Source organism: Carya illinoinensis, chromosome 6, assembly GCF_018687715.1.
Source record: "Carya illinoinensis cultivar Pawnee chromosome 6, C.illinoinensisPawnee_v1, whole genome shotgun sequence".
Lineage (NCBI taxonomy): Eukaryota > Viridiplantae > Streptophyta > Magnoliopsida > Fagales > Juglandaceae > Carya > Carya illinoinensis.
Genome location: NC_056757.1, coordinates 12,168,937 through 12,289,166, shown reverse-complemented (window position 1 = coordinate 12,289,166; position 120,230 = coordinate 12,168,937). Strand labels below are relative to the sequence as shown.

The following is a 120,230-nucleotide window of genomic DNA, read 5'->3' as shown; positions in this document are numbered from 1 at the left end:
GAAGAAATTGATCAGTCTCAAGTAACAAACGAGTCTATGTTCATCAATGCTAAAAAAATCCTAATCGAATTAGGAAGGATAGATTATTCAATTTGTTTAGTTAGGCATGATAATCTTAAGTTAAATATTTAGTATTTATTAAAATTTCAAAAATAGATTTTTCTAAGTACGAGTCTTCATGTAAAACGTCACATATATATTATAATTTTTTTAAAAATAAAATACTAATATTTTTTTAAAGAATGATGTAAAAATATTTTTGGGTCAATAGTATGTTATAAGGATGTTGTAAGAATAAACTCTTCAAAAATATATATATAAATATATTAAAATATATGCCATAGTTTCAAAATTATGTACACCCTACACAAAGATGGACAACTTGCGTGCAATATACATAGTGGCAAAACCAAAGAGTTGCCTGCCTGTTAGGCACCTAGGAGGTCGAGCGGTCCCTGACTTTTTCCGTTTGTTGTCTCATCACAAGAGAGGTCGGGCAGTCTGATAACTTATCCTGCCTATTGACTCTCGACGAGAGAAAAGTGAGGTCGGGCAGTCCCTGACCTTTCCCACTTGTTGGCTCATCAAGTGGGAGGTCGAGTCTTTGGACACTTCATTGGTGTTTAAGGATCGCTTGATCTTCTAACTTCTGTGCTCTTTTTCATGGGCACCGCAAGTCTTTTGACTCATCATTGGTGTTTAAGGGTCACGTGCTCTTCTAACCTCCGCATTCTTTTTCATGGGCACCGCCAATCTTTTGACTCGTCATTGGTATTTAAGGATCGCGCGTTCTTTTGATCTCTGCATCCTTTTTCGTGGGCACCGCGAGTTTTTAGACTCATAATTGGTATTTAAGGGTCGTGTGGTCTTCTGACCTCTGCATCATTTTTCGTGAGCATCGTGAGTCTTTAGACTAGTCATTGGTGTTTAAGAGTCACGTGGTCTTCTGACCTTTGCACCATTTTTCATGGGCATGCGAGACTTTAGAATTGTCATTGATGTTTACGGATCGCGTGATCTTTTAATGTCCACGCTCTTTTTCTTGGGCACCGCAAGTCTTTTGACTCGTCATTGGTGTTTAAGAGTCGCGTGGTCTTTTGTTCTTCTCGCCAGTTTTTGTGGGCACTGCAAGTCTTTAGACTCATTATTGGTGTTTAAAGGTCACGTGGTCTTCTGACTTTCATGCCGTTTTTTATGGGTACCGCGAGTTTTTGGACTGTCATTGGTGTTTAGGGATGCTCGACTGCACCTATTATGGCGGGCGGCTAAAGGCAGGTTTAGAGAGTGAGATAAGATGACAATTTTCTGAATAGTAATAAGATAGTTTGTAAATTGCAATGAAATAGTTTGAGTTGAGCATTTTTTGAATTTTGAGAAAAGAGAAAGAAAAAGTCGAATAAAAAATATTATAAAGTTAAAATATTGTAAGAATATAGTTTTATAATATTATTTTGAAGATTTTGTATTTGAATTATATTTGGGAATAAAATTGGATGAGATAGAATGAGATTAAATAAGAATTTTGTGTCTCATCCCATACTTTTAACCTGCTCTAAGTTCAACCACCCTGAGAGATTTTTACCAAAAACCAAAGAGGTTAGTGTAATACAAATTATAAGTTTGAGGTTTCTAAACCTAAGCAATTCTCCTAGAGTGTGGTGAAGGCTGGTGACACACGAGCGATACCCGTGGGCAGCCATGCTTTGGCATTAATGAAAGCTCAGGATGCCCACGATACCAAACGGTCTATTCTGATGCAAACAGAATAAGATGCCTACGCGGCACTCACGAGGGGCTTTCTAGCTAGTGTTTCATGTCACGCGGGTTATTTTTCGTGAAATATATTTCCTAAACATGTAGCCACTCGGATTCACATTAAACCTTGAGGAGTTTCGGTGGGAAAAATCTCCAAAACCCAAATTTGTTAGTAGAAAAATGAAATTCAAATAGCAAGTTTGAGAGAGACAAATTAGAGCAATTTTTTTGCCTTTGCTTTCCATTTTTCTCAACTGGAATTGTTTGCTGCTGATCAATTTTTGCATAGTGGAAGCTGTTCATTTCTTTCTTTCTTTTTTGCGATTTTCCCATTTGCATATCCTATTAGCTTTGCTTGTGCTTTTCATCCAAGTATTCATGATTGCTTTGCCCCATGCTCGGTCGAGGTTACCCATTTGAGGTGAACTCATTGGTAGACTAATTGCTTCTCGCTGGTGAGCTAGCTTCGGTTTATGACCAGGTGAGGAACTCACCGTCTGCCTATGGCAAGGGATTCGATGCCTGCCATGAGGTGGCTAGGTAACTTCCTAGGCATGTTGTTAGATTTGTGGGGCGATGGACTTGTTGCCATTACAACAGGGTTGAGTGACTCATGTATCCTTATTCGTTATGTTCTGGCTATGGCGAGCAAATAAGTGCTACGAGAAAAATTTATTGTGGGCGAACAAATTACTCTGGGTGAGAAATATTTATCTAGGCAAGTAGAGGCAATGACCTTTTTGATCTATGGCGCGCAATGCTTTGTGCCTAGGAGCTTCCACGTTGTGGGACGTACTTGTCTCCTTTTGTCTGCTTAGCATAGAGGGCAAAAATGTTTCTACCTGTTCTGGGCAGCAGCTCAGCTGCTTCCCACTGCGAGCTGCTTCATGGTGGCATGCCATGGCATTCTAGGGGCAATTTCAAGGTGGCAAGCATTCTCCCATACATGTCAAATGATCTTATTAACAAGAGACCGAGCAAGGAGCACCATGGTGATGAGCAGCTCAACAGTGGTGGTAGGTGAAGTCGTCGATGGTTTTTCATCTCCCTGCCAATAGGCTCTGCTTATAGAAGGCTAGTGGTGCGAAACAATTCACGGCTACATCTGGCAGTGCATTATAGTGATGGTTGTGAGAAACTTTACAGTAGACTCAGCTAGTGGGTGAGAATTATCGTAACAACCACAGAGAGCACCAGAGGTTCATGACATGGTTGTGGGTGGCTCCACGAGCTCATGATTGGGCTGGGCTGCATGGGCAAGTTGTGACATAAGCAGCTTCTGTAGCAAGCTTTGGTGATGGTGAAGAGGGGTGACTGCGAGCATCTTTCTAGCAGCAAAAAATGTCGGTTGGTCAAGTGGTGGCTACCGATGCTCTGCCACCTCACGAATGTCTAATCGTGGCTCTTCCCATCTTCTATTGCGACATTTGGCGGTGAGGATTTTGGCAGAAGAGCTTTTATGGTTGGGGACCATTTCGCTAGCGACAGAAAGCACCGACAGGTCCACTTGTGGCCTTCATGGGCTGCATGTAGCCAAGTCGGTTACTCTCCTACGAGCTTCTAGGCTCTCAGTGACAATGATCTAACGGTAAGATGCTGGTCGGTTTTCCTAGTCGTTCACCCAGGTGGTCGTACTTGGGTCATGCCAAAATAACAAGCATAAAGTTAGTTCGAGAGGAATCTTATCTAGCTCGTTTGAGACGATCTCGTGAGTTGAGAAATCATCCTCCTTCTAATTCTAGTGCACAAGATTAGTCGATCCCATAGACAGCACCTACTGTTAATCTGTAAATTTGCACAACAGACCATAAGGGAGGAAAGAATCATCCTGGCTCATGATGGTGATTTGAGCGTCGATATGGTGCTCTTCACATCCTTCCAAAAAATAATAGCAAATAAAAATAAATAAATAGATATACAGGAATTTACGTGGTTAAGCATAATGATGCCAAATTATCTTCTCTAAATTTCTCAATTGTATTGTGAGATATGCGAGGTCATAAGAGATTTTAAAATCATCTATCATAGTAGATTTTGCCCCTAGACAACCCGTAGATGTAGGCATTATGCCGAACCACGTAAATTCAGTGTTTTTCTTTATTTATTCTTATTTGCTATTATTTTATATTTTTATGAATGAGAGTGAAGAGTACCGTATCAACGCCCAAACCATCATCGTGGGCACGAGGATATTATTTCCTCCATTCTAGTCTGTTGTGCAAATTTATGCATTAACACTTTCGTTACTGCTTACTCTAACTGGCCCCTCCCTCTCTCTCTCTCTCTCTCTCAAATCCTGAAGATCAGACATCAACTTTGTTGTCAGATTAACCAAAAGCTTCCAACTCCTCGACGTCGAATCCTGTAGTTCTGGTAGGTAAGCACATTTCTCCCATTGCATTGGAGCAAAAATAATTTGAAGTTTAATAAAAGGGTCTGTACACGCACACCCCCAATGGCAGAAATTTTTTTGTTAAGATTGCATTGTTTATAAAATGTTCGGTTTGATTTTCTTTCTTTTTTTATGAAGCATGTAATTTGCTACTCATATTTCATTGTTAAGGACGCATTGTCTATACAACATTCACAATTTTCTTGATCTAAACCCCCTCTTTATTCTCCTATCTTCTTCATTTTTAGTGTATTGTTTTGATTAAATTAGGAATATGGTTTTTTCGATTAATTCGATATTTTTAAGAATTTTGAATCGAGTGTAAAACACCAATTTCATCCCTTCTTGAGTCTGCCATTAGGCTATGCTTTGGTTAAAAAAGCTATCAATTTTCACAACTAATTGGGGGGTTTTCATGCTTAATTTGTACCCAAAAATCCATAACATTTGATTAGGGAAGTTATGTTTTCGGACAAGATGATGGAGTGGTTGTTAAAATGCTGAGTTAATAGGGAAACAGCATATCGCTTTAACAATGGATGTTATGAATGAGTAGCTAAGAAGATCCTACCTCTCCCATTCCTGATTTTAGTTTTTCTAATTTAAATTACTTTTATAATTTTTTTTATTGGATGTTATTATAATTTTAAATATTAAGTGGCATGTCGCATCAATACTTTTAAAAGTTAATTAATAAAAGGAAAATGATAAGTTTATAACTATTTCATCCCATTCCATTTCATCTTATCTTATCTCATCTCATCACATCTCATTTCCTTTTCAAATAATATTCAAACATAAACATTTTCAAATTAATAATTATAACTTTTTCAGACTAATCATTACAAAATTTTCAAATTTTTAAATAAAAAATAAAAAAGTAATTCAACTTTTTTAAATCTAAAAATAAAAATAATATTAAAATATTATATTCTAACAATAATTTAACTTTATAATATTTTTTATTCAATTCTTTCTCTCCTATTTCCCAAAACCTAATAAATACTTAACTCAAACTATTTCATTACTATTTACAAACTATCTTATTACTATTCATAAAATTTTCATCTCATCTTATTCTCAAAACATCACCTAATTAAGTTTGTTATTTCTAATTTTCAAACTGGAGTATTGTCATATGGCATACTAATGCCGCATGTAAGCCAATTGAAAGTTGACATGTGTCAAGAGTATGTCATGTATGCAATTCTATTAAGAAAATTTAAATAATAGATAATTTTTTTTTTAAGAAAAGTTTTTTAGTAAGTAACTAAAAAGTTTTTTTTTTCTTAAGAAAAAGAAAATTTAGTACCAAAAATAAAACTAGAAAAAAATAAAAAGGGGGGCTAAATACTAAATTTGTCCATGTGGTTTAACCTTTACACAAATTACACACTGACTTTTAAAAATAAACTTTTAGATCCTTATATCATTCCTTCACAGATAATGATATATTAGACCCACTAATGGAAGCCCAGCCACGTGGCTCACATACCACATCATATTCAATGTAAATGTGTCATATGTCACAATATTTTGAAAAAAATAAATAAATAAAACAAAACAAAACAAAAACAAAAACTTTTAAAAAATAAAAAAATAAAAATAACGGAGATGAGGAGGCTAAAAGCCTAGACCTCACCTCTTTATCAAGGGGTAGTCACGGCCACATCACTTCGAGTCGATCTAGTATGACCACGACCGCCCCAATTCATGTCTAGGAAGCGGCAGTCACCCCCCTTTAATTTTTTTTTGTTTTTTAAGTCTTGGACTATTTTTAAATTCCTTTAGTTTTAAATTTTGTTATTTTTTAAAATAGTGTGACATGGGATGGATTTCCTTTTAGTGATGATACAGTTAGGGTTGAGCAAAAATTTAAAAAATCTGACTCTACTCTAAGTCTAAGTCTAATAAAGTCAAGAGTTTTTTTAACCAAAAAAGTCGGAGTTGAAGGTGGCGATATACCGACTCCGACTCCAATTGTCCGACTCTGACTCTGATATTGTACATATTTTATAAAAATATATATTTTTATATATTAATCATATATATTTTAAATAACTATAACTTATATAGTTAATTAAATTCAATAATATACTAGTATGAGCAAATTATTATTAAATAATATGCTTATACTATAATATAAATAGATTTAATTGATTCATAATAATTTAGTATATGTAAACATCATACTATTAATTATTACTACTACGTAATACTAATGTATGATGACAACTAATGTATAAACACTAATGTATAATAACATGTAATAGGAATACAGTTTTCCTCCTTTCTCTCGGTTTGAGAGGTGAGGTGCTTCCCCTCTACTGTTCTTCCAGAACGTAGAGACTTATCTCTTGGACTTTGTTCGAAGAGGGTAGTACGGTTCAGGTTAGTGTTGGCTCAGAGAATGGATACGGCAGAAGAATTATCAAGCATGTACGAGGGATTAAGGCTCACGGAGGAGGAGAAGCAAGAAGTCCCAGTCCCAAAAGAGGAAGTTTTACTATCTATAGAAAAAAGCAAGAAGTGCATAGCAATCCTTGTAGTAGCAGAAAAAGAAGTAAACAGAGGAGCATTCCGTGCGACTATGAGCAAGGCATGGAAAGTGGAAGGCCAGGTGGACTTCAAGGATCTAGGATTCAATAGAAGCCTTGTTGAGTTTCAAAATCCTATAGAAAAAGATCGTGTACTAGCGGGAAGACCCTGGTCCTTTGACAGGTCCCTAGTCTGCTTATTCAACTGTGAAGGATGTCTGGCTCCAAAGGACATTAACTTCAAGTTTGAACCCTTTTGGATTCAACTTCACGAGTTACCATTTGCTGGAATGAATAAAACCATGGGAGAAAGGCTGGGCTTGGCAGTGGGTCCAGTCCTGGCAGTGGATGTCGATGCGAGTGGAATGGCATGGGGAAACTTTCTCAGGGTTAGAGTCTTAGTTGATATATCCAAACCTCTCTTACGAGGTAGGTTTATTAACATGGATGGGAACCGATACTGGATCCCTTTCAAGTATGAAAGACTACCCACTTTTTGCTTCCAATGCGGGACCATTAAGCATGCTAGCCTCTCCTATCCAAACCCTCTTCTAGGAGGAAAACGACGTGAAGAAACGGAGTTGCAGTATGGAACGTGGCTCAGGGCAAGCTCCCAGCAGAGAAATGCTTCCTTTTTTGGTAAGAAGGGTGGAGACTCTGAAAGTTCAGGAAGTTGGCGCCAAAACAAGCTAGGGGACAATAGGACTGACTGGGATGGGACGGGGCCCAGCAAACAGGGTGAAACTGGAGCAGGCCTCGAGCTAACTGAGATGGGGACTTCTGACAATGTGCAACTAAGTGGCATTTTACTAGGGAAAGGAAATAAGTACAAACCTGATTGTCAACCGTATATCCCTTTCCAAGCAAGCAGTGGGAACCTACAACCTCCCCTAGTGGCTGCAGAACAGTCGAAAGAGGATGGGATTTCAAACCAAGTTGCATCTAATCAAGGCCTCAGCATGGCACAAGGGAACTATCCTAGTTCAAGTCCAGTCAGGGATAACCCACAGGTCAGTTCCCCATCACATAACTCACCCATTAATGCAAGATCCAGTAGGCCATGTAAAGGCCCTACGTGGAAGAGAAGAGCAAGAAGTTTTAACTCTATGGGTGTTCATGACCCTACTGATTCACTGGGCCTCAGTGACACAGTTATGACTGACTCTAATGGCTTGAAACAAAAGAAAAGGTTGGGGGTGGAGTTGCAAGAACCTATTATGACTAGGAGAAGGGCAAAACAAGTTAAATTGGCAGAGGCTGGTTTCCAGCCCTGCCAATTGCCATGAAACACTTAGCTTGGAACTGCCGAGGGCTTGGGAACCCTCGGACAGTTCGTGAGCTTCACCTTCTGGTGAAGGAGAAGAGCCCTGACATAATCTTCCTTAGTGAAACAAAGTGCAGAAGGGAGAGGATCGAAAAGATTAGAGACAGATTGAAGTATGCATGTAGTTTTTCAGTAGACAGCCGTGGAAGAAGTGGGGGACTGGCCTTTCTATGGAAGGAGGGGGTGGAGGCAGAATTAGATTCTTATTCTCAATCACATATATCTCTTCTGATAAATGCAAGTAACTCAAGTCTCAAAAGAACTCTTACTGGTTTCTATGGTCAACCAATCACAGCTAAAAGAAATGAAAGTTGGGACCTCTTGAGATTAATTCACTCTAGAATCCAAACTCCTTGGCTATGTATGGGGGATTTTAACGAAATCATGTACCAAGATGAGCAATTCGGTCTTGGAACACGCCCATTCAAACAAATGGAAGAGTTCAGGTTGGCCTTGGTTGATTGTGGTTTGATGGACACAGGTTTTATAGGCTCTATCTTTACTTGGTGCAATAAAAGGGAAGGGTTAGACCTAACTAAATCCAGGTTAGATAGGGCCCTGATAAATGAGGATTGGGCAAACCTTTTTGATATTAACCAAACCCATGTACTACCTGGACAGTGCTCAGACCATAACCCACTCTTAATCCATAGTGTCAACTCTGATCAAGAAATAGTCCCAAAGAGAAGGTTATTCAGATATGAAGTGGCTTGGGGCAACAGGGAAGGTTGCAAGGAGCTTATCAAAGAAGTGTGGAGACAGAGAATTGTTGAAGGGGCTAAGCTTAAAGACACTCGAGCAAGGCTGGAGGGCTGTAGAGAAAAATTGCAGGCTTGGAGTAAGGAGGCATTTAGGACTCAGAGGAGAATGCTTGACCAAAAGAGAGAGAGACTTAGAAGACTTCAAGACTCTGACACAGGCCAAAATTGTGGACTGATTAAAACTATTCAAAAGGAATTAGATGAGCTGCTTGAAGAGGAAGAACTCAAGTGGAGGCAGAGAGCAAAACAAAGGTGGCTTAAGGATGGGGACAGGAATACCAAATACTTCCATAGATGTGCTACTCATAGGAAACAAATGAATTCAATCAAAGTGATTATCAGTGAGGAAGGAGTTAGAGAGCATAGTCAAGAAGGTATAGCCAAGGTCTTTCAAGATTTCTACCAAGTGCTCTTTGCTTCATCCCATCCAGAGAATATTGATGGAGCCTTGCAGTCTGTCCAACCGTGTGTAAGTGAAGAGATGAACCTCTGGATTACTAGGGCCTTTACTGAAGAGGAAGTGACAGCAGCTATTAAAGGCATGAATCCCCTTGGCTCCCCTGGCCCGGATGGTTTCCCAGCTATTTTTTATCAACATCACTGGAGCATAGTGGGGAAGAGTGCTACAGAAGCAATTCTTGAAGCTCTAAATGGCAGGCAAGGCCTTAGTGACCTTAACCAAACTTATATCTCTCTAATACCAAAGAAGAAACTCCCCCAATCAGTTGTTGATTTCAGGCCCATCAGCTTGTGTAATGTTCTCTATAAAATTGCCTCCAAAGTAATAGCAAACAGGCTCAAAACCATCCTTCCAAACCTGATTTCATCATCTCATCATCTCAAAGTGCCTTTGTCCCAGGAAGGTTGATCTCTGATAATGTAGTGGTGGCCTATGAGCTTCTGCACTCGATGAAAACTAGACTCAAAGGTAAACATAACAGATTTATGGCCTTAAAGCTAGACATGAGCAAGGCCTATGATAGAGTGGAATGGATTTTCATGCAGAAATTTATGCTTAAAATGGGCTTTGCTGTCAGTTGGGTGAATCTGGTTATGGAATGTGTTACAACTGTGAGTTACTCCTTGCTGGTTAATGGTGTTCCCCAGAAGGTTTTCTACCCTACAAGAGGTATAAGGTAGGGAGATCCTCTCTCCCCTTATCTATTCATAATATGTTCAGAGTTTCTGAGCCACAGTCTTAACAGAGCAGAGAATCAAGGCCTAATTTCTGGTTTACCAGCAGCTCGAGGTGGCCTGAAAGTAAACCATCTGCTGTTTGCTGATGACAGCCTAGTATTCTGTAGGTCCAAGCCAGAGGAATGGAGTAGGCTTCGACATGTACTAAGCAATTATGAAGATGTCACTGGTCAAAGGCTCAATTTAGAGAAGACTTCCATATTCTTCAGTAGAAACACTGGGAAAGAGATACAACAGGCTATCCTTCAGCAAGCAGGGCTTAGAGCCCATGGTCCTTTTGATAAATATTTGGGACTCCCTTCTTATGTTGGGAGGCAAAAAACCAAAGCATTCACTTCAATTGTGGACATGATCAAATCTAAAATGGCTAGTTGGAAGACAAAAGTGCTCTCACAAGGTGGAAAGGAAATTTTGCTGAAATCTGTACTGCAATCTATCCCCATGTACAACATGGGGATTTTTAAACTGCCTAAATCAATCATTAAGATTCTCAACAGGCTACTACAGTCCTTTTGGTGGGGTCAAACAGATAGCAAATCAAAAGTCCACTGGCTAAGTTGGCAGACAATGGGAAAACCCAAGGATCAGGGGGGCATGGGGTTTAGAGACTTTGAGTTTTTCAATTTGGCATTGCTGGCCAAACAAGGGTGGAGAATCATTCAAGACCCTACCTCCCTTGCGGCTCAGGTTCTGAAGGCCAAATATTTCTCAAGAGCAAACTTTTTCTCAGCAAAAGGTAAGGCAAGTGACTCATTTGTATGGAGAAGTTTCCTTTCAGCAAGGCATGTACTTATGGAGGGCATGTTATAGAGAGTTGGTGATGGATCCCAGATAAAAATCTGGAAAGACAGGTGGCTCCCAAGCCCTTCTACTTTTAAAGTGCAATCTCCTGTAAGAATACTAAATGCAAAGGCAACAGTAGCAGACCTAATAGATCCAGACACTGGACAGTGGAACTTAAACCTTATCCATGCCATCTTCTCCGAACCTGAGGCCAAGTTAATCAGCAGGATGACTATTAGTCAGTGTGGTAGTCAGGATATGAGGACATAGAGGTGTTCAGAAAATGGGAAATTCACTGTTAGAAGTGCATACCATCTGCAAGGAACAATGGATGGAGATAGGAAAGGGCAGTGCTCAAGTTTGAATCATAATTCAAAGACCTGGAGGAAAATGTGGAGCCTGCAGGCACCTCAAGCCACGAAGTCCTTTCTATGGAGAGCAGCCAAGGAGTCCCTTCCCACGTGTTTGAACTTGTATAAAAGGAAGATGGTTGATTCTCCCCTCTGTCCAGTCTGCCACAGAGTTCCTGAGTCAGTTACTCATGCCATCTGGTCATGTTCAGCTGCACAAGATGTTTGGTCTATGAGTACTAAGAGAATACAGAAACTAAATGTGGAAGATGGCCCTTTTGTTGAGGTTCTGAAGCCCTTGTTAGAGAATCTCTCCTCCCATGAGCTTACAGAAGTGGCAGTTACAGCAAGAGCTATATGGAACAAGAGGAATCAGTGGCTGTTTGAGCAATCTTTTCACTCACCTTTCCAGGTCTCAAAGCAGGTCCACACAGAATTGACAGCAATAAAGTAGTGGACACGCTCCAGGGACAAAGCTTCTGTGACTCAGGTGGTTAACATTCTTGAGTGGACTGCCCCTCCTTCAAGCTTCTATAAGGCTAACTGGGATGTAGCAGTGGATAAGGGGAAATCCAGGATCGGTGTGGGAGTGATTGTGAGGGACTCGAGTGGTATGGTGATGGCTTCAATGTGCTCTTCCATGCTCTTAGACCCAGATCCTTTGCTAGGGGAAGCCGTAGCAGCTCTCAAAGCATCTACTCTTTGCTCTAATATAGGACTGGATCAGGTCATGTTAGAGGGGGATTCATTAGCAGTGGTCCAAGCAGTACAAAGCAGGGAAGAGTGCTGGAGTCCCACGGGTCTAGTGATCAGGGATATTAAGCTTGTATTGTCTAGAATCTGTACTTGGTCTATCCATCATATTTCTAGAAGGTTGAATGTAGTGGCACATGTGCTAGCTAAGTTTGCTTTGACATGTTCGGGGGAACATACTTTTATGGAGGATTACCCTCCATGTATTCGGAATCTACTTTAGTAATGAAATCTTCCTTTCAAAAAAAAAATAATAATAACATGTAATACTAATTATATATAACTAATATATAATAACATTTAATACTAATGCATTATGTATAAACACAAATATATAAATTTATAATAACATGTAATAAATAACTAAAGTATAATAACATGTACTAGTAATATATAAACATTAATATATAATAACATATAATACTAATATATAATAACATTAATTTGTACAATGATTTATTTTTTCAATTTTGGTTATATTTTAATATAATTGAAATTGAAAAACTATTCTTTTTAAAAAAAACTTAAATCTAGAAGCCCAAATCCGATTAGTGAGAGCCCAATATTGTCAAATTGAAACTTCAAATGGGCTAAGAAAAAAAGCCCAATAAAAAAGCTCAAATCTAATTTCCCTCCTACTCCGATTTGTCAAATCAGAAATTATGCAAATCAGAATCGAAGTTAGAATGCCCCGACATTATAGGTGCTCCGTCCTAGACGTGGTATATGAGACACATGGTGAGACTTTCATTAGTGGGGTCTAAAATATTGTAACGCAAGGATCTCATGCTCAAAGTTGAGAGCATAAGGTTCATAAAGTTCATTTTTAAAAACTAGTGAGTACTATTTTTGAAGGCGAAAGTGCAAGGACTATATTAATATTTAAACCAAAAAATAAACCTAAAAATAGCCAAAAATAGGAAATTGTAGAAAGCCTAAAAAATTAAAAAAAAAAAAACTAAAGTAAGAAAAAATCTTAAAGAAAAATGAAAATCATAAAACCTTAATAAAATCAATTAAAATTTATTAAAACAAACTAAAAAAAATACTGATAAAAATATATAAGAAACCAAAAAATGAATAAAAAAATGGGGGAGGGTTCTACGCCAGTACTGGGGCGTAGCAACGCCTCCGCCATAGAAGTTTAAAGTTTAAGGTAAGATCAAGAAGATGGCTAGGGGTGGGGTTAATAGAATCCTTCTTATAATACATATCGAAGCAGTACATTTTGCTATATTGTTTGTAATGAAATTGGCATTTTTTTTTTTATGTGCTTCTATATTCTACATCCTTCAGAATTCAGATAATGTCTTCCACTATGGGATCCCCGATCCAACTTCTAATCTAATGTGAGGCTCTCGGTCTAGAGAAATAATATATATAAGTTCTAAATGTATAAATTTCATGCAAATCCTTTATAAAAAAAAAAAAGTCTCATTATGAAAAAGCATGATAAATTCATTTTTTTTCTTAATGAAGTCTATATTTTTACAAAAAATTTATACGATACTTATATATTTGAGGCATGTATCCTGCATTACTCATCATTCTAAATGACTGTGATAACTTATAGAGAAATATCTCCTGATTATTAGGCTGTTATTGCCAAAGTTCATTGTTTCCTTGGTAGCCATGAGATCTGGTTTAGCTTCTCCCATCTTAGGATCATTTGGATGACATCGGTATCTAGGTCTTAGCATGGAGGAGTTTTCTTCATCAAGACAAATTGTTACTGATATCTAAGAAACCGTTTGGATTGAGAAACACTTTCATCTCATCAGTACAACTTAATTCCTCCCTAGCTACTACTTCGAAGTTTAGCTTTATATGGTTCAAAGGGCAATGTCCATGGTTCTTCCCTCTTGCATATGGTTCTTTATTGTCAGTTTTCTTTACAATATTTATAGGTTTTCTTCATGAGAAATATTTTAATTAGCCACAAAGTGATTTTTATGAAAATAAACTTACAAATTAGTGTACCTAAATGTAATACGTTATATTGTAAAATTAATTTTATCATAAAATAAATCTAATATATTATACGAAGTTATATTAATTTGTAGTTTTATTTTTAAATGATCTTTTTATGGCTGTAGACTGTAGTAGCACTTCTTTATCTTCACTGTGTCTCCCACATTTGATTTTCTCTAGTTATGAACAGCCTCGTTCATTAGAAGCCACGCCATGTTCATTGTAATAATATTTATAGAAGCAATAAAGAGGATGATAAGGTCACGCATCCCATGGAGATGTTTTCTACTTGGAAGTCAGGAATTTAATCACAACATGTGATACATATAGAAAAACGAAAACTCTGGATGCAATCGTGTTGAGCAGTCGGCGTGCAAACGGCTTCGCTGACGTGGATAAAACGAAAATGCTCTGTTTTGGTTTTTAAAGTCAGAAGCCCCTCGATTCAATCGCCTTCCTTCAAGTCCTCGATGCAATCGTCTTCATTTAATTTCCAATTTCCCTCTCGTCTTCATTTAATTTCCCTCTCTTCTTCCCCGTGATAACAGCTCATCGTCTTCCCCAAATGCTCGAAACGTCCCTCGATTCCTTTCCCTCCTCAGAAGCCTAGAAGCCTCAACATTCCTTTCCCTCCTCTCTCGTCTTTCCCAAATGCACGAAACTCACGATTCTGAATCAGTCCCACCCATGCCTAGAAGCCCTCGATTGAAATGCCCTCCTATCTCGTCTTCCCCAAACTGTCGAAACCCTCGATAAAATTTCAGTCCCTCAGAAGCCCAGAAGCCCTCGAGTCATCTAACTCCTCTCATCGTCTTCCCCAAATTCCAAACCCTAGATTTGTTTCCCTCCTCTCATCGTCTTCCCCAAATGCGAAACCCTAAATGCCTCTCATCGGATTGACGAAACCCTCGATTGAGTCCCTCTAATCGTCTTCCTTCCATCTCCCCCGATTCAGTCCATCTCAATCATCTTCCCAAAGCCTCGAGTCAGTCAGTCCCTCTAATCATCTTCCCTCTCCCTCGATTCAGTCCCTCTCATCGTATTTCCCTCTCCGTCTCTCTGTCTCTCTTCTTCTCTCATTCCATTGCTCGAGTCCATCATGATCTCATTCTCTTCATAGTCTCAAAGGTGACCGAACCTAAAAATTTGAAAAACCCTAATAACCATTTTCAAAACCCTAAGTCATCATCCCAAACCGAAACCCTAGCCCTGTTTATACCTAGATCTAACCTTAACTTTTCATCTCGAAACTGACAATCAGTCGGCCGTGTCCAGGTTATTTCATATCATATTTTTAAATTACTGTATTTGTATGATTGGATTTCTGTATTTTAGGATATTTTTAGTTTTGTATTTCTGTAGTTTCTGCGAAGCATAATATTCTGTAATGAATATTGGGAGTTGATAAAAGAAATCTGTTATGAAATCTGTTATGTTTATAAAAGAAATAGTTGTCAAAAAATGTTTTTAAAATAAATATGTTTGGTTCCGGGTGGTATGTTTTTGTTGATCAGTAATGTAAATGGTGGATGGAGAGGTACACACACATGCTTACAACCTAGCCACCTAACATTATTTTTATTTGGCTCAGCATCTTGATTTATGCGTCTGAGTACTGAGAAAAAGCTGGCTGTTGATAGGTTAGCAATAAATATCTGATGGACAAAACCTTCTTGCTCATATTTGATTGTATCAGTTGGGATTGGGCACCATATATGCTACCCAAATCCTGTGCCTCATATCCTTGTTTCACTTAACTGTTTTTAATTGGGATTGACATACTGCTTTTAATGTCTTGTTTCACCTAACTGTTTGCAATTGGGATTGACTTATATCACTGTTAACCCTGTTTCACTTAACTGTTTTCAATTGTGATTGACATACTGCTTGTGTATTATTCTGTTTCACTTAATTGTTTTCAATTGGGATTGACGTACTGCTTGTGTATTATTCTGTTTCACTTAACTGTTTTCAATTGAGATTGACTTACATTTGAAATAACCCTGTTTCACTTAACTATTTTCAATTGTGATTGACACACTGCTTGTGTATTATTCTGTTTCACTTAACTGTTTTCAATTGGGATTGACTTACATCTAAAATAACCATGTTTCACTTAACTGTTTTCAATTGTGATTGACACACTGCTTGTGTATTATTCTGTTTCACTTAACTATTTTCAATTGGGATTGACTTACATCTGAGATAACCCTGTTTCACTTAACTGTTTTCAATTGTGATTGACACACTACTTGTGTATTATTCTGTTTCACTTAACTGTTTTCAATTGGGATTGACTTACATCTGAAATAACCCTGTTTCACTTAACTGTTTTCAATTGTGATTGACACACTGCTTGTGTATTATTCTGTTTCACTTAACTGTTTTCAATTGGGATTGACTTACATCTGAAATAACCCTATTTCACTTAACTGTTTTCAATTGTGATTGACACACTGCTTGTGTATTATTCTGTTTCACTTAACTGTTTTCAATTGAGATTGACTTACATCTGAAATAACCCTGTTTCCCTTAACTGTTTTCAATTGTGATCGACACACTGCTTGTGTATTATTCTGTTTCACTTAACTATTTTCAATTGGGATTGACTTACATCTGAAATAACCCTGTTTCGCTTAACTGTTTTCAATTGTGATCGACACACTGCTTGTGTATTATTCTGTTTCACTTAACTGTTTTCAATTGGGATTGACTTACATCTGAAATAACCCTGTTTCACTTAACTGTTTTCAATTGGGATTGACATACTGCTTGTGTATTATTCTGTTTCACTTAACTGTTTTCAATTGGGATTGACTTACATCTGAAATAACCTAGTTTCACTTAACTGTTTCAATTGGGATTGACATATATCTGTTTCTCATATGTGTTTTTCAATACTGTTTTCAATTGGGATTGACATATATCTGTTTTTATACCCATTGTTTTACTTAACTGTTTTCAATTGGGATTGACATATATCTATTTTTATACCCATTGTTTTACTTAACTGTTTTCAATTGGGATTGACATATATCTGTTTCTCATATGTGTTTTTCAATACTGTTTTCAATTGGGATTGACATATATCTTCATAACTTGTTTATGAAATGCCATAGCTGCTGTGTATATTTCTGAGACCAAATTTATCACAATACTGCCTTATATATAGTGATAACCTGTTTATTAAATGTCATATACTGATTTGAATGCTCGTTTTACTACAATATCCATGATAGCAAATGAGTTCTACTTCTCATTCCGGATCAAGTTTGGAGAGACCACTTTGCTATTGTGGCTCCCAAGCAAAGTTACGGATTTCTGGAAAAGCAAACTCTTTTGGTAGAAGATTTTTCAATTGTCCAAACTATAAGATGAAAAAACAATGTGACTTTTTCGAGTGGATTGATATTCAAAGTGAGCAAAACAGTTGCTGTAAGATGACGTTGGAGCTAGCTGAACGGAGGCACGACAGGGTACTTCATGAGCGGCTACGCAGCGAGGAAGCCAAATATAAAGTATTGGAGAAGAAGTACAAGGGAGTCTTCAATTTGCTAGGATTGACATGGTTTTTCATAGTAACTTTTTGTGGTGTACTTTTAGTGTATCCAGTGTCTTGTAACCTATCTCAACCAATGCTACGATTGATGTAGCCCTTTTTTGGCCTGTTTGAATGTGACTTTATCAGTTGGAATGTACTGGTCGACTTGTGTCATATGTAAAACCGAATTGGACTTTTGGGTTTGTTTTTGAAAAGGGTACTTCATGAGCCTTTCTCAAGTTGGTCATTTTGCCCTCATTTGTATGACTGTAATGAGGAATTCCTGTATATATGTGACCTGCTGTCTTAGTAATTTGTGATTTGTATTGCAAAGAACAATTTGGAGGAACTTGAAATAATGAAACTGTTTTTATTTGTATGTTCTAACTTCTGAATAGCAACTTGTATGAATTAATGCCCTTAATAAACTGTTTCCAGATTAACGTTAAGTAGTTTGGTCATTTCCAGATGCTTGTGTTTTACTTTCAGCTGGTATGCCATTAATCTGGCCACTAACGTTAAGTAGTGTGGTCATTTCTGAGACCAAATGACCACACTAGTGTCTTTTTGAGCCTTTTTGAGCCATACACGCCTGAACTTAAATACACACTCAGACTGCGTCAAATTCCAGCCCACGTGAACTACCATTACACCATCCCGATTGACACAAATATAGGTAACGAATACTTTTCCTGCTTATAATCTGGCCACGTCAAACACAAATGGAATGGTGAATACTTTTCACCATCAACACCTGAATAAACCATTAATGCTTTTCAACGTCAACACCTCAATAATACATAGCTTTCAAACGAATCATGTGTGTCTAGCCTCATTCATGAGCCACATTCTCAACCGTTGCCAAAATTTTCAATCAATGAATTACACAAGAAATTTTCAAAATTTACAAAAATACAAAAATATGCCCTGGCCTGTTTTTCCTGCTTTTCCTCCAACTTATCCTGTTTCTCCACATACATAATTATAGTGTTTTTCTTTACAAAAAAAACTTCCATCATTTTTAATGGCTACGCATCAAAGATATCTAATATACCCTATGTGCCTCAACCATTAAACACATTATTGCTATTCTTGTGACCCATCTCCACCCAAAGAGTTCTGGTTGTGTGCCATCCAATCATAAAATATCTGATAGGAAAAATGGGAGAAAATATTCAGTCATCTCCAATAAATATTAGAATCTAATATATGCAAGCTCCTTCCATCTTACACTTTCTTGACTATCAATAATGGGATGAGATTGGGTGGGTCCACTACTGTTAAAAGGTGAGCTGTCTCGAACTCCCTGTTTATATTCAAACAAATCCTATCAGATTACAAATATTGAAACCCGTATCAAACCATATCTTTTATAAGAACAATCGGTCTAATACCTGCACTTGTCCAGGATTGACACAAATATCTACTTCCGATGGCCCAAATAAATTCTTGCGCGTGTCCAGGGCTGCAATATCTCCGTCATGAAATAAATTCATACACGTTCCCATGGAAGATGTCTCTCTCTCATCTCGCTACCAATTAAGGAAATAAAAAACTGCTCTATTACATTACGGCAAAAATATCCTAATCTTTTTAAAAAAAAAAACACATGAGCGTATAAACCCGAACCTGTTTGCGTTTTCCTCCAACTTGTTGTTTGGCTTGTTTGGCTTTAACCTTCCACATGTCTATCTCCATCCTAGATGCTCTTCTAAGAGAGGGGGGTCTTCCCTTCCCTCTGACAATACGTGGACTTTTCACTTGTTGTGAACTACCAACTGCAGTATCCTGTGTCGTAAATACAGGTTCCGAACCTTTTTTGGGCAAAGAGATGTTAGATAGGACATAAATACACAAGAAATAGGTAATGGATTTTATAACTTCCATTATTGTAGTAAATACACAAGAAATAGGTTTGTCACTTTCGAACCTGTCTCGGCCATAGACAAGGGGCATTGGTATTGACGATATAATCCAGTCATCTCATTTATCCTCTTCTTTGCATCTTCAAATTGCTCATTAGAATCCACAGCATAATCTATCATCTCGTAGCACATATTCAGAAGAATTGTGTGTCTATTACCATTTGGCCTCTGATCTCCTGCATCGTAGCTACTTCGGATTGACGTGTATCTCCTCTTGATGTCCTTCCTCCATCGGTCCAAAATGTACTAATTTGGCAATGATTTTATACCCATTGTTTTGAATACAGCCAAAATATGTCTACACAGTATCCCCCTCATCTGAAATAACCCACATGAGCACTTTGCATTGCAGTCATCCACATTAAAATCCACTGAATATGTAACCTGTTTTGTGAACTCCTGAATACGAACTTCATCCTCTAATACATAAGTGCTAGTTACGCCATCAGACCTGTGTAGCTTAATTTCCAAATCAAGCATGCCAATGACTTGCTGTTGAACTTCCTTAAATTTAGCATTGGTGTACAAGGATTGAAATTTCTTCTCAATTGGGGATCTAGATATGCAAGGAATGGTGCCGTTAAATGACTGGAATTCCGCTTGATTTTCATTTTCAATTTTCTTCTTCAATGCATTGTCAAACTGGTCGACAAACTCCTTCAAGTTGGTCTTCGCATGGATGTAACCGTCAAAAAAAGCATTCATACTCTCGCTTCGCTGTGTTGTACTCATTCCAGCCCAAAAGTGCTCTTTTAGGAAAACCGGTACCCAATGCTCACGCTCATTGTATAAACTTGTCAACCATGCATTCTCATGTAAGTCGTATGTGTTAATAAAACCGGCCCAACAGTTTTCAAACTCCTGAATAGTTTGTGTGTTGTACACACATTTCATCAGCTCGATTTTCAGCCCACTTCTATAGGTGGCATACGATCCAAACTTCTCGAGGACTTTTTTAAGTATATGCCAAAGGCAAAATCTATGTCGACTTTCAGGAAAGACAATAGCAATTGCATTTTTCATTGCTCTGTCTTGATCGGTGATAATTGCCTTTGAAGCTATTCCATCCATACACTGCAACCAGGTTTGGAACAGCCATGGAAATGTCTCTTTGTCCTCATTGGAAATCAATCCAGCTCCAAACAGAATTGACTACCCGTGATGGTTTACACCGACAAAAGGTGCAAAGGGCATCCCATACCTATTAGTCTGGTATGTGGTGTCGAATGTCACGACATCACCAAAATACTGATAAGCAGCCCGACTTCGTGGATCTGCCCAAAAAATATTTTTTAACCGCCCGTCATCGTCTAAATCCATCAACGCAAAAAAGCCGTTATTCTTGTACTGCATTCTCATAAAATAGTCACGAAGTGCTGATGAGTGTGTGAAAGTGCACTCTATATACCCTATTATTGGACTAAAATGCTAAAATGTGAGTAGAAATTATAGGAATTAATGTGTATTCTTAAATTGAATTTCTATTTACGTTGGGATACTCCTAAGCAGTTTTTTTATGTCTAATTTCAGAGTTTATAAAAGAGCAAGTCAAGCCCAGTCAAATTCAAAGGAGGACATTCATGGGGTTTGAGAGCAATTTGGAAGAAAAGAAAAAGAAAAAAAAAATCACAAAATGAAACCACAAGAAGTCCAAGTCCAAAATTCGCTAGGAGATAGTCTGGACATATTTTAGTGTTTTGACTGTATCTTTTTACTCATATATCGGATTGATACGATTTTTGATGCATTGGAAATCTATCTTAAAGGGCTATAACTTTGTCTCTAATAAGGATTTCCAAATTCGAACTCCTGAAGGCTGTACGTGGCTGCCAAGATAAGTCCTAAAATTTAGGCGATTTTTTTATGCGGAAATCAAGAAGACATTAGGGTTTCTTTCTTACCCTATATAAGCATATCATTAGCACGAAATGGAGGGGAGGAAGAGGCACAAGAGGCAGATCTGAAGAGAGGAGAAAATCACTTCCATGGCCACCGTTCGCTTCAGTTTTCTCTGGAGATTTTTGTTGTCCATTATATTTATGGGTAACTAAATTCTCAAGTAGGGTTAGGGATGAACTTGCACATTAGATGGTATTTCTAATTTATTCTTAATTCATCTATTTGATTTTCAATTGGTAAAACTCTTTTATTTTATCATTCTCAATTCATCGTTGATGTTTTCTTTTCCGAATAATCATAGAATTTATTGTGTTTATGGATTCAGTCATGCTTTTTCTATTGAATGGATTAGTTCTTTGATTATGTTTGGATCAATTATTTATCTATATTGATTTAGTTTTTTGCTGCAATATCGCTTCCTGAGTATATTGTCGTCATTGGATTTTATCAATAGGGATAGTAATTCACGTTTTCTTAAAAGTGGTGAATGTTTTTTCAAATGGTTACATTTGATTTAAGTCTGGTTTATAAATCTATACCTTCCGATTGGGAATTGCGGGAATTGAGTTCCTAATTGAGTTATCCAATGAAGTAAGAATAATTAAAATACCAGATTTGTGCAAGGGATTCCCGACGCTCTACTGTTTGTTAAATTTGAGTACTTTTTCTATTAATCACTTTGCTTCACTTGAATTTACATTTAAAATTAATCTTTGTTCTCTATTACTTATTTAATATTTTTTCTTTAGTTTCGTTGTTCCTCTTGCTATTCTTTTAATTTGTCTCCCTATGGAATCGACACTCCAAAGCTGTGCTACAACTACCGCGTTATTCTTTGGGCGTAATCAAATTTTGGCGCCGTTGCCGGGGAGACGGTAGAAGAATTGTGAGATAGTTTTTCTTTTCAACAGTTTGTAAAGGCGGTAACTTCGTTCCCTATTTTAGCTTACTGCATCTTTTTTTTATTTTCTTTTTCTTTTTGTAGTTTTTTTTTTTAGTGTTGGGTTTTTCTCTACCTTGCATGCACATGTATAAAGACGCCTTGGGTCGGTTTGCTTGTAGACCTGTGTTAGAGTCAGAATTTAATTTTTCTGATCATTTTTTTGATAATTCTTCTAATTTTGAGAAAATGAGTGAACATGAAGATCAACCCACTAGGACCCTTCAGGATTACCTCCACTCTACACGCACAGCCACACCATCATGCATCATGTTTCCAGCTAATATTCGCCAAATGGATTTTAAAACAGGGATGATACAGTTACTCCCTACTTTTCATGGCTTGGAAAATGAAAATCCATATGTGCACATTAGGGAGTTTGAGGAAGTAGTTGCGACTTTTCATAGTCAAAATGCAACTGATGACATTGTGAGACTTAAGTTCTTTCCTTTCTCTTTGAAAGATAGAGCTAAGAGTTGGCTATATTCATTGAGACCACGATCTATTGAGTCATGGAATGAGATGACTCAGGTCTTCTTTAATAAATATTTTCCCCAACATAAGACCAATGCTTTAAAAAAGCAAATCTCCACCTTTGTACAAAAGGATAGTGAGACTTTATATCAGTCTTGGGAGAGATTTAAGGAGCTATTGAGTATGTGTCCTCACCATGGATATGAGAATTGGCGCTTAGTGAGCTATTTTTATGAGGGACTTACACCTAAAGAGCGTCAATTTGTGGAGATGATGTGTAATGGTGAGTTCTTACAGAAAGATCCTGATGAGGCCATAGAATACCTCAATGAGCTTGCTGAAAAAGCTCACACTTGGACTGGACCTAGTGCTACTGAGAGCACAAATAGGTCACGACCTGCAAGAAACCTAAATGGTGGTGGAATTTACCATCTCAGGAAAGAAGATAACCTAAAGGCTAAGATTGAGATGCTCACTAGGGAGCTAGAAGTGTTGAAGAATAAAGACTTAAAGTCAACACACGTGGCTAATCATGCAGAGTCTTTTGGACCATGTTTTGTGTGTGGCGGGGTAGATCACCTTGCCCAAGAGTGTCCCACATTTGCTGAGATGAGAGAGATGTATGAGGAACAATGTAATGCCTTAGGTATGTACAAGAAGCCTTTTACACATTTCTCTAATACCTACAATCCTGAGTGGCGTAATCACCCCAATTTTAGTTGGAAATCTGAAAACCAGCCGCCTGCACAACCCCCTAGATCATATCCTGCACCATATCATGCACCTTTATCTTCTAGGAGTCCTTTAGAAGACACTTTGCATGCTTTTATTGAGGCACAGAGTAAAACTAATCAAAAGTTTGAATCTTTGATTATGCAAGTTGTTGAAGAAAACAAAGAGATAAAGAGTCATATATCCAAGATAATGAGCTCCTTGAGTGTGAATGAGCGTGGCAAGTTTCCTTCTCAAGCTCAATCCGCACCCCAAGGTCAGCATATGGCACAAAAAAATTTAAAAGAAGTTCATGCCATTATGACAAGAAGTGGTAAGTCCTTACACATCCCAACAACTGATAAGCAAGAGGATGTTGAAGAGGAAGAAAGCAATGATAGCACCGAGTTCCCCAAGAATGCCGAGGTAATCAAGAGTCCAGTTAAGGTACCATTTCCTTAAGCTTTAAAATCTGGTATCCGAACTTTGGATCCTATTAATGAAATCTTGGAGAACCTCAGGCAGGTAAAGATTAACCTTCCTCTTTTGCATGTTATTAAACAAGTTCCCACTTATGCAAAAGTTCTTAAAGATTTGTGTACAGTTAAGAGGAAGCACCATGTTAAGAAGACAGCATTTCTGACAGAGCAAGTTAGTGCTCTAATTGAGCAGCGAATTCCTCTTAAGTACAAGGATCCTGGTTGTCCAACCATTGCATGTAATATTGGGAATCATGAGTTTGGGCAAGCCTTGCTAGATCTAGGAGCTAGTGTTAATTTGATGCCTTATTCCATTTATTTGCAGCTTGGTTTGGGTGAAATTAAGCCTACTTCTGTCGTGCTTCAGTTGGCTGATCGTTCAGTTAAGAAACCGAGAGGGATAGTTGAGGATGTTTTGATCCAAATTGACAAGTTTTATTATCCTGTTGATTTCTTAATTTTGGACACTCAATCAGTTGTTGAGTCTAACTCTAAAGTTCCTCTCATATTAGGTAGACTTTTCCTTGCTACGGCTAATGCACTTATAAATTGCAGGAATTGGTTGATGAAGTTATCTTTTGGAAACATGACCATGGAGGTCAACATTTTCCATATTGAGAAGCAGCCAACAGATGACGAGTGCCACCAAACGTATATGATTGATGCACTCATAAACAAGGGAGTTCACACAACTCATGATTTTGATCTCCTTGAATATTCCCTTGTGAATTCTGAGTTTAATACATCTGTTAGTGATTCATCTGATGTTATTGATATTTGTGCTGTTTTTGATGAAACTCAGGATTATGGCACACAGGTTTGGCAACAGAAATTTGAGGAGTTGCCTAAGAAATGTGGAAAACAGATTCCTGTAAGTATGAAAGCACCAAGAGTTAAATTGAAATCTTTGCCTAAGTCTAAAGTCTATAAGGTTAAAATGAAAGCGTTTCATGATAAAAATATTCTTAGGAAGAGGTTTAAACCTAATGACCGAATATGCTTATATGATTTTGGATCTCACAAGCACAAAGGAAAACTTCGGTTTAGGTGGACTGACCCATTTCTAGTGAAAAATATTTTTGTAAATGGGGTGATAGAAATAGAAGATCCTAAGGATGGTCGGATCTTTAAAGTAAATGGTCAACGCCTTAAAATATTAATTGATAGGCAAGTTGCAGAAGTGGAAAACATTCCACTTGTGGATCCAGTCTATCAACCTTGACCACACCACCAAGGTATGTGTTTCTTTATTTATTTTGTTTTGCTTTGTTTTGTTTTTTTTTCTTATTTTCTTTCTTTTCCTTTTTGTTTGCTGTTGTTTTCTTTGTTTTTGATTGCAGGATAGTTTCATTTCGTCATTTCAGATTACCTTCTTTGGTGTTTAGGGAGCTACCCACATCACTCATCAGGTGTATTTTACCATTTTCAGTTACTCCCCATTCAATTTTGATTCTTAAACATTGAGGACAATGTTTCATTTAAGTTGGGGGGTAGTGGTGTAAATTCAGTTTTTAAAATGCTTGTTGGAACTCTGTGGCATATTTTCATGTGTCAATTTTTTTTAATTTGCATCACATGTGCATTATTTTCACATGTGTACTCATTCTCATTCATAGCCATCTTCGTGAATTCACCAAACCCACCAGATCATTTTTTTGCTGAAACATTCACAGAATCCTTAATGCACTTATCCAAGTTTTGTGGTAAGATGGTGGTTTGACACATGTAGCTAGAGAACTCTTTTGCTTAAGTTTTCATGTGAGTTTGGAGAGGATTGAGAGCATACAAATACAGTAAATTGTGATAAGCATTCATTGATCTGTTGAATTGGGCACTTCTTTTGAGAATATCATTACATGGTTTGCAGTACAATGGTGGATATACTTGGGATATGACAAAGGTCAACTTAGGATTAACGTTTGAGCCTTTCAAGCTATCCTTTCCGTCATAGACCCCTAGTAGCCAACTTTGAGCCAATAAACACTTGTAGCTTTTTCTTTTCATATGCCCATATCATCCATGCCTCTCCACATTGGAGTATAATCTATACACAGATTTTCTTACCCTTTTTACTTCCAAGTGTATACTAGGTGTGGAATTTGTATTTTCTTTCCTTAATTTTATCATTTTCAATTAAGAAAAAGAAGAAGACAACAAAAAAAAGAGAAGAGTACAAGTTGCAAAGTGTTCAATTGAGTGAGCTCCAAAAAAAAAAAAAAAGTTGGTAGAGATGGAAATAATACAAAAGTGGCATGTGTTTGTCCATCAAATTGTTGAAAAAAAAAGAGGAAGAAGAAGGAAAAGCATTATTATTTGATAATCTGAAAAGTTGGAGAGTATATCAAGTGAGAAGTGTGGTCTATTGAGATATTTAATAAAATTCCATTTGTATATACTTGGAAGTTTTTGAATCCCTTTCATCTTTTTTTTTTTTTTTATATAACCCCAAAACCAAGCCACATTACAACCTTTTTTGTTGACCATTCTGATCCTAAGTAAGCTGTTGGAAAGATTGATGGATGTCTCATTTGTTAGTGTTCCTATCATAAGATCAATGTTTGCTTGTTGCTTGTACATAATTGCCTAATTTTCCATGAGAGTGTATATACACCCATTGTCAACTCCATAGAGAGAGCCCTTACACGAAACACTATTATACCCGTGAGTTATGGAGTTGAACCTTTTGCTTAAAATGTTCTTGATGTTGCATGTGTCAAGGTTAGTGGTACGATGGTTATGGTTTGGAGAACACACACACACTCTGTGGATTGCTATAGGTGGATTGATCTTGATGGGTTATTGGATTCCTTAGATTGTTTTGATATGTGAATCTAGAAAGTGTGACTTGATGGCCTTTATGTGTGATTTTCTTTGGTCTCTTTCGTTGTTTTGACATGAAAATTGCTAGAGACTAGTAAGGAGTAAGTTGGGGGGTGTGATGAGTGTGCGAAAGTGCACTCTATATACCCTATTATTGGACTAAAATGCTAAAATGTGAATAGAAATTATAGGAATTAATGTGTATTCTTAAATTGAATTTCTATTTACGTTGGGATACTCCTAAGCAGTTTTTTTATGTCTAATTTCAGAGTTTATAAAAGAGCAAGTCAAGCCCAGTCAAATTCAAAGGAAGACATTCATGGGGTTTGAGAGCAATTTGAAAGAAAAGAAAAAGAAAAAAAATCACAAAATGAAACCACAAGAAGTCCAAGTCCGAAATTCGCTATGAGACAGTCTGGACATACTTTAGTGTTTTGACTGTATCTTTTTATTCATATATCGGATTGATGCAATTTTTGATGCATTGGAAATTTATCTTAAAGGGCTATAACTTTGTCTCTAATAAGGATTTCCAAATTCGAACTCCTGAAGGCTGTACGTGGTTGCCAAGATAAGTCCTAAAATTTAGGCGATTTTTTTATACGGAAATCAAGAGGACATTAGGGTTTCTTTCTTACCCTATATAAGCATATCATTAGCACGAAATGGAGGGGAGGAAGAGGCACAAGAGGCAGATCTGAAGAGAGGAAAAAATCACTTCCATGGCCACCGTTCGCTTCAGTTTTCTCTGGAGATTTTTGTTGTCCATTATATTTATGGGTAACTAAATTCTCAAGTAGGGTTAGGGATGAACTTGCACATTAGATGGTATTTCTAATTTATTCTTAATTCATCTATTTGATTTTCAATTGGTAAAACTCTTTTGTTTTATCATTCTCAATTCATCGTTGATGTTTTCTTCTCCGAATAATCATAGAATTTATTGTGTTTATGGATTCAGTCATGCTTTTTCTATTGAATGGATTAGTTCTTTGATTATGTTTGGATCAATTATTTATCTATATTGATTTAGTTTTTTGCTGCAATATCGCTTCCTGAGTATATTGTCGTCATTGGATTTTATCAATAGGGGTAGTAATTCACGTTTTCTTAAAAGTGGTGAATGTTTTTTCAAAGGGTTACATTTGATTTAAGTCTGATTTATAAATCTATACCTTCCGATTGGGAATTGCGGGAATTGAGTTCCTAATTGAGTTATCCAATGAATTAAGAATAATTAAAATATCATATTTGTGCAAGGGATTCCCGACGCTCTACTGTTTGTTAAATTTGAGTACTTTTTCTGTTAATCACTTTGCTTCACTTGAATTTACATTTAAAATTAATCTTTATTCTCTATTACTTATTTAATATTTTTTCTTTAGTTTCGTTGTTCCTCTTGCTATTCTTTTAATTTGTCTCCATGTAGAATCGACACCCCAAAGCTGTGCTACAACTACCGCGTTATTCTTTGGGCGTAATCAAGTGTTCCAGCACCACCTGCACCAAGTCGCAGATGACGGGCTTTGTCGATGTAATTGCGACAATCCTTTTCCAAAAAAGGGAGGTTCTCAAAGCCACCTGCGCCAACCACAAGAGATCCATAACTCTTGTTCATTCGGATGCCAGCTAAATTATTTGTGTCTAGGACACTTTTAACGGTTTCACTAACTGCTCTATTGCATCGAAAGAAGCGGGATTTCTGAGGGCTGATTACATGATTATGTGTATTATTCACTGTTGTCAACCGCATCTTCCCCTCAATTCTTAGTGCATTAATCCGGGCCTTACAATCCGTCTTTCCCGTCGGACGTGGGTTTGCAGGATTAGAACTCTTAATCTGGGCCTTCCCTCCCCGTGCACAACCAAGAGTAACATATCTCACACCGTGATCATTAGACCTCTCACTCCTTTGTGTCATCACCCCAAACCCACATCTTTTTGCATACTGCTTATAATAGCTCAACAGATCTTCAAACGAATTGAACTCCATCCCTGATTTTGGCTCCTCAAAAATATCATCACCATCTGACGATGTCACTACATGTGGTGTACCGGGGGAAACAGGTTCAGTTATAGTCTCAACTGGTCTATCCAACAGTATTTCTTCATCAACTCTAGCGGCGGAAGTACATGGTGCTTCAGTTTCAAATGTGTTCGGTCTATCCTCTTCAGCAAATCTTGCGCTCGTCGCGGCGCTTGTACTCATAAATGGCCTTGGAGTTCCCATTCCATATTGAAATGCATATCCAACGTTTTGCTTCATAGGAAAGAAATAAAATATAAATAATATAAATTATAAATTCATGCAACTTGTAGGAAAAGCACCACAATGTTGCTTACATTTTTGTTGCCATCTAAATACGGCATGAAAGGTGGTGACCATGCAGGAACTGGTCCAAAATAGTCATGCATGGGCGTTGGAAAGTTTTGTAGACCAGTTTGACTGATACCCTAACATAAAAGAAATAATAATAATTAGGATGCTAAATAATTGAGTAGCATTGCATTAGGTTTTAAAATTATAAAATAACATACTGTGGTTGGGTGATTTGAGCTAGATGGTGTTAAGGTAGATGCTTGTTCTTCCGCTTTTCCCATGGCCTGTACAAGTTGTTCACTAATATGATCACATTTCATGAAGCAGTTGTGAAGCACGCATAATAAAACTTTTCTTTTAATTTAAAAACAAATGACAATTACTAATCAATTATCACATCTTACATTTGGAGTTAAAACCTTCATATTTCTCAGCCATGATTTTATTTTCTTATTACTAAACTTGTACATCACACCCTCAACATTTTCAATTTAAAGTAGAAAAATATGGCCAATTATAACAATAATAATAAATTCTCAATTATCATGAGTCTTGTAATTTATTTTTCCTTATGTCAAACACAAATGCCAACAATTTTCACTTAAAACCCAAAAGGAAAAAACAAATTTGAGCCACATTGAAAGGGGACTTGATAATGGCATGTCCATAGCTGCATGGTGATTATACACAATTTGTTTCCAAATGTTTAAGTAGACTTATCACCATCAATTTTAAAATCCTCAACCATTAGCATTATGCAATTACTTCGATTTATTGGTACAGTTTTAACCAATAAAAAACACTCGAAGGTATTTTTTTAACAACAATTCTACACTTGTATTCAATCTTTTGCACCAGAAAATTATTAAATTTTTCAATCATCTAACTAAACAACATTTTTTGAAAACAGCTTTTTGTTCCTCATATTAATGCTCCAACATCTCACTTTACATTGTTAATGCAAATGCCACGACACAGACCCACATAGCCACATATATATCTACCCCGTCCATGAGTTCTGCACCGAAATTGAGCACGTTTCATGCAATTTATATACTAGGAAAATCAAACATTTTTTCAAGCATATGATGTTGGTTTTCCGATCGATGGTGGATAGAGAACCTGGCTGTGGTGGTGCCGATGGCAGCCTTAGATCATGACCCACGAAACGCAGCCCGACCCACGAATTGCCAACCCACGTCGCTGACCCACTGTCGCTGACCCGAGGTGATGGCCCACGGGTCTGACCCAAAACTCAGCCCACCAAGCTCACCCAAACAAGCCTCAGGCTTGACCCACCCAACGCACCGGCCTGAACTAAACCCACCCAAGCAAAACAGAGGCCCAACGGTGCTTTCAACCGATCTGCACCCACGACGAACTGAAGAAGTCGGGATTGACAAAATGGGGGAAAGTTTCTCTTCGGTCTCAGTCGCACACCAGAAGTGGGAAAATATTTGCCGAAATGATTCAATCGATCGATTTCTTCCATTTTACTTCAGTCGGGTTTTTTTTTTTTTTCTTCTTCTTCTTCTTCTGCTGACGCCACGTCAGCCAACTGCATGCCGATTACATTTGCCGACTGAGTGTAGAATTGTTGATAGAAAAACTCTACTTGTAACCAACTGAGGGAATCCTTGTGTACCCGGTTGCATAAAAATTTTTATTTTTCCCACCCTCTCATTTCATTCACTCTCTCTCTCTCAATTTTTTTGTTACTCTTTCACTCATTCTTCCCTTCGGATTTTTTTTTCTTCTCCCCACTCTCTGATTTTTTCTTTCTTCCAACCATCGACACAGGGGCTCTCCTCCTTCTCAATTTTCTCTAGTTTCAGACTCTCTCTCTCTCTCTCTCTCTCTCTCTCTCTCTCTCTCTCTCTCGATTTCTTCCCTTCCACTACCACCACCATCAGCCTCAAGCTATGCAGGCCGAGAACCACTCCAGTATGAGTTGTGCTCCGCCCATCTAGAGTCAAGCATCCTATGGCAGTAAGGCCACTGTAAGCTCTCTTTCCCGATTTCTCCCTCCCTCTCCATCTCCTTTGTGCCAAGCTGTAAGCCTCTCTCTCTCTCTCTCTCTCTCTCTCTCTCTCTCTCTCTCTCTCTCTCTCTCTCTCTCTCTCTCTCTCTCTCTTCAGATTCAAAGTAAAAATTCTGATTAAAAGAATCCAAAAATGCGAACCATGCAAAATGAAATAAATATGTTACATTAGCAAAACCACAGGAACCTCCTACGGATAAACATACTATCATCATTGAGCAACCAAATGCTATGAAATAAAATTACTTCTCGCTAAAATTGTCAATTTGGAAACAAATACCTAGTTCTACAAGTTCTTCAGTTCAAAACAAATACCCAGAATGGAAGGAAAAAAAAAAAAACCAATTCTATTTCACTCACTTGAGATATGGCATTTAGCTTCTTATGGTCAAGAGTCACATTGGGATGAGAAACTAGCACAACTGTTTTTTCTTTAACAAGTTGGTGCAAAAATTTTTCCATGATATTTCCATGCTCTTCGAGAAGGGTTTCAAGAAATGGAATCAGGGCTCTGAGTTGCTTCGGATCGAGCCTGGAGGGTGAAGAAGATGAAGAGGGAGTGGTGGTGGGTTCCTCTTTTTTTGGTGGGTCTCTCTTTTTATTTTAATTCAAGAAATAAAATAAACAATAAAAAAATAGCCGGTTGCACCTCGATTTTCATAGCCGGTTGTATCTAGTAGAATAGATGCATATATGCTGCAAAAATGATACAAAGTATTGGAGATAAGATGAGTACACGTTTCTAACACAAGTGTTAAGCTACAAAAGGATTATATAAAAATAATCTTATAAATTAACGTGTTTCATGTGATTCGTCGAATCTTTTTTATAATAAAAATAACTTTAAGAAATCACGTATATTAAGATATATCAATTTGTAAAATTACTTTTATATAATCACTTTGTAAATAGAATATTTCTCTTTAAATATATTGTCAATTTATCATGAGACTGTAAGTTCCTTTTGGCAAGTTAAAATAAATTTAGTCTAACGCCCTTGTGTTATGGCCGAATTAGGATTTAGTTTATGTGAAATTATTATTATTTAAGAAGAGGATGGTGCTCCAATTTTATCGATAAACCCTCACTTGTAGCAGAGAAATAATACCCAAGTTTATGTGCAATTGTTTTAGGAATAACATCCACATGGTACAAGTTATCTCTTACACACCACAAGCTATACTTATTTTTATTATTTTTATTTTTTAAATTTTATTCTTTTGAAACTAATTGAGTTCTTCTACTCATCATTCATATATCACATATTTAGTAAAAGAAAAAAAATTAAAAAAATCATGTATAGTGTGTGGTATGAAGATGATGAGTAGAATTTTTTCTTTTCAATTCGTACAAATATAAAAATGAAAAATTCTATTCATAAGTCTTATATATCACACACTATTCTTTTTATTATTTTTAAATTTTTTTTTCTTACCAAATGTGTGGTATATAGATGATGAGTAAAAGAATTCAATTATTTTAAGAAGAATAAAACTAAAAAAACTTTAAAAAATAAAAAATTGTGTGGTGTGTAGTATATGAGACTTATGAATAGTAAAACTCTATAAAAATTGAAGATTTGGACCTTAAACCACAAAAGTTCAAATTTATACATTTGATTAAGATTTTGGGTCACACTACGGAGATCGAAGGTCTACAGATAGCTAATTGATATTTTTATTTATTTATTGTTTTATTGTATTTTTTTCAAAACATTAAAAAATATTTTTTAATATTAAAAAAAATATAAAACAAAAAAAATTAATTCAATACATTTTTTATTATTTGAAATAAATAAATAAAGAAAAATGAACCTATCGGTGCGAATGCTAGGTATACCATCGCATTTTCCTAAGATTTAATTGTTAGTATTAACAGAAGAAAATAAGGCATAATTGTCGAAATTAATAAGGGAATACCGGAATACAATATATAATTTTTCAATAATGCTGGATCAAAGATTACGAAGACAGCACTTGTACGCGGCCACGTGGACCACAGAACTCATGCTGACGTGGGTCCATACCATATAAAAGAAGTCCGCACCCCAATTCAAGACTCGTCAGCCCTCAACTTCCCATAACCGTTCACACCCTCTCCCTCTCCCTCCTCTCTCTCACCAAAACCGAATCAGTCTCTCCAAATTGAATCGAATACTCTTTTCCCAAACTTCAATCAGAACCCAAACTCAAACGACCACTCACAATGAGAATCACATTGAACCGAGCGAAGCGACGTCTCGAAGCGGAACCCGTGCCGTATATCATCAAGAAGAAGCTCCGTTCGGAGCTACCTCGCCGGAGAAGATCTCAGTTCTCTCCTATCCTATATTCATCTCTTAATTTCTTAGCTATTCCTTTGAAGAATTCTGGTTTTTCCTTTTCTCTGGACTCTACCTCGTGCTCCTACTTCGGCAGCGAAGTTTCGTGCGATTCCAGCAGGGTTTCGGTTGGATTGGAGAGGAATGCGAGGTTGGACTCGAGGAAAGAACAGTTCGGTGATATTAGAGGTTCTAAAGTTCTAGTTCGTGCAAATGAGGTTGTTGGTGATGCGCGGATTCGTAGAGTTACTAGATCGTGTTACAGAAGGAAGGAAAATGAAGGAAAAGGTGGTGAAGTGGAGGTGCCTGAGTTGTCATGTGTGGAGTCAAGTTCAGGAGCTGATGCTGCAATTTTTCGAGAGACTAGCTCCAAGTTGAAGAGCGAAAGTGGAAAAGGAAGTGAAAATGTGAAAGAGATCAAAGGAAATGACGGCTCTGAAGTGGTTTCCAAATCGGAGATTTATTCTGTTAGGCAACTTTCCGATGTAAATACGATATCAAGTGCCAGAAACATGAGCATTCCGTCGAAATTTAAACAGATCGTTCCGGTTAGCTCTGGTGTCGAATCATGCTCTGTGGCGAATTTAGCTGAGGAAGCAACAGAACAAACTGAAAACAGAGCATTGGAATTTGACCTTTCTGAAATTTCAGGAAATCTCCTCGATGCGAATTTCATGATTCCTAACTCGGAGTCGACGGTGGATCAGAAGCAAATGAACTTACGTTTCGACTCTGATCTCGCATGTACAGAACAATTCTCGTACGAAGACATGTCCGAGTATTCTTCCAGTCACGAGACAGCGTTTTCTGATCTACAATCGGAATTTTTCCTGGAAAATTCGGAACAGGAGTTTTCCGATTACACTTTGTCTTCATTAGATTCTGGAAGCCAATTTTCCGAGCGGTCCGAGGAAGATTCAACTTCTTCACATACTTTCTCCCTGCTCCTTCAGTACAGAGAGGAATTCTCGCGGTCAACAACTCCTCTAGACAGGGGAAGTGTTGCACCCCTAGAAAATGAGCATCATGATCAAGCAACTGTGAGCTTTCACTTGCATTTCTTTTGGTTTCTGCTTTTTTATTTTCATCTTCTCGGCAACCAGACACAGGAATATATTACGTCTTTTCATTTTTAAGTTAGTATAACGTATTTTCATTTACGAATTATCTTATTTGATGTACTTTGTATTCGAAAATCTTCAATTAGTATATGAGGTTCGAGGATGAGGCGGACGAAGAGAGTTACAAGGCGTTGAGAGAAAGAGAGAGGAGGACAGTGTCTCTACATAACTACGCCGAGGAGTACTGCTCCAGGACGGAGTACGGCGATCTCGTCCTCCAACAACGGTTGCAAATGGTCCACTGGATCGTTGAGGTCAGTGCCTCCATAGACATCTTTCTTCATATATCAAAATCCCCGTAGTTGGAAACAAAATCTCCTCCGTTTTAGCGAGCTTTCTCACTTCTCAGTGTGCTCCGAGATAGTTGCACACTTGCAAAGTGGAAGCACGTTCAACAAATGCACGGAGAGGCAAAATATTCTCTGAATTGACCGTTCTATTCTTTTCTTTCTTTTAGTAATCATTGGTCCTTCAAGTCATTTTGTGAGAAGTCATACCGCTGGGAAACTGATGCATCATTGTATGCACTTTTCTCGTGTATTGATCCATCGGGACACCGCTCAAGTGTTCGCTAGGTAGTTAGAACTAACGAGTTTTTGTTTTTCTTCTACTGGTCAGCAACTGATACGGAACCCTGTGGGACTGTGCCACAGTCGTAGAGCGGATTCGACAAATGTTCTGAGGGCGGTTTGGTCAATAAATATTAGCAAGGGTTCGCCAGTAGCACGTAAATTTGTGGCACTATAGTTTTAGTTAGCATTTCCCTATTAACTGAACCTATAGGATGTGAATGTGGAGAGCACCAAATGACGCGTGTAGGCTGTCAGTGTTAAGTACATGTTTGTTGGACGATTTTTTCCCACGAGTTTTCGTATACACGAGTAGTGTGGATGATACAGTGTGTTCGGTTTGAAAAACCTGATCTGTTACCTCAAATATATATGTGAAAGATAGACAATTTTCTTTCCTCTTGAATTTTCTATGCCCCCTGTTGGTTCCTCTAAAGAGTAATTAATGACTAGCTTTGGCGCCAAGTACCAAGCCGCAAGCATAGATTTATCATGATCTAAAATCCAAAGAAACTCATAACTGGACAAAATAGCAATATTGGATGAGTGAATATATACCAGCCATCTCTATTTTACTTTTTCTTTAATTATTTAAGAGGTTTTTCAACTGTTGATACTGTTAGTTGTGTACAATCTGCATTGGTTGGTATGGACACGTGGTGTAGTTTTTGTAAAGGACTACTACTAGGATTCGGGAAAGGTGGGAGGTGGCCGGGTGAGCCGATTACATTTTATCACTAGTCACTAATTTGTTTATGCTACATGCTAGTTGCTAATGTATGCACTTTGGTATGAACCGGCAGCAATCTACTGAAAAGAGGCTTCAGCAGGAGACGATGTTCCTAGGAGTTAGCCTCCTAGACCGATTCCTATGCAAAGGATTCTTCAGAGACGAGAGGAACCTTCAAATTGTTGGAATAGCCTGTCTTACCTTAGCCACCAGGATTGAAGAGAATCAGCCTCACAACAGGTTCCGAAGCTAAAACGATTAGCAGAATTCTACCGTCTGCCTAGATGAATGACTTGAAATTCTATGGTTGTCCAGATAAATGAGAATTTTACTAACTGCATTTTTTCTGATTGGGGGGTATTGTAGCGTGCGGGAAGATAATTTCTGCATAGGGAGCAATGTGTACAGCAGATGCGAAGTGGTGGCCATGGAATGGTTAGTACAGGAGCTCCTCAATTTCCAATGTTTCTTGCCCACCATCTACAACTTCTTGTGGTACATCCTTATACCCCTCATTATATCTTAGGACATGTACGGTCTGAGATTTTCATCCAACATTTAACGCAGCTTGTAATGTTTCCTCTACCTACTAATGCTGATACGACATATACCATAGGTTCTACCTTAAAGTTTCTAAAGCTGACGCAGAGGTGGAGAGCAGGGCCAAGTTCCTGGCTGTGCTGGTCGTTTTCGCCGGTGAGCAGCTTTGCTACTGGCCCTCAACAGTTGCAGCTGTTCTTGTGATATTAGCTTCTCTAGAGAGCAGTCAAGAAGCATTCCACCAAAGAGTGATCAAGGTACATATATCTATGCTTGGAATATATAAAACATTATTAGCTACATCGAATCTTGAGGTTAGTTGCTTCGAAGTGTCTAATGAGTAGACCCGGTTTGTGTTACAAATTGAAGTGTTCACAGATTCTATGGTTCAGAAATAGTGGGTTACACAACCCCACTGGCAGCAGTCCCCCACCCTAAAATCCTACCATTTTCTATTAGATCAGTGTTTATTGTCGTTTCAGGCTTTATTCTTTTTATCATCTTCTAATATAGTTTTAACTGATCGAAAAATTATTTTTTATTTTTTATTTATCTATCAATCATTTTATGCAACGTTCAAAGATGGTTAAAAACGATGACGAATACCATTAACCCTTTAAAAATGACAAGGGCTGTTGCGTTACATTACAATAATCCGCTAGTTCTATTATATATTACTCAATTCTGGGTTGTGCCAACTAGCCTCATCGTGATGAGATTGTGCCCTAATGGAACAATAAAAATAAAAATCCAAATTCTTACTCTTTTCACCGTATGATTTTTGCAGACTCACATCAGAACAGAAGATCAGGATTTAAATGAATGCATAGAGGTATGGAGAAAGTAAAATGAATTATTTTAGAGCATTGTTAAATACCAGCCATATCTAAAGCTCCAAGTCTTGATACCCGTATTTGCTGAAACAGAGCCTCGAGTGGCTATTAAGGTACATATGATAGCACGCTAGCTAGCAGGGAAGGAATTGGAACATCCAGCATTATTTGTAGACATTTTTCTTCAGCCATCCCAAAGGCTTGGCTGAAGGTAGCACAAGGTGATCTTTCTCAAACCTGAAAAATACGGAGTTAAAAAACAAAAAAAAAAAAGATTCTTTCTTCATTGTAAGCAAATTACGACAGCTTGTTATAAACTGTCCATAGAAATTAAGAATTCCATCGGTATCTCAATCTCTCTAGCTCTTAACCTTTCAAGTCATTTGTTGTTAATGTGTTCCTGCCTCAAGCAATTAGTTCTACACTTGAACAATACTTTAAAGATTAATGCCAATACAATCATTGTGCAAGCATAGACGTTTCTTTCAAAAAAGAATGAAGGTCATCGTTAAAAAATTATTATTTTTATATAGATTTTATATTTATTTATTTTTTTCAAAATAGATATATGATACTTGCACATTCTGTAACTGAAAATATTAATTTTTAGAATGAATATAAGATACAAAAAATTAATAAATGCACAATATTTACGCAACTCATAACTGAATATAGATTACTTGATCCCCATCCCATGGTTCTAATAGCCTTCACCAAAACCCATGTATTATTAGACGGCCAATGCTACTCTGCCCCTCACTATACTGGGGTCCGGCATATCAGGACACGGATAATCAACGTGGGACTTAACGCGTCTTGACGAAAGCTACCCTCCTATTTCTTCTTTTAGTTCTTATGCACCATCTCACGAAAATCTGTCTAGTGTTACACGAGAATCGGCGGAGCAGATATGTAGACTTGTATTATTTATATATTGTAATAATATTCTAAAAAGGAAACATGCACCGAATTCATCTGCCGACTCTGGCCGAATCCTTGCCCATTCCGATTCACTAGCAACCCTCTCGAGTCTCGGCTTTTTTACTTTTAGCGTCCCCTTCTTTGTCTGCCACTTTCACATGGAAAACAGAAAACCCAAAGATTTCTGCCATAATTAAGGGAGGGGGAAGGGCCCACTTATGATAAATATTGATCTAATATGAATCAAGCACCCAAATCGTACGCAGTGCGAATAGAAAACATTGACGCACTTGTTTTTATTGTGAAGGGAGGGGAATATCCAAAGCAACCTTAGCACTTAGGAAATACAAAGTTGCCAAACTGAGAGTTACATGATCAACCAAATGCCTCGTGTTAATAAGAAAGCAACTATTTTTCTCATCTTTACAATCTTTCTTATGCTGTAGATTCTTCAAAAAAATTCTTCGGGCCGGGAAAGATTTTTACATCGGGGAATTTTTAATAGCACTTCTGTTTTAGCACCTTGATAATATTAAAAAAATGTAAAAAAAAAAAGTGGCAAATGAAAATGAACAGAAACTGTATACGAAATATAAGGAATGGAAAGAACAAAAGAAAGAAAGTGGGAGGGGAGGGGAAGGGGGTATGGTTTGTTTAAGCATGTCAGAAATGAGGCGCCCTCAAAGGGATGCATTTCCTCTTGTGCCGGGGCTTCCTTGGCTTCAAAGCTGAACTTACCCCGGTCCTTATCTCCTCCGATGAATCAGCCACTGAGATCGACGATTCCATTTCATTCGTGTCTGTTTCTTGATGGCAGTTTTCCTCTAAAGTTGTAACAGCTTCTGGAGTCGGGAAGGGGATCATCAAATCATGGCTTTGATCCATGGGCTTCACTGAAACTGCAGAGACCTGAAAATATATGTAGAGCATAAAAATGGCTAATCCTTTTTCAAGTGTTCAAGCAAAGAGCATATCATTCCAAAAAAATGAGGATTATGATCATACCTTGCATGCAATGGAACAGAAGCGGTTATTAAGGTCTTGTAAGTATCTCTCACAAGCTTCACAAGTACCACCAAACTTTGATTTAGTTGAGGGTTTTGTATCTTTGGATTGAGGCCGAGGATTGATATGCACGGCCTTTTCGCCATTGATTTTATATGTCTGCCGAAACCGAAATCAAGTCATCATTAGTTGAATGTAGATTTTAATGTACTCATTCATAAACAAAGAAGATAAAAATAACAAAATAAACAGTTGCAAGTAATCACTGATTGAAGATATCACCCATAACTAAAACGGGCAGACCAATCAAAGAGAACTATCATCAGCAATATAATTCAGAAAAATAATTTTCCATCAACATGAGAAATCAAGCAGACTGATTAAATTTGTGATTGAATTTAAAGTATTAATTATTGCACAGGCCCTTGGCAAGGAGTTTCCCGCAAGTGCACTTCTGGTAATTCAAGGAAAAAATCCCCCAGTCCGATGGTCCCTAGAGATTGTTTGCCTCCAAAGAGATTTGAACCTTAGCCAAGACCTTTACCACTTGAGCCAACCCCCAGGGATTAAATAAACATTAATTCAGTTGTAAAGATTATGTGGAAGATGAAATAATTTAGGTCAAGGGTTGGAGCTTAAGTAATGATATATGAAATATAATCAATATCAGTTGAAGTAAAGATCAATTTATTAATTAGAATAAGAACACCAATGAAGTAGTAAAAATGACCAAAATATGAATTGAACTCCACTTAGGAGTAAAAACAATCAGAAACCCATTAATGCATGTTCATAATTATTAACAAAACAACTAACACAAAAATTATGTGATTACATCAGTGCCAATTAATACCTGATGAACTATATGATATATCCAATTTATATTTCAAAGCGACAATGTCGGAAAAAATAAAATTCTCATCAGATTGAATAAGAATACAGAAAAACCTGAATTTTAGAGCAGTCAAGATGCTTCTGCATTTCATGAAGGCGGACAACATCATGGTAGACATATTTGCAGATTTGAAGCCGCCGGTGGAAGCAATGAGCTGCCATACAGTGCCTGCAAAACCCAAGACTACAATCGATGCAAAATACATTCTCTTCATTTTTGCGAATCTCCTGATGATGAATGCAAGAACCAAAGAATTTGCTCTGCAAAAGGGTACTAAGCCAATCTGTTTTCATTTCTTTATACAAAACTTATACCCTACCTGCAAAATACCCATTTCATTAGCTGCATAAACTTCAGAATACGCCCTAGAAAAATTTAGAGAATTATATAATCAACAGAGCTTTCAAAATTCAATGATCAAACTCTATCAAGATAAGGCAAATCTTTGATTCATCTGGTACCTTAATTATCTGTATAATCCATTTGCTAGGCAAAAAAATTTATGTTTTAGTCATCAAATTCACAAAACCTTAGTCAAATTCACCCTAAGTCATTTCAAGGTCCATCACTTAAAATTTAGAATTGAATAATAAAGTAATTTCATAGTCATCAAATTCACAAAACCCCAGTCAAATTCACAAGACCCTTTAAGAAATTCAAAGCTATAACATAAGGAATCTAACTTCAACATCTAAGATTCAACGCCCATTGGGAAAATTTATGAAAGCCCAACGTAATCGAAATATACCAATAAAAGAAAAATTAGATTAGTTGAATCGAGATGCAGTTTTTGTAGTCACCACAGTACAAAGAATATGAGAATGTAAATTTAAGCACTTGGAAACTAGAGATTGATATCAATTGCCAAAGAATTAGTTTTCAGGAAAAAAAATCAATAGCCAAAGGAATTCAATAACAGTGAACGAGTAATTAACTAAGCAATTTGTAAAATAACATAAAGCGAATGCCATGTTGTCTGTAATCAAGAACAGTCTCATCAAATAAAAGAGAAAAAAATGAAAACTTTAAGACCCCATTAACAAATAACCAAAGAATGAGGAGAGTGATCTTACCATTTCAGATTTCAGACAGAAATTGCTGTAATTGGTGGGTTTCAACGGGCAATCACAATCACAAAGAAAGATGAGAAATCTCAAAGAATTTTATGGGTTGTAAGTAAAAGAGCAGGATGGTGAGGTGAGAAGAGAAGAGAAACTACAATGCAAATGGAAATCTGTGAAAAAAAATTAAAAAAAGAAAGAAATATAAAGGAAAAGAAAAAGTATAAATGGAAACAAAAATGATACAGAGGGTGCTGCCTACTTCACACTTATAGAAGAAAGAGGAAGGAGGGCCAACAATCGGCGGGAAGGTGAAGTTAGTGCAACCCTTGGATTGAAATTCATCGAATGGTCATGTTTGTGGAGTCATATTTTCTATGATAGTGTCAGTGTGGGCCATTTAAGTTTTCTCGTGGGACCATTATTATTAAGGCCTTCCCCCAAAAAAATAACCTAAAAGTGTTGAAAAGTTGCATTTGTCATGATTTATTAGCAACTTTTTCCTTCCTCCGAGATTTTCGCTTTTCGGTGTTTTTTTTTTTTTTTTTTTTTTAATTTAGTGGGGATTCATATATATTTTTAATTAAGATGTTTAGATTTAGGAACAGTTTTAGTAGTTAGTTGAGATAAGATAGAATTAAAAGTTGATTAAAATATTGTTAGAATCTTATTTTTATTTTAAAATTTAAAAAATTTGAATTATTTATTAAGTTTTATTTAGATATTTGAGAAAGTTGTAATGATTAAGACTAATTCAATTATTAGAATATTTTGATAATACTTCATTATCATTGATTATTTTATCATTATTTTTTATCTATTTTTTATTATTTTTTACTACTATTTAATATTTTATTATTATTTTTTCGTTATTTTTTATAACTATTAACAGAATATCTGAGAACTCAGTACTTAAACAAAATCTAAATGTGATAAGATAAAATGAGTAGATATAATTTTAGTATCCAAACCACCCCCTTAGGGACCGAAATAAATAGTGAGTTTTCTAACTATTATTTTCTCAAGTTCTCAATTTTATTAGACATTTTAATAAATCTTAATTTTTCAAAATTTAAGTTTTAAAAATTGAATTAAAAGTATAAGGGGTTTTAAATTTTAAATCTCATATTACAATAAATTATAAATTTACTGGGAAAATAATAAAAATAAAAGGGGCCCCGTGAATTCTGAGTGTCTAAAGCATAAGGCATGCCATAATTATGACACTAGTAACGAGAACTAAAGCCATGTTTGTTTCAATGGAAATTTGTTTTTTTTTTTTAATATTTTTGTATTTTATGATATATGGTAGAAATGGTCAACAAAATACAGATCACGTGATCAATGAAAAATGTGACTTTTGAGAAAAGTCGAATAAATAACTGTTTGTTTTTTTATTTTTAAAGAAAAAAACCACAGTTATTTCCTATGACATAATAGGCATAAAAACAAAAACAAAAATAGTTGTGATGGTTTTCGAGCCTACCAAATGCTCCTAAGAGTCAAGCTGGGCGGCAGCAGCTAGCCCAATTTTGAGTTTTTTTTTTTTTTTTTTTTTAATATATTTAAAAATTTTTAAAAAATAAAAAATATATTAATACACTAAAATCACTTCTTTAATTATTAAATAAAAAAATTAGATTAATGAACAGTCATTTAGAGAGCCATAAAATTAGAGCGACAGACCGTCATTTTTGATGCTCCAAAATATTTTACACATTATTTTTCATATTTTTAAAAAAAGATATGTTATACATCAGTCTCTATTTATCCTATTCACCCCGCAGTCTATATCTAATGTAGGTTTTTTTTTTTTTTTTAATGTCAGACTCATCACCAAACTCATCTCTCTCATCGATCTCTCTCTCTCTCTCCTCAAGCTCTCTCTCTCTTCAACCTCTATCTCATCGAACCTCCTCTCTCTATTCAAGCACTCTCTCATTGAACCCCCACTCCCCCTCTCTCTCTCTCTCTTCAATCTCAACTTTGGGTTGGTTTGATTTTTATTTTTTTTTAATCAATTTTTCTACATGCAAGGCACTAAGTGAGAGATGAAGGGAAGGGATTCGTGGGGGAGATGAAAGGGTTAGGGCATAACCAGTTCACTTGTAGTGAACCTGATTTGCCACGTAGAGTGTAGAGTAGTAAATTGGCTGATGAGTAGATTATTTTCTTTAAAAATTAACAAAAAATAAGAAACTTAATTAAAAATATTTTATACAAACATTCTATAAAAATATTCTACATAACATTCTATACTTGTAGCATTCACATTGATCTCCCAATAACTGCTAATTAGCCAAATTTTAGTAAAGAACATAAAGAGTTATAAAATTTGGCTACTTTTGACCCCCAAATCAACTTTTAATTTTAGGCTTGGTTTGGATATATTTAATAGTATGAGATTAGATATATCTAATAGTATTGATGGTTAAAATAGGGAAAAAAAAAAGATTTTTGTAAATTTTAGCTAGATTTTTTAGGGGGAATGATCTTATTTGTTTTTTTTTTATTTATTTTAATAACTGAAACAAGCATCATTCATTAGCAAGTATCACAATATTTAAGGATACATAGATAGTCATTTCAAGAATAACATACTGCCTAATAATATCAGGGATAGAGTGCCACTACATTATGATATCCTCCACATGTTTGTAACTTTTAGCCAATGCATGTGCTACAGAATTTACTTCATGAGGGGCCTAATAGAATTCAACAGCTTGAAAAATGTTAGTCAAACTCCTCCTCAGCATTCAACATTTCAACAATAGTTTGTGAATCCGTCTTAACTTCTTTGTTTTTAATTTACATTCAAACCCCCTTTTCAAAATTTACATTCAAACTAACAAAACCTTTCTAATTATTCTCACTCTTTGTCCAATATTGGCTTATTTTTTGTTATTCTTTTACACATTTTTTGTATACATAAATTATAGGACTTTGTGTGAATCATAAAAAAGAGTTGGGCTACTATGTCACCCAGGTAGTTTTTTTTTTTTTTTTCTTTTTACATTTTATTAGTATATTTAATCATATTTTTTTAAAAAAATATATCAATATATTCAAAATTATTTTCTTAATTATTAAGTAAAAAAATTAACCAACGACCACTTTAAACGGGCCTGGCAAGTGTGTTTGGGTACCAAGAGTACCTCAACTTTCTTCAACACTTCTCACTATTATTCATTACTTTATTATTACTTTTCACATACTTTTATTACTATTCATTACATTTCACCTATTTTTTATTACTATTCATTATTTTATTATTAATTTTTACTTATTTTTTATTACTATTCACAACTCTTTTCAACACTTTTCAACATCCAAACCTATCCACAAGAGCTTTTCCTAAAAATAGCAAGCTAGTGTTATATTAATAGTTGTCAAGTCCTATAATTTATAATTAGTCCTATAATTTATAATTTATATATGTCATAAATTATAGGACTTGACAATGAGAAAAGTTCCTTTATTTTTTTTCTTTTTCTTTTTCTTTTTGTTTTTTTATGGTTTTTGGTCCTCAATTTATGTTTGGTCGGCTGGAAAGATAAAATTTACCTCAAAATCTTAATAGGATACCCTGACATGAAATGACAGTATACAGCAAAAGATGACTTTGACTTTTGTTTGCGCTTTTAAAAAGAAAAAGAGTGGCTCTAAGCCTCCGAGTCGGAGTGTATTTCATCTGTTTTTTTTTTATATGTATGTTTTTAATATTTAAAAAAAAACAAAAAACAAAATTCACAACATCTAAATGTAGAAACTGACTTCTTGTTGTAATCATGAATGACTTGTACAACATATATTCAATGGGAATGAGTCGGTGTAAAATAACCGACTTAGAGTAAGTAACCAACTTGAACTTTAACTCTATTTACAAATGAACTATTTACAGAGAGATTTTTAGAATCTTAACGCTAAGCTGGAAGTTGTAATAGGTCCCTCAAGATGGAGTGTGTAGATTGTGAATACCCATCTTGGATAGAAGATTAATAAAAAGAACATACCCAAGAGGCAAAAGGCTTAATGAGAATGTTTGCAAGTTGGTGATCAAACTTGACATATAGAGTCCGTATAATGCCAACTTGAATTTTCTCTCTAATAAGATGGCAATTTACTTCTTTCTATATGCTTAGTATGTTCGTGATAAAAAGGATTAGTAGCAACTATGTGGATAGTTGCTTGACTCTCACAGAAAAGTAGGGCAGATTATAGATGGGAAATATGAAGGTTTGTGAGCAAGTGAAGAAGCCAAGAAATTTCACAAGTAGCTGCCGCCATGGATCTACATTCAACCTCTACTGAGGAGAGAGACACAACACTTTACTTCTTTGATTTCCAAGAAATTAAAACATCTTCAAGAAAAATACAAAAACCAGTGACAGACTTCCTTGTATCAAGGCATCCAACCCAATCAGAATCACAAAACACTTTAAGATGCGAGCTGGAAGTTGCAAATAAGAAAAGAGCTTGGCGTAGTGCTGACTTGAGATATCTCAAAACTCTATTGGCAGCATCGAGGTGGGGTTGTCTAGGTTGATCAAGAAACTGACTTAATACCTGGACTGAATAATTGAGATCAGTTCTTGTAATGGTGAGATACAACAAACGCCCAATCAATCTTCTATAAGCACTTGAATTAGATAATAACTCTCCTTCAACACTACTTAATTTCAAGTTCTGTTCCATGGGAAATTTGACTGGTTTGGATGCAAGCAAACCATAATCTGAAAGTATCTCAAGAGCCTACTTCCTTTGATAAACAAAAACCCTTTTGGAGCTTCTAGCAACTTCAAGGCCAACAAAATATTTCAGAGGACCAAGATCATTTAACTTGAATTGAGTATTTAGAAATGAAGTCAATTCATGTATGGAAACAGTAATATTACTTGCCAAAACTATGTCATCTACACAGATCAAGAGAGTAATAAAATTTGAATTAGTGTGCTTAACAAATAGAGAATAATCTGCCTTTGACTGGACAAACCCATGTGAAATCAAAGTGGTTGAAAATTTAGAAACAACTGTTTGGAGGCTTGCTTGAGGCCATACAATGACTTATGTAACTTGCAAACTTGAGAGTCTAATTTTGGAGAAAAACCAAGAGGTAATGTCATATAGACCTCCTCATGAAGGTCACAATGTAGGAAGGCATTGTTTACATCTAGTTGATGTAAGTGCCAATTATGAGCTACCCAAACTATCATTATTTTAATTGCACGAGAAAATGTTTCAGAATAGTGAATGCCCTCATTTGGAGTATACCCTTTTGCAACTAACCGAGCTTGTAGTGTTCCAAGTTACCATCTAATTTGTACTTGACCTTATAGATCCACTTACACCCTATAAGAACTTTATTGGGTGGTAAATCAATGATAGACCAAGTAAGACTTTCCTCTAGAGCCTTAATCTCAGCTACCATAGCCTCACGCCAGTGAGGGTATTTAACAACTTCATGGAAGAATTTGGGCTCAAAATGTGAGAGCAATGCCAATGAAAAAGCTTTATGAGTTGAAGAAAAACAGTCATAAGAGAGACAAGAAGAAAGAGGATACTTAATACCTGGTTAAGATTGAGTATGACCTGTATTCTAAACAGAAGATGAAGGAGCTAAAGAAGAGGATGCCAATTGGCAATGAAATTCTTGCAAGTAACCAGGCTGTTTCCTAACACATGTTGACCTTCTAGTAGAGGGAAAAGAAAGATGATTTGTTTGGATATGAGTGTTATTTGTTTAAGGATTATTAATAGGAGGATGTGAGTGAGAAGGAATAGATGAGGGATCAAAAGAACTAACAGGTAAAGAATCAAAAGATTTGGTAGGAGAGTTAGAGGATAAAGTGGAATAAGGAAAGACAGACTCATGGAAAACTACATCTCTGGAGACAAATATAGACTTATTTGTGAGATTCAAAAGCTTGTACCCTTTAGATCCATGAGGATACCCTAGGAAGATGCAAGGAAGAGCTCGGGGTGCAAATTTGGATTGATTATGTGTAAGAGTAGATGCAAGAGAGATATTGTACTGTGTTTGAGTCAAAAAAAAAAGAAATTTTGAAGCAATGATATTGTCTGAGATTTATGAGATATAAGATAGACCCAAGTACACCTAGTATAATCATATACAACTGTTAAGAAATATTAAGAAATATCAAGAGAAGGGATTGAAAATGGTTCCCAAATATCGCAATGAATCAGATCAAAAGCACATTTAGTGTGAATGTGACTTGATGGAAATGGCAATCTACGTTGCTTTGCAAGAGGACAAACAATACATACAAGGTCAGATTTAGAAGTAATATTGGGTACATTATTTTGTAACAACTGAAGTATAGAATTTGAAACATGTCCCAGGTGATAATGCCAAGTATCGAAAGAATTACACGGCACAGAAATAGAAGAACTGATATTGAGAGAAACAATGTCTGAGACATGAGTATTTACAGAATTATTAGCAACACTAGGAAAAGGAATTGATGATGGATTTGGAGTACATGGAATTGGTTGCAGCAAGTAGTAAAGACCCTCTTGTCCTTACCCACTCCAATTGTCTTCCAGCTTAACAGATCCTAAATAAAATAGAAACCAGATATAAAGATCAAACAACAACGTAGTGAAGAGATTAATTTGCTGACTGGAATCAAATTGACAGCAAAATCAGGAACATATAGAACGTTGTCCAAAGTTAATGTATTGGATAGTCGAATACTCCCAATATGTGTAACAGAAATATTAGATCCATTTGGAAGCTTAACAGAGGAATTACCTTTGGTAGGAGGAGAAGAAAACAAGGACAAAGAATTGACCATATGGTTAGTTGCACCAATGTCAATTATCTAAGAACAATCATATTTGATAGAGAATTAGGGTTACAGAGAATAAGATAGAAATCGGAAGAGAAGAAGGGAAGGTTTTTCCCTCCAACTAACTATATTTATACTGAATGTATTACAATGCTACGTTTTATGACTTAACAAAACTACTTCATTATTAAAGAACAAAACGACAATGTTAAACTTACTAAAAAGGAGATATGAAACAATATTGTCCCACTAAAACACAAACAACTAAAAGCATACTAAAAATGACCACGTATCAACATTGTGCTGTACAACTGGAGATTCGTTATGATTACTAGAAACATTACAAGAAACTTGTGAAATATGCTGTAACTATTTATGAAACTTCTTGTCTTGTGCCTCTCGATCAATCTTCGCAACTTCTTGTTGCTTCAACAACAATCCAAGTGCATCCTCAATCTATTTTTTATGTCGATCCTATTGTTAAGGTAAGTGATTTATTGAATCAACTATTTGTGCATACGAACGTGTTCCTTCTGCCATGGCTGACAAATACCAACTGTAATGGACCCAAATTGACTGATTCGAGAGAGTCACTTTCCAGAAATTAGGGTTATAAAGAAGAAGATAGAAATCAGAAGAGAAAAAGGTAGAAGGAGTTGACTAAATTATCGTTTAAGGTTTTTCTCTCCAACTAATTGTATTTATACTAAATGCATTACAAACGATGCGTTTTATGACTTAACAAAACTACTTCATTATTAAGGAACAAAACGACTGCGTTAGCTTACTAAACAGGAGATATGAAACGACATCGTCCTACTAAAATACAAACAACTAAATGCATACTAAAAACGACCATGTATCAACTTCCATTTAACAACTAACCACCACCAATGACCTTGCCTTATCAAGACACATCTGCCACGACACTGCACCTTGCCCACTTGCACACTTCCACTCTAGCACCTTCACAGTCCATAATAGAATTCAACAACCATGGTATTGCATCGTTAAGAAGCAAAAAATATAGGAGCATTCAAATTAGAAGATTTTACGTAAGTACCATCGATGAAGCCGACTTTATTCTTGGCTGTTAGTGTCATTAGCATTGACCTACTCCAAGTCTGGTAATTCTCTCCAAGAAGTGGCTGAGATACAAGTATGACTTAAAGTAAGTAACCAACATGAACTTGAACTCTATTTACTAATGAACTATTTACAGAGAAACTTCTAGAATCTTAATGAGAATCTTAATGCTCAGTTGAAAGTTGTAATACTGGAGGTTGTAATAACATCATTAAAAAAAAAATTCTTAATCACTTAAAAACAATTGCATTGGGACACACTATCAGGATCCAACTTCAGTGGATTTAGCATTTCTGGAAAAAAAAAAAAAAAAAAAAAAGTTTGACGTGAAGATATGTTTAGATAAGGAAAATGTTTTATCTTATCTTATTTCATTTTATTATTAGTACTTTTTCAAATTTCTACGTAAAAGATAATAAACAATTCAAAATTTTCAAATCTCAAAATAATAATAATAATATTAAAAAATAATAAACTAATAATATTTTATTTAATTTTCATCTAAAATTATCTCATCTCATCTCACTGTTCAAACCGCATCTAAAATAATAAAAGAGTTGTCGTTTTACAATTTGCTCCGAAAGTTTTTATATTTCTCAATTGATTTGTTTTTGAATTAAAATTTCAGAATGCATTTATCTTTGCCAATATGGCAATATGAGCAAAACCAAAATCTAGAAATTAGTATATACCACTCCTCTTTGAACAACTGTATTATTTTTCAATATTTTTTTAGAGAAAAGATATTTACAAATACATAAAGTTATGCCCTATTTATATAAATTATTCAAACAGATAATTTTTAAAGCTAAAATGACTGCTGCACCACTCATTTCATATTTCTATCACTTGCTCTAGATTTTAGACTTAAAACAAAATCTCGATCCACGGGAATGTTTGGAGAATGATAGTAGAATTTTGTAAATAATAGTAAAATAATTTTTTATTAATAATGAGATAAGTATTTATCAGGTTTTGAAAAATGAGAACGAAAAAATTGAATAAAAAATATTATAAAATTAAAATATTGTTAGAATATAATTTTTAGAGAAATTCTAGTTGCAGTCTTGAGTGTGGGACTACGTGTGCAATCTCATTGATGAATGATGGTAAAAGAGGAAAAAAAATATCATTTTAAAAAGGATATTATTGTTAGTTTTAAATTTTTTTTAAACATAACTATATAGATTTGCATGAGCAGTCCCCAAATAGAGACTGTATGTAGACTAACTCTAATTTTAATATTATTTTTATTTTGAGATTTGAGAAAATTGAATTCTTTTTTATTTGAAAAGTTGTAAATATTAATTTAAAGGTATATATATTTCAATGATGTTTAAAAAGGAAATGAGATAAAATGATAAATTTATGTAGCTAAAGTGAGGTAGCGGGGGAATGCTACTTGAAAGTTGTCCCATTAGTCCTGTCTGCTCGATGCATAGGCTAAGGCCTCATATGGTTGCACAGTTCAAATGAGATGATATGTTTTATTGAAAGTTAAATAAAATATTATTATAATATAAATTTTTAATATTAGTTTTGTTTTAAAATTTGAAAAAATTGAATTGTTTATTATAATTTTTATGAAAATTTGAAAATATTGTAATAATTATATAAAATGAGATGAGATAGTTTAATTTTATATAATCAAACCAGTCCTAAACAATGCATCATAAGCTCAATTTCAATCCGACCAGCTTGGCTTACATCATATAGGAAAGAAAAAAAAATCCTACTTTGATATTTCTTCTCATTCCTTTTTTCTTTCTTTCTTTCTTCTCCTCCTCATTTTGACTTACTAATTTATTCTTCTATTAATTCTACCGTATCTTTCTACGGTGGAGAGTATTTTTTTTTTTTTAAACTTCAAATATCATTAAAACTTAGCAAGGAGTTACATATGACAAGTTGACTGAACAAACAACCAGATCAACTACATCATCTGAAATTGATTTTGCAATTTTGGTAAGATTATGGGCATAAACATTGCCTAATCTTTTGACATGTGAGGCCCTCCAGCTAGCTAAAGATGAAATCCTTGTTTTGGTATCACTGACAATGATCCCCACTCTGTCCCATCTAGCTAATTGATGTTCTAATCCCATTACAATTGTTAGAGAATCTAGGTGGAGAGTATTCGTCAATTTTGGTTTATTATATGGCCATAATTTATATCATTCACTTTACTACTCATTTTGTTCTCACTTGACTTATTAAAACAATTAAAAGGTTTTAAGAAAACTTATTTTCAAAACAAAATGACATTCGAAAATACAAAAAGATGAATACCAATATTCTAAATTTCCTTCATCCTTTTATATTTATGCTTTTAATTTTTTTCAACAAACTTTGAAGATAATAAAATGAATAGTATAAATTAATAATCATAATAACATTATCCTAATATTTTTGGTTTGGATAAGTTGATTGTCGAATAAGAAAAATTCTACTCATTATCTTAATACTATATAATATATATAATTTTTTATTAAAATATATACTGTATAAAGAGTTTTGCTACATACAAGCGTAGTTGCGCACTAATCTGTGTAAAAACACTGATTTATTCATACTTAAAATTTAAATTAACACTGTTATCAATAAAATCTACTTTTTGATTAATCACATCACATTAGTGCACATATTAGTATATAATTGTGTTTGTAATTATATTTTTTCCTGTATAAATGATAAATAATAGAATTTAATTAAGTTAAAAAAATAAATATAATATATAATATAGAGAAATAATGAATAATGGAATGACCGAAGTAGGATGAGGAGAAGACAAGAGGAGGGGGGCGGGGGGGGGGGGGGGGAGAGGCCCGAGGGTACCTATCAAACCGTATAAAGCAGGTACCAACCGGCCTAGTACCTGTCATGTCTTTTTCATGAAATATTTCGAGGGAGTACTGTCTTCACATGTGACTATTACTGCCTTACAATACCTTTTCTATTAAATATTTCAATGGCCTTTTCATGACATTGGCCCCATGACATCTGAAGCTGTAGTAGTTTGAGAAACATTTTCCATGATTCAAAGCATTTAGGGATAATTTGACATCAAAATCTATTAATCTCACCTTATTATTATAAATTTTTTAAATTTTTATATAAAATATAATAAATAATTTAATTTTTTTTAAAATTTAAAATAATAATAATATTAAAAAATAATATTTTAATAATATTTTATTCAACTTTTAATTTTTATCTAAACTCATTTGATCTCATCTCATTATCCAAACAAGTTCTTATTAAATCGTTAATAGTTTTCAACTTTGTTATTCATGTTCATAAATTCTACATCAAAGTCTTATATTATAAATCTCTACTTAATTAATATGTAATTTTTATATTTTTTATTTTAATACTTAAATATATGTATTTAAATAAAAAGATAAATAAAAAAAATTATATATTAGTTAGATGGAAGTGTACGAGACATTAATTTCGTGGCAATAATATTTTCTTCCCTTATTACAAAAAAAATCCCATAAACTTTCCTACAAGTCTTGACGTGTGATAAAGTCACTCCATATATAATGTTCCGAGACATTAAAGATAAGATAAAATTAAGACAACATTATATCTTATTTATAGTTAAAATTACCTAACTACCTTCAATTCTTTTTTTTTTATTTTTAAATACGGAATAAAAATAAAATAAAATTAGTGGACATGGAGCCACAATGGAAGACATTGATGGCGGTCATGGGAGTGGCTACTTTGTAGATCATACCCCACCTACGCATCGGATCTAATAATTTCAGCACCACCCAGACATTGCAGGATATTTCTATTTATCTTTCTCTATACGATACATCTATTATTTAAAAAAAATAAAAAATTTTCGCAACTTTTCAACACTCCACACTTCACATTTTTTTTAATTTTTATTATTTTATCTTTTATCAAATATTTAATATATAAATAATAAATAAAAGAATTAAATTAATTTAAAAAGAATAAATTTAAAAAAAATATTAAAAAATTAAAAAAAAGTGGAGTGTAGAGTGTTGGGAAGTTGTGTAGCATTCCTCTTGCACAACGATCTATAAAACAATTGCTATCCATTCTAGGTTGTAGTCTAGGGACATGGTATTCTATAGTGATGGTCCGCATTCCTCTTTTTTAGGTTCACTTTTGGAAGACCTTGAGTTATATCTTCAGATCTAAGATCTCAACTTTTCATATATAAATGTATTTCGAAGTGTATTGTTTGTTTTGAATCCCAAAAAGATATATTTTTCGAGTTATATATTCATGTGAAAGAAGAGGAAAAAAAAAAAAAAATTGAAGTATAACGTAATAAAATATAATAATATAATATTAAATATATATTATATAATAATAAATGCAATAAACTCATACTAGATTAATTCATGAATGGAATCAACAAATGGGACTTTTGCTGTGCTTATTGAGGCAAATTGTTGGTGTAGACTTTTGGTTTTGGGACTGGAATCTATTTTACTATCAAACTGTGTGGCAGGGATTTTCTAGTAGGTGTTGAGTTGGATTTGACTCGATGGTGATATATTTTAAGAGGTCTTAGCTTTAGGAGTTTCGGTAAAGTTATTAGAGGATGCAATAGAAGCATGGTTCTTGTTAAGATGATGGTTTGAGAGTAAACTTAATGAAAATTGAGAAATTAGTTGACTTGAGATTGTTAAGTACTTGAGTTTTCATGCTATAGAATTCAATGTGGGTTGGTCATGTTGCAATATAAATTTATGATTAGTAATTGTTAACATTAGAATAGACTAACAGGTGACCAAATTGTTGAATATAATAGAGACTTGGAAGTCAAAGCTTGAGCGTCAATCGTGGGTAGCACCATCTAAATTGTGAATAAGTAATATTACATATAACAACTTTTGCATATTTTTTGCGCATTCTACTAATGTGATTAGTTACATCAATTTTTTTAATATACAATTAATCAAATTAATAGAGTACATAAAAGAATATGTAAAAATGATTACATATAAAATTTTTGTATTAAAATACTTTTACAAATAGCTAAGCAAATTTCGAGAACGGAATTTTTATATGGGAAAAAAAATGTAACGATATAGCGAAGGTCATTGAAGACGTTGGATTATTCCCTTAGTTCTATTAATTTTGTTCAAAGCTCATTCATGGTTATGGGACTAATTTATTTAAAAACCTATTGAATATTTTGGTTTATTTTAGGGCCGGTGTAGTAGTGACGAATCTTTTTGGACATTCCGATGGCTTGGAAAATAACTATTTAAGGAGCCTTTCGACGTGTTGCTGATGAGTGCCGAGTGGGAGAGTATTAAATAGGCCCAACCCATCAGTGAGTGGCCTGGCAAAAGGAACCGCAATGGAGCTCCCTCAATGCAGAAATAATTTATACAAATTCTAAATAGATAAATTCTATACAAAGTTTTGTAAATAAGTTGACCACAGTTTAAAAAAAAATATAAAAAAAAATTATTCTTTATTATTAGAATTCACTCTTTTTACAAAAGGTTTGTACTAGAGGTGTAATCGGTTAAGTTTGGGAGGTTACAATTGGAAATTTCGGTCCATCAGTTTTGCCAGACTAGACTATTAACTATTAGTCTGGTTGGTTCATGAACACTTTTTTTGACTGAAAATTTAATAAAAAAAATTAATCAAATTATTAAAATTAAAATTAAGTGATTTCTTTAATATTTTATATATGGTTAATGAATATTAAATAATTTAATTGTATATATAGTCAATAGTGATCCATTGGATGAAAATTCCATAATTAAATTATACAACTATTATATAAAATAACATATTATATGTATAAAAAAATATTTATATACATTCAGTCGGTCTCGGTTCGATCTAATAAAAAAAAAAACCGCACCTCGAGATCGACCAATAAGACTATTGGTTCGATCAATTTTTTCGGCATAGTCTTACAACCCTAACTTGCATAGGACTTATCTATTTGGGCTTGTACATAGTATTACCCATCTCAATATGTTTCTAGTAGGCCTATGCATATGACCCGACTAACCGATTGACCCGAGCGATCCGAACCGAACCAAACAGTCACACGACGGGTTACTAAAGTATCGGGCCACCGATCCGATAAAAACACGGGTTTAGATTCAAGTGTTAAACCAACCGATTCATACCCTTCAGTTCTTCAAACCCTAGCCTCCACTCCAGGTACGATGGTGAGAAGTTAGAACCGTAGCCTAACAAAGAAACAAATCTCTCTCCAGTACCACCTGCTGGTAAATCTTCTTGAATATGAGGATCGGCAAGAACGTGAAGCTCAACCAGTCACCATGGATGCGATTTCCTTTGCCTAAGACTCGCACCAGGTCAGTCCCCCAATCTTTTTCTCTTGCTTTCTTTCATTTTCTCTCGCACCCTTCTGTCTATTCCACCATTTATCCTCTAGAATAAATTCTTATAGGGCCATAGAAACATCATTTTTGCTTTAAAAACTCTGTTGTGCCAATAACAAATTGAATGCATTCAATTTTGGATAAATGGATATTTCATATATGAGCCCAGACAACTTGAAGGCGACGCATCAATTCCATGATAAATGGATATATCATATATGAATCGTGGCGACTACCGTTGAATAGGACAAACTGCAAATACCCATTTGCATCCCCACCTCGTCTGCAAGTCCTAGAAAATCAAAGAGTAGCCTTAGCATCCCCAGGATTAGAGGCAACGCCGTTGCCGATTGCATCGAGTTTATGAAGAAGATGGCTTTTTTAGAAGAGGAGAACTACATCGAGTTCATCGATGTGCAAAAATGGCTGTTTTTTTTTTTATTTCTTTATTATTATTTTTTTAATTTTTTTTGGTAAAGGTCGGGTATACGGTTCGACCCGCTTTTATTTTGTTCGGGTCAAGCGGGGGCGGTTTGGCGCCTTAAATGAGGGAATACATGTCGGGTCGGGTACAAAACCGGTTGTTCCAACTCGGGTTGGAGGCCTAGTTAAGAGTATTCATAAGGGATATTTATCCTGTTCTTTAAAATACATTACCAAAATCTACTTTTTTTATTTTACATATCGTCTTTTACAATATACTATCCATCAGTTTATCTATTTTTTCTCTATATCATTGAAATAATATACTTTTTAATATGTTTATTTATTCCAAATATTTCATTTAACTATCAATGAATTTACAATATCTCTTCATATATATTTTTATACAATTATGTCCTATACACATAAAATAAAGATTTATAACCTAAATAAAAAATAAAAATAAATTCAAAATATAAAACAAATGAGATTATATTATGAGAATATTAAAAAGTATATATACTTATTTATTTTATCTAGCACATTTGCCGTCTTTATATCTTTCAATATATTTAATATTCCTTATTAATGTGATTTTAACGTGTCTATCCACACTCTAAATGTTAAAAATAACCTAAATAAAAAAAATAAAAATTAGAAAAAAAAAATGAGCGTATTAAGAATTTTTTTTCACACACTTGGTTTTTTAAATATTGATATAGGATGCCACTATAGAAGGAAATCGTAAAAAAATAGCAAAAAAATAAGTTGGAAATAAATGAAGAGAGAATGAGAGAGAAATAATGAATACAATTTTTTAGGTAGATGAGCAGTTCACTCTATATGTAGCGAGTTACTGTAGTGAATTGTATTTTAAATTTCTTTTTACATAGTCAGATGGAACTCCTTTTTTAAATAATTTTTCAAATAATTTACATTTCTTGTATAAGAACTTCTGCTTCTCCTTGGTAAAAAATCAAGCTAGACTTGGGCATGATTTGGTTTTATAAACCTTTCAAGCCATCTCAACATCCAAATACCATTCAAATATAAATATTCTTCAATTTCAAAATTTTAACCTTTTAACCATTTTCATCTAATCATTACAACATTTCTAAACTTCCAAACAAAATACAAAAAATAATTCAACTTTCAAATCTCAAAACAAAAATAATATTAAAAAAATAATATTTTAACTTTCTTTTAATTTTATAATTTTTTATTCAACTTTTCTCTCCCATTTCCAAAAATTCCATAAAAAATATTAACTCAAGCCATTTCACCACTCCTCACAAATTTCTCATCTTATCTCATTTGTGTAACCAAATGAGGTCTTAGGCCTAGTTTGGATAGTAAGTTAAGATGAGAAATTTGTGAATAGTAGTGAGATAATTTGTGAATAGTAGTGAAATGGTTTGAGTTAAAATGTTTTATGGAATTTTGGGAAAGGAGAGATAAAAAAATTAAGTAAAAATACTATAAAGTTAAAATATTATTAGAATATATTTTTTTTTATATAAACAAATATGTTTCATTCATAAAGAAGAACATAATATAGTAGCACAACAAACTTCATTACAATGAAGCATCTAATAGAACTTGAGATTGGATGAAATCTGGACATGCCACCAATGTATAGAGTCCTCTACAAAACAAGCATGTGTTGCAAGTAAATGAGCAGCTTCATTCCCGTACCGACCAACATGGAGCACCTCGTAACTCTCAAATCGAGCAAGAAGGTGTTGAATTTCTGCAATCATTGACCCATGTTTGGATAAATTTGGTACCTTCGAATGAATAGCTTCAACTATAGTCAAGGAATCCCCTTCCAAAATCATATTAGATATATCCAACTACAAGTTGAATTGTAATCTTCATAAAGCTACCAAAACTTCAATTTCATCAATCTCATTGTTCCCTTGTTCTTTTTGACTCAAAGCCATGACAAAATCACCTTTATGATCTCTCAAGATAACAACAACAACAGCTAACTTTGAAAATCGGAATAAAGCACTATTAAAACTCAGTTTAAACATACCTTGGGGGGAGCTTTTCATGAGAGCAATATCTCCTCACACACCACTAAGTGCTGGTTCTTTACATAATTATAGCTCTCAACATACACTAAGTGTAAAATGTAAAACCTAAAGGAATGCAAAAAGGTAAAACGAAGCACAGCAAGAAAAAACCCTAGCAGAGCAAAGGGCGAATATGAAAGAATCTGTTGGAAGAAGAAAAATGATTTAATTGAATATTCGTGTATCTATATAGTAGCCAAAGACTAGTATTTATAGTATTACATGAGTAAGTAAAATACATGTGACTTAGCAAGTGATACAAAATTAACAAAAGAATTTAAAGAATAAAATTAATTCCTAATACCCACCTTTAAGATGGAGAGTAGATAGAGTGGACATCCATCTTGGAAACTAAGTGATGAAACTGATGGTAACCAATAGGTTTGGTTAACACATTAGCCAGTTGATGACCAGAAGCCAAGTGAAAAGTCTTGATAACTCCAACTTGTATTTTTTTCTCAAATAAAGTGACAATCCAGCTCAATATGCTTTGTTCTTTCATTGAAGACTAGATTGGTAGTAATGTGTAGTGTGGCTGACCATCACAAAAAAGTTGAGTACTATGAGTATATGAAACACGAAAATCAGATAAGAGAGTGAGAAACTAAATGATATCACAAGTGGTAGAATCCATTGATCTATACTCAATCTCTGCAGAAGATCTAGAAACAATGGTCTATTTCTTTGTTTTCCAAGAAACCAAAGAATCTCCAAGAAAAATACAATAACCACGTGTAGATCTCTTACTGTCAGGACAAGATGCCCAATTAGAATTAACAAAGGATTTGAGAGATAATGTATTGGCAGCTGGGAAGAAAAGACCATGACCATGAGTGCTTTTGATATATTGTAAAATTCTATAGGTTGCTTGTAAATGGGGCTGTCTAGGTTTAGCCATGTATTGGCTTAGTCTATTGATAGAATAACACAAGTCTAATCGAGTTAATGTGAGGTAAATAAGTCGACCTATAAGTCTTCTATAAACTGTAGGATCAGGCAACAAGTCCGCATCATTCTTACTCAATTTAATATTATATTCCATAGGAAAGGCAACAAGTAAACCAGCATCTTGAAGAATCTTCAAAGAATATTTTCTTTGACATAAAGAAATACCAGCAGGAGACTGTGCCACTTCCAAACCAAGAAAATATTTGAGCTTACCAAGGTCCTTGACGTTAAACTTCTCATCAAGTAAGGACTTTAAAAGCTCAACAGATTTCATATCATTACTAGCTATGAGAATATCAGCAATATAGACAAGAAGGGATATGAAAGATGGACACTCAATCTTAGTAAAAAGAGAATAATCAGTTTTGGATTGTTGAAAACCCATATTGAGTATAGAGGTTGAAAACTTTGAGATCCATTGCAGTGAGGTCTGTTTCAAACCATAAAGTGATTTGTTCAACTTGCAAACTTGGGACCCCACTTTAACATGAAAACCAAGCGGTAGAACCATGTATACTTCTTTAGATAAATCCCCATGTAAAAAAGCATTATTAACATCAAGCTGTGAAATATGCCAGCCTTTCATAGTAGCAATGGCCAAAAGAGTTCTAACAGTAGCCATTTTAACAACATGTGAAACAGTTTTAGAATAATCCAATCCTTCAGTTTGGGTATAACTCTTTGCAACTAATTTTGCCTTATATCTTTCAATGGAACCATCATCACGATGTTTAATCTTATAAAATCATTTACAATTGATGAGTTTCTTACTAGAAGGTAATGAAGTAACAATCCTAGTATTATTAATTTCCAAGGCTGCAATTTCAGTTGACATGGCATCTCTCTAACGAGAGTGCTTGACAGCTTGATGATAGAACTCAGGTTCAATATCAACAGAAATGGACATGACAAAAGATTTGTGTGAAAAAGAAAGATTAGCATAAAAAATAAAATTGAAAATATCATATTTAGGAGGAGAAGATAAAAGGGAAGAAGAACCTGATGAAGAAGAAATTTTTGAAGGATCGGATGTGGAGTGTGTAGAAGAGGAGTTGCAATGAAGGTTCTGCAAATAACCAGGTACCTTTCTGATTCTAGAAGATCTTCTAGGAGGGTTAGAAGGTAATGATACAGTGACAAAAACAGGGGAGGAATAAGACTGAACAAATGAATCACTTGCAGGGGAAGGTGAAGAGGAGTTTAGATGTAAATCAGTAGAAGGTGCTATTGAAGGAACAGTTATAGAATCTAAAGTTGAAGATTCAATAGGAAAAATGGAGGAAAATTTAGTTTTATTTTAAGATGTAAAAGGAAAAATATGTTAATGAAAAACAACATTTCTTAATATAAAAGATTGATTAGTTTTTAAATCAAGAAGTTTGTAACCTTTTATTCCAAAAGGGTAACCAAGAAAAACACAAGTTTGAGCCTTAAGATCAAATTTGATTCAAGATCTTTGTAAAGTTGAAGCAAAACAAAGGCAGCCAAAAGTTCTTAGATGATCATAAAAGGGAACAGTTTTGAACAAAAACTCAAAAGGAGATTTTTGATTTAAAAGAGTAGGAAGCCTATTAATGAGGTAAATTGCTGTTAAAACAACATCATCCCAAAATTTAATAGGCAAATGAGACTGAATCATCATTGTTCTAGCCACATTAGGGATAGGCTAATATTTTCTCTCTACAACATAATTCTGTTGATGAGTCTCAACACAACTATGTTGATATATTATGCTTTTAGAATGCAAAAAAGGAGTAAAAGAAAATTCTGTGCCATGATCAGTGTGAAGTGATTTTATTTTTAAATGAAATTGTGTTTTAACCATTTTATAAAAAACACTAAAAATATGTGAAACTTCAGATTTATGCTTAAGAAGATAAAGTCACATAGCATGAGTTGAATCATAAAAAATAGTCAAAAAATATTTGTAACCTTCAACAATAGGTATAGAATATGGACCCCAAACATCACAATGAATAAGATCAAAAGGAGCAGCAGATAAATGAGCATTATTAGGAAAATGTAATTTTCTTTGTTTAGCTAAAGGAAAAATCATGCAAGGATTGCATGGAACAGTCAATTTAGAAACAAAATTATTCACAAACAGCATCCTAGAATTAGAAGGATGACCAAGTCTATCATGCTAAAGCTCGTAATTAGAGCATTTGGAAGTAATGGAATAAACATGTGTAGATATTGTTTCAGGTAAACAAATAGTATGTGGAGTAAAAGTAGAATTAGAAAGGCTTGACTACTGTAGTATATAAAAACCTCCATGCAATCTACCCACTCCGATCAGCCTCTAACGAATCAGGTCCTGTATGAGACAAATATTAGAGGAAAACTAAAAAAAAGCAAGTTAGTGACTATGTTAACTTGCTAATAGAAATCAATTTGAAATTAAAGGTTGGAACACATAGAACATCATGTAGACAAGATGTTTAGAAATGGAAATAGAGCCAATATGTGTAATAGACACAGATTGATCATTAGGAAGCTTCACAGAAGCATTAAAAGAACTGGCAATAGAAGTAAAACAATCAATAGAAGGAACTATATGGTCAGTGGCCCCAGTATCAAGAATCCAGAAATTGGAATCAAAAGTAGCAGACTGAGCAACAAAAAAAATAGAGTGAGTATTATTATGAAGAAAAATAATACCAAAAAAATTATTCGAAACAACTATATTGACAGCAGAAGGAACTGTATCAACAGATTTAGAAGGAGAAAGCATGGACAAAAGCTATTGATACTGAGCCTCAGTCAAGGAAAAAGGAGAAACAACCGAGGATTTTCTATCACCAAGGACATCAGAATTAGCCATGGACTGTTGCCTCTATTTCGGTTTGTAGCCTGGGAGAAAACCATGCAACTTGTAACATTTGTCAATCACATGACTAGTAATTCTACAGTGTTTACATTATGGTCTATCCTTATTAGAGAATTATTTAACGGATTTGGTGCCATCAACATGAGAATCAACAGGGGCAAAGAGACATAAGATATTTCTCATTGTTGTTCATCTTGTAAAACAAGAGAAAAAACTTTATTAAGAGGAGGCAGAGGCTCCATAAGTAAAATCTGTAAAATATGTTCCTGTTGAACATAGGAGTTCAACGTTTGTACAGCACCATAAGAACAAGCATGAATAGGCTTGTAATTAGAAAGTTTATCCCAAAGGCCCTTAAGACGAGTACAATAATTACTCACCGAAAGAGAACCTTGAGAAAGAGAGGAAATCGATTTCTGCAAGTGAAAAATGTGAGGTCCATTTTTCTGAGAAAATCATTCCTTAAGATCGGACTAGATCTCATATGTAGTTGCAATATACAAGATACTAGAAGAAATTTCAGTAGAAACAGAATTTAAGATCCAAGATATCACCATATTATTACATCGGAGCCATGGAGAAAGTAGAGAATCTGTCAAATCTGAAGGTTTAGGAAGGAATCCATCAAGAAATCCAAGCTTGTTATTCGCTGAGAGGGCCATGGTTGAACCGGTCCACACATATGGCGCCCTCGACTCTCATGTGTGATTTGGTGAGTATCGTGACACCGGGATGATGACAACACGTGTAACGCACCCCAATCATCAACTGCTTAGTGTGTGAACATACAATTAAGTGTATAGTAATAATTGCAGCAAAGAAATAAAATAGTTAACTAAGTATCAAAATCTTAAAAACAGAACCACAACAGTAAAGATCTCAAAGAGGTTATACAATTATCCAGTGAAATAAAATAAAAAGTCAAAATACATAGACAAAAGGGAAAACAAATCTCATGGTCAACAAGTGACCACAAGTCACTCCTCTGACAAAGCTGATCTCTCAGGATCAACGTTATCTTCTGCATCAAAATCGACAATTCCATAAAATGGAATCGTAGGGTAGGAATACCACGATGAGATTATAAATCTCAGCAAGTAATCAACCAGACAATCCAAGAGATAAAAACATATTAATACAACCAATGTATATGCATCCACATGATGAAACATGCAAAAACAACACCATCATTTTTTCCAAAAATGATACGTTTTTCCAACACATGCCAAAAACCCATTTGACCCAAAACATGTCCATTAAATACCATCCGCCATTTCCAGAAAATGACCCAAACATAAATACGCCATTTTTCTAGAAAATGACCCACATATATCCATTTAATTACACATGCACCATGGTGTCCCCTAGGGACCATCTGCACACCCTAGCTCCCTTCGTCACAACACGTGTAACAACCGTGCATATGACTTTGTAACGAGCGATGCCTAGCTCTGCGCCAAGCGCACTCGTGACCAAGCATCCTCTAGCCCCTATTAGTAGAGGGGCCATGGAGTAGCACAAGAGCGTTACCATCCTGTCCAATCCCGTTATCACCCAGCAATAACCAAGGAGACATCACTCAATTTTATATGTTTCCGAGTGACCAGAGGAGCTCCATCGAGATAATGCCCCATCTCGGCTTGGGTCGTGACACGCACGCACCCAAAAATCATTTCTTAACATGAAAACCCAGTTTTCAATTATGACACATGAAAATGCATGCAAACAGTATATTGGATGACATGGCATAGCACATATTAGATAAAATAAATCATTACAACAGTCACAAAACGCTAAACTTCACAAACCAACTCTACAAGTAAATCCATCATTCAATCTGGCCCAAGGCCCAACATTCGACAACAACTACATTTATTTTCCTAACACTTCACGGACCCAAGGCCCATCACAACTAATCAAATTGTAGAAACAAGTTAGTGTAAAAAGATATTTAAATTTTAAGAAAATCCTTTGAAAATTTACTTACAACAATGGAAAGACAACTTTGGAAGATCAATGGTGCGCAAGACTATGGGTGACGCCAAAAGTGGAGGAGCAACGGCGAACAGTGCTTTTCCATGGGCTGGCCATGGGTCATAAAATAGGAAATTAGAGGGGGAGCTATGGGATGGTCATGGCTGGGCATGGAGGAGCTAAGGAAGTTGTGGAGTTGGTGGCGGCGGCTTGGGTGGTGGATCTGGTCGTGTGAGGTAGAGAGAGCCCGTGTAAGGCTAGGGGCCATTTGGGACTACCTTGGGCTATGTGAGGGAGGGAGAAGGTGTTAGGGGGTTCGTGGAGCTCGGTGGTGGCTTGAAAAGGTGGTGGGTGGTGCCATGGTGGCACTGGGTTGCAGTGAGAGGGAGGGACCTATGAGGGGAAACCCATTTTGGGTTTGAGCCAAATGAGGGAGAGAGGTTGCTGTGGGGGGTTGGGTTCGGTGGATGGAAGGGTCATCGGTGAGATAGTGGTGGTGCGGTGGCGTAGGGCTGAGCCAGATGGCACAAAGGTGGAGAGACCCGCGTGAGACCCATGAGAGAGAGAGAGAGAGAGAGAGAGAGAGAGAGAGAGAGAGAGAGAGGAGTTGCGCATGGGGCTTCTCGTGGCTAGGGAAGGCGCTAGAGGTTGCCGGGAGGTAGCCAGCGTGAGATGGTGGCTAGTGATGGTTGGCGGTGGAGTTGGGCTAAAGGAGAAGGGATTCAGTGAGGGGAGGAGGGTTTCGCACGGGCTGAAGGGGAGGGAAGAGAGAGAGGGAAAAGGAAAATGGGGAAAAAGAAAGGGCTTGGGGATTAAATCCAGGCCCTTCATCTTGGGGTCTTCAAACTGATCAAACGATGAAGATTTAAAATACTAGTTTAACTGACTTAAAAATAATAGATAAATAAGAAGATAATTAAAAACACAACTTGGTAACAATAAAGTAAACTAGTAAAACCCAACAGTAAAATAATTTGAAATAAAGAGTCAATAAATAATAGAAAATAATTAATAACAAAAAAGAAAGCACATTAAAATAAATTACATAACTTAGGCAGTAATAGTGAAAAAATACTATAACAATAATAATAATAACCAATTTAAAATAAAAGAATCAATATAATAATTAGTAAAATAAGTACTTAAATACACAAGGAAATAAGGGATATCACAACGCATGGTAGTTCTCATCGAGAAGAGGCTGAGTGACCAAAAGGACCCCAGCACTATCGCTAAGATGAAGAAAGTAAGAAGAAGTAGCATCCTCTGAGACAAATTTGTGAAATGGTGCCATGGAAGTGATTAAAAAAAGAACGCTTGATACCATGTAAAATGTAAAACCTAAAGGAATGCAAAAAGGCAAAACGAAGCACGGCAAGAAGAAACCCTATCAGAGGAAAGGGCGAATATGAAGGAATCTTCTAGAAGAATAAAAATGATTTAATTGAATATCCGTGTATCTGTACAGTAGCCAAAGACTAGTATTTATAGTATTACATGAATAAGTAAAATACATGTGACTTAGAATGTGATACAAACTGAACAAAAGAATTTAAAGAATAAAATTAATTCCTGATACTAGGTAATCATAAAAAATCTCGTGTATAACACAAACAACATTTTGAAAAATCTTAAGATTCCTATATTTCCAAATACCTCATGCAATAGTAAGTAAATAAAGAACTAGCTGCAAATCAATCTTCATCAATACAGAAACCAAATCATAAAACCGATCTACCATTCCCACCATTGAACAGATCTGTGGACATCTAGCAGCCCAAAATGGTTGAACAAATGAGCATCCACAAAAAGCATGAATACAATCTTCCATACCAGCATGGCAATGTGCACATAATCCAGAAGAAATAACTTTTAACAACAACTTCTACTTTGTAGGAAGACTTTTTGTACATGCTCTCCATCCAAAATTTTTAACCTTATTTGACAGCTTCAAATTTAAAATTGGCGCCAAGATATTTTGTGTTAAAATTTAAAAAAATTGAATTGTTTTTTATGTTTTATTTGAAAGTTTAAAAAAGTTGTAATAATTAGGTAATAAATAGATAATAAAAATTAAAAAAATTAAAAACTAAAAAGTATTTGTATTTATGATATTGAGAAATGATGAGATGATATGAGATGAGATAATATTTCTGTCTGAACCAACCTTATGTAGTCGGCAAAGGTCAAGTTGCACATCACCTTTCCATTCTCATAGGGTTGTAATTGAGCCGACCCAAATCGGTCTTTAGCTTGCCGAGTTCGGCTCGACTTAAAAAACTTGAGCTCGAGTTTGAGCCCGAGTTTGAGATTTTTCTTTAATCTTTGTTCAAGTTCCACTTGGTAAGCTAAACTCGAGCTCGTCTTTGGGAAGAGCTCGAGTCGGTTGCTCAAATTTTTTGTTTTTTTTTTTTTAAATTTTTTGAATAAGATTTAATAATGAATAAATTAGATAAATAAAAAATAAAAATCTAATATTGAAGTTGTACAACTAACAAGTAGAACCTCAATTGAATTATAAGATTTTAAAAACTTATTAATATGTAACTAGTTGATATTTATCTATAATAACAATATATGATATGCCTACATAAATTATTAATATATGCACATAATATGATAACATATATATGTTTCATATATGTTTCCACGTACTAATATATAAAATTATTAAATCTGATCGACTAATTATTGTATAAATTATAAAATAAAGATATGAAATATATTCAACATATAGGCATATGTAATTAGATTATAAATTATATATTTAATTATAAAAGTGATATGCTTATATTATTAGTTAATACATATATATATATATATTGTTGTAGATATATATATTTATTAATATATGAATGAGTTAAATATATGAATGAGTTTTAATTGAGTCGAGCTAACGAGTCGACTCGGATATAAATGAATCTTAAATAGCATTTTTCAAATTGAGTCAAATTTTATTGAATATGTATTATTTATTAAACGAGTGGATAAATACTTTTACAAGCTAGCTTTTTTTTTCTTGATAAATTCGAATTTAAGAGGGCCAGTGCCGAAAATGGATATAGAACATATTTCTTTACACCCATACTTTCTCACGTTGCCCGGAAGTTCTCACTCTTGCTTTGATTTTCTTTTTCTTTCCCTCTCTTTCACAGCATAAATTGTTAGGATTTCAGGCCAAGACGTGAGAGAAGCAGCAGAGAGAATGAAGCGGCAGAGAGAATGAAAGAATGAAGGAAGCTTTTGGATTTCAAAGGCCATAAAAAGAGATGCTTTTATATTTAGGGTTATGAGGGTACAATTGTTTATTTTGTAGGAAATTTCAGTAATTTAGTCTTTATAAATGGTTGTTGGATCGAGTCCTTAGCATAGTGGTCATGGGCCAAGTGGGCCAGTTAATTAGCTAATGGGTCAGTCAGTTATCTATTACAGTTTATTGTAGTCTCTATTTAAATAAGCAGTTAATCTATGTAATGATCATCATATCAGTTATTTAGAAACTCTATGGAGGCAGTGGCTCCTCGAAAGCCATAGTTTCATCTTCTCAAATTCTTCTTTAATTTTCTGGTGTCAAGGTGCATTATAGTGGTCTCAGAGTTGCATTCCTGCGCCATGGCCGAAGGTACCTGTCATGCTCAACTGGCTGAAGTCGTTTATGCTTTGAAGGGAGAGACCGTTCACCTGCGAGAAGAACAAGAAACACAAAAGTAAATGCTGGATGCAGTTCTGCAACAAATAAATAACCTTGCTGCTAGTTATGATCAACTAGCTGTAATGGTTATCAGAATTCAGGTGAAGGCTCCTTAAACTGAAAGGTTAGTAACAATCCATTATTTGAAGGGGGAGGGGACATTCATGCTAGATCCATTAGAATTGAATTTCCAAAGTTTGATGGTAATGAACCAATAGAATGGGTCCTTAAGGCAGAGTAGTTTTTTGCATATTTAAGTACTCTAGAGGATAAAAAAATACAGATTGCATTTTTTCACATGGAGGGAAAGGCTTTATCATGGTATTGCTAGTTAAGGGAGTAGCGCCTAGTCCAGGGGTGGGATGATTTTGTAGCGCCCAGCCAACTCTGTGTTGGACGCCATCCTTGCACCACCAGAAGCCCGGCCTTGCAAAACTGGGAGCAACTCACGCAAACTCTGTTTCTTTCTTTCCGTCATCGTCTCTCTCCGTCCGTCCCTCTATCTTCTCTGTAATTTTTATTTTCCATCGCCCCTCCCCACTCAGTCAGTCTCTGCCTCGCCGGCCGGTTGGTCTCTCCTGCCCATCTCCCTCTTCGTCTACCTGTCCCTCTCGTGTTCTCTCTTCACCTTCTCCATCTCTCTCAGTTCGCTCTCTCTTCTCCCTGTTGTGCTGCCGCCGCCGCCGCCGTCCAAGCCCTACACTACGAGCACGCTGTCCCTCCCTTCGCCACCAATAACCTCTGTTTCCCACCGTCGTCCTCCTCTCCACACCACTGTTTTCCGCCCCTCGGTCTCTACCCTGTTGTCGCCACCTTTCACGCCTCGCACTCCATCCAGCCCGAACACGTTGCCGTTGTTAACACGTCGTACCCCATCGCTGGCTGGCACACCACGTCCAGCCGTGCCGCCTCACTCTATCGAACATCCTTCGCGCAACACCATTCGCCCCACAAATCCGACCGACTACTCTCCGAGTTGGGTAAGATATTCATTTGCTGTACCCATGAAATATACATTTATTTAAGTGACTCAATTGGTCAATTTTTACTTGAAATTGTGACGGTACATGATTGTGTTTGATTTGGGTTTTGGTGATAAATGCTAGGTTTGGAAATGCTGACTGATTTGGGATGTTTTGCTAACTGTGGATATGGAGTTCTGTTGAAGTGGAGCGTATTGGGCATGGCTTTATATTTAGTTTGAGGTTTTGAAGGGGTAAGGTTTTCCTCGTTATGTGTAAGATAGGGTTGGTTTTTGCATAGTTGTATCAACCTATTTTCGGAAATGAGAGGTTTTGGTTTGTACAATGGTTAGTACGTTACATTTGGGTAAAGTGAAAATACTTGGAAGAAATAGAATTGGATAGATGGTTTTTGCTACATTGGGGTAATAGGTGAATTGGCCTTTAAGTGCATTTTAGCGTATTCAGGGTCACCATAGAATTTGATGGGAGTTAGGTATGATCTGTTTTATTTCTTAAAAATAGTGTACAACTCTGTTAACTCAGAATAATGGTAATTATGTTTAGGTGATGATTGATATTCGCCTGGCACTATTGTGAGGAAATTTAGAGATGTTAAAAAGTCTAAATAAGCGGTGCTCCTATGCTAGATTTTGCTAAAAGCTGACTGAGGTTGATTTTGTGAAAAGCTTGCATATTTTGTTATGAAAACAACCTTGGTTATTTTCTGTACTAGTTTCTGTATCTGAACATTGAAACTTGACATTGTATCATGACTGGTGTAGATATAATTCTTGTACTCTGTTTCTCTAGTGCATAAAATGAGAACATGAACTTTGAAATATATTATCCGATTATATGATATTATCTGGTTAGTATACTATTATGCTATTGAATTGTATCTGAAAACCCTGAGGCATAAGATTCTGATCTGTTTTGGTTATGGGCCTTGCCATGGGTTATTATAATAGTGGCCTCTAATTTTTGACCTTGCCACGGGTGTAAACTTGTTGCCTTTGATTTTTGACCTTGCCATGGGTGTAAAATTGTGGCTTATGATTTCAGACCTTGCAAAGGGTATAAAATGGTAGCTTTTGCTTTGATTGCACTCACTTTGGTGAAAAAGTGATTGATGTTCTGTTTGGTTATCTGCAGATATGCATAACCCTGCCACGGGGGTAAACATGGCTTCTGTATCTGTTTCTGATCTTGTTTCAGTATGCTTGTGTCTAAGGTCTTTTGTATATATTATTATTGAAAAAGAAATGTTTGTGAAAATATCATTGCTATTTTTGATAATTGTTTGTTTTTGTATCCTGTAACTGGCGCTGGCTCATGTTTATACATTAGTATATAGGTTCATTGCTTACTGAGTCGGTGGACTCACTTGTTTATCCACCATTTTTCTTCAAATACTTGATGATTGTGACAGTTGGAATAGATGGCTCGTTACAGGATTATAAGAGAAATGTGAGATAATTTCCATGTTGCAAAAGTGGATAAGAGTTAAGAGAAATTTTGATTGTGTTTAGTTTATTCTGTTTGGAAGAATTTTGGAGACATTTAATTTTGGAGGATTATTGTATCTAAATTTTATATTTTGTGGATTTCAGGTTAAAGTGTTCACCCCCTAGTACGGGGTGTGACACACATGGCCTCAAATCTCATTCGAGTTGCTTCCTATGAAGCTGAGAACCAGATAGAACTCTCTCTAAGGCAAGCCTTTGAGCTTCTGGAACCTAAACTAAGACCCCCGTTTGCGTTAACAATCCCAGACCAGCAAGAATATGACCAGCTCAACCGGGCCATTGTTTACGGGTTTTTATGTGAACCCCATAATGCCAAAACCCATATTAAGCACTTACATGCACTTGTCACTGATGGATATGCCTTATTTGTCCATTTGCTTGTCAAGGTTGTTCAAGAATTGTACACAAAACTTGTTGATTCGGTGAAAAAACAGTTGATTTGGGTTGCTAAGGAGATGATTGATGTCTCTGGGGTAGGGGTTGATGGACTTTTGGTGTGCTTACTGAGGCAAATCGTTGGTGGAGATTTTTCTGAGGGGAATCTGTGGCTGTGCTCTGAGTTAGTGAGAATCTTTTTGGCCAAATGGGATTGCTTATTAGAAGAGGAACCACTAGTTCTTACTAGTGCTTTATACACGTATCTTCGGTTATTGGCTGATCATTGTATGTTAGTGAATAATGCAAATTTAGAGGCATTGAAGCAGTTGGAGATTGATTTTTGCGTCAAAGTATTGAGGGAGCAGTTTCATTTGTGTTTGAGAATTGGGAGGGATTTTATTAGAGTTCTTCAAGATTTGGCACACGTGCCCGAGTTTAGAGCTATATGGAAAGATTTAGTATTGAACCCAAGCAAGTTTAAGACTCCAGGCTTTTCAGATATTTCACAGTTCTATCGCACAAGGACTTCAAGTCGGTATTCTTTACTTAGGATTACCCCAGAAATGGAGACGCAATTGCGGTTTTTACTCACACATGTAAAGTTAGGGACTCAGAGGCGACACCTGGAATGGTTTACTAAGAAGTTTCTATGTGGGGTGGAGAGAGAGACTCTTTTGAGCGACATTGTTCGGTTTATATGTTGTGCACACCACCCAACTAATGAAATTATTCAGTCAGATGTTGTTCCGAGATGGGTAGCTATTGGTTGGCTTATGGGACTTTGTAGGAAAAACCATGTTGGAGCCAATATGAAGCTGGCTTTATTTTATGATTGGCTCTTTTTTGATGAAAGAGTAGATAATATTATGAACATTGAACCTGCAATGCTACTGATGGTATATTCTATTCCCAGATGCATTGACATGACTCACAGCCTTCTCGAATTTTTGTTTCTCGTCTTAGACAACTATGATTTACAACATAATGACATTATAGTTAGAGGTGTGTCATCAGCTTTCAGTGTGCTTCTTAGGAAAGGAGTGATTCAGTCTTTGGATGTTTTGACTTCTAGTGATGCAATTTCTCCTTTTCTGAGGGAGAGGCTTGGAAGGTTTTTGTCTGGTAGGAAAATGGGATTTATTAAAGACCTGCAGCCAGAAAATTTTCCTCACAACTTTTTGACACCTCCGAGCTTGCCAAACTCATCCTGTGTGGAAACTGTGGCACCATCACTGAAAGGGCAACTTACCTGCACCCAGGAAGATGGGTTTGCCACCAAACCTGTTGATTCTTCTGTTCCATCCATTGTGACCAGTGAACGCCAAGTTGTTTCTGCAGAGAATTTAGTTCAAAATTTTGGGGAAAAGATTAAGAAGTCGTGTGTAGTAGGCCATCAGACCTTGGAGGAGGAATTATATTCATTTCTGAATCTTAACAATCAAAAAACAATGAGCGGTACAATATGCAATGAAGTTTTATCTTCTACAATATCAAAGGAGTTTGAGTTGAATGGTTATAAAATATTTTCTTTACTTCAATATCTTCCAGATAATCTTGACTGTGATGATGAAGTAGGGTCTGCCACTGCCTTACTTATTCGTGCCTGTATCTTTTCTCAACCTAAGATGCAGGACATGCTTCTATCCTGGTCAAGGAATGGCTTTTCAGTGGGAGCACGATTACTATCTTATGCATCAAGACTAGCTTATGAGGCGTCCATGGCAGATTGTTTGGGAGATACAATGGTCGATAAAGATTCTGCTAAAAGCAGTGATTTACCTTTATTGATCTTTCATATTGATGGGTATATTTCTTTTGTGCAAGGTGAAAAGGAGAGTTCTTTCTCAGCTCTTGCTTCTACTGCAAAGATAGACAACAAGGTAGTCTCACAGTTGGTAAGTAGTGCTTTTGGTGCTTACAGAAGTTTTCTTGGGTGTTCAAGGACTATGTTACATAAAAATGATGATGCATCTCTGACAAAGCTCCTCATTTCTGACTTAATGTCTTGTGCTGAATGGGGGAGGAAAAGATTGAAAAGTTTGTTCTGCTGTGTCTTTCATCATCTTCCTGATTTGTCCATTGGTAAGGAAGACATGATCAAGTTACTTGTTAGTCTGTTGGATCACACCAGTCTGGTTGATGTACAATTTGAACTAGGCTTGAAAAAACTCTCTGTATTTGGTGAGAACACTGAAACCATTTTGCACTTAATAGAGAGCTCTCTTGATTGGAGCTGTTTGGAGCAACGTAATTTCTGGGGGTTGATTAGATCGGAGCTCGCTGTTTCCAAGGTTCAACTAGAGAAGGTGATTTTGGAGTTTTTCTGCTCAGATGAACTGGATCCTAAAAGAGTTGCCATTGCAGTTGAAGGCCTTCTGACACTATGCTGCTGTCGTGCACCCACTCCTGAGCTTGTTGGGGCAATCATGTTATTACCTAGTAATGTGTTCCAGGATTTTGCTGCTGCTGTTTTAGCAACATGGGCCGTGTCTAATGCCACGATGTTGTTTGATAGCTTAGCTGATTTTTCTGAGAAATTTGATAGCAAGACTAGGGATTCTAATCTTCCCAATTCGGCTGGGATTCTGGTGAATCATTCTGCCATTTTATGGTTATTCAATAATTTTGATGCAAAAGGGATGAATGGCTCTGATATTTTGAGAAAACTCTCCCCAGATATTCCGGGCAAAAAGTAGTGCAGCAGTTCTGAAGAATAGTTGAGAATGCCCTTTTTTAATCAGAAGATGAGCCAGAGTGCCCTACTTTCTACTGATCTTCCCAACCTCAACAAGATCAAATGTTCTGTTAACATTTGCTCAGTAGCTATATTTGCCAAGCTTCTGTAAATGCTCCCCATAGTATGCCATTTCATGAGCTCCAAACTATGGAGAGACGCCTTTGCCTGGAACTGGAAAGAGTAATAATGCCACAACGAGCAGAATTTCCTGTGGATTACATAAATGCTCTTTCCGTGGGACATAAAAGGTACACTTCAGTAAATCCAGCAGCTAGTGGGAGCTTTAAGGTGCATTCCCTGGTAGCGTTATGGAGTTGTTTGTTAGGTACTTCGATGAAGATTTTTTATATCTACGTGAGTCAAAAGAATGCTGATTTATATGATTGTGAGCTTCTGTGGTAAAAGGTCACCATTTGCCAAAAATTTTTGGGCAAAATCAATATACCCTTTTTTTTTTTGTTTAGAAACCTATAGCCAGTTTTGATGGATCTCCTTGGATTGCTAATCAGTAAACCTGAGATTTTTTTTTTCCCAAAGCACCACTTTTTATTTTTAAAATTAGTGAATTTTATATGTTTTAGAACCCAAGTTTGACTTGATGTACAAAGTATTGTTGTTCAATGTTTTATTCAATATTTTGGAATTCAGTTTCACTTAGTTCTAATGTTCCTTGAAGAGATCGGCGACCATGGAGAATATAGGGGCAGTTGCAATGGTCACTCGAAGGCATCTTTTGGAAGAACCTGAGATAGTATGTATAACCTTTATTCTTAAGCAAACACTTTTCACCTGAAGTTCAATCAACCAGATTTCTTGGATTTGGGAGTTATGGGTTGTTTATGACTTCTTCACAATTGGCAAGACACATTATCTTCTGTCAAAGCTACCATTTAATCTGCATTATACGTTTGCATAGATCTATAGGATGTTGAATCTTTTTTTCCTCCTTTTCTTGTAGGAAATGCTATCTATATCCATCATAGATCTAGATCAGATAGAATCATCTATCATCATCCCTTAAAAGTTCTTTTTCCAGGGTATGAGTTCTACTTGATTTTTGTAAATTATAGAGCTGATGTAGTAGATTCATTTTGATGGGTCCCAAGGCAGACCAAGTCTTAAGGATCAATTACAAGATCAGGAGCCAAGAAGATCAAGGAAGCAATACAAGGATTGATGCAATCCAATTGGGATGAAGCTAACAAGAGTCTAACACTCAAGATGGGTTTGAAAAAAGGAGAACCAGTTTGATTCACTTAATCCAAGTTTTGGAAGACATGACTTAGAGATAGAGCCTGTTGTTATTAAGACTTTCAATTTGTTTAAATGATTTTTATTATTAATTTAGAATAAGTGGGCTTGAGGATGCTTAGCCCACATGTCTTATTTCTAATAAATTAGGGTTTTTGGGAAGGCCTTGTATTTTGGCCAATGGTTTATTTGGAAAGTTATTATTTTAACTCTCACTAGGGTTTTAGAAATTACTTTTAGTGCGGCACTATTGACGCTACAGTACCTGAGGCACTGTTCACTTAGAGTTTTTGGGAATTGTTTATTTAAACCACTTGTTGCCTCATTTGAGAAGGTTAGACATTATTGAATTTTATTGGTGAGTTGAGTTTACTCCTCTTATTCTTAATTGAACTATTGAACTTATCAAAGGTAAATCACAACTTTTGTGATGTTCCTCCTTGTAATCCGGGTTCTTGAGATGGGTTCTTCAACGGGTCTAGATTTTAGTATAATTTAGGTTCTTGAAACGAGTTCTCAACAGGTCTAGATTTTCCATCCATTGACTTGAGTTTGGCTTTTTTGGATTTGTTTTCCAATATTGTTGTTGAGTGTCAAAGCGAGGCGATTGGAGTTTACATCACATTTGTTGCTATTTCAACAATTTTATTATTACTGGACCTCTTCAAGGAGATATGAATTATTCCATATCTAACTCATTATAAAAGTCTTCCATTTTAGGTGGCACATACTTTATTCTTGTGTGCACTTTGGGATGTAAATGTGTTCAAATGCTTAGTTAGTTGTCTTCCCTCAATAGATCTGTCAGAACTGTTTTGCTTGCTTGTTGAAGCTTGGGCTCAACTCCAATTGATGCCAATCATACATGCTTAGCGTGACTATTATCAGTTTGAGCTGAGATTAGCTTGGACTGTTTAGGAATGTTTGAAAAGAGTTTGTCTTGCTAAACAAACAAAGTTGAAACCCAGTTTGAACTCTGCCAGTTGAAGCTGATGAAAAGATTGAGCAAGATTTTATTTACCTTTGTTTTCACCTGCTGTCAGTTCTCTCTAAAAAATGGCCTTTGGTTTTGCATGATCAACACATTCACATGTTGTTTCTGTTTATTTTCCTTGTACACCTCATATTACAAAATTAGGAAATCTGTATTTTATGTAGGGGTGGCAATATGTCACACGACCCGTTAACCCAACACGAACACGACACGATAATAGCGGGTTAGGGTTTAGCCTTAATGAGTTTGGGTCAAAACGGGTTGACCCGTTAAGACACGATTGCTTAACGGGTTGATAACGGGTTAGCCCGTTTTGACCCGTTATAACTCGTTATGACACGTTAAGAAAGTTAAAGTTACAATTATATCCTTATATCTAAAAATAAAATTATTAGAATTTCAATTCCGATATTTTTATTATTTGGATTGTAGTTTTGGACTTATAATTAGTTTTATAATTTTTATAGATATTGTAATTTTAACATTTATATAAAATTATGCTAAATTTAATCAGGTTAAAAAGGTTAATTTCGGGTCTATTCAACCCATTTACATAAATAGTTTAAAATGAGTTGTATTGTGTCGTATTAACATATTTCGTAATATTTTCTTAATTTATTTGTTTACTTATAAAAAAAACATATTTCGTAATATTTATTAATGGGTCAAAACGGGTTGACACGACACGACCCGTTATGTTAATGGGTCGTGTTAGGATTTGAGATTTTGACACGATAAGCTTAACGGGTCGGGTTATGGTTGACCTATATGACCCGTTAACACGATTTGACACGACACGAACACGACCCGTTAACACGATTTGACACCCCTAATTTTATGTAGCCTTGTGTTGCTTTTAGCCTGAGGTCACCGATTTTATTTTCTCCATATTGCTTTTTGTTTGGCAATGAGGGGCTTTTTCTTTTTCTTGCTTTAATCATGCATTCTTGGTTTGAATCCCATGTCACTTGCTAATGGAATCTCACTTTTTATATATAACTTTTATGATTTTTTTTTTTTTTTTTCATGACTAATAGAGAAGAGTGGTTTGAGAGGTTGCCATCACTGTCCATGATATAAGTTTCTTTCTTTAGAATTTTGGAATTCTTTCTTTGTTTCTAAATTTGCCTTCTTTTTATGGAATTGGACTATAATGTCAGATTTTTTTAGTCTCTTATACTCCATGGGGACTCCTCTGGCTCAGTGTGATAGATTGAAGTGGAGGTCTAGCAATCACAAGAAATGTACTATTAAGTTGTACTATAAAATTTTATCAACACATGATCATCCTCTATTCTCTTGGAAGAACATTTGGAGGCCCCGTGTGCCTTCTAAAGTAGCTTTCTTTGTATGGAATGTCGCCTTTGGGAAGATCCTGACCACGGACAATTTGAGGAAGATGGGCTGTGTAGTGACGGATTGGTGTTATTTGTGTAAAAAGAATGGAGAATCTGTGGATCACCTTTTACTGCATTATGAGGTAATGGGAGTTGTGGGATGAGATTTTTCACAAGGTTGATGTTGCTTGGGTTATGCCTTCGTGGGTGATGGATTTATTAGGTTGTTGGAGGAAGATACAAGGTTGTCATAAAGTGGTAGCAGTGTGGAAGATGATCCTGTTATATATTATGTGGTGTATTTGGTCGGAAAGGAATGCGTTTTGCTTTGAAGATAAGGAACGCACTATGGCGAAGCTAAAGAACTTTTTTCTTCGCACTTTACTGCTTTGGTTTTCCGCTATTATACTAAATGGGGACAACGTTCATAATTTCCTTTTTTAATTCATCATTCTTAGAATGTATTTAGGTGTTTTTATGTATACTTCCTGTATACACGGGCTATGCCTATTTCATTCAAATCAATAAGAAAAATACTTTAGATATAAATAGATTACACAAAAATAAATATACAAATTAATGTGGCTTGATGTGGTATATCATATTGTAAAGTTATTTTTATTGTAAGGTAGATTTAACGGATATCATAAAACCACGTTAATTTGTGAGTTTATTTTGTATAATCTCTTTATGTTTGTGACAGTTTCTAATCAATAATATTTATCTCTTACTTCTAAAAAAAAATGTTTTTATTAGTTAAAAGCGCTTGGTGCAGTTATGCACACAAGTCACCTCCGCCTCGTGAAGTAAAGCACACATTTTTTTCAAGAGATAAAATACAATAAAATAGGCAATATAATAATATATTTATTATATTAACTTATTATTAGAGTATTATGCAACATGAAAGGGGATCGTTTGGATTGAGAAATCATTTCAACTCATCTTATCTTATCATTACAACTTTTTAAATTTTTATATAAAATATAATAAACAATTAAACTTTTAACTTTTTTAAATCTTATTTCAACTTTTTTAAATTTCAAAACAGTAATAATAAAAAAAAATATTTTAACAATATTTTATTCAACTTTCAAATTTAATCTAAAATCATTTAATTTCATCTTATTATCCAAACAATCCTAATCTTTTGCATGACTTCATTTACGCAAGTACGTGACATCCCTAGATTTAGGGAAGGTGGTGTTACATAAACAACCGGTGACACTCAAGATTCAAATTATCTTCTTATATGCAACCTACAACACAAGTTTAAACATACCATCATCAGCTGATGCTCATCCTCAAAATAAACATCTTCTTGTAATAGACTAAATATTCAACGCATGCACTACCTTATACCAAAATATATTCCCTTGATAAAATCATGCAACCCAATCATAAATTTATTTTGATCGGTAGTCTTAAAAGATTTAAAGTTGAGGGACTTGTAGTCGTAAACAACAAATGTGGCATGCATGCGCTTGGCTCAATGTGGTTAGAACCCAATCATAAATCAAACCCCATAACATTCACTCAAACCTTGATATATAGAAAAAATAAAGCACAATTGTGCACTAAAATGTGCACAAATCTATTATGATTGGACAAAAAGTAGATTTTATTGAAAATAGTGCTAATTTAAAATTTAAGTATGAAGGAATCAGTATTGATACGCAGATTAGTACGCGAATTTGCTTGTATGTAACAAAACTCTGATATATGCTGTACTGACCACATCCCATAACACCTAATAAGCCTACACGTTCCCTCATACCATAACCAGTGCAATCAACGCCTTTTCGTGACCAGCATCAGCAAGTAGAAGTAATAAAAATTTTTATTAGAAATTGCAAAAGGCATAACCCTAAAAAATGTACTGGAAGAAAGAAAATGTAACGACTCATGAGGGCAAAAGTACTGCAGATTCAAAGATATAAACCATATACAGCTAATATTATGTATATACAAGATTACTTTAGCACAAGAGCCAAATAATAGAGTGGCTGACTACTTAGATAGATATTGCACTGATTTGGCCCTCAAGAACCTCCTAACGATTCTACAAGACTATTGCTAGTGAGCTCACAATGGGGGTATCCACATTTCAGACATTCCTTTTCACAAATGTTACTATATTGACAAGAGACTGACAGAGACACAATAAAAGCCAGTCTTAAAGTGATAAGGGTTAAACGCTTTGCTTGCTAAAAGTGAAGCACATTTCGATTTCAGCACACTTTCTTGCGCTTTTAGAGCTGTAAACGCAAAAGGTGTGGTTTGTTATATTTTAATTGAAAAAAAAAATAAAAACCTTTCAGTTCTTAAGCACGTGACTCTATAGCAAGGCACCGAAAGCAATAAAGACATAACACATGGGTTAATAAAATAAACCGGACAATTAAATATTCTAGGATTGCATTGTATTGGAGTGTTTTTTTAGTATTCTCCAACATTTTTTTGTGTTGTTTTGGGCATTGCCTTTGAGATGTACTTTGAAGTTTTGATTCAATTATAGTCTATTTTGGTTATGGCTAACAAATATCATGGTCGTGTATATTCTGTAAGCCACAAGAGAAGTAGATAAGATTTTATGTTTGAATTTTATTTAATTAGTTGATTAGAGATGAGATGGTTTTAACTTTTTGAAAGATTTGATAGTTGTGGGTCTGACCAATTATTACATATTATTTGTAATGATTGAGTATTATTTATAGCTATATTTATATTAACTAATAATAATTAATAAATTATATACCAAAAAAAAAAAAATTAAAATCACATATTTAATAGCAAGGAATTTTCAGAATTAAGATTAATCAATAATTCTTGGCATTTTTGGAATTTAGGAAAAGCTATAATTCTAAAAAATTGAAATTTTTATTATAATATATATCATTCTAATTATGTATTAGAAATTATTAAATGTGGTTCGTTATTGCATTTCCAATCCCATTAATATAAGTAAGTCAATATTAACAATAATGGGTGGGTCCGGGAAAAAATTGACAAACTGATCTTCGCATTACAGCAATGAAAATGTATCACTTGTTTTTAGTAGAAAAATTATAGTTTTAAAACCGAACTAATATACACTGATTTTGAGAAATGAATAACCGATATTAAACTGATTCATTCTCAAAATTGGTAATTTTGGTTTCACCAATTTCAGTCTGGTTCGGTTCAGTTTTATCAATTTTCCTGATGTATTAGCAACGTTGGCAAGAAAAAAAAAATGATATTACCAAAAAACTGCCTAGATATAAAATAATTATGTAACAGAAAATAAGAAGCATGGAATCACGTGTGTGTTTTCTGCTCAATGATCAAGACCCAAGACCCCAGAAAATAACTTCAAAAATCCATCCAAAGCCAAAACATGACAAAACAAGTAACAAATTAAGTTATTAACAACCTCCACAAGATCAGAGAGAACTCAGCCAAGGAAATCTATCACATAGCTCATATCATAAAATAACTAATACATAAAAACTAAAAAAATCTGGAATCCAGTGTTTAGATTACAAAATAAAACTAAAAATACAGTAGTAATAGTCTCCTCAAGTGTCTAGATTACAGAATAAAACTAAAAGTACAGTAGTAACAACTAACAATCTCCTCAAATGTTCAGATTAAAAAATAAAAATACAATACCAAGAGTCTAAATTACACAATTCAACAATACAACCAGCCCATATTCGCCAACTCCAAGAGTTCATTCAAATAAACCTTGCAACTTCATTCAAATAAATTAAAGAACAGTTAATTCCAATTAAAAGTTATGAATTACAAATTTACATGAAATGTAAAAAAAAACTTGGAAGGAAAGAAGTGTAAAAAGACTACTCGCCTTAATCATCTCCAACTACTGAAATAGGTTTCAAAGAATTTCCAATTTCTTCCATGAGCTCTACACAAAAGAAAAGGAATGAAAGTTTAAGCATAAGAACTAAAACAATTTAAAAATATTATATACTAGGTAGAGACACTTAAAAAAGGTATAGGAGACTATATACCTATATCAAAGTTCTTAATTAAGATTTTGGGCATTATCCATTAAAATGCAAATACTAATCGGGGTGAAAGAAGAATAGAGCCACTTTTGTGCATAAATAAGGACTTTTACCATAATTGGAGATTAGCTATTGTGGAAATTAAGGATAAGTGCTCGATCTGCTATGCTAAAAGTCAACTCAAATGCCATTGTAGATACTAGAACTGCAAAAACATCTCGCTCAACTTTTGAAAGCATGCAATATCTAATGGAGTTAGCCTTCCACCAAGTCAATAAGTTGAAATTAGCATCATCTTCTTTATATTTGTCAGATTAATACCTTTCCGGATTTACTTTTCAAAGAGTTTTTGGACTCCAAATGCTTATTGAATTGAGCCAACTGAAATGACCTCATATCTTCTACTTGAGTAGTTGCACTTTGTAGTATTAGTCCCTCCCTCACTTGATTGGCTTATGGTTTGATCTTGTGCCCCAATATCACCACCTTCATTTTCACAATAATTATTGTATAAATGAGTCAAGGCATCTTTAACTCGGTTCACTGATATAACAACACTCAAATTACCATTACATACATACATTTGAAACAAAATTCAAGATATCGCAATTTATATCAAGGATTAAGAACCAACTTAACATACAACAAGAGATTTATTTTTTCAAAATTTACCCTTATACTTTTCAAATTTAGACCTCATATTACATGCCAATGACATCAACTTTTACACACTTCATATTAATTGCATCTTGAATTGTTGTTAGCTCCATGAAAAAAGAATTGCAAGTGACATAATTGGAGCCTGGGAAACACAATGTTGCATCATAAAAAAGTCTAAGAAATTTTACAAATAACCTACTCTTTTCCCAATGTCCTTGTTTGGAGGCACTATCTTTGATGCCACTCCTTTACTCAACCCATTCATATTGTCATCATCATTATCATCACTATCCTTCTCTCCAACACTATGACATCATCATCATCACTATCCTTCCCTCCAAAACTCTTAACATAACTTGAATCTTCCTCCTCTAGCTGTTGAAATGCATATTGGAATTTTTCAGTTATATCTAACATCATATAAGTGGAGTTCCACCGAGTTGCTACATCTAAGCATAAATGATTTTACACTTAATATCCTCATTTTTACAACATTGCTTAAACATCCTCCACCTCTGTAAAAAGATTTCACATAATTCACAGCCCATCTAGTTCTTGCAATTGATTGATCTAAATCTTTCAATCCATCCTGAACAATTAAATTCAAGATATGAGCACAACATTTCATAGGCAAGAACTCATGTTCTAGAATTTTATCTTTTCTATTGTATCTTTATTTTTATATATGAAATTGCCTCATTAGTTGAACTTACATTATCAAGTGTAATTGTAAAGATTCTTGGTCAATCCTATTTAAGTAAATGCATTTCAATTTTCTTATGAAGTGTCTCACCTTTAAAGTTTTCCACCTTACAAAAATTGATAATTCTTTTGTGCATTTTTCAATCTTCATCAATAAAGTGTGAGGTGAGACATATGTAATTAAAATTCTATACGGATGTCTATGTATCCGAGATAAGACAAATTTGATGCCTCTTAAGAGCACTTCTCAACTTATTTTTATCCTTTAAGTAAACTTTATAATAAGCTTTTGTAACCATTATAAGTGATGGAATCCCAGCCCATCTAGGTTGCACAACAAGTATAAACCTCTTAAATCCCCCCTTCCATTAATCTAAAGGGCAGTTCATCAATAATCAATATTTCTGCTAAGTTTTCTCTAAAAGTCTTAACATTAAGACCTCATTTAGATAGTAACATGAGATGAGATTATCTATAAATAATATTGAAATGGTTTGTGAATAATAGTAAAATGGATTGAGTTAATATATTTTATAGAGTTACGAGAAAAGATAGAGAAAAAGTTGAATAAAAATATTAAAAAGTTAAAATATTTTTAGAATATAATTTTTATTTTAGAATTTGAAAAAATTGAATTATTTTTTGTTTTGGGATGGTGCCTCGAGCAACCCTGCCGATTCTGATCACACTTGTGAATTACTTTCTTTCTTAGATAGATGCATATGTTCTTTTTCCTTCTTCTAAGGTTCCTTGCAGGGACATTGTAATCTTTTACTTTGTAAAGATTTCGATAGTTGATGAATAAAATGTTTTTTGCTTACGTTCTTATATTCTGTTTCCCTCATTTTCTTATTATCTATTTGTGTTTTGAGCAAGCCTTTCAGGGGCGCCTACGTACTGCTCCCCCAACGGCATTGTTAATGTTGGGAATTTGGCTCTCTTTCTTCCTAGTGGGTGAGTGACCTCTCACATTGCCCGGGCAGGTTGGGGTGTTCTGAATTACCCCGCCTTGCTTAAAGGGGGCAGAGGGCCAAAAGGAGGTTGAGCAGCATTTAGGCTAAACTCGCCTTAATGACCATTGCGCTTGGTGAGAGGAAGTGGCATGTGAGGCCGGGCTCGTTCAGAAACTGCGAGGCCCCCAAATCCCCACGCACAGACATGGAGAAATCGAGACATCCGGATGATGACAATCCGGGTCACCACCCTATCGACGAGTGCCAAGTGTGTGCAAAAGCAACATATGTGCACAAAGAAACACGCAGCGGATAACGAAAGTCATAAAACTAAGTACCAGAATTTTTCTTAACGTAATACAAGCTGTTTAAAACATACATAAATAAAATATTACAAAACACGAATATAGTTTTAAACCAAACTATAAAGCATAACATCAGCAACCCGGCGGAGCCGCATCCTCGGGCTCAGCCTCCTCCTCCTCATCCTCAAATCCTGCACCAAAATCTACGGAACCAAAAATGGTACCGCAGGTAAGTAAAACCCAAACACCACCAGATAAAAGCATATAGAACTCAAACAATATGCATGAAGTGATGCTAATGCGCAAACCCATAAAAACATATTTTTCCATACACGCCAAAAATCTCATTTGGCCCAAAAACAAACCCGTCCCAAATATCACGCCAAAAGTCACATTTGGCCTCTATTCATCTCAAACCATAATCCATTTCAACCCGTATGCACCATGACCTCCCCTAGGGGTCATCCGCACACCCTGACTCTAGTGCCACACCGCAGAGTACCACCACGCATGTGACACCTAACGAGCGATGCCCAGTTCCACGCCCCGCGTGTTCATAGCCAAGCATCCTCTAGCCCTCGCCAGTGAAGGGCCATAGAGTCGGTGCGTAGAGCGATGCCCAGTTCCGCGCCCGGCGCGTTCGTAGCCAAGCACCCCCTAGCCCCCACTCTCGTCGTCGCCCAGCGACAACTCAGGGGACGTCACTCAGTTTATTCCGCTTCCGAGTGACCAGAGGAGCTCCACCGAGATAATACCCCATCCCGGCTTGGGGTCGTGATACACACGCACCCGTAAGTCCACTTACGCCAATAAACAGGCTTTTCATAATTAAACAAAAACACACGTGCATGCACCATGTAAATGCTATATCAATGCACAAAAATAATCAACCAACATAATTCACTAAAACAAGCAACTTCGTCCTCCATTCATCCGACCCCCGAACTCCTCGGACTCAGTCCGGAATCAACCAATCAGCAGATAAAATTATTGAACGAGCAATATATATTTAAATATGAAAATAGGGTTTGAAAAATACTTACAGCGCTATAAGGTATTTTTAGAAAGTTTGCGGCGTTGCAAACGTCGGAAGGAAAGCAACATAACAGTGAAAATTCACTGTGGTCGTGGGTTGTAAAATACCCACTTTTGAACGGGGACAAACCAGGGCTTGGGATTGATAGGGAATGGTCTAGGGATGATTATGAAGTTATTGGAAGTGGTGGTTGGTCGTGGGTGGCGGCGGAAATGGAGGTTGATGGTCGGATTTTCCAAAATGGAAAGTTAGCTCGTGGGAGCTGTTCCGGTGACTATTGGAGGCCGAAAATGGGTGGGTTAGGACGGCAAGGGACCGGTGATGAAGTGGTGAAGAAATGGTGGCCGGAGGTGGAGCGACGGCGGCAGATCGAGGCAAAAATCGTGGGGGCTTTGATGGCGTTTTCCGGCCAAACGGCTGGCCGGATGGGGTTGAGGTTTGGTGGGGAGGTGCGCCGGAGGGAGGGGGTTCGACCGGTGGGGGCGGTGTGCCGCACGGCGGCGGGTCGAGGGGTTGGGCTGCAACGGCGTGGGAGAGGAGAGAGAGAGAGACGGGGTCGACGCGGGGAGGGAGGAAGAAGAAGGAAAAGAAAAGAAAGAAAAGAAAAAAAAAAAAAGAAAAAGAAAGAAGAAAAAGAAAAGAGAAAAAAGGAAAAAGGAAAAAAGGGAAAAAGAGATATAGGAAAGAGATGAGGTCCAATCCTCACTCCGGGAAAACAAAACAAATCCACCGAAACAAGATTAAAAACCGTAAAAAGACTAAAATAAATAAAACACAACATCAAATAAATTAAAAACCAATTTTAAAATGTAATAAATTAAAATAATTAAACTAATATATTAATTAAAATAAAAACAACCTTTCAGCGAAAATACACGCGAAAGCGGGTCATCACAGAAACTCCTATGGAGGTCGAGCAGCGTTTAGGCTGGACTCGCCTGGTTGACCCTCTCGCTTGGTGAGAGAGGCATAGCGGCATGTCAGGCCGAGCTCGCCCATAAACTCCTATGGAGGTCAAGCAGCGTTTAGGCTGAACTTGCCTCGTTGACCCTCTTGCTCGACTAGAGGGGTATAGCAGCATGTGAAGCTGGGCTCGCCGAGAAACTCTCACGAAGGTCAAGCAACATTTAGGCTAAACTCGCCTCATTGACCCTTGCGCTGCGCTAGAGGGGCCGTGCGGCATGTGAAGTTGGGCTTGCTGAAAAACTCCTACGGAGGTCGAGTAGCACTTAGGTTGAACTTGTCTCATTGACCCTTGTGTTAGGCGAGAAGAGCCGAGAGGCATGTGAAGTCAGGCTCCCCATAGAAGCTAAACTATAACACAAGCAATCATTAACATTTGTTAACCTGTGCTATCTGGTAAATGGATGGTGAGGCTCTAAGTCGCTATCTGTTGGAAGAGTCACTCTCTTCGCCGAGGGAGGAGTGGAGGCACCTCAAATTGCGCCCTCCTTTTTAGGTACCCAGGGCAAGTAATCAACAATTCATCATGACAGGACATGGTAAGTTGTTGGGTAGCCTTAGGGTTGGACCTGCCCTTCTCCATGGGGGATGTCTGGTTAGCAAGGGGTTAATCCCACCTGTTGACTGGACCCACTCCCACCTATTGCCGTCATAGGGAAGGTAAGTCAACGGGTAGCCAGGGTTGACTCGCACTCCACCGTAGGAGGGAAAAAGTAGCCATAGACATTACACCCATCCCTTTGGTATTCGTGGGGGAGGTAAGTATCAGAGGGCTGAGGGGCCGTCCAATCTTCGCCATGATGGAGATGAGGTAATGTTTGGGCAACCTCTGGGCTAGACTTATTCTCCTTTGTGGGGGAGGTTGGGCTAGCCCAAGGCTTGTCCTACCTGTTAACCCTTACTTGAAGGTAGTTTGTTAAGGCAGTTTGCGATTGTACCTGCTCTCGCTAGTTGATGTCACGGGGAAGGTAAGTTTTCGCTATAGGTTCTATTGGTGAAGACGTGTCTTGGCAGAGATTTGTGTTGAGGTGAGCTACACATTGATGGAGACATTATTTTCATGCACCCAATTCCTGAAACCTTTGCATTCCTTTATCAACAGAGCGGACATAGCAATCATTAAAAGAAACTACAAATTTACACATCACAAGGCCTTTATTGGTAGAATATTCATAGATGTTCGGTGTTCCATGAGTTTTGTAGCTTGTTCCCCTAGGAGTCTCGAAGCCAATAGACCCCTGGGTGGTTACTAGCGACAATCATGTAAGGGCCTTCCCACTGCGGCCCTAATTTTTCTTCATATCTAGTGGTGGTCCCTATCTATTTAAACACAAAATCCTCGACTTAATGACCTCTGGCATACCCTTTGATTGAAGTAGTGCTCCACCCTCTTCTTGTAAGCTGCCATTGTTAATTTTGCCTCTTCCCGGATTTCTTCTACTAGGTTAAGCTGTTCCTCAAGTTGCTAGTTGTTGGAGTGTTATTCGTAGTGCTGCACCCTGTAGGTGGAGATTTTTACCTCGACTAGTGGTATAGCTTCGTGGCCATATGTGTGGGTAAACAGGGTCTCTCCTATCGGTGTCCTTACTGTCACTCGGTATGCCCATAGGACTACAGGGAGTTCCTCCGTCATGCCCCTTTCTGGTCACTAAGCTTCTTCTTCAGTATTCTCAGCAAGGTTTTATTAGTCACCTCTACTTAGCTGTTGGACTTGGGGGTGCCTTGGGTAAGAGTATGGAAACATGATTCCTAGGTCTCGGCACCAGTCTCGATAGTGGTCAAAGTCAAACTACCTCCCATTGTTCAAAATGATGTTGCGGGGGACGCCAAACCTGTAGATGACATTCTTCCAGAAGAATCGGGTGATGTTGCTCATCGTAATTGTTGCTAGTGCTTCAGCCTTCTCTCACTTGGTGAAGTAGTCCATTGCAACTACCACGAATTCCCCCCTCTTTTGCCCCCAGGGGGGCCTACCAGGTTGACTCCCCATTGGGCAAAGGGTCAAGGTGAGGAGATTAATGTTATCTCTTCCGGCGGGCAATGGAGTGCCCCATAGTATTCTTGGCACTTTCTGCATCTCTGCACATACTCCTCGGTGTTTTTCAGGGTGTGCGACCAGTAGTATCCCCCGCCTACATCGCTTTGCCTGCCAACCCTCTGCCTTCGGAATGGTTGCTGTAGATTCCCTCATATATTTTTGCTAGCACACGTTGGGATTACTCATTCAAAATGCACTTCAAAAGGGGCCTGCTATATCCTCTTCGATATAGGATGATGTCAACTATGGTGTACCTTGCTGCTTAGTGCCTGACATTCCTTGCCCTTTGTCTGTTGTCAGGTACTTTGTTGGTGTTTAGGTACTTGAGGATGTCTGTAGCGCAATCTGGTGCCCCCAGCCTAATTCCCAACATCTTGATCCCTATGGCTGATTCTAGAATTGGGATAGCTTCTTGTTCATATGCCATTTTCGTTAGCCAGTCTGCATTGTGTTTCTTGACCATCGAGATTTGTTATATCTGGAAGTCTTTGAAGTGAGTGCGCTCAGCCTCTACCAGCGTCAGATACTTCTTCAATTTCTTGCTTTTCACCTTGAATTCTCCACGTACTTGGCTGACCACAACTTGGGAGTTGACCTGAACTTCCACCTTTTCAGTGCCCAAAGACTTGGTGATTGTCAGGCTGAAGAACAGCGCCTCATACTCTGCCTCGTTGTTTGTAGTCTTGAATGTCAGCTTAAAGGTGTAGTCGTGCTCCTCGCCTCTATCTGTAATGATGTGCACCCCCGCTCCCCCTCCAGCTTGGTAAGATGAGCCATCAATAAAGACTTGTTAGGGTTTCATGGGTTGTGCATGTTCAGCTTCTTTAAGGAAACTTGAAAATTTCGCGATGAAATCTGCTAGTACTTGTCCCTTTACAGAGATGTGTGGGGCGTATTTGATGTCAAATTCACTTAGTTCCATGGCCTAGTTGGTGAGGCTACCTAAGATATTCGGTCTTTGTAGGATCTTTTTCAGGGGGTCTCAGTGAGGACCTTGACTGAGTGGGCTTGGAAATAGAGGCGGAGCTTTCGAGTGGTTACTACAAAAACGAAGGTGAGCTGCTCCATGTGGGGGTATCTGGCCTCTGCCGCCTATAGGCTCGGTTGACATAGTATATTGGATGCTGAACCCCACCACCGTCTCATACTAGATCCAAGGAAGCCACTTGTGGGGAGACGGAGATGTATAAGATTAAGGTCTCCCCGCATTTGGGTTGGCTAAGCAACGGGGGGCTGGTTAGGTATTTTTTGAGGGTGGTGAATGCCTCGTCACACTCCCCATTTTAATCCTAAGCCTTCTGCAACACCTTGAAGAAAGGAAGGCACTTGTCGGTTGACCTCGACACGAAACAGTTGAGGGTCGCCACTCGTCCTGTGAGCTTCTGTATGCCGTTAATGCTCTGTGGAGGGGATATATCCAGGATGGCTTCCAATTTCTCCGGGTTAGCTTCTACTCCCTGTTTTGACACCATAAAGCCTATGACTTCTCAGAGCCCATGCCAAATGCACACTTTGCTAGGTTTAGCTTTATCTTGTACTGCCTCAACACCATGGCTTTTCGAAGACCGTCTAGGTGCTATGCGGGGTTTTTGCTCTTGACTAGCAGGTCATCCACGTTTCTCCTGATTTGGTCCTTAAACATACGATTGACTAACCGCTGGTAGGTGGCCCTCGCATTCTTCAAGTCGAACGGGATGGCTGAGTAACAGTACAACCCTCAGTCTGTGATGAAAGAAGTCTTCTCTTTGTCATTTAAGTTCATACGGATTTGATTGTACCTGGAGTAGGCATCCATAAAGCTCAGCATACAATGGCCCACGGTCAAGTCCACAATGAGGTTGATATGAGGAAGCAGAAAGCTTTCCTTAGGGTAGGCCTTGTTTAGGTTGGAGAAATCTATGCGCATTCTTCACTTGCCGTTTAGTTTCTTTACAAGCACCACATTGGACAGCCAATCTGGGTAGTGCACTTCCCATATGAAACTTGTTGCGAGCAGCTGGTTGACCTCTGCGGCAATTGTAGTGTTTTTATCTGTGAGCAACCGAAGTCCACATTGGATGACTTACTCCTTTGGCTTTGGGGTCTACACTCAGGTGATGTTGCATGATCATTGAGTCGATTCCCGACATGTCTTCATGACTCCAGGCGAAGACTTCTCGATTTTCCACGAGGAGTTATTGCAGGGAGACCCTCATTTTGACGGCGATCCCGGTGCCGATTGTGGTGGTGGGTTCTAGTCAGTTTGGGTCTAGTAATACTAGCTCCAGCGGCTTGTTTGGCTTCACCTTCTTGAGTGCGCACTCATCCCGTACTTCGCCTTCTACTGGGGTGCATTCTAAAGCAAGCGGGAGAGCGGTTGGCACCTTCTCCCTCGTTTGAATGGTGCTGGTTCCCCCTTTAGTGTCTTTTAGTTCGTCAGTCATTGCATTATGTGTCTCCCTCTCTGTTCCTTTTGGTTGTGTTGTTTCCATATTCATCTATGCTGCTGCTTCGTTGTGCTCCTGAGCTGTCTGAGAACCGGTTCTTGCAAGCACACAAAGGACACATGAAATTTTTTTAGGATCTCACAGACAGCATTACTATTGACGTCGTATTTCGTACGCTTTTGGGTTAGACCCTCAGCAGCTTGGGTCTTCAATCTTGGGCCTTAGTGATACTAAAGATTGTCTGGAGTCCGTGGTGGCAACTGGGTGAGCCTTCGATGCCTAAGTTAGTAATACTTCGAGTGAAGTGGTTGAAGAGACGTAGTAGTGAGAAGAGTTTAGAAAGTCTAACCGTTATTTCAGTTTTTGGGAGTCGTTTTTATACCTGCGTTTGGGGTTAGAGACCCATGCCTTGCCATCGGGGTGGCGTGTTTCCTGTTGTTTCTCTGGCCATGCCCATTTAATGCGGTGTGCTCCTCTGGAGAAGTATTTAATGCGGCACTGCCTCTATCATATCTAAATGTCGTGAGTGTGATGCGTTGGGTTGCCCCTCTCCTCGTCGCTCATTGTCAGTAGATCATGGTTCTTTTGCTCTGTGTGGACCACTTGCCAAGCTTACTCCTTTAGAGTCAGGTGGCCCGGCGGAGACCCGAGCATCCGTTATTTCCCTCCCTTTCCAGATTCGAAGGCCTCCCTAGGTTGGGGTTTACTTGAGTTGCTTGGGCACCCCTTTTCTGGGCCTATATTCTTGGGCTTCAGGTCTTGGAAAAAATCTCTCCAACACAATTATTAATAATTAGTTGGAAACTCATCCCAACAATCAAACACAACCTAATTTAACACTCTCATGAGTCAATTTGATTATGTTGTTTATCATTATATATCTTCTTATATATAAAAGCCCCAATGCAAAAAGCAATAGTGTTTTTTGGTCTCACAATATGCTTTTTGATTTTACCCCTATGCATTTCTAATTCACGATTTGGTCCCTCTATATTCCACCACCTTGATGACTTTCTGGAAGATGAATCCATTGCCTTAGTGACTTCTCTAAATCACATTTATGCTTTCTAAATTTCTCCCTCTGCTCTCTCAATCCACGACGTCTTCCTCTGCCACTAAGCTTCCATTAAGTGTTTCTCCTTGACATTAAAATTCATAGATTGAGGATAAATTCATAGACATTAAAATTGAACAATGAAATCTTCACAAATTTTCATAGGATACATCCATAAAATAAAGACATCAAAGCCAAACATAGAGAAACATAAGAGAGGGGTGCGGTGTGAGGGAGAGAAGAGAGGGGAGGGAAGAAAAGAAGATAAGGGGGTATGAGGGTTCCTATATTATCATTGCAAAAATATAAGCAACTCATAGCCACAGTATATATGTTTCCTTCATATTTTAATCTATAACTTCTAATATCATAAGTTTTCCATATTAATAATTCATTCAAACTCACAACTACATTTTTATTATTTTCACTTAGTGAGCCTATATTGACATAGAAGATGATATTGGACAATTGGTAGCCATTTGTTTGGACCAGCAGCAAAAGAAGCAATGAGTTGTACAACAATTGAGTTCATGAATCACATTAGCGAGGTAATCAAATTATTTAATAGAGAAGATTTTATCTATTATCATTTCTATGTATATAAAATTCTTACATAAAATTTAAAACATTATTATTTATAAAAACCTCTTTAAAGCCATGTCATAAAATCTAACATCCTCATAACTAAAAGAGAAATAAATACATCTAAATAGATGCATTTGTTTTATATAGTATTAGTTTTTGTCAACATTTTCTAAATTTCTAAATTTAATTTATGTAGGAACATTTACTGTATCTACAAAGTCTTGTGACACAAGCTTTAGAAAAAGAATGGATCATACACCTTGGTGCGAAAATAGATCAATTCCAAAAACGACATAAAAAATTTAACTTTTTGTCTATCCATTCAGTGACTGAAACAACAACACGAGTTCCAGATGAATATATTTCCCTCAAACTGCAGAAACAACGTTTTGTTACCTTAAAAAAACTTTTGTGTTGTATATATTGTTCTTCACAACCTGCCATTGGAGAGCTTCTGTATGACTGTTTGGATCTGTGTTAGATACATGCTGTATATATTACTCTTCAAAGTCTACATTTGAAGAACTTTTGTAATACTTTTTCTATAAATATCTTTATGAGATGATAACGTTGTTAGGTCATAAATTTTCCTTTCTTTTTTTCCTCGAATGACCTATCATAATGTTACTAGGTCAGAAATTTTCTACTAGAAGCTCGTAACATTACTGATTCTGCAAATTTAGATTCCTATATATTACTCATGTCACAGCATTGAGGAGTCCTTCGCAATGGGCGAAAGCTTAATGAACTTTTCTATCCACTTCTCCACTATCAGCCTATCAGGTGCTATACGCAAGTGGCATTCGTGCCTTACGCGTATCTTCACTAGGATATATATATATATATATATATATATATAGATGGACCTATAAGCCATGAATGTGACAAAACAAGAAAGCCTGCTTTTCTTTAATTTTCTTAAGGAAACAATACAAAAATTATATAAAATAAGAAAAAAATATATAATGAACACGCGACCTGATATACACACCTTTGTAGGCAGATGACAAAAAGCTTGATATATTCACCTCACCTTCGATCCTATCTAAACACATTGATGACCCAACTCAAGCGCATGCGGCATGGCACATCGTTGTTTACCATTAAAAGTCCCTCAACTTCAAGACTTGTCCTTTTCCTGAAGGCCGGTGAGTTAATGGGAAATTGATGGTGGGCGGGTAATGATGTGAGACCCCTTTTCATAGCATTAAAGTGTGATATACATGTAAATTCTAAGGAGAATATCTGATTTATATAAATTTTATATTAAAATAAAAAAAACTATTTTTATAAAATTAAATATATTTTTAATTATATTATATGATTATTTTGGTTGAATTTATTATTTTTTTAAAATTATACAAAAAGATCATATTCTGAAATGTAAATCCATATTATTGAAAGTAAATTTTAGCGGCCATAGGTTCATCAGTCATCTAGGATGATATATAGGATCTAACATCGAATATCCTTTATATCAATATGGGTTAATTAATTACAATCGAATATATATATATATATATATATATATATATAATATTTATAGATGACTTGTTCAATTTTTGAATTTAATTCATATATTAGGGCATACCTAATAATTAGGCATTATTTCATTTTGACAATGTAGAATTCTTCCCTTTCCTTTTTGTAATGGATATTTTTCCTTAGTTGAAAAATAATATCATGACATATATAATATTTTAAATTGGTAAATAAAAGTTATATATAATTAATGCCTGCGCCGACCATTACAACATCGAGGGAATATTTCAAGCATTTTTTTTTATTAATACTTCTTTAATTATATATTATAATAGATTACTCGCTTTTCATTTATATATCTCGTCGATCGTTTCTTTTTTTTTTTTTTTTTGTTACTTTAGTTTTTTATTTTGTATTTTTCTTAAATTATAAAGAAGTTATGAATAAAGCTTAATTACTTGGAGAGAGTTTTTGGGAGTGCTTGTCAGTACTCTAGTGAGTCACTAACAATGGAATCAACCGTTCATAAGACGTATATACGACCCACAATGGATTATGGGATGAATGGAATGTCTTCACTGTTGTCTGTTGGGCCAATACCAAAGTTAAGTTCATGAGAAAATATATTTATAACAGTACATTGAACATTCGCTGCATTTTTACCATTGGGTTGGTCGATGGCCCATATATATAAGTTAGCATTGAAAACGACTAACGGAATTGATGATCAACAAGCAACCAATTAGAAGAGAAAGTGATAAAACCTACTTATATATTATATGTATTATATATATATATATATATATATATATATAAGTTGTACTTGTATTCACATGAGGACACGTCGACACTATTCAAGCCCACTCAAGTAGACTAGAGAACCCTAGGGAAGAGAACAAAGAAGGGAAAGATTCAGAAAAATTTATGCCGTAGGATCAGCTTTGGCATGGTGCGCATTGTGAAAAAAGTGAAAAAGCAAAAGCCCCGTGCCGTGCTGATCTTATCCTTTCCAATATGTCAGGGCGTGTGGCTACCATGTGCCATTTACACAATATTGGTATGGGCCAGTTCATTGTTTGTCAGTGATTCTTCTTCTTCTTCTTCTTCCTTAACTTTATAAGTTTTGGTGGAATTTTGAAAAGTACAGCGAGAAGAAAAGCCAGATCGGGCACCGGTCTTCTTATCCTTCCTAAAATGTCTGCAAGGCGTGTGGCTGGCCTGTGCCCATCACGTATGGTCCACTGCTTCATGGATTTCCAGTGATTCTTTTCTTTTTTTCTTTCTTCTTTTAACTTTTTCCAAGTGCATGTGAGGTTGGTTTATGGCAACAAAAACAAAATAGCGAAGGCCAATGAGTGCACAAATTAAAAAAGCAAAGAGGGTCGAGACCCGCCATAATAGAAACGAGATATAATGATCACTACTTCCCTCCCCCCCCACACACACATATACCTTTTATTTTTAATTTTTTTTTTCAAATTATGGCCATTTGGGACCAAAATAATGACTACTTTATAAATCTCGTATCCCATGAGATATTCTGTGTTTGGGAGGTAGACGATCGAGAAATGATCTTTCAATTAGCTAGCTAGCTAGCAGTAACTAATGATCATTATAACATGTGTGATGCATGAAGACGTTGTTCATTCTGTGCCATAAAAAGATAAACAAGACATGCATTACACGACCCACTTAATTTCTGATCAGAAACCATGATCAACACCATCAGTACTTCATTAATTCACTCTTTATCTTTTCTCATTTTCATTTGTTCATGTCACTCGGTGCATGGCTAGGTTTTCAATCATACATTTAGACATGAATAAAACATGACTGTCCAATATATTCAAAATGTCAGACCATATATATATATATATATATTCCTAGCTGTCACGCAACTGGCCAGCCACAAATATTGAAACTGCATTAATTTCATTGAATAAATGACCATTCATGAATTGTTTACTGAGACACTCATTGAACCTACGTACGTAGAAAACATTGAAAACAATGAGCAAGATATATATATAGTAGCCACAGAGAGAGAGAGAGAGAGAGAGAGAGAGAGAGAGAGAGAGAGAGAGAGAGAGAGAGAGAGAGAGAGAGAGAGAGAGAGAGAGAGAGAGAGAGAGAGAGAGCACATGCCATTTTGTATAAAGGAGCAATGGTTATGATGATCGATGTCGAAGAAAGTGATCACATTTCCGTCAATATCCAAAGAGAATCCACACGGAGAATTTGGTGGAGAAAAGCTAAAGCAATAATGGCCAACAACGGTAGTAGAAAATGTTTTGCCCAACCTTTTAATAAGATCACATGGCTTTAAATAATTGAGTTACAGTTCCTATATATGATATATGGAAACCCTCAAATTAAAGAGTTTATTTCTCAAAAGCTTAGGGGCAACGTCGTTCAGATCATATAAGCTTAGCAGGCAATCCAAAACAATGTGATCACTTCCAATTGCTAGCTTAGTGAGAAAATAATGAAGTCTTGATTTGAGATGCGTGCAAGCTAGGTGATTTGATCATGACCTCTTTCTTTTGTACGGCTCAAAATAAAAACCAAAATGGCCTTTATTAATTTTCCCTGATCTTAGTGAGAAAATGATTTGATCAGGACATCATGATTACTGGAAACTCGTTAAAATTTTCAACAGACAAACGTTTCCAAGTTGGCAATCAAGATGGTGATTGTGAATATGAAAATCAACATGAAGTGAGCGTAGAAGACTTTTATAGCCAGTTCAGATAAGTAAGTTGTGGCACATTTTTTTTATAATTTTTCGTTAGGGTTTAATAGTCTATTTATCAAACTATTTAAAAATTGTTTCAAATGGCTTTCTCTTCTAAAAAATAGGTGGGAGTCATTTTTAACTCTAAATATATTTTTTTTTATTGTCTTTGATATTGTATTTTGTTTATTTTGAAATATTTGTTGGGAGACTTCCACTATTATATAATCTTTAATTTTATCTATGAAACTATTTGTTTAAAACAAAAAAAAAAAAAAAAAAAAAAAAAAAGAAAAAGGAAAAGAAAAAAGTTGGCAATTGGAGAGGAAGCCTTCCCCCCGACAAAGTAAGCCACTTTATGCCAACACAAACGAGTATTTAAATGCTTTCACATTGGATGAAAAATTCAACTTTAGGACTCCAAACAGAGAACCAATTAATTTATAATGTAATAAGTCAATCAAAGTAGCTATTGTGTGAGTGCGGGTGCGTAAAGTCCATGAACCCTCACTTGTATCCAAAACATATGACCAAACACTTGAGTTGAGAGAGTGTGGCAGCCACATGCCAAATACAGAATCTGACTTCCGGATAATGATGTTTGATTACCCAGCTTTGTCGATATATATCATGATCAGAAATATCAGCAGCCCCACTAGCCTTTACCTTGGCACAACGGCTTCTGTCACACACACGCCTAATCATTCATTCTGAGTGAATTAATATGTTGACTCTTTTGCTGATCTGTAAGTGATTATTTTATTCTATTTCATCCTGGTTTGGATAATAAGTATTGAAATGAGATAGGTTACTATAAAAATTAAATAAAAATATTATAAAATTAAAATATTATTAGAATATAATTTTTTAAGGTAATTTTTATTTTAAAATTTTAAAATTTTTAATTATTTATTATATTTTATTTAAAAATTTGAAAAAATTATAATAATTATATGAGATAATATGAATTAAGATAATTTCAACATTTGTCTATTGGTTATCTCCGCATGTTAGGACTATAAAGTAATTAATGAGAATGAGAAATGTTTTAGTTAAAACAAATTTTATAAAAATAAATTTACAAACTGATATAATTTAATACAACGTGTTAGATTATAAAATTATTTTTATTATAAAATAGATTGAACGGAATAAATAGAGTGAACACAACTTTTGATTTTCCCACCTAATGATACGCTGCAGCACAACAAAAAGTGGACCCAAAGAAACTATTGTGGACTACTTCAAATTAATATGCATACAGACATTGATATTAATTAATTAACTCACCTTCTCTTCCTATATATACCCTGGCATCAGTCACCAATTTCGTCTCAGGAAAGAGTGAGTACTGGAAATTTTAGTTTTTAGTTGGCCTCTTGTTCCATTCGTGCTAGCTAGTGTGTGTCCAGTGCAGTTCAGAGCTTAGTATTGGAGATGGCAGAAAATGGTCACAAAGACCGTGATGAGAAGCATCTTCTGCTTCTCCAAGACCACGAGGAGAAACACTTCATGTCAAGTGAGATTGTCCGTGACATCATTCTTGGTGTTTCGGATGGCCTCACCGTCCCCTTTGCTCTTGCGGCGGGTTTGTCCGGCGCCGATGTTCCGTCTTCCATTATACTCATTGCTGGAATTGCTGAAGTTGCTGCTGGTGCCATATCTATGGGGCTTGGAGGGTATATATTTTTATTTATTTATATATTTATTAAAATCTCCTTTTTATGTTGGGGATTTTTCATCCAATATTATTATATAGTATATATGTTCTTCAAAACTAGAAGTTTAAGATTCTAAGGATGCATATATATGCAGGTATCTTGCAGCAAAGAGTGAAGCTGACCACTATTCCAGGGAACTAAAGAGAGAGCAAGAAGAGATCATTGCCGTTCCTGACATAGGTTGATCTCCGCCTTCGCGCTTGTCTTCTTTTCTACACCATCACATTGCCCAAGCATGCATGCAGTGTTTTCAATGATTCATTATATATATATATATATATATATATATATATTATAATATGGAAACTTCCTCAAGGACAATATAAACATATATACAAACTAAATTCTATCCCTTTTAATCATGTAGGAACATCTAGGTAATATTAAGTTCTTAATTAATATATAAAAATTATCGAGTAGGCTCGGATACAGATAGATACAAGTGCTTGCATAGATTTTTTTTTTAATTACATGACATATTGGGATAGGATAAGAGCACTACGTCGTTTGTAATACGAGAGCACTTAATAATTTTTCAATAATATAATACAATCACGTACCTCATATGTAGATCTATCATTTTAAATTTAAGATTGGGACAAAAATTATAGAAAGATCTTTATCGACCATTAACTATACCATGTCTCAAGGTCAAATGTCTCAAATTTGTTTTAAAGTTAACAACAATACTTAATTTTTGGCCTTTAATTTACTAACTTTTCCATTTTGAAAGAAGACGCACACCCTTGCATGCACATGTCACCACCATAACTTTTTTTCATATTATATTTTGTCGCGATATTGCTTTAAAAGTTTAAGGTATAATAGTAATACTTTTCCTATAAATTAAAGTCTTATTTAGTACAAAGCTCAGTTTCAGAACTTGCGCGCTTTTTATACAGTACTGTGTTCATTATTTTTCTTTTGGAAAAATATTAGTTCTTTTGAGAATCTCGTACGTACGTGTGCTATTCTCGTCCTATTATAAATAATTCATATCAATAATATTAGAGTTGTGCTACACCTATCGATAAGATTAAATGATTTGGTTTATTTATTTATTTATTTATTTTTTGTTATTTTTTTTTTCATATCTTTAAATATTTTAAAAAAAGCTCACAATATCAATAAAAACAATACTTACTTAATCACTAAATAAAAAGAAACAAAAATAAAATTGTTGGGAGAAATGCTCATGACCCATTATCGGGATCCCAAGCACATTTCTCATATATAATATTACTTAGAGTTTGGTTTAAAAGTGAGATGATTTACTCTCATAGCAAAATTCTCATAATATTTTTTCTTTTCTAAATATCACTCAAATGCAAATATTTTTAAATTTTAAATTTTTAACTTTTTAATCTAATCATTATATATCTATCCATTGCATGAACTTTCTCAAACTTCCAAACAATACAAATTTTTCAAAATTTAAAATAAAAAGAATATTTTAAAAATATTTTAATTTTATAATATTTTTCTTAATTTTTTTCTCATTTCTCAAAACCCTATAAAACATTTTAACTCAAAACATTTCACTATTATTTACAAAATATTTTATTACTATTTACAAAATTCTCATTTATTCTCGTCACTCCCCAAACAAATCCTATTATAATTAATAATTCTAATTCAATATGACATCTTATAATGAGATCAGGAGAGTACGTACTGCACGCGTCTTAATTTATTTATTCTAGAACTACTTGATAATTAATTACCATTTTATATTATCAGAACCATCATCATATATAACCCTCATAGCCGATCGAAGACTAGAATCCTTGCTTTTTTTCACTAGCCCACCAATATCACATGATGATCATGATGTTCTTAACTTTGTTTTTAATAATCTACTTTTTCTTTAGTTTTTTTTGGTAGAGTTAGACGTTAAAGTGTAATCATAACATAAATTATGTGTTAACAAAACGCAGAGGCCGCCGAATGTGCAGAAATATTAGCACAGTACGGGGTCGAACCTCATGAATACGAACCTGTTGTTAATGCTTTAAGGAGGAATCCTCAAGCCTGGCTTGACTTTATGATGAAGTGAGTTGATCAAAACCAATGCTTTTTTTTTTTCCTTGATAATTTTTTGAGATCTAATATTACTATTGTAAAATGACTTCCATTAATCCTTATATATAATATTAATAATATGATCTGATGAATGGATTTAGGTTTGAGCTGGGACTGGAGAAACCAGATCCAATGAGAGCACTGCAGAGTGCCCTAATCATAGCCATTTCGTATGTAATCGGTGGATCGGTGCCCCTAATACCATACATGTTAATCCCAGCTGCTACGAAGGCTCTTCTTGTATCTATTGCTTTAACCTTAGGGGCATTGCTATTTTTTGGTCTTGTTAAGGGTTATTTTACGGGCAATCAACCCTTCAAAAGCGCCTTCCAAACTGTCCTCATCGGAGCCATTGCATCCGCAGCTGCTTATTCCATTGCCAAGGTTTTCCAGCGAGCATAGTACTGCATGCATGGATGCACCATGATCCTCATCGACAACTAGTTCACTTCCTTTTTTTTTTTTTGGTATTGATTTGGGTTTTCTGATTGGACATGGTTTGTATGCCCTTATATATGATATGTAGGCAGTACGTCGGGCTAATTTATCGATCCATATGTTTCCATATATCTTCTTGTATAATATCTATAATTGCTGGTATTACGTACGACAGTTTCAAATGCATGTTTTTACTGGCTAGAATAATATGGGCTTAAATACAATGTTTCTTAAGTTTTCTGAAGATAAATAATTAAATCAAATGATCTGATTTAATTGTTTATTTTTTATTATTTTTATTTATTTATTTTCATATCCTTAAACATTTTAAAAAAACTCACAATATCAATAAAAAAACACTTACTTAATCACTAAATAAAAGAAAACAAAAATAAAATTGTTGGGAGAAATGCTCGGGACCCATTATCATGATCCCAAGCGCATTTCTCATATATAATATTACTTAGAGTTTGGTTGAAAAGTGAGATGATCTATTCTCACAGCAAAATTCTCATAACATTTTTCCTTTCCAAAATTCACTTAAACGCAAATACTTTTTAATTTTAAATTTTTAACTTTTTAATCTAATCATTATATATCTAACCATTACATGAACTTTCTCAAACTTCCAAACAATACAAATTTTTCAAAATTTTAAATAAAAATAATATTAAAAAATAATATTTTAAAAATATTTTAATTTTATAATATTTTTCTTAATTTTTTTTCTCTCATTTCTCAAAACCCAATAAAACATTTTAACTCAAAACATTTCACTATTATTTACAAAATATTTTATTACTATTCACGAAATTCTTATTTCATCTCATCAATTCCCAAACAAATCCTACTATAATTAATAATTCTAATTCAATATGACATCTTATAATAAGATCGGGAGAGTACGTACTGCACGCGTCTTAATTTAATTATTCTAGAACTACTTGATAATTAATTACCGTTTTATATTATCAGAACCATCATCATAACCCTCATCGTCGATCGAAGACTAGAATCCTTGCTTTTTTCACTAGCTCACCAATATCACATATGATCATGATGTTCTTAACTTTGTTTTTAATAATATACTTTTTCTTTAGTTTCTTTGGTAGAATTAGAAGTTTAAGTGTAATCATGTCATAAATTATGTGTTCACAAAATGCAGAAGCCGCCGAATGTGCATAAATATTATCACAGTACGGGGTCGAACCTCATGAATATGAACCTGCTATATATTAATGCTTTAAAGAGGAACCCTCAAGCCTGGCTTGACTTTATGATGAAGTGAGTTGATCAAAACCAATGCTTTTTTTTTTCCTTTATTTTTTAAGATCTAATATTACTATTGTAAAATGACTTCCATTAATCCTTATATATAATATTAATAATATGATCTGATGAATGGATTTAGGTTTGAGCTGGGACTAGAGAAACCACAGAGTGCCTTAATCATAGCCATGTTGTATGTAATGGGTGGATCGGTGCCCCTAATACCTTACATGTTAATCCCAGCTGCTACGGGAAGGCTCTTCTTGTATCTATTGCTTTAGAGAAATGCTAGGGACAACCGGCCTGCGTCCCCATCGCGGCCTTGGGTCCTACCTGGCATACTCCCTAGATGACGTCGTTCTAATTTGAAAAACAAAACAAACCGAGCCACCCACTTCTTCTTCTCCTCATCTTCATCACTTCACCCAACTTCGAAACTTACCATTTTCGGTGTTCTCTTCACCCACCATCAACTCCTCCCCACCAAATCACCCATCTTCTGGTTTCTAAGACTTGTTGTGAAATGAACGGAGAGTCTGCTATGCCCTAATGCATTTTTATTTTCTTTCTGGGTCTCATTTTTTTTCTTTATGTTTGTCATCAAACCCAAGCATACGTTCTCCCTTCTATTTCACTACTTTTATTTCATCCATTTGTTTCCATTCTGATTTTCAACATATGAAGCAATTAAATTAATAGATAATCGACAAAACTCAACAAAGCTAATCACTTTTTTGCCAAACCGCAATCATTTTTTTCCAGCCACATGCACACGAAGACACCACACGATGCCGACGAACGCACGAGATCTACCAGTTGTTGTCTCAAATCTCATATTTGTAGGATATGCGCGATTTTCCTCCGTTCTCTCAACAACCAAACATACTGTTATGGATTATTGCAGACTATTGTGTGATTTTCTTCTATTTTATCGGCAACCAAACAGGCTGTTACAGACTATTTTTAGATTTTCCTCTATTTTCTCGGCAACCAAACAGATTTTCCTTTGCTTTCCTCTATTTTTCTCAAGGTTTTTTTGCCAGGCTTCGAGCTTTATGAGATGAGAATGCGGAGGGAAATCGAAGTGAATGAGAGGTTACGGAGGTAAAGAAGGAGAGGGAAAGAAATGAAGAGAAAAGAAAAATCAGAGGGAATCCTATCTCAAAAGAAAACGACGCGGTTGTGTTTTTTATGCCACATAGGATACGAGGCCGCAGAGGGGGCATCTTGCGGTTGTGCATAGCATTTCTGATTGCTTTAAACTTAGGGGCATTGCTATTTTTTGGTCTTGTTAAGGGTTATTTTATGGTCAATCAAACCTTCAAAAGCGCCTTCCAAACTGTCCTCATTGGAGCCATTGCATCCGTAGCTGCTTATTCCATTGCCAAGGTTTTCCAGTGAGCATAGTTCACTTCCTTTTTTTTTCTATTTCTTTTGTATTGATTTAGGTTTTCTGATTGGACATGATTTGTATGCCCTTATATATGATATGTAGGCAGTCAGGCTAATTTATCGATCCATATGTTTCCATATATCTTCTTGTATAATATCTATAATTGCTGGTATTACGTACGACAATTTCAAATGCATGTTTTTACTAGCTAGAATAATATGGGCTTAAATACAATGTTTCTTTAAGCTTTCTGAAGATAAATAGGGTAGTTCACAATTCAATGTTTCCTGACCACTCTATCTACTTTGTTTATGAAGAAAAAAAGAAGAAACCAAATGTCTCCTTTCCTTTCCCTTTTGTTACAAGCTCAATTGGGTATGTGATAATTGGACATCAAATCAAAAGAAGTTGTTGCCATTAGTTGATAAAGGCCAGCGGAGTATATATAGTTTGGGATTGAAGGAATCCAGTGGTCAAACTATATGAAAATGACGATCCATTTCTAATTAGAATTATGCATGCAACTTCCTTTGGATAAGAGGTCCGTACGTGATTCGGATGATTCATTTGATTCAAAGTAAGAAGTCTTGTGGTTGGGGTTTTGTGTAGAGGAGAAAATAATTACATCTGAGGTGCTATTTTGGAAGGGCAAGAACCCTTGCATGGTGGTTGTATAAATGTTGAAGGAGTTTCCATTAGAGTCTTGCGATGCCAGGAGAGTACTTTGAGTTTCCAACCATTGATTTTTCTTTTGGAGACAAGTTTCAATGTTTTGAAAGGTTGTTTTTTGGATCAATTACTAATGAGTGGAAGGCCGATGTATGAATAAGAAAGTTCATTCTTTTAGTTTGGAGGGAGAAGGATAGGAGGATATATAGGAGGTCGCATGTTGTAGGGAGTTATTTATTTATTTATTTTGGTAGGAAACCTTTCATTACTGATCAAACCAAATTACAAATGCAAATCAGTCCATAGGACTTGTTGAATACAACTTGGACCTGAGTCCCACCATACACTTGTATTTTCTACATTTCTAGCAAATCTTGCTAGTTTGTGTGCAGCTTGGTTGTCTTCCCTGTTAATGTGAGGGATTGAACAATTTGGTATTCCTTTCATGAGCTGCTTGATATCAATTACTATGTTGCCAAGGATCGAGCTTGAAGGTTCAGACTTTGTAGTATCTTTGACTAAGAGAAGAAATTCAACTTCAATACTTAGTGCTTGAAGACCTAAATGAATACAGAACTGTAATCCTCTCAGAATTGAATGATCTCAATTTCCAATGTATCCATCACAGCTTGTTCTTTCTTGCTAATCGACGTCAATACCTTGCCTTCACTATCTCTGAGAATTATGCCCACACCAGCAGTGTTTTCTTTATGAAAATTTGCTCCATCCACATTGAGCTTGATTGTACCCTCAGGAGGTGGCTGCCAATGAATCTGCCTTTTGAAACTACATGGATTAATTAGACTTTTTATTTCCTTGAAAGAAGTATGCAAAGAGAGAGCATTATTTATCACTTCTTCAACATTCCTTTGATCCCATTCAAAAAGCTATAAGTTCCTTCTTCTCTAGTAGGCCCATGCAATCATTAGAAAGACCTCGAGCTCTTCCTTGCTGTTGCAATCCTGCACTTGAATCACCACATCTAGAAACTATAAAGTAGTGTCTTCTATTTTTAAAGTTAGGAAATGCTTTTGCCACATAGCCCTTACCAATGGACATAGATAAAGAGCATGTAAAGAATTCTCTATCCCAGATGAGCAAAGTTGACATGAGTTATCTTCTACTGCTTTTTTTTTTTCCCAATATTTTCTTTAGTTGGTAACCCATCTAAACATGCCTTCCAAGCAAATAATTTAACTTTCTGGGGAATCTATAGTTTCCAGATAACTTTCCAAAATTGTTTCTGTCTGTTTGTTGTAGAAATCTCCCCCTCTACTCTTGTGGTACCCATATTCCTGAACAATCTGTAAGCACTTTTCACACTTAAAAATCCACTCCTCTCCAATTCCCATATCAGTTGATCCTTATGGTTCCTTAAGCTTATTATTATCTTCAATACCTCATCAGTAGCTATAGGTGGAAGCATCCTTCTCTCTTTTAGCACATTCCACCATCCACTATTTAGATCAAAAAGAGACTCCACTTTGGCCTTATCATCTCTATGCAGACCACCAGCCAACTATTTAAGGTCTCTAAACCCAGGGATCCAGCTGTCCTTCCATATGTTAACCCCTCTTCTATTCTCAATCATTTGCTGGACCATCTCAGTAGTGATTGAGCTAAAATATTACATATTTTATATATTTAAAACCATTGTATTTTAATTGCTTTATGACATTATTATTGGTTTTATATGAAAAAATGGTTAATAGCTATAAATTTGAGTTGTGATTTAAATTGGTTAATATCATGGTTTATACTTAAAGTTATAACCTCTAATTTAATTGAGTGATATTTCTTCACATGAACAATGTTTGTCTTTGATATTATTATTTTTTTTACTTTTTAATTTTGTTTTGGATTTCTATTTGTTTTGGTGTGTTGTTTCTTTTCCTTATTTTTACTCTTCCTTTGATTTTATGAGTTCCTGTCTTAAGATAAAATACATGCAATTTTAGCACATGACCGGCTTGATTTTGGACAAGAAGCCAAAGAAAAAACACATGCACATGGTTCTATGGGACACTCATTATTTTATGGAAGCACAAGCACACACGAAAATTGCATTTTAGCAATCATGCAGTGGACTTTGCAACAAGAAAAGAAAAGGCTAACCTTTTCATGTGCTGATGGTGGACTTATGAGGTGTCGTGTAGCAGGTTTTGGAGAGATTAAAGAAGTGATTCACGGTGAAAGGCACGAAGATAGGTTTGAAAAAAAGAAAGAAAGTTGGTGAGTGCTGGCTTTGGTGGACACTGAATGAGAAAGTCGTAGGGGAGGCTGAAAAGTCGTAGGAGAGCAGGTTTTGAAAAAAAAAAAAGAAGGCGGGTGTTTTTTGGTGGACTCAGACGGAACGAAAGAAGTTAATGGAAAGATAAAAACTGACTTACTGGAACAAAACGGGGAGGAGGCTTACGGAAAAAAAAAAGAATAGAGCTGGAAGGCTAGAGACGTGAGAGAACCAATGGAGATTTTTTTTTTTTTTTGGTCTGGGCGAGAGACGAACGGAAGATGGGTTTGAGTTTAGGTAGGTGAGGACGGACTGAGAGCGAAAGAGAGTTGGAGTTTTTCCATTGTTTCATGGGGATTGAGACTGAAACTAGGGGGAGTTTGAGCTCCTCTTTTGACGGAAAGAGAGGAGAGAGCAAATGGCAGCTGGGTGAAGAAGCTGGACTGGTCTAGAAAGAAAGGAAAAGAACTTGGAGAGAACGGGACTTGAGCTACTCTGTTTTTGAGAGTGAAAACAAGGACTTACGTAGAAGAGAGGAGTTGGTTTATGGAAAAATAAAAATAAAAAAGGCTGACGTTTAGAGAGCAGTACACTTAGAAAGAGAAAACAGAGAGCTTTGGGCTTGGTTGGATAAAAGGAAATGAAGTCAAGCAGCAGCTTTACGGACGGACGGTGTGAGACTTGGACGGGGGAGAGTACTGACTTTTTCATTTTTCTTGGCTAGATGCTGGACGTTGGACACTGTGGGTAGGATAGAAGGAATGTTGGACTTCATTTAGCACAGGAGAGAAGTTTTCATCTGCTAGGGCTTGGACTTGTGAGACGTCTGGAGCTTTTGTGAAAGCAATTGGACAGTAGGTGGTCTCTTGGGCTTGCTGGTTTTGAGCTTAGCGAGAGAAGAAAAAAAAACGAGCTAAGGAACAGGAGATGGGAGAGAGTTTTTTTGGACCGAATGGAGCACTGAGAGACCAAAACGCTACGAGGGAGTTTTTATTTCTTTTCTTCCATGGAACGGTGGACCAAATGGACAAAGAGTATTTTTTGTTTGGGGCTCTCATCTTCTCTTTACTTTCGTTCTATTTTTCGGTTATTTTTCTAATGTTTTCTTGTATTTTATTTTAGTATTATCATGGAGAATATTTATTTAATTTCTATAGCAGTTGTGATGAACATGGTTGGCTAAATTCTTATACTAAGATTAGAGGTGAAGTGTAATGGTTTAGACATTGTTTTTGGATCAACATTGGAATTTATTTTGTGAGTTTGATCGATTGAATGGTTTTATTATTGAATATTTTGATTATCTATATATTTATCTCGATTCATTGTGGTTTTCGAATACAGTGAATGCTTGAAAAAATCCATATGATATTCAAATGAGTTTGTGAAGGTTGTAATCATCAATCGTTCATGCTTAATTATTAGTCACTATTTTTCTCGACCTTAAATGCTAAATCTTCCAATTGAACGGAATCCTTATTCTAGTTTAATTGAAGAAAATTGATCGGAAACAATATTCTAAATTATTAGAAGAATCCTTGAAACCTTAGTCATTCTTCATATCAATTTATTTTATCATTTTAATTTTATTCTATTACTTTAAAATCGTCATCTTAGTAATTTTCTCTTCTATTCGATTGCACGTTTCTTTTAGTAATTTCTTTTTATTGTTTGAGTTTATTTTCGTTATCACATAAGTCAATCCCTGTGGGTTTGACCCTGTTAGGTACTACAATACCTGTATACTTGCAGGTAAAACTACACTAATTTTTTGGTTCATTAGTTTGAGTCAAAGTTTAGGCGCAACAAGTTTTAAATTTGAGTTATGATTTAAATTGGTTAATATCATGGTTTATACTTATTAAGCATTTTTTCATCTAAAACCAATAATAATGTTAGGAAGCAATTAAAATACATTGGTTTTAAATATATAAAATATGCAATATTTCAGCTCAATCACACCTCCCAACTAGTTTTTTGTTAATCCTTGAGCAAAATAGTGAAAATTAATTGAGATGAATATTGCATAAAACTCAAAATTCAAACAAAAGCAATCAAACATAATTATGAATTTTCACAAAAAATCGATTCGTGACAACTGACACCAGGAGTTGTATCCATAAGGAAAGTCTCAACAATTATTCAAATAGAATTGAGTTAAATGTCTTAGAACTCAGATATGTTTGTGTGGCTAAACCTCTGTGTGTTCCTCATTAATAAGCATGATTTATCATAAGATTTTTCAACTTTAAGATTAATCATTATTAATTCTAACTACCTCAAAGCCCAATGGACTAGCAGTTTTTACGCCAACTCTATTTAATGGTTGAACACTCAACCCCTAAGTTTTGGGTAACTGTTTCTAGCCCTTTATTCAGGAAAACTAACATACTTTTATCTTCTTTTTCTTTTTATTTTTTATTTTTTTCGATTTATTCGTCTTTGTTCTCTCTCTCTCTCTCTCTCTCTCTCTCTCTCTCTCTCTCTCTCTCTCTCTATAAGGCTCGTTAGTCTTGCAGTTTACTTCTCCTATTTTAAATCAATGAACATTAATGAGGAACACTACAAGTGTAAGCATGTGCAAAATGTTCTTTCAAAACTTGCCCTTCATTCTATATAAATCATAATAATTCTCATCTCAATAAATATTGTATCCTGGTGTTTCAAGTCACTCTTCAACAAAATATGATGCATCATAAGTTATGCTCTATGCTTAGGGTTGAAAATAAATTTTCACAAAATAATTCTGCTCAAATACTCCACCAAAATGCTCAAATTTCACAAAAATGCCAGAAGAAGTGTGTGTTTCAATGCACATTACATTTTTTTTTTTTTTTGTACTAACACATTTTCAACAGAAAACCTACCATATCAATTGATGAGCATTCACTATAGTTACTGATATTACACTCCTAACTTCCAATCCTACCACCATCACAACCTCATAACATTACAAATACAACCCCAACGATAGCTCGTGCAAATGCTATAAATGAGAATGCACTAACTTAATAACAGTGCGGTCAACAATAGAGTGACTGCCATAAATAACAAAGCAAAATCTCAGAAATCAAAAAGTAGAAAGCAGAAATCACAACCTCTTACCACAAACCACAAAGCTTAAATCTTAGAAATTATAACCACCCAACAACCAAGATGAGCACATTACACAAAGCACAAATCACATAATAATTTGTACAATGAAAATTTTGCCCCAATAGAAATATTCAAAGCCCCAAAGCAGGAGTAAAGAAGCTATACAAATCAAATATGGAATTCGAGATTGAAAAGCAATATCATCTGTATTCTAGGCGATTTTTTTAGCTCCGTATTTCTCAGAAATTCCTTTTGCGTATCTTTTTCATTTTCTTCGCTAGGGCTTGCCCATGGCGGTGTCCTCACCCCCACCGATGGACTTGATGCTACCGGGGGGATCTGCTTAGGGTGTTAAGGGTCAGAAGACCTTTGCGCAAGCGGTACGACGACATGAGACGTTTTCTTTCAAACTTCCTATGCGTTATCCAGTGGACGTGAATGGTGAACCAGGATTCATTTTCACGAATTCTGAAATGTCCAAAGCAGCAAATGATTTTTGGTATGGTCTAGTTTTAAACTTTTCATGTTATAGGCCACCCATTGATAAGATACAGATGAATGTGATTAAGTCTTGGGGTCTGATGGAGGTGCCAATCATAAGTTTTATGGATGATTTTCACATGCTCATCCAAATGCAGTCTGAGGGTGATTTTGTACATGATGGGCGCGAGAGGGTCGTGTGATTGATAGGTGTGTTTTCCGTTTATTCAGATGTACCAAAGAATTCGATCTGCACGTAGAACCTTCGCTGGCACCCCAATGGATTTTCTTACCTGGGTTGCCACTACACATGTATAGAGCAGATTGTTTACAAATCCTAGCCACTAGATTTGGCCGGTACTTTGGTAAAGACAATGCAATAATTATTAAAACGAGGGCCACAGGTGCAAGAATGTGTGTGGAGGTGGATTTAAAGGAGGAACCTGTTCAGGGATTCCTGATTGTTGTTTCGGCTATCAGAACCATATGGTAGATGGTACGTTATGAAAAGGTTGGTTTTTATTGCACCAAGTGTTGCCATCAAAGGCATACGAAAGTAGCATGTAGATTGGGGGAGAATTGGCGTCATGGGGGGGGGGGGGGGGGGGCGCTAAATAGGGGCCATGTCCAGTAAAAGATTCAGTGAGAGTGGAAAGGACAATCGAATGAGGAAGGAAAATCTAGGGAAGACGGGATAAAACAAGAGGATGGGAAAACTAGTGAAGAAGAAAAAATAACAGAGGAGGGGAAAACCAGTGAGGTAGTTATGATAGGGGATAAGGAGGGGGAGAAATATAAAGGTATGGAAGGTCTGGTTTTAAACATTTTGGGGCAGGATATGGCAGGTCCTTCCATAACATATTCTACGTTGGTTTCAGTGGGGAAGGGGAGTGTGGAGGAACTGGACATTGAGAGGTTGGTGCAGAGGCAGCCAGAACAGAATTTCATGGTTATGATTGAGGGCCAGACATTAATGTCGAAGGGAGCCACTGTTGGTATGGCTTCGGAAGGCAATGGGCCACTAACGCAAGAGACAGTTCCTAGACCTGGAACGGTAGCAGGTGATAATGCTGAGATGAATGATATAGGGAGTCTGATGATGGAGTTGTTGTCAGTGGTGGAAGAACCTTGTGTCGAAGGGGGCCAAACTGGGATGATTTCAGAACTACTAGAGCTGGAATGCAGAACTAATGTTGTGCCAGGAAATCTTGTGATCATGAGGGAGGACAGAAAAGTTTCTTTTTCTGATGATGAAGAGAAAGTTGTTTTGGAACCTCTGGCTCAAAACAAACACTATAGTTTAGCTCCTGAGAGTAATCAATCAAGTCACATTTCTGAAGCTAAGAGACACTCGGTGAGATAGTCACAACGGGTTTTATCCCGTCCCTCTAAACTCAATTTATGATTGATAAGTTGTTGTTGTGGAATTTAGTTAAGAAGGAGATTAAAAAGTTTAGTTAAGAAGTTTGGAGTTCATATTGTTGGGATCTTGGAGCCTTTTGCTACGATTGATAAAATGCATCTTTTGGCTTATTCATTGGTGTTACCAAATTTTTGTAGCAATGCATAAGAAGATGGCAAAATATGAATTTTCTGGATTGGTAATTGTGATTGGGAGGTGCTATCGAAGACGAATCAATCCATTTCTGGGTGGTTTTGGATAGGCGGAGACAAGTTGTTAATTTCTTTCATCTACGCGAGGTGTAGTAGTTTGGAGCGTAGAGGACTTTGGCAGAGTTTAGCAAGTGTGGTTGACAATGGAAAACCATGGATTGTGGTAGGGGATTTTAATATTATTCAAGACGATAGTGAGAGGGTTGGTGGTAACCCAAGGCCAGTCAATTCTATGGATGATTTTAATAATTGCCTTGACCATTGTGGTTTACTGGATCTCCAAGTGGTGGGACGCAGGCTATCGTGGTGCAATAGAAACGAGGGTCATTCGAGAAGCTGGGCTAGATTGGATAGAGCCCTAGTCAATATCCATTTCACTAATCGGTTTCCTTCAGCCTTCTATGAATATCTTAATAAGAAGACTTCAAATCACTGTCCTATGCTTATCTCCTTCAAGAATCATGTGGTAAGCTATGGTCCTCACCCTTTTTGGTTCCAAAATATGTGGATTACTCATGATGATTTTAAAACATGTGTGGAAGACGTTTGGAAGAAACCAACTCAGGCAAGGGGTCTTTTCTGTTTAGCGGAAAAACTGAAGAAAACTAGGATTGCGCTCTGAGCTTGGAATAAACAAGTCTTTGGGCATGTTGGGCACAATATTAAAGAGTTAGAAGAGAGATTGGAGGTTTTAGAGAGCTGTCTTCAAGGTGGCTATGATCATGACGTAGAAATGGATTTTTTGGTTACTAAACTTGAATTGGATATCTGAGAACAAAGCGAAGAAAGCATACTTTCTCAATTGGCAAAAAAAAAGTGGCTTATAGAAGGCGATCATAATACTAAATGTTTCCTTGCGGTGGTTAACCAGTGGAGAAATAACAAGATCATCTCTTCCATGCACCTTAAGAATGGTACAATTTTGGAGTCGCCGGAACAGGTTCATAATGGGGCTTTAAATTATTTTCGGCATTTTCTTTTGAATCATTTTGATGTTGCACAAGTGGATCTTTCTTCTCTTATTCAGTGTTCGATCTCTAAGGAAAATAATTTGGCTCTTGGTAAGGCTCCTTCGGGGACTGAGATTTATGATGCGCTAAAGTCTATCCCAAAAGAGAGTTCACCGAGACCTGATGGTTTTGGCTCTGGTTTCTACCTGAGTTGTTGGGATTTAATTAAAGATGATGTAGTTGACACAGTTAAGGAATTTTTTTCAAATGCTGCCTTGCCTCGGTTTTACATGGCTTCTTACTTGGTTTTGATCCCGAAGGTAGATGATCCCAAGAGTTTTGACAAGTTCTGACCGATAAGTCTTTGCTCGGTTGCGTATAAATTTTTTTCTAAGATTCTAGTGCATCATATGACTCCTCTGTTAGCTTAGTTGATCTCGCCTGAGCAAGGAGCTTTTATTCCAAGCTGTAGCATTTTTGAAAATATTACTTTTGCGCAGGAATTAGTTCAGTCTATAAATAAAAAAATTAAGGGTGGCAACATCATGGTGAAGATTGATATGGCAAAAGCCTACAACCGTGTGGATTGGAATTTTTTGTGTAATGTGCTAACTTCCTTTGGGTTCTTGGTGCAAGTTTGTAATATGGTGCGGGAATGTGTTCAATCACCTTGGTTCTCCATTATGATGAATGATACTTGTAAAGGTTTTTTTTTCCAACTGATGCGGGGTCTACGACAGGGGGATCCACTTTCCTTATATTTATTTATTATTATGGAGATGGTTTTGTCTAGATTACTACGCAAGAATTTTGAATCAGGTCGAATTGGAAGTTTTTCGCATCTAGTGGGTGCACCACTTGTATCTCATCTTCTGTATGCCGATGATCTATTAGTATTTGTGAATAGGGGAAAATGTTCAGTTCAGCGTCTTTTGCGAAATTTGGAGGAATATGAAAGATGGTCTGGCAGTCAATCAACAAAGACAAGTTGGCGTTTTTCTTTTCTAAATATATTCCGGAAGATCGGCATCGTAATCTCATGCGTTCTAGTGGTTTTGTGGAAGATAAGTTTCTAGTCACTTATTTGGGAGTTTTTTGTGTTTCTGATAGACTTACTTCAAGGGATCTAGAGCCTCTTATTGAAAAGTTATGTAGAAAAGTTGATGGTTGGAAGTTAAACTTGCTGTCTCAAGATGGTCGTATTAGTTCTGTCATGTATGGCCACTCACCTGCTGTCTGTATTAAGTGTGCCGATCAAGGTGGTTAATAAATTAAACTCTTTACTCTCAACATTTTTCTGGGGAGAATCAAATGGTAAGCCAAGGATGAAATGATGTGCTTGGGATCATATTTGTAAACCGTATAAGTAAGGGGGTATTGGTTTGAGGAATTTTCAGGAAGTGCAAAGATCACTCTACATGAAATTTGCGTGGAGATTGCTTACGGTGATTAACCTCTGGACCCAGTTCTTTCAAGCAAAATATTTAAAACATGGTCACATTTTAATGGCTGAGACTAGGCGGACAACTTCTCATTTCTGGAAAGCAATTATGAAGGTTATTCTTGAGGTCTGATAATATCACTGTGAGAGTGAGGGAAGGCAACTCTTCATTCTGGTTTGATTGCTGGTTGGGTAGTGGTCCGATCGCTGCAAGTCGGGGCGTTGTGAATATTGATTTAAAAGTAAATGATGCCTGGGTCGATGGAACCTGGGATGAGGTTTTACTTGTTGAACTTATCGGGAGTGATAAAACAGAGGAAGTGATGCACATAATAGTGGCTGGGAAAAGTGGAGCAGATATTACCATATGGAAACCAGTAAGTTTTGGTATGTTTACTTCGGCTTCAGCATGGGAAGTTACTTGTAAGAAAGGCACTGAGCAGATTGGTATGGACTGGATATGGTACCACCTCATTCCAAAGAAAGTTTCAGTCTGTATGTGGAAGGCTCGGTTTAAGGGGCGGTCTTTAGAATCTCGGGTTCAAGCTCTAGGAATCCCCCTGGTTTCTTGATGTGATTGTTGCATTCAAGGACATTTTGAGGATTTAAACCATATTTTAAGGACAGGTAGTGTAGCGGCTGAAGTTTGGAAGATAGCTGCTACGGATCTGGGGATGAATTATGTGGATGGGATGTCTTGGTGGGCGACCGTGTTACAATGGTTCAGTTTAGCCAAAAAATCCAGCCATAGAGGAATTTTTCTTGGTATTATTCCGTCTATCATCACTTGGCGTCTTTGGATGCATAGATGTAAGGCACGAATGAAAAATAAACATGAATTAGCTTTGATGGTTTGGATGGCAGTAAAAATTTGGATCAGGAAGATTTCATCCCTCATGGTGAAACATTGGCCCCTTTCGTATAGAGATGAGAGCATTCTTCAGGCACTTCAAATTCCTTGTGTTGACTATGTTAGGCCTAGACCAAGACTGGTTTATTGGAGTAAACCGGATATCGGTTGGGTAAAGTTAAATGTAGATGGAAGTTGTCGTGGCAATCCTAGAAGGTGTGATAGAGGTGGCATCATTCGAGACCATCATGGTAATTTTAAAGGGGCTTTCTCTTCTTTTTTTGGGTAGGGTACGAATAATGAGGCTGAGTTGAGGGCATTAATTCATGGAATTTCCTTGTATAAAGAGTTGGGTTCCAATCATATTGTTATTGAGAGTGATTCTAGGTTGGTGGTTTCTTGGCTAGTTTCTCGTAAGTGCACGACTTGATATTTATGGGATTTTTGGGAGGAACTCTTGGCCTCTCTGAGGGATGTGTATTTCACAATTCAACATCAACTTTGAGAAGGGAATAATGCGGTGGATTTTCACACTCGTAGGGGAGAGGAAGGTCAGAATAGTACGTTTGATGATTTTGTTTCTTTGCCTTATAATTTGAAAGGTATTCTTAGGTTGGATAAGGTTGGTCTTCCTTAGGTTCGGTTATAATTTTGGGTTGGTTTGGTTTGGTTTTTTTCTTTACTTGGTTACTAGGGATGGTGTTAATGTCTTATCTGTAAATCCATAGTGTCCTTTTTGTTACCACAGTTTTCCTCTACCATAAGTGATGGCTATTAATAAATTGGGACGTGGTCACTTTTGGACATGTGGCCACCGACTCTTCTTTAAAAAAAAAAATCAAATATGGAATAATTGAATCAGAGACCTAATGGTTCAAATTAGAGCCCTAATAAAGCAGAACTCACAATCTGTTATTACAAACCACAGAGCGAAAATCTCAAAAATCAAATCAACCAACAATCGAGATCGGCACATTACACAAAGCACAAATCATAGCTTCTGAACAATGGATATTTTCCCACAATGAAAATCAGTCAAGTAGTAGATGCTTTACAAATGACCCAAGCCAGCGATAAAACATAACCCAAGCCAGCAACTAGTCTCTTATGATATGCTCACGTATAGGGATGTAACCAGTCCGGTTTGATTCTATTTTGGACAAATTTTACAACTGAACCATTATACACTAATTTTGAAATTTGAAAAATTGATATTGCACCGGTTACACCATTAAACCGGTTCTTTCAATTTTACCAGTTCCAGTCTGATTTTTCCAGTTTATTATATCCCTTTAATGTCAAAGTGAATCTTTGCTACAAACTTCCTTTTCAAAGCAATTTGAATATGTTCTTCTAGTGCTGACTGTTACGGTCACCTTGCTTGTTCCATCTCAGAAGCCTCATTTGGTCTCTCTACTTTAGCTCTATTTGTATGTTGAGAGAGGCCAAATACAAACTAGAGGGAAACCAAAATATTTGCCCCATGTGATTTTCTCTTTAGGAATAACCACCTATCTTGCTATAATAAATTTGAAATTTGGTCTCTCAGGCACTATTGATTTTCTTTGGAAATATTTAAAAATATACTAAAATTAAAATAGCATTTCTTTTTGTAAACAATAAAAACAAACAACTTAAAAATAGAGAGAGAAAGGATAGGCTGGAAGGGGAGTGTACTCTGTTTCCAGTCTCCACGGAGCAACCATGAAAAGGACCACCACCACAAGCAAGCGAACCCACGTGGTTTAGCAACCATGTCGTGGCCTGAAATGGGCCACCTCATGGGTTCAACAACCTATAGGGATGGCCACAACCTAGGTCAGGCTATCAAGGGTCATCGAATTTGACTCACTATTGAGTCTCACATTGCTTAAGTAAGACTTTTGTATTGTCTTGACTTCCTACATAAAGGTTGGCTTAGGAGGATAAGGCAATACAATTTTATGAATACAAGTTTAACAAATTTAAAAACTATGTTATTAGTTTTTTAATTATGGTTATATTTACAAATTTTAATTTACAATTTAAATTATATAATAGTTTGGGTCCAAAAAAATATTTTTGGAATGAGAAATAATTTTTAAGCCCAATGGGCCATGGGTGCCATTGTACTGGGCGGGGGGTGAGACGGATGAGTTGTCTCCCTCTAACCCCACCTCACGGGGGTGGGGTGTGGGGGTGTAAACACTACCCCCTGCATATGCGGGGATGGGGTGTGGGGGAGGGTTAACCCCGCCCCTGCATATGTGGAGTAGCAACCCTAGTGTTGATGTTGTGTTTAGCGGCCTGAGCAACTCCACAGTGGCCCAAGCTTTCGGCACGTAAAAGGAGGGAGAAGAGTGGGCTCCAGAGGAGTTTGAGAACTCTCCGATGTTAGAGTCAGTTGGGAGCTCTTTAGACAAGACGAGTATGTAGAAGAGAATAGAAATCAGACATTTCCTTGTGGGTAGGATCATAGTATTTATACCCGGCTTGGGCTCAGTTGTCGAAGGAGATCGTGGGGTGTCAAGTTGTGCTTGGGTCAGACCTGCCGCATCCTTGCTACTAACGTCATGCCGTCCCATGAGTGCATCGTTGCGTGTTTATGCCTTTTGACTTGCATTAAATGTAGTGTGTCTCTGGCCTAGTGTGCCCCCAACCGAGCATGCCTAGTTGCCTAGGCCCTACAACAGTCACTTGTCAGTGCACCCTTTTGGCAAGCCTCGATTCCCTACTGAAACCTCTCGACCAACCTAGGCTTTGGCCCGGGGGGGGGGGGGGGGGAGGCTTTAGAAGAGCAGGTGTGTTACGGAGATGGCACAAGTCCCTCCTAAGCCGCCTTACCTTCTGGCTGGTGGGCCTCAACCTTTGGCCCCTTGCAACTGCTTGGACACTTGTCTCATCGCGAATTGGTGCTTTGGATGGAGGGGTAGGAGGCGGGCCCTTTAAACTCCTGACTCCCTTGGCAGTTGGTTGACGACTCGGTTTCCTCCTTTCTTCCTTACTACTGATTGGTTTGTGAACTCACGCGCCGCCTCTCCTGCCTATTCCCCATTCGAATTGACTCGTCGACTAGGCTTCCCGTGCCAGTTGTCCCTTAAGGGATGTGCATGTCCTTGGTTTCTGTGGCCCCTCTGCCTGTCGATAGTTGATGGGACAGGGGTACATTGGCCCGTGCATACCACGCTCTTGACAGAGTCGCCGCTACTCACACTGGTTGGGATTCGCAAGCCATTTTGCTGACATCACTATTGTCAGCGTCGCTTAATTTCTTGTGCCCTTCCCAAAGGTCCTCAGCTATATAAGCCTTCATCTCCTTTCTCCTTCTCCATTTCTACAACTTTCCTTCTGCATTCCCTCCTTCGAGCATCCTCCTTCTTGTAGTTTCTCCCCCTAGCCCCTTTCTCTCCATAATGCCTCCTTCCTCCTCCTGCTCCCTTGTTCCTTTTTTCCACCACCCTTCTCTATTCCCTAGGCTATGCCCTTCGCCTCCCCATTTTCCGCTACCTTTCCATGCTCCAATGGTCCTAAAAGCTTCCTCCAACACCCTTCCTCCTTACTTTGACGAAAAGCACTGGAACTCATGGGCCATTGGCATAGACTTCAAGCCTTTTGAACTAGGTATGACATTCCTCATTCGGTCTTTTTGAAGGTTCCTCGCTCGGGGGAACATGCGGTGTCTTCCAATGGCATGGCGTCTTGGGTGGCTCTCAACCCTCTTATGTTTGCAAATGACGTACATCTCTAGTTTTGCCACCCTATCTGTGAGGTTGTCCACTACTTGGGGTTGGCTCTGGCTCAGCTTAACCCTAATGGTTAATGACTCCTGGTGTCCAGTTGCATTATTTCTCAAAAGGCCCTCGCTAGGGAAATTGAGGAGTACCCCGACTTGACGACTTGGGAGTTTTTGTCAGGATACCACATCAATCATTGTCTGGGGAGCATTTGTAGCTTCCAGGCACGAGTTGTCGGTTAGAAGATTGTCATGGTCGAGTTGAGTCACTCGAGAGTCAAGGACTGCACCTAGAAGTTCTTCTTCATATCGGGTTGGGAATTCCTCGAGGGGGAGTGGCTCAATAAGAGTTTCCGGTTTGGGCAGTTTGGGGGCTCCTCCCCTCTTCACAGAGTCTGGACATCAGATTGTCTCAGAGGAAAGAGGCGTGGATTACCATAGTGATGGCCTGGGTGAAGGCGAATCTTGATGAGTCACTCACCAACTTGGCCCTTTCCGACAGGAACATTCACGAGTTCTTGCCTTCTCTAGATTGTTCTCCTAAGACCAGCCGGGCCTTCTCAGATTGAGTGTTGTCTCCCCAGGGGTGAAAGCAAACTGTGGATCCTTATGGGTGCTAAAGCAAGTGCCCGAAGGTACGCCATGACCCACCCTACGGGACCTTCGGTAGTATAAGTTCCAGGATTAAGCCATCCATGGGCTAAGGCAGCCAGAGCCTACTCACCCCAAAAGGCCCCCTACGTGGGGAAGTACAACGTCGTACCTGAGCAAGTCGAGTTCAGCTGTAGAGCCTTCCTTTTTGACAGACCCCTGCATTACCTTCGTTGAGTAGCCAATCACCATACTGGAAGAAGAGGACGACATTATCTTTAAGGCTGCCTTTTTCAACTCTTTTGTGCACCCTCCTTCTTGGGTGGCCTGCAAGATGCAGACATTCGTGTCCTTCGAGGACACTCTAAGGGAGGAAGTCACCCACGGGGATATGGAGATTGCTCGAGAGACACACGTATCCTTAAATCCTTCCTCGACTCTTACTGAGGAATAAGAATAAATGGTACTTGGGGGAGGTGAGGAGCGTGAGGCCGCCTCCTTTGATCCCCCCACTGCTCCTGGGGCAGGCAACCATGTGGAAGTGCCAAGAAGCCTTCCCCACGCCCTTCCCTCTACTGATAATGTTGTGCCCCCCCCTCCCGGCTGAGCGGACACACCAACCTTTCCATCCACCATACCAGAGGTGACCTAATGCGGTGAGGATTCCTGTGGCGCCCCCATTTGGTTGTGGTGCTGAGTGACAACGATGATTCCTAGGGGTCGGAGTTGGGCACTAGCTATGGTCCCCATGGGGGGTCACTCCCACAAGCCCCATCGCCAGGTCGCCCTAGCCCATTTGGAGGGGTCTCTAATGGGGAGGAAGTTGGGGCTTCAGGGTCCGGTCCCTTCCGATCATTGGGCCTTGCCGACCCTTCCTGTCTGTGCAGAGAGGAGCCAAGGCCTTGACTCGAATCTTGACGAGGCCTGTGTTGTGGCTAACAAGCGGATAGCCCAGAGGTTGCAACTTGCCTTTGCTCAGGTATGTTTCCCAGTTCCGTGCTCCTTTTTCCACACTAGGCTTTGAATTTCTAAGTGCCTATCCCCCTTCATATTCCCTTTCTTTGTTTTTACAGGATGCGGATCAGTTAGCTGCGATGGTAGGTGAGGAGCTTGGGGAGCTGTTCGAGGCCAACTGACAACTTGCAACATTGGTCTGTTACGAGCATTATAAGTTGAAGCAGGTGGTTTGGTAGAATGAGGACCTCGATTCTGAGCAGCTGGGGTTGATCCAGAGGTGGAGGACATGCAGAAGCACATCTGAAGCTTGGAGAAGGATGTCGCAAGGAGTGAGTGCAAGTGCACAGTATCGTAGTTTTATAGTAAAGTAATAAGAAGAGTATCGTCCTCAGGGATTGGTACCTTACTCTTGCCAAATACCAAAATTATGCTAATCTCAATTTTATCTAGAGGAATCGCTAAGGTTTTTGTAGTAGCAAATAAAACTAGATCAACTCAAGAGAAATAAGCAAAGAAAGTAAAACTGATGTTTGAAGATCAAATTCAATAGGGAAGAAAACTTCTAGGAAATCGATTTCACCATAATTCTTCACTATGCTTTTCTCATCCAGCTAATTTAACTTAAACCTCTTTTGTCTATTAGCAAATCTCTAATTCATCCAAAAGCCTCTTTCGATAGTCAATTGGAATTGATTCTAGTTTATCAATTCACACAAGAGTATGCAAATTAAATAATCAAGAACGCAATAAGACCAATGATTTAATTACTACACAGGTTCATACAAGTCTTTCGATCTCTATACTTACCTATGCTGAAATATCCAAGATCTACCCTATGATTCCCTCTTTCGATAGCAAATCACAAGATTAATAATCATCTAATCAATGGCCAGTTAATTAGAAGCATTAAACTCAGAATAAATCAGATAAACAAAGAGAGAATTGCATTAAATTAGCATGGACAAACAAGCATAGTTCGGAATTAGGTTACATCGTTTTCCTAGAAAGAAGAAAATTTAGCTCATACTAGAATTGGAATTCAACATAAACGAATTCACCATAATTATTCTGAGAAGATGGGAAGAAGAAAATAAACACTGAAAAATCCTCCTTGCAGCCTCAACTGGTCGTCAAAAGCTCAAGAGAACGATTCAACGCCTTTCTCCCGTCCGTGCTCGTGTAAGAATCCAACGTACGTGCAATAAATTGGAATTCCGTCTCAAAAACAAATGATTTGAATCCCTCTAGCTATGTTTTTCTCTCCCAAAGAGTGTTCTCCAGTCAAAAACCGCGGCCCTAGAGTGAAGAATGGCCTTTTATATGGTCCCACGGCGGAAAACCTAAAATCTGTCAAAATACGATGTTCGCTCGAGCGGGGTGTCGAGCGCGCGTCGAGCGTTCGACTCTGCCTGATTTCGCTCGAGCG

General features: G+C 36.4%; 6 protein-coding genes and 1 non-coding gene across 24 annotated transcripts; 4 read left to right on the top strand and 3 right to left on the bottom strand.

The window, feature by feature from the left end:
• Positions 1-11,076: 11,076 nt before the first annotated feature.
• On the top strand, positions 11,077-12,075 carry LOC122312634. The gene is made up of 2 exons (XM_043127291.1): positions 11,077-11,511; positions 11,590-12,075. Exons 1-2 carry the CDS (start codon positions 11,077-11,079, stop codon positions 12,073-12,075), a joined length of 921 nt encoding a protein of 306 aa, XP_042983225.1.
• Positions 12,076-18,450: 6,375 nt separating this feature from the next.
• On the bottom strand, positions 18,451-28,842 carry LOC122312633 (protein FAR-RED IMPAIRED RESPONSE 1-like). Its single transcript, XM_043127290.1, has 7 exons — positions 28,113-28,842; positions 19,674-20,347; positions 19,295-19,535; positions 18,994-19,178; positions 18,759-18,896; positions 18,596-18,670; positions 18,451-18,513 (listed from the first exon to the last, which is right to left on the bottom strand). Exons 1-7 carry the CDS (start codon positions 28,840-28,842, stop codon positions 18,451-18,453), a joined length of 2,106 nt encoding a protein of 701 aa, XP_042983224.1.
• Positions 22,698-22,805, bottom strand: LOC122314536. The gene has a single exon (XR_006243757.1). It is a non-coding gene; the product is annotated as a small nucleolar RNA R71 (small nucleolar RNA).
• Positions 28,843-33,047: 4,205 nt separating the features above from the next.
• On the top strand, positions 33,048-37,518 carry LOC122313078 (cyclin-SDS). 2 transcript variants are annotated; one of them, XM_043127806.1, is made up of 7 exons: positions 33,048-34,333; positions 34,501-34,668; positions 35,787-35,953; positions 36,080-36,208; positions 36,330-36,510; positions 37,041-37,085; positions 37,180-37,518. In XM_043127806.1, exons 1-7 carry the CDS (start codon positions 33,179-33,181, stop codon positions 37,207-37,209), a joined length of 1,875 nt encoding a protein of 624 aa, XP_042983740.1. In that variant the 5' UTR covers positions 33,048-33,178; the 3' UTR covers positions 37,210-37,518. The 2 variants fall into 2 exon arrangements, with proteins under 2 accessions (XP_042983740.1, XP_042983739.1); XM_043127805.1 differs by lacking the exons at positions 37,041-37,085; positions 37,180-37,518 and having other exon boundaries at positions 36,330-36,989.
• An 856-nt stretch (positions 37,519-38,374) lies between these two features.
• On the bottom strand, positions 38,375-41,298 carry LOC122312913 (protein RGF1 INDUCIBLE TRANSCRIPTION FACTOR 1-like). Its single transcript, XM_043127586.1, has 4 exons — positions 40,981-41,298; positions 39,961-40,226; positions 39,013-39,171; positions 38,375-38,916 (listed from the first exon to the last, which is right to left on the bottom strand). The coding sequence occupies exons 2-4, from the start codon at positions 40,198-40,200 to the stop codon at positions 38,671-38,673; spliced, it is 645 nt and encodes a 214-aa protein (XP_042983520.1). The 5' UTR covers positions 40,201-40,226; positions 40,981-41,298; the 3' UTR covers positions 38,375-38,670.
• A 13,669-nt stretch (positions 41,299-54,967) lies between these two features.
• Positions 54,968-74,417, top strand: LOC122313922 (integrator complex subunit 3 homolog). Of its 17 annotated transcripts, none has more exons than XM_043129247.1 (7): positions 54,968-55,201; positions 66,637-66,776; positions 67,057-68,388; positions 69,748-72,123; positions 72,256-73,026; positions 73,455-73,529; positions 73,737-74,417. In XM_043129247.1, exons 4-5 carry the CDS (start codon positions 69,786-69,788, stop codon positions 72,735-72,737), a joined length of 2,820 nt encoding a protein of 939 aa, XP_042985181.1. In that variant the 5' UTR covers positions 54,968-55,201; positions 66,637-66,776; positions 67,057-68,388; positions 69,748-69,785; the 3' UTR covers positions 72,738-73,026; positions 73,455-73,529; positions 73,737-74,417. The 17 variants fall into 17 exon arrangements, with proteins under 17 accessions (XP_042985181.1, XP_042985176.1, XP_042985177.1 ...); XM_043129242.1 differs by having other exon boundaries at positions 54,969-55,201; positions 67,057-67,273; positions 68,279-68,388; positions 69,748-73,026; XM_043129243.1 differs by having other exon boundaries at positions 54,969-55,201; positions 67,057-67,273; positions 68,279-69,639; positions 69,748-73,026.
• Positions 74,418-96,635: 22,218 nt separating this feature from the next.
• Positions 96,636-99,756, top strand: LOC122312911 (vacuolar iron transporter 1-like). Its single transcript, XM_043127584.1, has 4 exons — positions 96,636-96,990; positions 97,127-97,212; positions 98,970-99,084; positions 99,216-99,756. The coding sequence occupies exons 1-4, from the start codon at positions 96,749-96,751 to the stop codon at positions 99,514-99,516; spliced, it is 744 nt and encodes a 247-aa protein (XP_042983518.1). The 5' UTR covers positions 96,636-96,748; the 3' UTR covers positions 99,517-99,756.
• The last annotated feature ends 20,474 nt before the right edge of the window (positions 99,757-120,230 follow it).

Coding starts and splice junctions, on each gene's coding strand:
- LOC122313078 (XM_043127805.1), top strand. CDS start 33,179: ATGAGAATCACATTGAACCGAGCGAAGCGACGTCTCGAAGCGGAACCC. Junction 34,334..34,500: donor AGCATCATGATCAAGCAACT/GTGAGCTTTCAC, acceptor ATCTTCAATTAG/TATATGAGGTTCGAGGATGA. Junction 36,209..36,329: donor ACCATCTACAACTTCTTGTG/GTACATCCTTAT, acceptor CATATACCATAG/GTTCTACCTTAAAGTTTCTA.
- LOC122313922 (XM_043129246.1), top strand. CDS start 69,786: ATGGCCTCAAATCTCATTCGAGTTGCTTCCTATGAAGCTGAGAACCAG.
- LOC122312913 (XM_043127586.1), bottom strand. CDS start 40,200: ATGAAAACAGATTGGCTTAGTACCCTTTTGCAGAGCAAATTCTTTGGT. Junction 39,172..39,960: donor TTGACTGCTCTAAAATTCAG/GTTTTTCTGTAT, acceptor CGGTTTCGGCAG/ACATATAAAATCAATGGCGA. Junction 38,917..39,012: donor TCTGTTCCATTGCATGCAAG/GTATGATCATAA, acceptor ATATATTTTCAG/GTCTCTGCAGTTTCAGTGAA.
- LOC122312633 (XM_043127290.1), bottom strand. CDS start 28,842: ATGGGAACTCCAAGGCCATTTATGAGTACAAGCGCCGCGACGAGCGCA. Junction 19,536..19,673: donor TTCAGGAGTTCACAAAACAG/GTTACATATTCA, acceptor TTGCCAAATTAG/TACATTTTGGACCGATGGAG. Junction 19,179..19,294: donor CTTGTCTATGGCCGAGACAG/GTTCGAAAGTGA, acceptor TGCCCAAAAAAG/GTTCGGAACCTGTATTTACG.
- LOC122312634 (XM_043127291.1), top strand. CDS start 11,077: ATGGATGGAGATAGGAAAGGGCAGTGCTCAAGTTTGAATCATAATTCA. Junction 11,512..11,589: donor CTTTTCACTCACCTTTCCAG/GTCTCAAAGCAG, acceptor TCTGTGACTCAG/GTGGTTAACATTCTTGAGTG.
- LOC122312911 (XM_043127584.1), top strand. CDS start 96,749: ATGGCAGAAAATGGTCACAAAGACCGTGATGAGAAGCATCTTCTGCTT. Junction 96,991..97,126: donor ATATCTATGGGGCTTGGAGG/GTATATATTTTT, acceptor ATATATATGCAG/GTATCTTGCAGCAAAGAGTG. Junction 99,085..99,215: donor TGGCTTGACTTTATGATGAA/GTGAGTTGATCA, acceptor GAATGGATTTAG/GTTTGAGCTGGGACTGGAGA.